Below are 132,050 nucleotides of genomic sequence, written 5' to 3' on the forward strand. Positions count from 1 at the left end.
CTCATAAGGCATCAGTTAAAATTACTCAAGCCCATAGCCAAATAAATTAAGTAGGATGTCACAGATTCAAAATGTCACAGAATCTTTTTCATTATTTTTATTCAGAAAAGAGCTACAAAGTTACGGGTACACATGAAAAAGGGCCCAGAACTATGCCCAGGGTAATCAGGAACATTTTGGATTTCTTTCTGCTGTCAAAACCTGCCATCAGCACTTTGGGAGGCTGAGGCTGGCAGATCACAAGGTCAGGAGTTCGAGACTAGCCTGGCCAATATGGTGACACTTAGTCTCTACTAAAAATACAAAAATTAGCCAGGTGTGGTGGTGTGCACCTGTAGTCCCAGCTACTCGGGAGGCTGAGGCAGGATAATCGCTTGAATCTGGGGAGCAGAGGTTGCAATGAGCCGAGATCATGCCACTGCACGCCAACCTGGGCGACAGAGTGCGACTCCGTCAAAAAAAAAAAAAAAAAACTCTGCCATCAGTCACAGTCTTCAGTACCCAAAAGATATTAAAATCAGCACATATCACCTAAATTTTTCTATTAAAAGTATCTATTTCTTCTATAAAAATTAGCTCAGAATTGATTATGGACTTCCACGTAAACATAAAACTATAAAATTTTAGAAACAACATTGAAGAAAAACTTCAGGTCTAGAGCTAGGCAAAAAGTTCTCAGACTTGACACAAAAAAGCATGACGTATATAAGGAAAATGTGATAAATTGAACTTTATCCAATTAAGAACTTTTGCTTTCAAAAGATAATGTGAAGAGGATGAAATACAGTCTTGGAGAAAAGATTTGCAAACCACATATCTGACAAAAGGTTAGTATTTAAAATTGTAAAGAATTATCTAAATTCTGTTTTTTAAAAATGTTAGAAAATGGGCAAAAGCCATAAATGGATATTTCAATGAAAAGGACACACAGTGGTAAATAAGAGCATGAAAAAATGTTCAATGTCATTAGCCATCAGGAAAATGCAAATAAGAGCCAACCACAATGTGATATCACTACACACCTAATCAGAATGGCTACAGTGAAAACTGGTGGCAACATCAAATAATGCTAGTGAAAATTCAGAAAAAAAAAAAGAAATCACTCATATCTTGCTGGTGGAAATGTAGAATGGTTTGGTTATTCTGGAAAACAGTTTGGCAGTAGTGTGGCAGGCTGAATGGTTCTCCCCACCCCCAAAGATGTCCGTGTCCTAATCTCCTATACCTTTGAAAATGTTTCCTTACATGGCCAGACTTTGTAGATGTAATGAAGTTAAAATCCTGAGACGAGTGGATTCTTCTGGATTATCTAGATAGATATACAGGTGCAATATAATCACAAGAGTCCTTCTAAGAGGAAGACAGGAGGTCAGAGAGAGGAGGAGACGCTACAAACCTGGCTTTAAACATGGAGAAAGGAACCACAAACAGCCTCTAGAAGCTAAAGGAGGCAAGGAATAGATTCTCCCCTGGAGCCTCCAGAAAAAAAATTAGCCCCTACAGACCCTGTAAGGCTCATTGCAGACTTCTGACCTCTAGACCTTCAAGAGAACAAATTTGTGTTTTCTTTAAGCCATCAAGTTTGCAGCAACAATGGGAAACTAATACAGGCAGGTTCTTACAAAACTAAATATACAACTCGCATACAGCGCAGTAATTGTACTCTTGGGCATTTATCCCAGAGAAATGAAAAACTTACGTTTGCACAAATTGTTATAGCAGCCTTTTTTGTAATAGTCAAAGCTGCAAACAGTTCAGATGTCATTTAACAGGTAGGTTAAACAAACAGCGGTACATACATACATCATGCCTACATACCTTTTATTGCTGAGAATATTACTCAGTGATAAAAAGGAATGAATTATTGATATATGCAGCAAATTGAATGAACCTCAAGAAAATTATGCTGAGTGAAAAACGCCAATCCCAGAAGCTTACAGACTGTATAATTCCATTTGTCATTCTTGAAATTACAAAATTATAGAAATGGATAACAGATTAGGAACAGAAGGTATGGCAGGAGGGAGAAAGGTGGGCGTGGTTATAAAAGGTCAACACAAAGGATCTTTGCAGTGATGGAATTGTTCAGAATCTTGACTGCAGTGGTGGGTATGTGAACCAACACATGACAAAATCATATAGAACAAAACACACACATACACAAGTATAAATAAACACTGGAGAAATCTGAAAAAGAAAGGAAGGGCCAAGCACAATGACTTGCACCTGTAACCCCAGTACTTTGAGATATCAATGTGGAAGGGTCATTTAAAGCCAGGAGTTTGAGACCAGCCTGGACAACATAACGAGACCCCATCTCTACAAAATATATATATATATTTTTAATTAGCCAGGTGTCATGGCACGTGCCTATAGTCCTGGCTACTCAGGATGCTGAGGCAGCAGGATTGCTTGAGTCTGGGAGCTTGAGGTTGCAGTGACCTGTGATTGCAACACTGCACTCCAGCCAGAGTGACCTAGTAAAGCTTTGTCTCTAAAAAAGAAAAAATTAAAATTTTAAAAGGTAGGTTTTATCAATGTCAGTGTCTTGGTTGTGATATTGTACTATAGTTTTGCAGGATGCTACCATTGGAGAAAACTGAATAAAAGGTAAATGGGATTCCTCTATATTATTTCTTACAACTGTATGTGAATTTATAATTATCTCAAAATTTCAATTAAAAGAGACATTTATTGAAAAGGAAGTCCTGTCATTTGCAACAACCTAGGTTAACCTGGAAGACATTGTGTTAAGTGCAGTAAGTCAGACACAGATATGGTATGATCTCACCTATATGTGGAATCTAAAAAAGATGAACTCACAGAAGCAGCGAGTAGACCTTCTTCCAACCAAAAGTTGGGCAAATGTTGGCCAAAATGAAGTAGGAAGTGTGATTCAACTCTAGGCAGGGCTTGGATCAAATTGAGGACTCGCTGAAACAGGGACAGGGTGGAAGCAGCTTACCATAAGACACGCCTACCACGGTGCCATGTCAGTTTAACATTGCCATGGCAACACCTAGGAGTTACCACCCCTTTCCATGACAATGACCTGACAACCCAGAGGTTACTACCCCTTTCCTAGAAATTTCTGCATAATCCGTCCTTTACATATTTTTAAAAGTGGGTATAAACACAGCATGTTCTCATTCATAAGTGGGAGTTGAACAGTGAGAACACATGGACACAGGGAGGGGAACATCACACACCAGGGCCTGTCGTTGGGTGGGGGACTAGGGGAAAGATAGCACTGGAGAAATACCTAATGTAGATAACGGGTTGATGGGTGCAGCAAACCACCATGGCATGTGTATACCTATGTAACAAACCTGCATGTTCTGCACATGTACCCGAACTTAAAAGTGTAATTTTTTAAAAAAGAAAGAACTAGTAGGGGAATAGAAGAAGGGAGACAAGAAAGGAAAAATGAGCAGATTATGAGTGTGAGCAACTGGGGCTCAATCCCACTGGGGACCTCTGGGAGACAGAGAAGAACATGACTCAGAGTTCTCCCACATGAGGGGTGAGGGTGCTGGATTATTTATTATAAATAAAGTTACAGGGAAAAAAGAATAAATTTAAAAATTAAAAATTAGAAGTGGGTATAAATATGAGTGCAGAACTGCCTCTGAACTGCTACTCTGGGCACACTGCCTGTGGGGTAGCCCTGCTGTGCAAGGAGCAGTACCTCTGCTGCTGCTGCTGCCGTACACTGCTGCTTCAATAAGAGTTGCTAGCACTACCAGCTCGTCCTTGAATTCTTTCCTACACTTTCACCAGACAGTTTCTTATGCTGTCAGCAATAGCCACAGGAACAAAGCCTAAAAGAAACTGGACTTAGCCAAAAATAATTCTGTCTGCAAGCTTATCGTTATTCAATTAAAAGTTTAATATCTGCCGGGTGCAGTGGCTCAAGCCTGTAATCTCAGCACTTTGGGAGGCCGAGGCAGGGTGATCATGAGGTCAGGAGTTCGAGACCAGCCTGGCCAACATGGTGAAACCCCATCTCTACTAAAAATACAAGTTATCTGGGCATGGTGGCACATGCCTGTAATCCCAGCTACTCAGGAGGCTGAGGCAGGAGAATCGCTTGAACCCAAGAGGCGGAGGTTGCAGTGAGCTGAGATCATACCATTGCACTCCAGCCTGGGAGAAAGAGGGAGACTCTGTCTCAGGAAAAAAAAAAAAAAAAAGTTTAATATCCAGGTCGCCACTGTGCATAATGGTCTAAAGAACAGGAGCCTAGTGATACATGTAGATCAGCCTCTAACAACACGTGCTTTTGGTCACAGTATCAGGCAGTCAGAACTAGAAGAAATCAACTGCTTGTCCCATTCTTGGTACTCTCATTGCTGCACAAATCCCACAAAACCACTGGGCCCAAGGATCTGTAACACCTAGGCATGAGGCAAGAAGAATGGAACATACCATAGATCTATTGCACCTCTTAAGTCAGCATAAATTTTCAAAGGACACAATGGAAGCTGATGAAAGGGTAAATATGGCATTCTTAAGAGCCAGTGACTGTGTCCAAAAAATATATATTTGCTAACATTTAGCCAATTTATTTTTTACCATTAACTAGCCCCTTCCTGCACAAAACCTTGGGCCATTGCAAGACCTTCATTATCAGACAATTTCACCCAACTGTTATCAAGCTGCAGTTTGTTGCAAAAAGATGTATTGAATGGCATCAATTCTCCTGCGTTCTCATGATCAGATGATGAAATTTCCAGAATGTAGGAAGCTATTCTCTGTATATAGAAAAGCTTTCATTATAATGAACTTGTGTTGACACTTTTTAAGGGGGAGAGGTAGCTGACAAAATTCATACATTAAATCAGAGCCTAAAGTATGGCATGAGAGGAGACTCCCAAACCTTGCTGTGTATTGTATCACAACACTGACATCTGTTGGCTACAAGTGTACTGAATCCTCCTTGTGTCCTGTCCCTTCTTTCTCTGCAGTTTTCACAGCTCCTTCTAAATCAAATATCCTACTGACCCTAAACTATTTAATGTGTGTTATGTCCTTCATTCCTAAAAGATTGCAAACTCATATTCGTGGTTTCTCATGTTAGTCTTTCACTTTCTTAGGAAACAAGATTTTATGCCATGTTAATTCTTTTCTAAACCAAAATCAAACACCCATTTGTGCAACAGCTCCATTAACTCAGGCACAAGTTACACAAATGAGAACTGTCATTTTACTGATAGAATTATAAAAGGTAAACCTATGAGATAGATTACACACACGTTTTTTGAAACACCACGTGTTCCCATATAAATACTTCCTGCTATTCATGCTGCTGATTACTTTCTCCTCCTTGACTTTCTTCTAAATCTTCTTTCTTTACCCCATCCTCCACTAAGTAATCTCCTCTCTGTGATCTTACACTCCTTTTTTTCCTCTGCCTACTAACTCTGGAGATGCAGAAAGACTACCTATCCAGCCCTTCAGAGGTTCCCTTCCAACACTTAGTATCTAGGGGACTGCGTCTAAGCATACGGTTTAATTTGCAATATAATCTGAATGCACAAATCAATACCTGCAGTCCTGACCTTCCCTTCTCTCTCCTAGTCAATATCTCCTGATGTTTAAAAGGCTTAAAATAAGAGGATTACCTTTACAGTCCCTTCTTTGATGCGATAATTTTATACCCTATCAATATCTATTGCTTTAACAGGCTAAAAATTAAGAATTGTCTCCCTACTGAATCATCACCCCTTTTCAACTCCCCTATTTCATCAATGCAGCATAACCTTCCCAGCCTTGTCATGGATACTATGACTGGCTCCTCTCTTCCCCTGTACCCCTTCCTACAGTAAGAGTTCTAATCGGCTGGGCGCAGTGGCTCACGCCTGTAATTCCAGTACTTTGGGAGGCCGAGGTGGGCAGATCACAAGGTTAGGAGATCAAGACCATCCTGACTAACACGTTGAAACCCCGTCTCTACTAAAAATACAAAAAATTAGCCGGTCGTGGTGGCAGGCACCTGTAGTCCCAGCTAAGTCCCAGCTACTCGGGAGGCTGAGACAGGAGAATGGCGTGAACCCGGGAGACGGAGCTTGCAGTGAGCCAAGATTGCACCACTGCACTCCAGCCTGGGTGGCAGAGTGAAACTCCGTCTCTAAAAAAAAAAAAAAAAATAGAATTCTAATCTCAAATCCCACTGCCTTTCACCTAGACAGAAATAATGGAGTGCTCTTCTTTCAGGAAACCAATCACGATATACTGATGACTCCCAAATCCCCATCTCCAGCCCAGACCTCTCACCTAACTGTCAAACCTACATAATCCAAACAGTTATTGGTCATCCTTTCTTGGATAACCTCAAGATATCTCAAATTCTACATATCCAGAATCAAATTTCTATTCTCCCCTTTCCCCTCCACACCTGCCTCCCCGCCCCCCACCCCCATCCCCATTCTTTATCTCTGTAAATGGAAGGACCAGTGATTTACTGTCCAAGCTGGAAACCTGGGAGTCATCTACAACTCTTGCCTGTCCTTCAGATATCATATCCAATCAATCACAGAAGTTTAATGTGCCTGCTGATTCTGGCTCCTGAGTAACTTTATTTCATTCATGGCTCAACACCCCAACTGTAGCAGAGACTGCTGTCTGATCATCCAAGATTTGTGCTCCTCTTCCGTAGTGTGGCATTGTTACATGGAAACCACTAGTGTCTGGGGTGGAGAACGGGGCGTATGAATACTTCTTGCTCATGGAGTGTAGCTGATGTTACTTGCACTACTTAGTACTAAAGAAGCAGATGGGCCTTCCTCAGGCTGTTTCTTCCTCCACCAGCTGAATGGAACAGACTCTCAAGTCTCAGAGGACCATAGGGCCATGAAACAGAAGGAGCCTGAGTCTGCGACTGAGCACTTAGAAGGTCATCTACAGGGAATACCCATGTTGGGCTGTGACACAGCATAAAACAAACTTTATCATGTCAAGCCACGGAGAATTGGGGGCTTACTTGTTACAGTGCCTACAACACTCTGACACTACCTAGTTCAGGCCACTGTCATTCTCTCCCAGACAATGACAGGTGGTCCCAGTTGATCTCTGTGCCTTTGGTCCTTATCTATGTCCTCCTCTAGATTGTAAATTCTAGGAAGGCAGAGGCTGGATCTGCCTTGTTCACAGAGTAGCCCCATCATGCAGCACAGAGGCTAATACACAATAAAAATAACCAGGATCTTTCTTCCCAATTACTCCCTAGTTCATATCCTTCACTCTTGGATTTTACTACCTAATGATTCTCTCCCTATCTCTTATCCCAACAGACACACACACACACACACACACACGCACACACCCACACATTCATGGCGGGTTGACTCAAGCCCTCCTTCTAGTCCCAGTTGCTGGCGATTCTCTCACATCCCGTCCCCTCTCATTCCTTCCTATCAAGGCCCATAAATTTTTCCCTAACTTCGTCCAAAACTGATTATTCTAACACTGAGTTATCCCTTTGCTTTATGTACCTTGTCCTAGGCTTCTCCTTACTTTTGTGATAAGTCCTTTTTGCCTGGTGTGTGTTCTTTCCTCCCTCACTGTATTACACACTCAGAGGAAAGCATCAAGGTTCACTCTTTATAGAGCTCTTCTGTGAATACTCAATAAATGTCACCCACTAAATCCAATACTTCGCTTTGTGTACTATTCTATCTGGCATCTTCTGGAGTACCTCTGAGTCCAACCTCTTCTTAATATACTTCAATGTGAGGGATTTTAGTGGAAAATATACATAAATCTAAAATGAAACACAGTATTTACAAAGAAAGGGATCTTTCTATTACCTCCTTTGTGGCTATGTAGTTTACCACAAAGGGGAAATGGATTGTTAGAGCATGAAATAAGCAATTAGGTATACTGTATAATTATTATTAACAGTTAATAATAATTAATATTCATGACAATAATTTAATATCTATTAAATCAGTGTCTAGCACATAGTAAATACTCTATAAACATCTCATTTAATTCCAACAACAACCCTGTAAAATGGTCTTCCTTCTGGCCTGAATTTTGTCTGCCTTTTCCTGGGCTTGCTTTCTTGAAAGAGCTCATCACTAAGGAAGGGGGCTGCATTTGAGACATCTGAAAGGCTCACTGCCTAGGGCTTCCCAAGATAAGAGTATGCCAAAAAACAGCTGAAGAAGAGGCACCTGGGATCAGCCTCAGAGAAGATGCTTCTCTCTTTGTAGGGTAGCTGCTGGGGCAGCAAGGAAATCCTGGCAGTGTGAGACCTATTCCTGATACCGCCACCATCATCACCACTGCCATCCACCCAGTCCCTGTGCTTCACTCATCGCACAACTCTACACACCAGTGTCTGACATTCGGTCTTCCCAATGATCACGCGTCATCTTAACCACACAGAAGCTGTGCACCCCACATTCCTGGGACGTCGACACACAGGCCAGCCCAGGACCAAAATGTCTTCAAACTATTCAACCTAGCCCTCCTCAAAGAGATGTAACCTAGCTCTCAAGAAAATTTGTTAAAGCTTTCAGGCATGCCTTTCTCTGCTTTTGAAAAATTATTTTTCATTTATGTGCTGTACATTATTACTTTGTGTGCAGGCATTATCTATATTGTACTGCACAAAAATAATTGATTACTCATGAGTGACAGAATAATTGGCACTACCCTGGTTATTCGGCTATTTTTATGCATTATAATTATCAGCTTCACTACACTAGGCAGAATTTAATGTTCTTGAAAATTAATATTATCTAAGGACTTGATACAAAAGAATGTAATGTTCTTAAATTAAAAACTTGTCACACACTGATAGAGTCTCACATTGTTGAGTATTTATCAACATTTTGTTTTAATCATTTCAAACCCTTTGTCAAATTGCAGAGCTTGTAGTCCAAACCAATTCAGTACAACAGAATTCTAGTAAGTTTACAATCTGAATTAGTAAACTATTTGCAATGGTAACATTACATGTTTACAGCTGTACAAGTGTTGAAGACCTAGAATCTTTTGCCTGCTGACCTGCATTATAACTGTGAGTTTCTTGAAAGCAAAAAAAAAAAAAAAAAAAAGGATGGGGGGTTATTTATATAAGATCCTAAGTGCCTCATGTGCTAAGGCTGCAATAAATATATTAAATAAGTGGAATAATGTACAACTATAATGCCTAAAAGCTAGACGAAATTCTATCCTCTGCACTGTGGTCTAGCTATTATGCAAGAGAGAGATCTTTCCAGGATAAAGGCATGGCATGGAGCTGAACCTGGCTCTTAGTATCATTCTACCCATGGTGGCAGGACCCAAATACGATATCTTTAATTATGCTTTTGACTGTATAAAGGGAACCCTCCTTTAAAATGCCAAAATGCTAATTATTCATGAAACTTGGTTTTCTATTCACCACTACATATAATTCCTATGTTTATTCCACTCTGTTTCTTTCCTCTTGTATTCTGTCTACTTTTGTATTTTTAACAGCACAGGAATGTTTACATGTTTGTCATCAAGTGCCACTCATCAGGATGGGTCCACAGTCCCCCACTCCCTATTGCTTACCCCTGTGTTGCCTCCCAAACCATGTGCACTACCATCTGCATGACAGGAATGACTATCCATCACTCTTCTTCTTCATTTTACCTCATCCTTCCCTCCCAATCCCTTCTATCCTTTTTTTCTCAGTAGTTGGTCAATATATAGAACCACTTCAATAAAGGGCATCCAAATAGGAAGAGAAGAAATCAAATTATCCCTGTTTGCAGATGACATTATTCTATATCTAGAAAACACCATGGGGCCGGGTGTGATGGCTCATGCCTGTAATCCCAGCATGTTGGGAGGCCGAGGTGGGCAGATCACAAGGTCGGGAGATTGAGACCATCCTGGCTAACACTGTGAAACCCCGTTTCTACTAAAAAAAAATAAAAATAAAAATAAAAAAAATAATTAGCCAGGCCAGGTGGCACACACCTGTAGTCCCAGCTACTCAGGAGGCTGAGGCAGGAGAATGGCGTGAACCCAGGAGGCCGAGCTTGCAGTGAGCCAAGATCATGCCACTGCACTCCAGCCTGGGCAACAGAGCAAGACTCTGTCTCAAAAAAAAAAAAAAAAAGAAAGAAAGAAAGAAAAGAAAACACCATGGTCTAAGCCCAAAAGCTCCTCCAGCTGACAAACAACTTCAGTAAAGTTGCAGGATACAAAAATCTATGTACAAAAATCACTAGCATTCCTGTACACCAACAACAGTCAAGCCAAGAGCCAAATCAGGAACACAATCCCATTCACAACTGCCAAAACCTAGGAATACAGCTAAGCAGGGAGGTGAAAGACCTCTACAAGAAGAGCTACAAAACACTGCTCAAAGAAATCAGAGATGACACAAACACATGGAAAAACATTCCATGCTCGTGGATAGAAAATATCATTAAAATGGCCATACTGTCCAAAGAAATTTACAGATTCAATGCTATTCCTATCAAACACCAATGACATTCTTCACAGAACCAAAAAAAAATTATTTTGAAATTTAGATAGAACCAAAAAAGCCCGAATACCCAAAGCAATCCCAAGCAAAAAGAACAAAGCTTCAGGAATCACGTTACCCGACTTCAAACTACACTACAGGGCCACAGTCACCAAAGCAGCATGGTACCACTACAAAAACAGACAAATAAACCAAAAGAATGGAATAGAGAGCCCAGAAATAAGGCTGCACATCTACAGTCATCTGATCTTCAACAAAGTTGACAATGGGGAAAAGAATCCCTATTCAATAAATAGTGCTGGGATAACTGACTAGCCATATTAGCCATACACAGAAGATTGAAACTGGACCCCTTCCTTGCACCAGATGCAAAAATAAACTCAAGATGGGTTAATGACTTAAATGTAAAACCCAAAACTATTAAAACTCTGGAAGACAAACTAGGCAATACATCCTGGACTTAGGAAATGGTAATGATTTCTTGACAAAGATGCCAAAAGCAATCACAACAAAAGCAAAAATTGACAAATAAGAGCTAATTAACCTTAAGAGCTTCTGCACAGAAAAAGAAGCTATCCTTTGGATATATACCCAGTAATGGGATTGCTGGGTCAAATGGTATTTCTAGTTCTAGATCCTTGAGGAATCGCCACACTGTCTTCCATGATGGTTGAACTAATTTACACTCCCACCAACAGTGTGAAAGTATTCCTATTTCTCCACATTCTCTCCAGTGTCTATTGTTTCCTGACTTTTTAATGATCACTATTGTAATTGGCATGAGATGGTATCTCATTGTGGTTTTGATTTGCATTTCTCTAATGACCAGTGATGATGAGCTTTTTTTCATATGTTTGTTGGCCACAGAAATGTCTTCTTTTGAGAAGTGTCTGTTCATATCTTTTGCCCACTTTTTGATGAGGTTGTTTTTTTCTTGCAAATTTGTTTAAGTTTCTGGTAGATTCTGGATATTAGCCCTTTGTCAGATGGATAGATTGCAAAAATGTTCTCCCCTTCTGTAGGTTGCCTGTTCACTCTGATGATAGTTTCTTTTGCTGTGCAGAAGCACTTTAGTTTAATTAGACCCCATTTGTCAATTTTGGCTTTTTTTTACCATTGCTTCTGGTGTTTCAGTCATGAAGTTTCTGCCCATGCCTATTTCCTGAATGGTATTGCCTAGGTTTCCTTCTTGGGTTTTTATGGTTTTAGGTCTTACATTTAAGTCTTTAATCCATCTTGAGTTAATTTTTTGTATAAGGCGTAAGGAAGGGGTCCAGTTTCAGTTTTCTGCTTATGGCTAGCCAGTTTTCCCGGCACCATTTATTAAATAGGGAATCCTTTCCCCATGGCTTGTTTTTGTCAGGTTTCTCAAAGATCAGATGGCTGTAGATGTGTGGCATTATTTCTGAGGCCTCTGTTCTGTTCCACTGGTCTATATATCCGTTTTGGTACCAGTATCATGCTGTTTTGGTTGCTGTAGCCTTGTAGCATAGTTTGAAGTCAGGTAGCGTGATGCCCCCAACTTTGTTCTTTTTGCTTAAAATTGTCTTGGCTATATGAGCTCTTTTTTCGTTCCATAGGAAATTTAAAGTAGTTTTTTCTAATTCTGTGAAGAAAGTCAGTGGTAGCTTGATGGAGATAGCATTGAATCTATAAATTACTTTGGGCAGTATGGCCATTTTCACCATATTGATTCTTCCTATCCATGAGCACGGAATGTTTTTCTACTTGTTTGTGTCCTCTTATTTCCTTGAGCAGTGATCTGTAGTTCTCCTTGAAGAAGTCTTTCACATCCCTTGTAAGTTGTATTCCTGGGTATATATCCAAAGGTTTATAAATCATTCTACTATTCTGACACATGCACACGTATGTTTATTGCAGCACTATTCACAATAGCAAAGACTTGGAACCAACCCAAATGCCCATCAGTGATAGACTGGATAAAGGAAATGTGGTACATATACACCATGGAATACTGTGCAGCCATAAAAAAGGATGAGTTCAAGTCCTTTGCAGGGACATGGATGAAGCTGGAAACTATCATTCTCAGCAAACTAACACAGGAACAGGAAATCAAACACTACATGTTCTCACTCATAAGTAGGAATTGAACAATGAGAACACATGGACCCAGGGAGGGGAACATCACACACCAGAGCCTGTCAGTGGGGTGGGAGGCAAGGGGAGAAATAGCATTAGGAGAAATACCTAATGTAGATGACAGGTTGATGGGTACAGCAAACCACCAGGCACATGTATACCTATGTAATAAACCTGCATGTTCTGTACATGTATCCCAGAACTTAAAGTATAATTTAAAAAAAAAAAAGAAACTATCAACACTGTAAATAACCTACAGAATGGGAGAAAATATTCCCAAACAATGCATCTGACAAAGGTCTAATATCCAGCATCTATAAGGAACTTAAATAAATTTACAAGATAAAAACAACCCCATTAAAAAGTGGGCAAAGGACATGAACAGACACTTTTCAAAAGAAGACATTCAACTAAAAAGCATATGAAAAAAATCTCAGTATCACTTGTCATTAGAGAAATGCAAATCAAAATCACAATGAGATACCATCTCACACCAGTCAGAATAACTATTAATAAAAAGTCAAAAAATAACAGATGCTGGCAAGGTTGCAGAGAAAGGGAACACCTATATACTGCTGGTGGAAATGTAAATTAGTTCAACCATTGTGGAAAGCAGTGTAGTGATTTCTCAAAGAGCTAAAAACAGAGCTACCATTCGACCCAGCAATCCCATTACTGGGTATGTACCAAAGGTATATAAATGATTCTATCATAAGGACACATCCACACATATGTTCATTGCAGCACTATTCACAATAGCAAAGACATGGAATCGACCTAAATGCCCATCAATGGCAGACTGGATAAAGAAAATGTGGTACATATATACTCTGGAATACTACATAGCCATAAAAAAGAATGAGATCATGTCCTTTCAGGAATATGGAACATGGAGCTGGAGGCCATTATCCTTAGCAAACTAACACAGGAACAGAAAACCAAATACTGCATGTTCTCATTTATAAGTGGGAGCTAAATGATGAAAATACATGGATAAATGAAAGAAACAACAGACACTGGGGCCTACTTGAGGGTGGAGGGTGGGAGGAGGGAGAGGAACAGGAAAAACAACTATTGGTTATAAGGCTTAGTACCTCGGTGACTAGATAAACTGTACCATAAGCCCCTGTGACACAAGGGTTTACCTATACGACGAACCTGCAAGTGTGTCCCTGAACCTAACATAAAAGTTAAAAAATAATAATAAAGTACTTAATACTTAAGTACTTAGCTATTTAAATTGCCTGTTCCTAATGAAAGAACTAGATTGGTAGATTCTTCTTTTTTTCAATCTTATCCTGTTTTAAATGATAATTAAGTTGATTCCATATCTCTGCTATTGTGAGTAGTGCTGCAATGAACATATGAGTTTGTGTGTCTTTTTGGCAGGACGATTTATTTTCCTTTGGGTATACATCCAGTGATTGGATTACTGGGTCAAATGGTAGTTCTGTTTTAAGTTCTTTGAGAAATTTCCAAACTGCTTTCTATAGTAGCTGAACTAATTTACGTTCCCACCAACAGTGTATAAGCATTCCCTTTTCTCTGCAACCTCAGCAACAACTGTTATTTTTTTACTTTTTAATAGCCATTCTGACATGCCCATCAATGGTGGAGGGGATAAAGGAAATGTGGTCCACACACACCATGGACTACTACATAGCCATAAAAAATAATAAAAGCATGTCCTTTGCAGCAACATGGATGCACCTTAGGATAACTGGAGGCTATTATCCTAAGCCAATTAATGCAGAAACAGAAGAACAAATACCACATGTTCTCACTTATAAGTGGCAGCTAAACATCGAGTACACACAGACATAAAGTTGGCAACAATACACACTGGGGACTACTAGAGGCGGGAGGGGGAAGGGGGCTGAGTGTTGAAAAACTATCTATTGGGTGCTCTGCTCACTATGAGGGTAATGGGATCATTCATATACCAAACCTTGGCAACAATTTACCCATGTAACAAACCTGCCCATGTACTCCCGAACCTAAAATAAAAGTTGAAAAGCTAAAATAAAAAAATTGGAAAAAAATGAGTCTTTTGTAGGAAAATATAATAAAATGATAAAGTTACATTTTATTTCTGTGGCTTCTGAATTTCTTTTTTTTTCCCCCTGTGAATTAGCAAAAGCTCCTTGATAGAAATTATTTCCCACCCCAACATAATGGCTTAACAGATGTGAATCAAAGAATCAGAGCACTTACTATTATTGGCTTTAGAAAAAATAAAGTTAAAAAAGACAGCTAGGATCAATCTTAAATTTGGAGCCAAAATTCTATTTTTTGAACAATCAGATTAATAGATTAACATAATTGCAAGTAATTGACTATATTGTTTAATATACATCAGTTTAGTAATCAAAGTGATATCTGCCAGCATGATTAACTACCATAAATTTGTACAGAGGTGCTGGGCACGGTGGCTCACACCTGTAATCCCAGCACTTTGGGAGGCCGAGAGGGGAGGATTGCCTGAGGTCAGGAGTTTGAGACCAGCTTGGCCAAGATGGCAAAACCCTGTCTCTACTAAAAATACAAAAATTAGCCAGCATGGTGGCATGCGCCTGTAGTCCCAGCTACTTGAGAGGCTGAGGCAGGAGAATCGCTTGAACCTGGGAGGCGGAGGTTGCAGTAAGAAGAGATGACGCCACTGCACTCCAGCCTGGGCAACAGAATGAGACTCTGTCTCAAAAAAAAAAAAAAAAAAAAAAAAAAGTGTGTATAGAGAAAATGCTCATTACCTCATATCATATACAAAAACTAGCTCAAAATGGATTATAGACCTAAATGTAAGAATTAAAACTACAAAACTCTTAGAAGAAAACAGAAGAATAAATCTTTGTGACTTTAGGTAATATTTTCTTAGATATGACTTTAAAAGTGCAAGTGACAAAAGAAAAAAATAGATAAATTGGACCTTATCAGTATTAAAAACTTTGTGCTTTAAAAGACACTATCAAGAAAGTGAAAAGACAACCCACAGAATGGTAGAAATATTTGCAAATTATAACTGATAAGGGTCTAGTATCCAGAATATATAAAGAACTCTCAGAAGCAAACCCAATTAACAATGGGCAAATGATTTGAATAGATATAGCTCCAAAGATGATATGCAAATAGCAATAAGCACACAAAAAGATGCTCAACATCAACTGTATTTTCCTAATAAAGGAAAATGCAAATCAAAACCTTTATGAGATACCACTTCACACCCAGTAGGATGGTTACAATAAAAAAGATAGATGATAACAAGTGTTGGCAAGGATACAGAAAAATTGGGAACTTCATACATTGCTGGTAAGAATGTAAAATGGTTCAGCCACTATGGAAAACAGTCCGAAAGCTCCTCAAAAGCTAAACACAGAGTTACATACAACCCAGCTATTCCGATCCCAGATATATAGATATATGTACAAAAAAAAATTTGAAAACACACATCCACACAGACACTTGTACATGAATGTTCATAGCAGCACTATTCACAATAGCTAAAAAGCAGAAATAACCCAAAAATGTCCACTGATTGACGAATACATAAATAAAGTGTGGTGTATTCAATGGAATGTTATTCAGCTTTAAAAAGCAACAGATTTGTGCTGCAACATAGGTAAACCTTGAAAATATGCTAAGTGAAAGAAGCCAGACACAAAAGAACCTGCATATGTGATTCCATTTACACAAAATGTCCAGAATAGACAAATTCATAGAGACAGAAAGTAGTTGCCTGGGGATAGGGAAGCAGGGTAATGCAAACTGACTGCTAATGGGTGTGGAGTTTCTTTTTGGAGCAATCAAAATACTCTGGAATTAGAAATCAGTGATGATTGCACAACTCCATGAATATACTAAAAACAACTGGACTGTATACTTTAAAAGTGTGAACATTATAGTATGTCAATATTACCTCAAAAAAAGCTGTTATTTCTCTGCAAATGCTTGTCGATAGGAAGAGGATTGTGCTCTAATCAGTGAAAGAGTCTCCAGGAAGAGATGGGAGTGGGACTCCTAACCCCTGGAGGGGTTAGAATTTCATTCCTCTCAGAGCACCAGGTTCTTGACCCTGGCCTTCCCCTCTCTTTCTCTTTTTAATTCAGAAAATCAGTGGTCTGTTGATGTTACTTTAGGTAAATTAACTTCTTCTGACCTCAGTTTTCTTTTCTAAAGTATTCACCCACGGGAGTCGTAACCTAGATATTAAGCACACACATTGGACTCAGCAGGGCTACTTTTTTAATCTCAGCTCATCCAGCTGGGAGACTCTGGTCATGTTACTTAACCTTGCCAGCCTCACTTATGCTCACTGTAAAGTGACGGATAATTATACCCACCTCACAGATTGTAGAGAATGAAACAATCTACAGAGCACTAATTGGGGTCTTGACAGGGAGTGAACACTCTGTAATTATAGCCATTATCTCAGAGTCCCCTTCCAGTTCTAAAATTCTCTGAGATGTCTAATAGAATTATATTTAAGTCATATATATTATAAAAATAGTAATCAGCATAGAATAATAGCTTATGATGACATAATACAGAGCTTAAAATAGTAAGAAAATGTGGAAGAAGTCTTCTGATCATTTTGCACAAACACTTCCATTATGACAGTGTGTACTCAAACACTTTTTTCCATCTTTTGCCAGTTGCCAGATTTCTCAGATGAGAAAGAATGCCTAATAAGGTTTGATGTTGTCCCTGAATACACAAACATTTTCTTTCTATAATGCAGCTAAATTCTGGGCCATGACTCTCTTATTACTCTTGTGGGTCACAAAATTGATGGATGTGCACATGTGAGTCTATGGCAAGTCACAGCAACAGACACTGTTGTCTCTGCCCTTTACATTCCAAGTCAGACAGAAGACACTTTAATGATGGCCTAGCGGGGTTTTTTCCAGCTAATTTTGGTGGCTGTGTTCTTGAGATGCTATTTCTTACATCATCAAGCAAACATTACTGGCATCATTTGAAAAATGGCAAAATTACAGGGATATCTCTATTTACAGGTTTGACAGACTGACTTCTTGTTCTCAAGGTGTCTCCCCTTGTCTTCAAGCGGTAATTTACCAAAAAGTTAGTTACCGATCATTAGTTCCCACATGGACCTAGCCCAGTAGTCTAAATTAAGAGTGAAAAAAGAGGAAAATCATATAACTTACCCCTAGTGCAGGCACCAATTTTTCTCAGAAAATAGAGAAACAGAAATGACTAAAGGAGAAATTACTATTAATTTCATTAATAATAATAATAATAATGCCAACAATAACAAATCCTGCCAAAAAAAAAAAAAAAAAAAAAAAAAAACTCCCTTAGACTTAGTTGTGAGATAATGAAGCTTCATTTTATTTTTAAATGAATACATGCCACATGAAGAAACAGCAGCCTGTGGTTAAATCTAGAGCCATTCAAATCCCTCCAAGCCTACAAACATACCATAAAATAAAAAAACACTCTGGTATTCATAGGTATGCACATCTGTAGAGAATTTGCTAACCTAGGGAAGAGACAGAACAGACACATGCTTCAGATAATTCCTCTAAAATGTATTAGGATTTCCACATCAAGCTTGTCCTTCCTCATCAAAGGTCCCATGGGAAAATAACAATCAGTAAACACAAACAGATGACACATTCTAATGAATCAAAACGTCAAATAAATGAAAATGACACAATTCAACAAATTATTCCCATTGTTTCCCTAAGATGGTGGATTACAGACTTTATCATGCCTCAGCCACTTGCAAATAGTAAGACAGTACATAAAGATCAAGTCTGTGAGCTTTAATTCAAGAAGAAAAAGGGAATCCACCAGAATTATAAAAGATACGCCAGATCCCCAAGAGGAGAACGTCAGTAAACAGCCCCTGTGACAATGTCTGGTTGATAAAAACAAGTGAAGCCCCAGTACATGAGGAGGTAGAAACCCCCTTCTCTGTGACTCACCTTTCCACTGGGGCTCTGAGCAACCCAGGCCGAGGGAGACCACTTTGTTTCTCCCAAGCCCTGGAGCTAAGTTGGGGAGAGGCTTGGAGATGCTGTGAAGGAAAGACACCAGGAAAAGCTGCAGACATTTTTCTAGACCCAGGACTGAGAACAGGATGCCATTCTTAATCCAAGCACATAACAATCAGCCACTCTTAGGCAGCCTGGCAGCATGGCCACGCAGGCGTTTTAGTCTCAAGCACCTACTCTGAACTATGGAAGGGGCTTCCACAGCCAGAACTGTGGAAAGTGCCTCAACAGTAGGGCTAGAATTGGGCTCTCTCCAGTCACAAGGGGAACAAATTAATCTGAAAGCTGGTAGGATAAAAGAAATAACTAAAATCAGAGCTGAAGTGAATGAAATCGAGACCCAAAAATCCATAAAAAGAATCAACAAAACCAAAAGTTGGTTCTATGAAAGGATAAACAGGATTGACAGACCACTGGCTAGATTAACAAAGAAAAAGAGAGAAGGTCCAATCAAGCACTATCAGAAATGACAAAAGTGGCATTACAACTCATCCCTCAGAAATATAAAAGATCCTCAGAGACTATTATGAACACCTCTATGTACACAAACTAGAAAATCTAGAGAAAATAGATAAATTTCTGAAAACACATAATGTCCCAAGATTGAATAAGGAAGAAATTGAAACACTGAACAGACTAATGTTGAGTTCCAAAATTGAATCAGTATTAAAAAACCTACCAATCATAAAAAGCCCTGGACCAGATAAACGCACTGCTGAATTCTACCAGACGTACAAAGAAGAGCTGGTACCAATTCCACCGAAACTATTCCCAAAAAACAAATAGGAGGGACTCCTCCCTAACTCGTTCCACAAAGCCAGCATCACCCTGATACCAAAATCTGGCAAAGACACAATGAAAAAAGAAAACTACAGGCCAATATTCCTGATGAATATAGACACAAAGAGCCTCAACAAAATACTACCAAACTGAAATCAAAAACACATCAAAAGGTTAATTCACCATGATCAAGTAAGCTTGTGCCCTGGGATGCAAGGTTGGTTCAACATATGCAAATCAGTAAGTGTGATTGACATTTATTTAAACAGAATTAAAAACAAAACCCATAAAATCATCTCAATAGATGCAGGAAAAGCTTTTGATAAATCCCACATCCCTTCATGACAAAACCCCTCCAGAAACTAGGCATCAAAGGAACATACCTCAAAATAATAAGAACCATCTGTGACAAACTCACAGCCAACATCACACCAAATTGGCAAAAACTAGAAGCATTTCCCATTAGAACTGGAATAAGGCAAGGATGCCCACTCTCACCACTTGTATTCAACATAGTACTGGAAGTGCTGGCGAGACCAATTGGGCAAGAGAAAGAAATAAAAGGCATCCAAATAAGAAAATAAAAAGTCAAATTATCTCTCTTCACTGATGATATAATTCTATACTTAGAAAACCCTAAGGACTCTGCCAAAATGCTATTAGAACTGGTCATTTTAGCAAGGTTTCAAGATATAAAATTAATGTACAAAAATCAGTAGCATTTCTATACACCAATAATGTTCAAGTTGAGAATCAAATCAAGAATGCAAACCCATTTACAATAGCCACAAGGCAAACCCAATTACAATAGTGCCTCCTGCCAACACACACACACATACACACACACACACACACACACACATATACACACAAATACCTACGAATACATCTAGCCAAGGGGGTGAAATAACTTAACAAGGAGAACTATGAAACTCTGCTAAAAGAAATCACAGATGATACAAACAAATGGAAAGACACTCCATGCTCATGAATTGGGAGAACCAATATTATTAAAATGGCCATACTGCCCAAAACAATCTACAGATTCAAAGCTATTTCTGTAAGACTACCAATGTCATTTCTCACAGAATTGGAAAAAAAAAAAAAAAAAGCTATGCTAAAATTTATACAGAACCAAAAGAGCCTAGATAGCCAAAGCAATTTTAAGCAAAAAACAAACAAACAAACAAACAAAGCCAGAGGCATCACTTTACCCACCTTCAAACTGTACAATAAGGCTACAGTAAACAAAACAGCATGGTACTGATACAAAAACAGACACATAGACCAGTGGAACAGAAATGAGAACCAAAAAGTAAAGCCATATACCTACAGCCATCTGATCTTTGACGAAGTTGACAAAAATAAGCAATGAGGAAAGGACTGCTTATTGAATAAATGATACTGGGATAACTGGTTAGCCATATGCAGAAGAATGAAACTGGACTTTCACCTCCACCATATACAAAAATTAACTTAAAATGAATTAAAGATTTAAATGTAAGACCTCAAACTATAAGAATCCTAGAAGAAAACCTAGGAAATACCATTCTGAACATTGACTTTGGGAAAGAATTTATGACTAAGTCCTCAAAAGCAATAGAAAAAAATTATTGACAAGTGGGACCTAATTAAACTAAAGAGCTTCTGCAAAGAAAAAAAAAAACTATCAACAGAATAAAAAGACAACCTACAGAATAGGAGAAAATATTTGCAAACTATACATCTAACAAAGGTCTACTATCCAGAATCTATAAGGAACTTAATTCAACAAGGAAAAAACAGAAAACCCCATTTAAAAATGGGCAAAGGATATGAACAGACACTTCTCAAAAGAAGACATACAAGCCACCAACAAACATGAAAAAATGCTCCACATCAGTAATCATCAGAGAAATGCAAATCAAAACCACAATGAGATATCATCTCATACCAGTCATAATAGTTACTATTAACATCAAAAAAAACAACAGATGTTGGCAAGGTTGTGGAGAAAAGGGAATGCTTACACACTGTTGATGGGAATGCAAATTAAGTCACCATGGAAAGCAGTTTGGAGATTTCTCAAACAACTTGAAACAGAACTTCCATTTGATCCAGCAATCCCATTACTGGGCATATACCCAAAGGAAAACAAATCATCCTACCAAAAGGACACATGTACTTGCATGTCCATCACAGCACTATTCACAATAGCAAAGACAGGGAACCAACATAGGTGCCCCTCAGTGGTGGATTGGATAAAGAAAATGTGGTGTATATATACCATAGAATACTACACAGCTGTACAGAAGAATGAAAGTATTTCATTTGCAGCAATATAGATGCAGCTGGAGGCCATTTTCCTAAGCAAATTAACATAGCAATAGAAAACCAAATACCACATGTTCTCACTTATAAATAGGAGCTAAACATTGGGTACTTGTGAACATAAAGATGACAACAATATAGACACTGGGGACTATTGGAGCAGGAAGGGAAAAAGGGGGATAAGGGTTGAAAAACTAACTGTTGGGTACCATATTCAGTACCTGGGTGACAGGATCATTCTTACCCCAAACCTCAGCATCATGCAATATATCCAGGCAACAAACCTGCACATGTATCCCTGAATCTAAAATAAAATTGAAAAAAATACATATATTCCATAGTACCAGTAAATTATGCAGGATTCCTCAAAACAGATAACATGCACAACGACATTTAGAATCATATTACTCTATCTGGACACCATTTTGCCATCTGCAAGACTCTACACTTAGTGCATCCTGCTGTAACTTTACTATTTTGTCAAACTGGAATATGGCGTGTAGGTCCAAAGGCTTTGTAATGTAGACACTTAATGGATAAATCTATTTTAAAAAGGGAACCAAAACAAATTCCAGAAAATTCAGAGCATGTTAAAATATTTGGCATTCAAATAGAGGACCTGTTATAAAGCCTAGACATTTGTATACTTTTTGAAAGGGACTGGACTCCAGAGCCAGATGAACTAAGTTCTGCTAAGCTTTGACCCTGGAAAATTTAACTTCTCTGTGACTCAGTTTTTTCATTAGCAAAGTGGGGATAGGAGTAGTACATATCATAGGGTTGTAAGGAGAACTAAAAGTAAGTTAACATATGTAAAACACTTAGAATAGTGTCTGGCACATAGTAAGTACTATATGGGAATCAGCTGTTTTTACTTCTCAGGTACTAGAGGTAGGCGCTCCAGTAGGATGCCATTTTAGCATGACTGATACAAACGAGTCCCGTGGTTTGGCACTTCAGGATTTCTGAACCTGAAGATCCAACTGGGCTAATGATCTAGACTAACAGATGAGCCCTTCTATTAGCAACACAATGAGTTTGGAGTTCTCTTTCCTCCAAATACCTTCAACCCTAAACACCCAGGTGCTGGAGAAGAGCAGATCCAGATGCTCTGGATCAGCAGCTAGTAATTAATGAAGAGACACCATTAGGAGACTATCTATGGATACCACTTTGCAGAAAACAGTGATACAGTAGAGTCTACCTATAATAACACTTATAAAACATTTTTGATAATTGAAAAGCACTTCAAGATTTAATATTTCAGAACTGTTGTTATGAGCATTAGTTACTGATAAGGTTTGGATTTGTGTCCCTGCCCAAATCTCATGTCAGATTATAGTCCCCAGTGTTAGAGAAGGGGCCTCGCGGAAGGTGATTTGTTCATGGGGACAGATTTCCCCCTTGCTGTTCTCATGATAGTGAGTGAGTTCTCACGAGATCTGGTTGTTTAAAAGTGTATGGCCCCTCCCCCTTCTCTCTCTACCTCCTGCTGCAGCCATGTAAGACGTGCCTCCTTCCTCTTCGCCTTCCGTCATAATTGTAAGTTTCCTGAGACCTCCCCAGCCATGCTTCCTGTACAGCCTGTGGAACAGGGAGCCAATTAAACCTTTTTTCTTTATATATTACCCGTAATTCTTTATAGCAATGCCAGAACAGCCTAATATAGTTATCACTATATTATAGAGATACAGGCATGCATAGAAAGATAACAACTTGGCTGGGTACCAGTGGCTCATGCATGTAATCCCAGTGCTTTGGGAGGCCAAGGCAGAAGAATTATTTGAGGCCAGGAGCTCAAGACCAGGTTGGGCAACATAACAAGACCCCATCTATACAAACAAAAAAGGAAGTTTGTTTTTTTTTTAATTAGCTAAGTATGGTGGTGCACATCTGTAGTTCTAGCTACTCAGGGGGCTGAGACAGGAGGATCACTTGAGCCCAGGAGTTCGAGGTTTCTATGAGCTATGATTGTACCATTGCACTCCAGCCTGAACAACAGAACAAGACCAAGGAAGGAAGAAAGGAAGGGAGGAAGGGAGGGAGGGAGGATTTACTATTTTACATTGTCACTAGCAATGTATGAGTGATTCATTTTGTCCACATCCTTACCAGCATTCATCATTGTGATTTTTCATTTTAGCCATTCTGATAGGCATGTAGAGATATCTCATTGTGGTTTTTAATTTGCATACCTCTAATACCTTGTTATGCTGAACATCTTTTCATGTGCTGATTTGACATCTGTTGGTTTTTATTGCTAAGTTTTGAAAATTCTTTACATATTCTAAATACTGGTCCCTTATCAGATATGTGGTTTGAAAGTATCTTCTTCCAGTCTGTAGCTTATCTTTTCATCCCCTTGACATAGACTTTCTCAAAGCCAAAGTTTTTAAGATCCAATTTATCAACTTTTCCTTTTATGAATTATGCTTTTGATGTCAAATTTAGAACCCCATAGTAACAGTGATCACACTGGAACTAGGGTGACCTATTCATCCAGGTTTCCCCAGGACTTTCCTGATTTTAGCACTGAAAGTTTCACATTCTGGGAAACCCTTCAGTTCCAGAGAAACCACAATGGTCACCCAAACTAGAACCTGCCCCTCTTTTGCACCGAAGCAACAGTGAAAGGCCTAGTTCACTTTTAGGAACAGGAAGACAGCATATACTGTGACTTAGAACCAGTACGTGAGGTCACTACACATGAGTATATTGTGATGCTACAAGGTTATGCCATGTGCAATGGTAACTTTGCCATTTCCTCCTTTACTATAATGGGCTTCATGCTCTAGAAAGGTGGGCTGGCAGGGAAACAGAGAGCTTCACTTACATGCTCATCCCTTAGATCCTGCGCCCCCCATTCTGGAGTCTGGGATCTGAGACAGCTCTTCCCCCAATTCCCATCCACATCCTCCCCCAAGTAGTTCAATCCTCTGAGCCGGGATCCTCTATCTTGGCTGCACACCAGAATCCCCTGAGTAGCTCTGCAAAAATGCTGATGACTGAGCTTCCTCCCCAACCAATTAAATTTGATCCACTGGGAGTGGGAGTGGGGTCCAGGCATTTATCAATTGTAAAAAATCCCCAAGTGATTCCTGGGTGTGGCTAGGGTTGGGCCTCCCTGCTCCAGGCTGTAGGAGTGTAAACCAAAGGGGAGCAGGGATGAGATCTCTCTGCTACCACTGTAGCCACAGCACCTGGTACAGCACCCACCTATAGTAGGCCTCTGATATATATTTGGTAATTTTTTAAATGAGTGAATAATACAGAAATGATCAAAGACGGAGATCAAATACCACTTACTTTGTCTCTGCTGCTTGAAACTGAAGAATCAAATCAGGTGCAAGATAAACTGTAAGATAAGCCTACCTAAAACTAGGCTGTCCCCACACCCTTCCTAATCTCCCAAAAAAGCTAGTGGAGTTGAAAAGTCAAGAAATTCCTCATTGCATCAATGGGCATTTTTATTCTCATCATGTTACAAATGGATATTTGGCTCTGGGACAGTGAGAGTGCACCTCGTCTCCAGTGAATTAGAATCCAGAGCCCCTGGCAGCATCAGCCTCACCAGGGAGCTGGCTAGAAATGCAGATTGTCAGGCCCCATTCCAGACCAACTGAATTAGAATCTATTTTAACAAGAGCCCCAGTCATCCACATGCTCATTAAAATTTGGGAAGCACCCATCCAAACCAAATGACTGAGAAGTGATCGTGGGAGAGAATCAGGTAGCTGTCCTGGGAGAGCAATGACCCCGCATCCCTCGCTCCAGCCACACAGAGGTCAAATCACAGCGTTATTGGCCTTCACAAAATCCTGTGAGGCATCTTGGGACTTGAATCTTTAACCTTTCAAGTCTAAGCCTTGAGCTTGGAAGATTCATGAATGAGCAAACCGACGCAGCAGAGAAGAACCTGCGGCTGCCGTGTCATGTGTTTTTGATTTCCTGAAGGATTTGGGTGATGACAGGACTAAGTATCATCCTGAGATGAATTGGAGAACGTGGCAGTGTCTCTGAATTACCCAGCAGCGGAGGCAAGCTCCCTGGAGTTGCTGTGGGAGGCAGAGTGGGTGGGCCTCCTCGCTCCCTCCCCCACGTGGCCAGAGTTTTGTAATTCCCACATGACGTCCACTGTGCTGGGCAGTCCGCTCACAGCACAAGGCCCCCTAGAAACCCTTGCTTGTCTCTGTCCCGTCCAGCATTTTAGTTAGCATGTCGGCATCCTCACCAGTGTTAACGATTGGGAGCTTTTTATTTTCATCACTTACTTCTTTCTAAAAGCAGCCATTGCTGGAGTTTGACGATGAAAAGGGATGGCTGTGGTCATTTTGTACATCGGGGCACTTATACCTGCAAGGAGATAATTTATTTTTTGCAAATTCTAGATACCTGATTGTACTCCTTTATGCAATTTTCTCTAGATTCTAGTATTATCTATGCATCCCTTCCTGCAGAGACGACAGCTTATGCCCACCACAAGTTTATAGAGAACAGCTCCAAAACCAGGGTAAACATCGATGAAAGAGAGAAAACCTCAACAAATTTCATCCTAAGTCCCTCTCTGCCCTCCACTCCAACCTGAGTGTGGTGGCAGAGACACAGAAGCACCAGAATGGGCTCTCTCGGGTAGAAACTGAGCTGAAACAATTATGCTTTGCTCATGATGAAATTGCTTAAACTATTTGCTGCTTTACAACATCATATACGGAAAACATTTTTCTTGCCTAGACATGGCTTGAGGCAGTTTTTGCATTCTGCATCAGGAGGAAATTGATTAATGTGAATGTTTTAGCTGTGGTTGTTGTTTGTGTATAAACTTTTGTTGAAACAAGTACGACAGAATAAATGACCTTTATGTAGACACCTATTAAGGCACTAAAAGGCTTGGCTACATTCATCTGAGACGCATACACATAACGAGTAGAACAATAAAGGGATCAGCAGCTGCAAGGAGTTGAATTGAATTCTTCAACAATAGAAAAGTTTTTCAGACCCAAATACCAGCAATCAAAGAGAATTTTTGCAGATAATCCAAGAGAAAGAAAATAAAAAAAAAAAAATGCTAGCCAACTTTGCACCAGTTAGCATAAGGTTGCCATCTGAAACATGTCAGCTTAAGAGCAGACCATACCTCCTTTCTTTTGCCCAACTGCAGTATTCAGAACTGTTTCCCCAAATAATCCCAGATGGCATGCCACAAAATTTCAATTCATTTTAAAAGCTTTCTTTGCTGTTATTATGTGATTGAAAGTGCAAAAGCAAGTTGCCATTCTCATGGCACTATTTGCATTGGCTATTATCCCCTAAAATCCCCTTTAAACAGCTACATTGTCAGCCCATAGGCCTCATTTAGAACGACAAAAAAGCCCAGATTAATTCGATCAAAGAAAGAGCCAAGTACAAAATGCACTTTTCAAACTGTATCAGAGTGGGTTCGCTTTACAGATCGCTTTGGGGCAAGAACCGCAGCGGAAAGAAAGTCCTGAAATAAAGCTTGGTTACGAAGCGAAATAACTAGGTTTGGCTCCCCGATTGATTTGAGCATCTCAAGGCGAAATCTCCAATTAAAAATTCTTCGAAGGAAATGTATTTAAATATAAATGCTGAAACAGATCCCCACAAATTGCAGCATCCCATTTGTATCATTGGCTTTCAGCCACCATTCTCGGGAGGCAGCTTGAAGCCCTGCCTGGGTAACCTGGTTAGTACGAGGCATTTCTGAAATCTCACACTCTGAATCAAGCCAAAGTACTTTGCACTTGTAAAAATGTCTGACTTTTCTCAGCCCATCCCAGAGGAAATGTTTTACGTTACCACAAGAAAATAAATTGCTGGAAAACAAAGGAAAACAATGATGACACCATTTCTTTCCGCAAAACAAAACATGCTAGGATTCAGGTTGAATTCCGCGATGATCCGCGTGCTGCAAGCCCAGGTTCATACAGGAACGCTGACCGGGCTGTCTGCTGGTCGCATGGTGTGCTGGTTTGTTTTAGTCTCACCTGGGGGTCTGAAGGTGGGGGAGAAGGCTGGGGTGAGCCAAGCTGGAGTTTAGATTTCTTAGGGACGCTCCATTAGTTTCCTAGGCAGGGTTAGCAGCGTCTGTTACCACTGGAGATGGTGCAGCGGCGCGCTGCAGCCGGCATGCTGCACTGAAGCTGTTCCCTTCAACGGCTGCTTTTGTGTGCTGAGAACATTTTACTGAGGAGGGAAAGGCTGCACAAAGGTAGGGCTACAGGGCATGTGCAGCAAGATGTGCAATTGCCTCTTCAGGGACTGAGTAGGACACAGAAAGCACTGAAAACAGGCAGCTCCAGCAAATATGAAAGTCATCTGCAGGAAGGAGCAACCAGGGACGATTTTTGCCGGTTGTTTGGGATCAATCTTTTTTTTTTTTTTTTTTTTTATTTATTATTATTATACTTTAAGTTGTAGGGTACATGTGCATAACGTGCAGGTTTGTTACATATGTATACTTGTGCCATGTTGGTGTGCTGCACCCATCAACTCGTCATTTACATCAGGTATAATTCCCAATGCAATCCCTCCCCCCTCCCCCCTCCCCATGATAGGCCCCAGCCATCCCATTACTGGGCTCAATCTTTTGCTCCAGAAGAAATGAACTCAAAATTCTGGGCTGTCTGCTGCTCCCCAAACCCACTCTGGAAACAAAAGACCATCATGCTGCTCTAATCATCACACAAAATGTTTAGAAAGGGCGCTGTTACAAGGGGCTCCAACCTGATCCAAACTTCTTGGCCATATGCTTAGCTAGATATTGACAGAGCTAATAAGATACTCAAATTTCTCATAAGTGTCCACCACCCCCAGCCACCAAATCCTTCTAATCATCTTGAGAATTATCTGGAGAAAACAAATATGGATGCAAAACTCTGCAAACTGAAAATGTTACCCCACCTGCACCCCTGGAGTCAGGAAGACAGGGAAAGGAGTCAATGGTGAGCACATACACAGGAAAGAGCATATGGAATTGAATTGTCTTCAGCGATGGAAAATATTCAGTTTTCCCCCAAATCTTCTAAATTATTTGCAGTCCTGATAGTCCTATTAATTACAGCAATACAGTACAAAGAAAAAGAGTTCTGAGTTTTTGACAGCTGTATAAACTTTCTGAAATTCTGAAAACCTAAACCTGTCAGGGAAAGGTAGAAAGGCAACACCTGTGTTGATTCCTTAGGAGACAAACTATGTCACTGTAAGAAAATACACTCCAAGGAATTTATTTCTAGTGAGTTTCAATAGAGTGTTAACTGGTTGGAATGAGAATGTTTGCTGTGACTTTTAAGTCTCACTGGAGCCCTAGATGAAAATACAATGACTTCCTTTTGATGATAAATACTTGTTTGATGATGAGTCAAGAATATTCTAAGCAAAATGAGAAAGGAAGATCAGCACCTTCCTCATTAGCGCCACTGCAGGCTTCAGAGACCAAGGTGATTCCACCAGCACTCATAAGGACATTGTTTAAAACAAATCTAAGTGAGTTTGTTTTTTGGTTTTGTTTTTTTTCCATGGGAATGCGAGAATAAGAGAAAAGATGCCATGGTATATTGTAAAAGTCTTGTTAGGAGCTCTGAATTCTAGTCCTGGCTCTGCCTCTAAGTAACAGAATGACCTTGAACTAGTCACTTTATCTCTCTAGTCGTTACTTTCTTCATCTATAAAATGAGAAAGCTAAACTAGATGATTTCCAAGGGCAGTATCAAAAATAACATCAAAGAATGATGAGGGCGTTCCTCTGGAGAGTGCATATAATTGTAATATAATGGTTCTAGAATATGCTTCTTGTATTGTGTGCTTTCTACATATCAGAAGCAACTTCCTGGCCCAGTAAGGAGATTTGAAGGTTTTCTCTTAGCCTCTTAGAGGCTCCAGTCCTCTCTATGCTACACAAATGAATGAACTTGAATGTGGTCAATCTAAAATTTTCAGCCAGTTAGTCATGACTAACTGAACCAAATGACCCAAAATCCAAATCCTCCTTAGGAAATCCTGCATTACCTATCAGGGCCACCAGCCTCTAACTGTTAGTCCTCCAGAAACAGCCTTTATGTCTTCTTCTGTCAAATGGGAAAACAGAATGCCATTTAAAAAAATTATTTGACAAATACATCTATTGGGCATTTTGTATTTATAAAGAAGAAGTCTTTAGTTATAAATATTTCCATTACCAGTATCAGTATCCATAAACTCATTCAAGAAATATTTATTTATTTATTTTTGAGATGGAGTTTCGCTCTTGTCACCCAGGCTGGAGTGCAATGGTGCAGTCTCAGCTCACTGCAACCTTCGCGTCCCGGGTTCAAGCTATTCTCTTGTTCCAGCCTACTGAGTAGCTGGGATTACAGGTACATGTCACCATGCCTGGTTAGTTTTTGTAATTTTAGTAGAGATGGGGCTTCACCATATTGGCCAGGCTGATCTCGAACTCCTGACATCAGGTGATTCACCCACCCCAGCCTCCCAAAGTGCTGGGTGGCATAAGCCACCATGCCCAGCCAATAAATATTTATTATTGAGTGCCAAGTTTGTGCCAATCACTCTTCTTATATTTATAGGTCAGTAAATATAAGAGCAAAAAAGAATGACAAGTTCTCTGCTCTCATGGAGCTCACACTCTAATGGGGGCAAGGCAAGGAAAATAAATAAGCAAAGATAAAATTAGAGATAGGGAGATGTGATAGATACTGGGGTGGACTCTTTGAGATGATCTCTAGGCTAAGCTACGCATCACAAGAACCAGCATGCACACATCGGGGAGAAGAGCATTCTGGGCAGAGGGAACAGCTAGTGCAAATGATACAAGATTTAAAAAGAAATTATTTGGCAGATAGTGAGGATATGGGAGTCCTCGGTAAGGTTTTCCTTTTAATGAAAAGCAGCCCCAAAATCATTTTCTTTTCTAACAAGAGCAGCCTATCGAACTGCAGACACAGACAAGCAAGCTGGAAGCCTGCATGGATGAATGCCGGCGTTTGTGCCAACAGGAGTAGGCACAAGTCCTGGGACTGGGCATCTTCAAAATGGCAGCTCCACGTTCCCTTCTCTTTGCCAGCCACATGTACAGTAAGGAGCAGATAAGACGGCACTGACCAAGTGGAAAGTCCATTTGTATAATAAAATTAGGGTGGGATGGCCAGCCTTCCCTCATGCTATGTAAACGTCCCACCTGATCCAACCAATCTGTGGGCCCTACATAAATCAGACACCATCTCCTCAAGCCTGCCTATAAAATCTAGTGTGCAACTGCCTTGGACCAGATTTCCCTTTTGGGCGCCCCTGTCTGTTGCAAGAGAGAGAGCTGTTCTTCCTTTTCTTTCTTTTGCCTATTAAACCTCTGCTCCTAAATTCACTTCTTGTGTGTGTCCATGTCCTTAACCTTCTCAGCACAAGAGGACAAACTCCGAGTATTTACCCCAGACAACGACACCACTTCACAAAATCCTAAAAAAAAAAAAAAAAAAAAAAAAAAAAAAGACAGAAATCCAGTGTGGTTAGAGAGGACAGCAGGAATCAGACTCTGTCCATCACTCAATTTTCCGCTAACTACAAGAGGGAGCATATTAGAGAGTTTTAAGCAGGACAGTGACATGATCTACTTTAGTTTTGTTTTCGTTTTTGTTTTTTTTTAGATGGAGTATCGCTCTGTCACCCAGGCTGGAGTGCAGTGGCGCCATCTCAGCTCACTGCAAGCTCCGCCTCCTGGGTTCATGCCATTCTCCTGCCTCAGCCTTCTGAGTAGCTGGGACTACAGGCACTCACCACCACGCCCGGCTAATTTATTTTTTGTATATTTAGTAAAGACGGGGTTTCACCGTGTTAGCCAGGACGGTCTTGATCTCCTGACCTCGTTATCCACCCACCTTGGCCTCCCAAAGTGCTGGGATTACAGGCATGAGCCACCGCGCCCAGCCTTCTTCACATTTTTAGAACATTACTCCTGCTGCTATGTGAAGAATGGATTCTAGGCAGAGCACGTGTAGAAGGAATGAGAAGTATTGGGAAGTTACTGCAATAGTACAAGTAAAGGAACGTGGCTTTGTCTGGGAAGCAGTCATAAAGATGGAGAAAAGCAAATAGAGTCAAGATATATCTTGGAAGATGTTTTACTAGAGTAATGGGGGTAAGTATAGGGGGTGAGGGATACCAAGGGAAAGAGAAGAACAAGTGTTAACTTGTAGATGTTGGAATTGAGCAACTCAGTGGGGAAGAAGCAAGCCTGATGCAGTGGCAGAAATAATGAGTTCCATTATGGCCATGTTAAGTTTGAGATGTCCTATTAAATATCCATGGAGAGAGATTAAGTAGGCAGTTGGACACATGAGTTTGGAGTTTCAGGGACAAGTCAGGGTTGCAGATGAGATTTGTGTGTCATTAGGATAGGGTGAATGACTCTCACAGTCAATTCTAATTAAGACACAGAAACCCTCTGATCCGATTCACCTAGAACCTGTAGTTGATTGATAAGCCAGACATCTCTTCTGTGCTGCTTCAGGGCTCTCAGTCTCACTTGAATCCAGGGATTCTGGTCACTTGCTTTGTACCCAGCTGCCAACCCAACAGCACTTACCTTTGTGCCCTTATCCCACATCTGTCACATCCAACACCCAAGTTTTCCAGGGATCCTCCCTATTAATATGCCAAAGACCTCCTGCTAAGGTAGTCCTGCTCAGCCCCCACCTAGTTACATTTGGGAAGTGCAAGAAAATTCATGCCCTGTGGCGTGCATGTTTGAGGTATGATGACAGCTGACAGATAAATTCTTCTTCCTTCCACCTCCATATGTACTGCCCAGAAAAAAAAAAAAAAAAAAAAATCTAGAGACTGAGAAGTCTGTCATTCTCAAATATAAGTAGTGACCAGTTGAATAATAACATGTTTATCTTTTCTCACTCTCTTCTCCCACCTCACTCCCACTTTTCCCTCACCCTTCTCCCTGCGATTGCACTCAAAAGGCAGCAATCCACTCAGGGGTGCAAGCTGCTCTACCACTTTATCACTTAGCAGATCAGGTGGTGCTGAAAGTATCTGGTATCTGTGGTGGATAAGAATAATTCAGGAAGCATCTGGAAATCCTTAATAGGAGTGTTAGCTAGGGTTCTAAAGCAAGGCCACAGCTTCTGTGGCCAACAGCTATTTTCCATTTGTAAAACAGCTGCTGGCATACCACTGAGACCTAGTAGAGACTGAGCACCTGACCTTGGGGCACCAAATGACTATGCAACTGAAATTGCCCATCAAGCTGGATATGAGCAGACTCACAGAATCACGAGTTCAGGCAAGCACAGCAGCAATTCACTGTACGATGAAAATGATATATTCAGGATTGGGCCTGAGCAAGTCCAGAAGGAATGAATAAATCACATGAATAGGTAGCCCAGATTCCCATTCACCTAACTCCATTGTACTAACACCTCTTCCTCAATTCACTCTCACAGCCTGGTAAAGGGTTTCCTAATACCAATTAAGAGAGGAAGGAAAAACTCAGCCATGATTCATATAATAGATGGGTCAATATAATACATTGGTGGTAAAATACAATAAACGATGCTGCAGCTGCATTACCCAGGAGCAAGCCTTAAGGACAGTGATAAGGAAAATTCTCCCTGTAGGCACAGCTGTAAGCAGTATACTTGGTGATTCACTCTATATGGAATGGTCTGAAGTAAAGATATATATTGATTCCTAGGAAGTGGCAAAAATGGTTTAATTATTTGGTCAGAGTCCTGAAAAAAACAAGATTAGAAAATTGGAAATGAGGTCTGGGGAAGAGGCATGTGGCTGGACATATGGATATAGGTACTAAGTGCCTAGATCTTTGTGTTCCACCAGAGAGCATCCCTCCTAGACAAGGCTCTCACCATCTGGATGAACAGGGTGACTTGTTTATGAACATTTTTGGCCACCACAGTCCTGGTGCAATAGACCCTTGCCATTTGGCTCATACATAAGCTGCATCCATGTTGCCATGCCAAGGATGCACCCAATAGCATAAATTGCTCCTCAATAAGGTCAGCATACCTAATACCACTGCTGAGTGCCCAACTTTTCAATAGCTGAGACTGACACTGAGACATTGATATGGGACCACTCCTCAAGAATTACACTTACATCACCTTCTGCCTCAGATAGAAGAGATCTTTTCAGGTTTGATACCTGCTTTAGATTAGGTTTGCCTTTCCTCTCCATAATGCCTCCACCATCCAAACCATCCAAGGTTTACACATGCCTATTCTGTTGACATTGTATCACACATAATATTGCCTGGTGTGAGGGACCCATTTTACATTAAAGGAAGGTGATGATGGACATGTGACCATGAGCTCCACTGTCTTACCACACATTTCATCGCCCTGAAACATCCAGGCTAATAAGACAGTGTAATAGCCTGTTAGGATTCATTTAATGTGCTAGAATAACACTCTGCAAACTTACTGTGTTCTTTTCCAGTTTGTGATCTAGGCATTGAACCAGCAAGCCGTAGTACATGGTTCTGTGTCTCCAATAACTAGAATATCCAAGTCCAAGAACCAGTGGGTAGAAGAAGGATTAACCCTTTTCATCATAATTCCCAGTGACTCACATAATGTGTGCTTCCCATTCCCTAAGCCTTAGGCTCTGCTTGCACTAGGAGGCCTGGTCCTGGGTGGGGATACTTCCATCAGGGAATACAGTAAGATTTCTACTGCCTTGAAGCCTCAACTCCTCCTTGCTCACTTTCATTTATTCCAGTAAATCAACAGGCAGATGCATGAGTTTATTTCTAATTATCATGAAAAGCTAGGTGATGCTATACAATGGGATCAAGAAGGAGTATGTCAGAAACCCCAGGGGACTCACTGGAGTATTTCCTGGTGCTTCCATGCCCAGTGATATCAGTAAACAGATCATTGAACAACCAGTGCCTGACCAAGCTAAGGCAACTAAGGACGAGGCCCCTCAAGGATGGTCTGGGTCACTCTACCAGCAAAGAAACCCACACACCGGTCAAAGTTTTGGCCAAGGAAGAGGGAAATCTGGAAAAAGTGGTAGAGGAGAGAGATGATGGGGCTGTAGTTCATTTTACTCTCTCACTAAAAATCTTTTCAGAAACTGAAGCTGGCCACACTTTTGAAGATGACTGAATTACTGCTTGTACCTCATTTCTCAGGGAAGACATAAAGACATCTTCACATCACAAAAATAAAGGCCATATATTATAGTGTGAAAGCCAGATATGATGCGGGGAGGGGTACAGAGCTGATTTGAGTGATGCAAGAGGAGAATTTTATCAGTATCTCCTATATGCCAGTTCAGATCTTGGCCTTCCCTCATCCCTAGGCCTTTGGCCGCTTGTTTCAGACATAGCTGCAATGGTAATGACCTTCTCCATGTGGCCTCTGACCCACTTCAGTCAAAGAAAACCTGGTAATATCTTCACCCCTGCCTGTGCTGTGCACTCCTACCACTTGCCTCAGTGCATCCCTATTGACACCAAGACATGATACAAACAGACCCACTTAGTGCCCATTAGAGCCAGCTGCATGACTTTCAGGTCCCAGTACAAACTAAAAATGTGAGGTCATTTGTTTGAAAAGCAGGAAAAAGCTTTTTCCTTTCTTCCACAGTGTCTCTCTTGACCTCTCATGGTCTATCTTATTTTTCTATTTAGTGTTACACTCCCTGGAGCACAGGATGAGTGCAAACACTCCCAGGAGTCAAGGATCCCTCCCCATGACTGAGCATACACAACACAGCCCTCCCCATGCTGGAGTCCACATCCCCACAGAGGAAGGGGGCTGAGGCAGTATGACTAAGGGAGCAGGCTGCTGAGAACACACCCTCCTGAAAGGCAGGAAGAAGCGGGGGAGACAGGACTACCTGTGAGCCCAGGCTCCAACCCACCAGCGCATACTTTCTTGTTCCTCAGACTTCATTTACAAAACACAAATTCAGAGATAAAATTATTAAGAATTTCAAAACAGTCACTGCAAAGCATTAAACCCCAAGAGTGGGACCTCTTCTGATCCCAGGGCCCCATATGACTCCACAGGCCACCACCCATGAAGCTGGCACTGGTCCACATGCATGCCCAACTGTGAGTATAAGGGAATTAATGCCCCATGGAGCAAACTTTTAACCAATGGGAGATGGATGCCTGTAAGTAAATGCTTCTTTCTTCTTACTGTATGTACCATCTTAAGAAGCACTCATTTACATAGCCTCTTGGAAACAGTATTAGTCCATTTTCACACTGCTGTAAAGAACTTCCCTTGGTCTCAGTAATTTATAAAGGAAAGAGGTTTAATTGACTCAAATTTCCACATGGATGAAAAGGCCTCAGGAAACTTACAATCATGGTGGAAGGGCAAGCAGGCACCTTCTTCACAGGGTGGCAGGAAGGACAGCAACAAAGCAGGAACTTCCAAACACTTATAAAACCATCAGATCTTGTGAGAACTCACTCACTATCATGAGAACAGTATAGTGAAAGCTGCCTCCATGATCCAATTACCTCCCACCAGTTGCCTCTCTCTACACCTGGAGATTACAATTTGGATGACAATTCAAAATGAGATTTGGGTGGGGACACAGAGCCAAACCATATCATTCTGCCCCTGGTCCTCCCAAATCTCATCTCCATTTCACATTTCAAAAATCAATCATGCCTTCCCAACAGTCCTTCAAAGTTTTAACTCATTCCAGCATTAACCCAAAACTCCAAGTCCAAAGTCTCATCTGAGACAAGGCAAGTCCCTTCGACCTATGAGACTGTAAAATCAAAAGCAAGTTAGTTACTTCCAAGATATAATGGGGGTACAGGAATTGGATAAATTCTCCCATTCTAAATGGGAGAAATTGGCCAAAACAAAGGGGCTACAGGCCCCATGCGAGTACGAAATCAGTGGGGCAGTCATTAAATCTTAAAGCTCCAAAATAATCTCCTTTGTCTCCATATCTCACATCCAGGGCATGCTGATCCAAAGGGTGGATTCCACAGCCTTGGACAGCTCCACCCCTGTTGCTTTTCAGGGTTCAGCCCCTGCAGCTGCTCTCACAGGCTAGCATTGAGTGTCTGCTGCTTTTCCAGGTGCATGGTGCAAGCTGTCCATGGATCTACCATTCTGGGATCTGAGGACAGTGGCCCTCTTCTCACAGCTCCACTAGGCAGTGCCCCAGTGGGGACTCTGTGTGGGGCTTCAAACCCACATTTTCCTTCAACACTGCCCTAGCAGAGGTTCTTCACAATGGCTCTGCCCTTGAAGCAGACTTCCTGGACACCTAGACATTTCCATACATCCTCTGAAATCTAGGTAGAGATTTCCAATCCTCAATTCTTGACTTCCGGGCACCTGTAGACCCAACACCACGTGGAAGTCACCAAGGCTTGGGGCTTGCACCCGCTGATGCAATGGCCTGAGCTGTACCTTGGCTCCTTTTAGCCACATCTGGAGCTGGAGCATCTGGAACACAGGGCACCAAGTACTGACGATGCATACAGTGGCAGGGCCCTGGGCCCAGCCCATGGAACCATTTTTTCCTCCTAGGCCTCTGGGCCTGTGATGGGAGGGGCTGCTGCCTAGATTTTTGACATGCCCTGGAGAAATTTTCCCCATTATCTTGGTTATTAACATTTGGTTCCTTCTCACTTACACAAATTTCTGTAGCTGGCTTGAATTTCTCCCCAGAAAATGGATTTTTCTTTTCTATTGTATCATCAGGCTGAAAATTTTCCAAACTTTTATGCTCTGCTTCCCTTTCAAATGTAAGTTCCAGTTTCAGATCATCTCTCTCAAGTTCAAAGTTCCAAAGATCTCTAGGGCAAGGGCAAAATGCCACCAGTCTCTTTGCTAAAGCACAGTAAGACTGACCTTTGCTCTAGCTCCCAAGAAGTTCCTCATCTCCATCTGAGTCTGGACTTCATTGTCCATATCACTATCAGCATTTTGGTCAAAACAATCAACAAGTCTCTAGGAAGCTCCAAACTCTCCCACATTTTCCTGTCTTCTTCTAAGCCCTCCAAGCTGTTCCAACATCTGCCTGTTACCCAGTTCCAAAGTCTCTTCCACATTTTCAAGTATCTTTATAGCAGTACCCCACTCTCTGAGATGCCAATTTACTATATTAGTCTGTTCTCACACTGCTATAAAGAACTTCCCTGAGACTAGGTACTTTATAAAGGAAAGAGGTTTCATTGACTCACAATTCCACATGACTGGGGAGGTCTCAGGCAACTTACAATCATGGCAGAAGGGGAAGTAGGCACCTTCTTCACAAGGGGGCAGGAGAGAGAGCAACGAAGGAGGAACTTCCAAACACTTATAAAACCATCAGATCTCATGAGAACTCACTGTCATGAGAACAGCATGGGGAAAACCACCCTAATGAGCCCATCACCTCTCACCAGGTTTGTCCCTCTACACCTGGGGATTATAATTCAGATTACAATTCAAGATGAGATTTAGTTGGGGACACAGAGCCAAACCACATCAGAAACAGTTGTACAAGATCAGTAAATCAGTCATGTGAATCTAAGTGCAGTCCAGAGCAATTCAGCATTCTCATGTTAGCTCTCCCTCCCCTTTTCTTCATTCTGCTTAAATAGCGTTCCTCATTAAAGTAATAGCACATAAGCCATTTTCATACGCTATGCATTTTCATTATAGTAACCCAGGCTAAGCAATCAGTTAACTGAAAAAGTAAGGAAGCAAATAACACAGCAGGCATATTTTAATTTAAACATTTTATTTTAACTTAGAATGTTAATTTAAAATGTTTAAGTATGCACTCATTTGCCAACTTTCCAAAGGGTTTTTTTTAAAGATTGGATCCACTGATTAAAGTTCTATATTGTCTTTATTGACTAAATCATATCATTCTGCCCCGGCCCCTCCCAAATCTCATCTCCATTTCACATTTCAAAAATCAATCATTCCTTCCTAACAGTTCACCAAAGTTTTAACTCATTCCAGCATTAACGTATCATTTACAATTTATAGACTTAATTTATTTAAAGTAAAACAAGAAATTAAAGACTCTTTTTAAAGCAACTTGAATATATAATTGTTTTAGATATAGATATATACATATATCTAGATAGACAGACAGACAGACAGACAGATAGCTATTCTGATATTTAACAGTGGCCCCACCAATCTCACTTGGTAGTTTTATTTTAATGAATAGCTACATTAAGTTGTTACGAAGTATTTGATTTAGTTTTCATATAAACAACCATTTTTTCAACTAAATTCTCATAGATGAAGGTAGTATTTAAATTACACAATGACAATCAGAAATATAATACACATAATCGTGTAAGAACAAATACAATTGCTTCCTATTAACATTCAGCACTGTTGATAAAAACCAAAGGCTATGGTGTCCTAGATCAGTAGTTCCCCAAGTACGTCCCCAGACCAGCAGCATCAAGGTCCTGAGAACTTATTAGAAATGTCAAGTTCTCAGGCCGCACTCCAGACCCACAGAATAAGGAAATCTTGAGATAATTCTGATGCACATGTAAATTGAGATCCACTGTCCTAGAGAACAGTTTAATAGCTAGGATTATGCATGTGATGGCCATGATTAGCACACTTTACTAAGGAGATGGAGAGTCTGTTAATTTAACTAGTTTATTGAAGATCAGTTAAAATAACCACTGTGTTTTAGTTAGGATTAGGTTTGGTTCCATATAATTAAAAAATTAAAACTACAGTAGTTTGTATGAATATAGTTAACACTGCTGAACTGTACACTTAAAACGGTTAAGATGGTAAATTGTATATTATTTTTACTATAAAAAATAAATTTAATAAAATTAAAATTTTTAATTAAAAAACAATGACTGAAACAAATTAGAAATTTATTTATCTTACATCAAAGAAATCCACAAGTAGACAGTCCATGACTTGTAAGGCACTCCACTAAGTGACCAAGGACCCAGGAACCTTCCGGCTTACTCTCCACCATGCCTCATATGGGGCCCTTATCCTCATGGTCCAAAACAGCTACTAGAGCTTCAGCCACTGCATCTACATCCCAGGTAAGAGAAGAGAGCAAAAGAAAAAACAGAGGTACCACCTCTCTTAAAAAGAGGCTTCACAGAAATCCCATACAACACTTTGTTTCAATCTCTCATTGTCTAATAGTCACCTGGTAATGCAAAGGAGCATGGCAAATGCCTTCTAGCTTGAGGCAGCAGTATGCCCACTTACATCCTGAGATGCTATTGCTAAGGGAGAAGAGGAGAATAAATATTGGGAAACAATTAGCAGACTCTAAGTTACCCAACCCTAAAATGAAGAACTCTCTTGTGTAAACATTTCTAGACATTGCTGTAGGAAAAATACACACAGATTCAGCTTTTTAAAAAATCCATTAGATTTTTTTAAAATGAAAGTGGGAAGATAGATACCCTTTGCTGAGGCCTGTTACATGCTGACCATCGTGCTTTGCATCTGTCATCTCACTGACTGTCTATCACCAGGTTTGATGGGAAGTCTAACTTACTTTCTGTGATAAGTAGGATGGGCTAGATTTGATGCAGTAAAAAGAAAACTCACTGGTTACTTGTTAGGAGAGAGATAAGAAGGAAGGGGAATCTTCCCCAGGGTCCCTGTCTTAGTTTAGGCTGCAATAACAGAATACCATAGCCTAGGTTACTTAAATAACAAATATGTATTGCTCACAGTTCTGGAAGCTAGAAGTCCAAGATCAAGGTGCCAGCAGATCTAATGTCTGGTGAGGGCTCTCTTCCTGGTTTAGAGACAGTTGCCTTCTTGCTGTACCCCACATGGCAGGGAGAAAGGTGGGGGGTTGAAGAAGTCAGGTGTCTTGTGACTCTTCTTATAAGGGCACTACTCCCATTCATGAAGACTCCACCCTCATGACCTAATTACCTCCTAAAGGCTCTACCTCCTCATATTGAGTGTTAGGATTTCAACACATGAATTTAAGGTGGGGAAACACAAACATTCAGCCCATAACAGTTCCCATAAGTCAAAGCAAAAGACATAACCATGCCTAACTTCAGGCAGGTGACCAAGTGCCCAAGGAGATCTGGAAACATTAACGACTAGTAACCCAGGCTCAATGAGGCCAGAAACAATGTCTTATTAACTTGGTATCTATAATCTATCCCACATCCTCACACGTCCAAGGATTCCAGTAAATGTTGAATTGTTTGCTCAATGGAAGTTTTAAAATCCCCCCAAATTATCTTATCAAATCAATCAACTTTCTAGGACTACCCTCCAACCCCACCAAAATTAGCTTATGCGACATTGATTTCTAGAATTCATCCAGGCAGTGAAAAAATTAAAACTTGCTGAAAATTAGATTCTGCCCAACTCCATCACCTGCTACCATCCAGAGGAAGGACTTTCCAAAACAGACCAAGCACCAGTCCTCTAGTGGAAGAAACACTTATTTTGGCTTTTGTGCTGCAGTCCAATTTGATGTGTCAAAATTCTGTCTTTAATCTGCCTTTTTACACAACAGTAATAACAAATGTTGTTATGGGAATTAAATTTTTCAGATGATTGAGTTATATAGCAGGATAATCACTTTTGCTTTAATGAAGAATAAAGTATACGACACTGCTGGCATTGTTATTAGAGACTGTCAAATAAATAATTTAAGATGTGCTGTTTATGTAAGTCCTTAATTACTTCTGGGATTTGTACAGTAAGGTACAGTTAATGGTCTTTTCTGTCATTTCCCTTCTAATTGCATAAAATAAATAAGGCGCTCTGTTAAAGAAAAATGGGTAACTAAATCATGATGAGTCAAAACCCACCTAATTAAGACATGAATGCCAGAATTGAGCCCAAAGCTGCTCATGGGCACACTTCAAATCATTACTGGATATCTCAAAAACAAACTGTGCTTAATATACCAGGGGAAACAGCCAGTGTTATACATCCGAGTATCTTCATCAGTACATTCCCGAGCCTCTAATGTCAGAACCGCAACATATTTAGCAGTGAAATGCTGGAATTAGATAACTTTACACCATATTTGGAAATAAATTTTATTATGTGGGTTTCCATCCAGTTACGGGAAAAAGGGGTCTTGATCCAGACCCTAAGAGAGGGTTCTTGGATCTCACAGAGGAAGAAATTCAAGGCGAGTTTCAGAGCACAGTGAAAGAAGCAAATTTATTAGAAACTACTCCATTGCAGAGTAGGGCATCTCCAGAAAGCAGGCCAAGGAACACATCATCTCTGTTTTAAGTTTTTCTTATATGGGCATCTTGTCTATGTAGAGACTAAACTAAGCTGTGACTACATGCAGGTGAGCAGAGAGCATAACAAAATGTATTATTATATCGATTTAAAGAAAACTATCTTTGACATTTTACTGTGTGAGTACATCAAAGCATAAATATAATTATCTTGAAAGCATATATTGTTATGGGTATCAGACATCTGGACTTTCTGTTGTTGTAGGAATGTGTCCTTGTAGGTCTTCCTCAACTATAAACATCTTAGGACCATTGGTGATGACTGGCAAGGAATGTGTCTAGATAGTTTCAAGATGATGCTGAACTTAAAATCTTGTCACTCTCCTAGGCTCCTGTTTCCCTAATGATCCCACCACTCAATTCTCCAGTTCAATTCTGGATCCATAAACACTCTGAAAAGAAAAACTGGGCTGGGTGCGGTGGCTCACGTCTGTAATCCCAGCACTTTGGGAGGCCAAGGCGGGCGGATCATGAGGCCAGGAGATCGAGACCATCCTGGCTAACATGGTGAAACCCCGTCTCTACTAAAAATACAAAAAATTAGCTGGGCGTGGTGGCAGGCGCCTGTAGTCCCAGCTACTCAGGAGGCTGAGACAGGAGAATGGCGTGAACCCAGGAGGCGGAGCTTGCAGTGAACCGAGATGGCGCCACTGCACTCCAGCCTGGGTGACAGAGCGAGACTCCATCTCAAAAAAAAGAAAAAAGAAAAAAGAAAAACTGGTCCTTGGAGCATTGTAGGCTTTTTATCTTTCTTATGATTTCCTGAACAAGTTTGCTGGTCTGGACTCTGACGCAAGAGGTTGGAGAGAGAAGTGTGGTAGCCTTGAGGCACAGGACTCAGGATAATGGATCATATAAGAGGTTCTAGGTTCATCCACCTGCTGGTATGTACCAAAGGCAAGGCTGGGAAAGTGTCATTACAGAGGACAGGCAGAACCTAGCTTCAGGGTTGCAGAGGGGACAGGAAAAGACTGCTTTTTCATCAGAAGACTTCAAAGAGCTCAGCCTGGCCTGAGGGTGAAACAAGGTGGCCAAAACGTGTGGCCCCTACTTCAGGTCTGGGAATCAAAAAGGAGAAAGATGAAATGATCTGGAAGGAGGTATGAAATGTGTTACACTTTGACCTCAATTTCCTCAACTATGTATATTTTGTATCCTAAAATCCCTTGTATCATATTGAAAGTTTGTACAGATAAGCTTTGATAGTCTATTGATTGGGTAACTCCTGCACTGCCACCAACCGTAATTCTTTGTGTGGTTTGGGGGGTTTTGTTCTTTTTTACTTTCTCCAAAACTGCCCAATATCCATCTATTTAATCTTAATTTAAAACTCTGCATGAATTCATTCTGGAAAGAGGGGAGTCTATAATTCTAACCAAGGGAAGAGTTAAATTGGTAAATGGCTTGGAACACACTGAGTTTGAAGTGCCTGGCACTCCTAGATGGAGACATTGCATTGACTCCCTGAAGATGAAGCTTAAGAGAAAGCTCTGAACTGGAGCAGAGATTTGGGAGTCATGTGGTGGGTGGCAATTAAAGCAAGGACACTAGATGCTTACCCAAGAGAGCTGTCAAAAGAGGACCAAAGACAGAACTCAAGCAAATACATGTTTCTTAGCAAGGTTGAGGAATAAGAGGCAATTAAGTCATACATATAAGAGGAGAAGTTACAGGAGAAAGAAGAATGAGGTATTGCTGCCTAGAAGAAAAGTTTCCAGAAGGGTTGGTTAATAGTGTCAGAGGCCACAGGGATCCAACGGGTCAAGAATCTGAAGGAGAGGTGCTTCTGTATGGAGGTGCAGGAGAGGTAACTCTAGAGAAGAAAAAGTGGACACAAACCATGAAACCATGAGTCAGTCTTTGCTGGAGGAATCTATACTTTTTAGTTCCTTCAGATAATGGCACAAGGGTTTCACAAAGAAATCCCCCTTGGGAGAGCCTTCACTGTAGGAAGTGGAAGGAAGGAGTAACCTATTTTATTACCTATACTAATTACTCATTGATTTTGGACCATATCAGCACCCACAAGTATGAGGCGCAATCTCTAGGCCTCAGATCTTACAGGGAAGAGGAATGCCCATAATCTCTGGCTCTCAAAAGGACATATGCAGCTAAGTACGCCATACCCTTCCAGCATCATCCTCATCAAATGTATTAGTTTCCCAGGGCTGCCATAACAAAGTACCAGAAACTAGGTGTCTTAAAACAACAGAAATTCATTCTCACAAAATTCTGGAGGTTAGACATCCAAGACCAAGAAGTTGGCAGAGCCATCTTCCTCTAAAGGTATAGGGAGGCTTCTTCCTAGCACAGGTAGCTCCCAGCTATCCTTGGTGTTCTTTGACTCACAGCTGCATCACTCCAATCTCTGCATCACCCCAATCTTTGCCTCTGTCTTCAGACGGCGTTCTTCCCTGTCAGTGTCCATGTCCTCTCCTCTTATAAGGACAGCAGTCATTGGATTAAGGTCCATTCTTATCCAGTACAACCTCATCTTAACTGCTTATATCTGCAAGACCCTAATTCCAAAAAAGGTCACATTCTGGGGTCTTGGTAGACACGAATGTTGGGGGACACGATTCAACCTGCTAGACTGAATGTGTAAGCACCTCCTGAGAAAACCAGTCACAGCTTGAAGAGTAGGACTGGCTGCCAAATCATCTCCTTCCACCTCTTCAATCCCTCTTTTTTCTCATCAATGCCCCGTTAGGCTGGAGAATAGTTCCAGAGGCATCTTGTTCAGCCTCGCTGCCTGTCTTTAATAGTGTGTCATGGGAAGTGTGCTACCCATTGTGCTCAGAATCAGAGTTCTGGGACTCAGGGCTCCAGAATTCACTCCTGATTGACTCAGTTGATCTGGCTTGTATAGCCTTAGCTCCTGCTGATTTTCAGAATAACTCTCATATTTGACAGAAGTGTGTCAACCTTCAGTTCCCGATAATTGGCTGTGTGTTCTGGATGCAAACCTTACCTCGACTCTCTGAGATGATGTCTTCATGGATCAATCATTCCCTAACAGCTATTTGGATGTGGGCCAGGTTGACTGCAGGCTCACTCATTGCCACTCAGTGTCCTTAAGGGCTTCACTCACTCTAGAATCAGAATGTGTACTTCTGCTCCGTCACTTCCATCTTCCTAGCCACCCACCCAGGACCTTAAAACTCTATTCTTTCTGGACAGGTAAATATAATTTTTCCAGAAAGCACTGATGATACAGGTGATGTCTGATTACTACCCATCAAGAAAGGCATATTGAATGACACTCATCTTTTCAATAGCCCAGCCAGGGCAGAGATGAATGCTATGATGTGGGTGAGGACATTCTTTTTGTTGGTGACTAGGGAGTTAATGAAGTTCTTATTTTATACTTTAGAATAATTTTAGATTTACAGGAAAAACTCAAAGACAATGCACACAGTGCCCATATACCCAAGCCCAGCTTTCCCCATGATGAACGTCTTACAATAGTATAGCACATTGTCACAATTAATCTTGATAATATTATTATTAATTAAAGTCCATACTTTACTCATACAAATATCCAGCCCTGAAATATCATTAGTTTTTACCCAATGTTCTTTTTCCGTCCTCGGATACTATAATACATTTAATCATCACGTCTCCTTGGGCCTCTCTTAGCTGGAACAGTTGGGACACTATCCTTTAGAATGTCTCCGCCATCTCAGACTCAACCTCCAAGCATCTCCACACCACCTAGACCCCAGGAACCCATGAGCACAGGGAGGAAGGTCATAGAGGAAGACAAGTCACTCAGGGTGATGCATGGAGCCTGATCCAAACTACTAAAGGCCTCCTAGAACAAGTGAAATAACTTTTACAAAGGTGTTAAGAGTCGTATCTAGTCCCGTAAGAAACAGTACCTTGGTTTCTACAGCACAAGATGAGAAACAGGAAACAGATCAAGAAAAAAGCCACATGGCTAGGAAGGAGACATCAGAATGTGTGTTAATGAGTAACTGCTCTATCAAAGGAGACAGAGAGAAGGTAGACAGCTGGCGGGCCCTGAGTGCAGCCCAGCCAGGGAGCAAGGACAGACACTACTAGCTCTCCATTGTGGAGATTAGGAACACAGTTAGCTTTGAGCATTCCCCGCCCCAAGATTCCTCACTCTCCAAACAGACAGGTAAACTGTGTGGCAGGCTCACAGGGCCTGGCATCCCAAGGGCATTTGCTCCCCAAAGCCAGAGGTACCTCTCATGTGGGAATGCCCTCAAGAGTAAGGGGCGTGAATCCTATTCCATTCTCTATTTTCATCAGCACATTCTCCATTTTCTCTGCATAAGGAATTGAACTGCCATCTCTCTCCTTGTCTGGGGTCAGAGTCAGCTTCACATAGTAAACATTCAGCTGATTGTAGTAGGGGTGTAGGAGAGGGAAAGAAATACATGGGAAAAAAAGGGACCACTCTGAGATCTGAAGAAGGAACCCAAGGATCAAAAAACTAATTGGAGGGACTTTTCTAATCTCTCCTTCACGTCCTCTAATTACTTATCACTCTTTTTGTTTCCCTGATCCTTTTGGTATTTTTTAGTAATTTCATTGAGATATAATTCACATATAAAACAATTCACCAATTTAAAGTGTACAATTAAATGGTTTTTAGGGTTCCTATTACACCTACAAAGTTGTGCAAACATCACCACTGATATAGTTTGACTGTGTCCCCACCCAAATCTCATCTTGAATTGTAGCTCCCATAATTCCCATGTGTCATGGGAGGAATTCAATGGGAGTTAACTGAATCATGGGGAAGGGTCTTTCCCATGCTGTTCTCATGATAGTGAATAAGTCTCATGAGATCTGATAGGTTTATAAAGGGGAGTTGCCCTGTACATACTCTCTGGCCTGCTGCCATGTAAGATGTGCCTTTGCTCTTCCTTTGCCTTCCACCATGATTGTGAGGCCTCTCCAGCCATGTAGAACTGTGAGTCCATTAAACCTCTTTTTCTTTATAAATTACCCAGTCTTGGGTATGTCTTTATTAGCAACGTGAGAACAGACTAATAACCACCACCATCTAATATCAGAACTTTGTCATCACCCTAAAATAAACCCTGTACCCATTAGCAGTTATTCCCAATTTTCCCTTCCCCAATTCCCAGGCCCTAGTATCCACTAATCTGCTTTCTATCTCTACGGTTTTGCCTATTCCGAATTGATTCATATAATATGTGGCCTTTAATGACTGACATTTTTCACTTAGTATAGTGTTTTCAACTTTCATCCATGTTGCATTATGTATCAAACTTTATTTCTTTTTATGATTGAATAATATTTTATTGTATGGATAGACCACATTTTGCTCATCCATTTATCAGTTGATCGGCATTTGGGTTGTTTCTACTTTTTGGACTTTATGAATAATGCGACTATGAACATTAATGTACAAGTTTTTGTGTGGACATACATTTTCAATTCTCCTGGATATATACCTAGAAGTAGAATTCCTGGGTCATATAGTAACTCTATATTTAACTTTCTGAGGAACTGCCAAACTGTTTTCCAAAGTAGCTGCACCAGTTCTTTCACAAGAGCAAGAAATAAATTTTTCTGCTGTTTAATTCACTATTCTTTGGGGGTTCACTGTTGTACAGTTGCTTTATGTACAACTGAACCTAATTATAACTAGCACACTTGGCCCTTAAGTCTTCAGTGCTTTGTAAATGAGTACATATGCTTTAATTACTAGAGTGTGTCTCGTCTGCCCAATAAGACTGGAAGCAATTTGAGGACAGGGATTACATTTTTATCTTTCCATATCTTCCACAGAGCCCACTGTGGTGCCATGCCCCAAAAAGAATTAATTTAAATACTTCTGGATGGATGCACGGATGTGGGGGCTCAAAATAAATCAAAAGGACATGCAGAATAGAGAAGTGTTAGCCTTCTCTCTTTGAATGTGAGAATTTCTTTTCTCCACCATCAGTCACTGAGCTTAATTACAGGACACTTAAATAAGCCTGCTGTTGAAATTTATTTGGAGAGACACTAGGTGTTGCTGGTTACCCATGAAAAGGATATTGTTAGGATTCATTCAGCAGTACCTGAAGCAAATTAGGAAGAATTTTGGCTATTGTGCTTTTGCCAAAGTTCTTTCTGGATAGAAAGTGCAAAAAATATATATTGAGGTAGTTAGACTAATGGCCTGTTACAGATCTCCATGTCCTAATCCCAAGAACCTACGACTATGTTAGGTTACTGGGCAAAGGGGAATTAAAGTTGCTAATTGGCTGATTTTAAAATAGGGAGATTATGCTGGATGATCTGGGTGAGCCTAATTGATATGGTTTGGCTATGCGCCCACTCAAATCTCATCATGAATTGTAGCTCCCATAATTCCCATGTATGTCATGGGAAAGACTCAATGGGAAGTAATTGAATCATGGGGGAAAGTCTTTCCAATACTGTTCTCGCGATAGTGAATAAGTCTCATGAGATCTGATGGTTTTATGAATGGAAGTTCCACTGCACAAGCCCTCTTGTCTGCTGCCAAGTAAGAGGTACCTTTGCTTCTCCTTTACCTTTCTCCATGATTGTGAGGCCTCCCCAGCCATGTAGAACTGTGAGTCCATTAAACCTCTTTCCTTTGTCAATTGCCCAGTCTCAAGTATGTCTTTATTAGGAGCATGCAAACAGACTAATACACTAATGTAATCACAAGGGTCCTTAAGAGTGGAAGAGAGAGGCAGAAGAGAGGGGAAGATGTGACCACAGAAGAAAGGCACAGAGCAATGTCACGTGGATGGCTTTGAAGATGGAGGAAGGGGACCATGAGGAAAGAAATGCAGGTAGTCTCTGGATGCTGGAAAAGGCAAGGGGCCTCCAGAATGAAATACAGCCCTGTCAACACCTTGATTTTAGCCCAATCAGACCCCTTTCATACTTCTTTCCTCCAGAACTGTAAGATAATAAATGTATATTGTTTTAAAGCCACTAAGTTTGTGATAATTGCTATGGCAGCAATAGAAAATTAATACATATACTAATAATGTTTTTTCCATTTCATTTTGAAAGTGTGAAACCTACTTCTTAGAGAGACAGTGAGATGGGGGAATCAGGGGTGGAGGTGGGGGTTAGGTGACAGTTCACCAACATAGTTAATTGTATTATGTTATCTAATGTGAATTATGTCAGGCATTAATAATAATTGCATTTTATGGTATTTTACACTTTCCCAAAGACTTTCAACATATTGTTTCATTCAATCACGACAATAACTTTGAGAAGCTGTGTAGACACACTGCTTCCCATTTTGACAGGTAGAAAACAGTGAGTCACAAAGAAGGTCCCTGAGACAGGTGATGACAGAATCAGCACCTTGTTTTTATCTCTTTCAGGACTTGTCTTAGCCTTTTATCTCTTACTCTTTCAAAGAACTTGGGTCCCAGAGCACAAGAAACAAAAAGTCCACCTTCCTGAGGACATTTGTATATTTGTAGGTATTCTGCTGCCATATCTGGCACTTAGGGAAAGAGTTCCAAGACATCAAATTAACATAAAGTATTAACCACCTGGCTTCTAGACAATGGCCTGGAATCAGGTAGAAAGGCAGGGCTTACATATTCCAGACACAGATTTGCACCACACATGCTTCCCAGGGTAGAAGGGAACTGTCAGACCCAAAGACTCTCCCCTGCAGGGATTTACTTCTCACTCTCCCTCTCCTTCCACCCAGCCTCCACCTTCTTCAGAACTCTGGTCCCAGCCCTGTAGGCAGGAGCTTCACCATTTGACTGACATCAAGAATCTCTGGCTTGAAGTCAGGCGCGGTAATTCCAGCACTTTGGGAGGCAGAGGCAGGTGGGTCACCTGAGATCAGGAATTCAAGACCAGCATGGCCAACATGGCGAAACCGCATCTTACTAAAAATACAAAAATTAGCCAGGCATGGCGACGGGCACCTGTAATCCCAGCTACTTGGGAGGCTGAGGCAGGAGAATCACTTGAACCCAGGAGGCGGAGGTTGCAGAGTAAGACTCTGTCTCCAAAAAAAAAAAGTATGTCTGACTTGAACTCAATCCTGTAGTCCATCCTACTCTGGACCCCTGAAATAGAAGATACAACCCTGTTTGTGGCCCCTCAAAGCCTAATTCCCATACAAGTCAAACAGACACATTCTATAATACAATTTATCTCACCTGCCGTCTCAGTCCTCAATCCCCCACCTTCCACCTTCCGCCTTCCACCTTCCACCTTCCACTTTCCCTCTTTCCTTTCTTCCATCAATAAATATTGAGGAGCATATTTATTTTAGGCACTGTACAGTGAATGAGGGATGTTGTGGTGAGGAACAGGCCCACTCCCTAGCCTCTGGGCCATACAGCTATTGAATGCATTTATATGTAAAACAATACATTCTAAAAGGAAGAAGCACCGGGCACTGGTACTCACTTAACAGGGAAGTGGCTCCCATTCCCTTAACAACATTGGATTTGGTTATTTTGAGCTCAGTGATGCCATTCCAGGAAGGCAGTGGTTGAAGGACCCAGTCTCCAAAGCCACACTTCCTGGGTCCAAATCCTGAATCTACCAGTTGCTAGCTATGTGATCTTGGGCAAGTTATTTAACTTCTCTTTGCCTCAGTTTCTTCATATGTAAATGGAGATGATGATGATAATACTCAACACTTTAGATGTTTTTGATAATTTAGTTAATATATGTAAATGCAGTACCTGACATATATTGGATTGAAAATCATATGAAATTGCTGTTGTCAGTGATTGACAGCAACATCTGCAACTCCATGTTTTAATCTTAGCAAACACTATATAAATGTTCATCACTGGCTTTTCAGCAGGGTGGTGGGGGAGCGAACAGATGCAAGAGGCAAAGGTATGAGTAGCTGGTGAGGCCATAAGAAGCAGGAAGAAGAAGTTTTCCTCCCTTTCTTTAATCGGTAAAACAATTAAAACAGGCCAGAACGAAAGGGACACAGAAAAGTGGAAAATGAACACATGTTACAAGACAATCTCAGGTAAAATGCAAAACACCCAGTTATAACGCATAATGCTAAAATTAGCATCAAGAAAAGTATTCTATGGACAGACATTGGAAGGGAACATCGAAACAAAAACAGTCTCTGAATTAGATGCCAGTAATATGGGGAAATGTTTAAAAGCTTTTTACAATACTGTTGTAAACTGGTTTAAATAGCCTTTTTTTAAAAAGTAATGTGTTCATGAAAACAAGGCAAGCATAGGCTGAGGAACTGGAGTCTGTCAATGCTCTGTGTGGACAAGAACCAGTTGCTCTTTATTCTGAAGTTAGAAAGCCTGAGTGCAAATCCCAGCTCTGGGGCTGCATATCTGTGTGACCTTCAGCAAGTAATTTAGCTCTCTGTGCTTCAGCTTCCTATTCTTGAAGATAAGAACAGTGTATTAGTCAGGGTTCTCCAGTGGAACAGAACTAATAGGATGTATGTATATATGAAAGGGAGTTTATTAAGGAGAATTGGCTCAGACAGTCACAAGGTGAAGTCCCATGATAGGCCATCTGCAAGCTGGGGAAGAAAGAAGCCAGTACTGACTCAGTCTGAGTCCAAAAGCCTCAATAAGTAGGGGAACTGACAGTGCAGCCTTCAGTCTGTGGCCGAAGGCCCAAGAGCCCCCAGTAAACCACTAGCGTAAGTCCTAGAGTCCAAAGATCGAGGAACCTGGAGTCTGATGTCCAGGGGCAGGAGAAACAGATGGAGGCATCCAGCATGGGAGAAAAATGAAAACCAGAAGGCTCAGCAAGCCAGCTTAGCCCCCTTCTTGCACCTGCTTTGTTCTAGCCATGCTGGCAGCTGATTGGATGGTGCCCACCCACATGGAGGGTGGGTCTTCCTGTCCTAGTCCACTGACTCAAATGTTAACCCCCTCTGGCAACATCCTCACACCAAGAAACAATATTTTACCAGCTATCTAGGCATCCTTCAATCCAATCAAGTTGACACCTAATATTCACCATCACAAATAGAAACTACCACCACTAAAGCCTCTCATAAATACTAACTGAAGTAATAATGTAAAACACTTACAGCAGTGCCTGACATATAGTGTGAGCTTTTAGTGTTATCATTCCCAGCAACTAGCAAAAGAGCAATGTCTTGGAACACATCACAGGGCTTATAATCCAATGAGAGAGACAAACATATGACAGTAATAGTAACACCTAACACTAAGTGCTTACTATGTATCACACACTTATTAAGTTATTCATAGGAATTCACTCATTTAATTCTTCTCTTTTCTTTTTTAAGAGAGATTGGGTCTCACTCTATTGCCCTGGCTGGAGTGAGGTAGCACAATCATAGCTCACTATAGCCTCAAACTCCTGGGCTCAGGTGATCCTCCAACCTTAGCCTCCCAAGCAGCTGGGACTACAGGTGTGTACCACCATGCCCAGATCATGTAAACTTTTTGTAGAAACAGGGTCTCGCTATGTTGCCCAGGCCAATCTCACACTCCTGGCCTCAAGTCATCCTCCCACCTTGGCCTCCCAAAGTACTGGGATTACAGGCAAGCCACTGCACCCATCCTTACTAATTTAATTCTTGTAACAACTCTAAGAGCTAAGTATTATTATTACTGTCATACTATTGATTATACTGTTGAGGCACAGAGAGGTGAACCAGCCCAAAGTCACACAGCTAGTAAGTAATGAATCTTTTGCTATTATAGTGTAGAAAGGGTCTTAGTGAGGTAATTAACAGATGCACTGAGAATAGCCTATCCTCAACCATGGACTCTGTATTTGCAAATTCTCCTACTTGCTAACATGTATTTGTAACCCCCAAGTCCATACTCTCGGTGCTGTCAAGGTCATTCACAAACATGTACAAAGTGTCAGTAAAAATGTAAGTCACCCCATGTGTGTGTTCCCAATGAGATTGAACGAGGTGACATTTTGACTTCTTATTTCCACTCTCACACTATAAACAAGTGTCCTTTTCAAGGTTCATTTAGTGCCACATTTTTTTGTATCCTTGTGCTTTTTCTTGGTGATTTCACTATTTATAATGGCCCCCAGTATAGTGCTGAAGCACTGTCTAGTGTTCCTAAGCCTAAGAAAACTGTGATGTGCCCTGTGGAGAAAAACAGGTGTTTGGATAAGCTTCATTCAGGTATGACTCATGGTGCTGTTGGCTATGGGTTCAATGTTAATGAATCAACCACATATTAAAAAAGAAATACACACAGAACAAGGTTATGCCTTTAAACAGAAACACACGTAGAACAGGTTATGCTTTAATTAGTTGATGACAATGCATTGACCAGAAGCTTGCAGGAACCTAACTCTATATTACCTCTAAGAACCATGGCTCAGTATTTGCTAATGCAGTGCTCATGGCAACTTTCTAGAATGTAACTACTGTGGATAATGAGAATCAACTGTACTTAGGAGGTCGCTTCCCCCTGACTCAAGGGTCAGGAGGGTTCTAAGAGACCTGAGGTAGGAGTGAGCCAGGGGAAGTGACAGATGGGGAGAAGGAAGAGTGTCCCAGGTAGAAGATACAGCAAGAGCAAAGCCCTGGAGGCCTCAGCCAGAGCAGAGGTTTTGAGGGGCTGAGGAGCAGTGTGACTGGCAGGGATTTGGAGGAGGAGAGGCAGGAGGACTAAATTAAGGGCCAACCACACAAGAACCCATAAATCCGATTGAAGGTGTGGGACTCACAAATTTAAGCAGCTGAGCTCCACAAAGTCTAGACTATTCACATTAAAGTTCACTGATGGCCAAATCTGTGGGACTCTGACAAATTTAAGCAGCTGAGCTCTGCAAAGTCTATACCATTCACATTAAAGTTCACTGATGGCCAAATCTGATGGTGAGTTCTCTGTTTCCACATCTCCTGATCCCTCAGCAGGTAGCTTTTGACACAGCAACCCCTGCTTCTTGATTGCTTTCTTGTTTGGGCTTTGATGACTCCATGCTCACTTGGTTTAATCTCTAATTAATGGGCCTCCCCCCTCATATCTCCTATGCCAGCTCCTCCTTCCCTGCCCACCTCTAAAAGCTGATATGCCTCAAGCTCTGTCCTCTGATCTCCTTAGTGGCTTTCATTCAGGCCCACAGCTTTATTATCAGGTATATGCCAACAGCTCCAGCATAAGTCAAGATCCTAGCAAGAAGTGTATGGCACCCTCCCTGGGTCATGAGACAAGTTTAATAAAAGGCGGGATTTAGGGAAACCACAAAGGACAGTTCAGTCCTACTGGGCTAATAACAGTGAGATACATTATCACCCCTAGGCTTGACGGGGAATGGAGGGAGTAGTTTCTGAAACCTGGAGACAGGAGCTGTGATCTTCAGTTGAACGACACAGTCAGCCCTAAATGATACTACATAAACAGGGGGCTAGAGGAATAAATAGCCCAACCTCACTCTCCTCCCTCCCTTCGTCCAGATCTTCTTCCAGGGCTCTTTATTGGCCAAACACAATGGGAAGCCACAGGACAAGACAGCCTGTTGAGTATATACAGGTCAGATTATTAGGATTCAGTTCAGGGTAAAAAAGAGTAGAGAGTGGTTCTGAAGGGCGAATTGAAGACACACAGCACAACTCCCAGACCTGTCTCTGGTCTTGACCTCTCCCCTGAAGTCAAACTCCTACGGCCAACTTTTAACCCAACTCCCGAACTTGGCCTATCTAAGAGCATCTCAAACTTAACTTTTGACAATCAAAACTTTTGGTTTGCTGCCCCCTACATTCACCTCCATCCTCAAACCTGCTTTTTTCCCTTAGTTTTCTCCATCTCTGTAAATAGTACTACCGTCACCTACTTACTCAGGCCAAAACCTTGGGAGTCATTACTGTTTTTTCTCTTTCCCTCACAGTTGACATCCGAACACTCAGTCAATCATATAGGCTCCCTCCAAAATATATCCCAAGTCTCATGACTTCCATTGCTAAAACCCCATTTCAAACCATCATCAACTCCTCCCATGACTGTTACAATAGTGTCTTAATTGGCCACCCTTCTTCCACTGTTGGACTCCTTCCACTCCATCCTCCAAATAGTAGCCAGAGAGGACTTCTCAAAGGATAAACCAGGATACAGCCTCCTCTGTTTTAAAGGGCTTCATACAGAAATTTGAATAAAATCCAAACTCCTTACCATGACCCCAAGGCCTCCATGATCTGACACAGTCTACTCATATGACTCATCTCTTATTCCCTTCCTCCTCTTTCCTTCCACTATGGCCAGTCTGGTCCAATTTTGTGTCTGTCAAAGAATTCGGCTAGGCATGGTGGCTCATGCTTGTAATCCTGGCACTTTGGAAGGCCAAGGCAGGTGGATCCCTTGAGCTCAGGAGCTCCAGACAAGCCTGGGCAACATGGTGAAACCCCATCTCTACAAAAAATACAAAAATTAGCCTGGTGTGGTGGCACATACCTATAATCCAAGCTACTCAGGAGGCTGAGGTTAGAGGAGTGCTTGAGCCCAGGAGGTTGAGGTTGCAGTGAGCCATGTTCATACCACTGCACTCCAGCCTGAGGGACAAAGCAAGATCTGTCTCAACAACAACAAAAAAATCAAGTCTGTTCCAATATCAAGGGTTTTGTACCAACTTTTTCTTCTGCCTGGAAATCTTTCCTTCCTGAAAATCTTCAAAGGGCTGCTTCCTTCTAATCAAATATTTACATTTTAATTCATTTGTCATGTTCTCAAAAACATATTCCATTTTACTTAAAAATAATCCATCCAGAATCAGGGAGGGGTAAGAGATGCAAGTGTAAACGAAACAACAAGCGGCCCTGAGATAATAATGGTCAATGATGGATGATGGATATGTGGATGTTCATTATTCTGTTCTCTTTATTTTAAATACATTTGAAGTTTTCTGTATAAAAAAGGCTTCTAAGGGATCCATCCTCTCCCTGCACTCAGGCTCTCTCTTTGCTCCTCTTACTTTCTGCTGCTTCACCTGCTCATGCCTGTTGGGCATGTGGTGCTGTTTCCTCTGCTTTGATTCTCTGCTCATGCTCCAGACCAGCTTAATTCCTACTCATCCCTCAGGTCTCAGATTATACATGCCTTCCCTAGGGAAACCTTCCCTGACTCATTTATGTTCCAAATTGCCTTGTTCACAAGTGAGAGCTCAAACTGGTTCAGGTAACTGTAAAGTCCAGAGTTAGCTTCTGGCTTGATCCAGGGCTCAAGAAGTGTTACCAGGACTACTCATCTCTCCATCTCTTGGCCCGATTTCCTCTGTGTTGGCTCTATCCTCAGAGAAGCTCACCCTCCATAGTGGTAAGATGATGCCATGTCTCCAGCTTTCTCCTTCACATTCAAATCTAACATGAAGAATGGATTTATTTCTCCAAGAGGGTTCCAAAAAAAGCTCCACAGCTTATTCTTACTAGCTTGCGTGACTTCACTCTGGGCATAGTCCTGTTTTAGAATCAACCATTGGTGCTGTGGAAAAGTAATGATCTGATTGACCAAACAGGACTGAGTCTTCCCTGACACTGATGGATAGATTATGTGTGGGGTGAGGTTGCCAAACCCCAACCAGAATTACAGGAAGTCTGAGGATGAATCCTGGAGAGGCAAACAACAAATGTCCACCAGGAATTTCTTAACTAAATGTTTGCATAACAACCTGTCCTCTTTAATAGCACTATGATAATTACACACTTATATATAATTTGTTTAATATATGTGTCTCCCACAACACCGTACGGTCAACTTGAGAGAGACTCTATCTCCTTTTTTCACTGCTCTATGCCCAGTGCCCAGCACAGTTTTGGCACAGGATACTCAGTATTTTTTTCAATAACTATGGTACTAATACACACATGCGCGCGCGCACACACACACACACACACACGATACAAAGCAGTAAAAAACAAAAAATTTTTTCAAAAAATATTTTTTCCTTAACCAAGTAAATACCCAATCCTCCCATTTCTCCCTAATTTATCCCTTACTAAATGTTCTTTTTTATTTTCTTCACAGTAAGTATCACCGTCTGAAGTTATATCTCACATATTTACCTATACGTTTATGGTCTGTTTCCCTTCCTATCCCACCACCAACCCTTGCAATAGATTAACTCCATGACAGCCAGTGTCCTTGCCTTATTTACCCCTCGATGTGTCACAAAGGTCCAGCACAGTGGCTTCAGAGTGAATGTTTAATAAATATTTTGACCAATGAAGGAATAAAGGCTGGGAATGGTGGCTCATGCCTGTAATCCTAGCACTTCGGAAGGCCAAGACAGAAGGATCACTTGAGGCCTGTTCCTGTTCCAGGCTGGAGTTTGAAACCAGCCTGAGCAAAATAGTGAGACCATGTCTTTACAAAAAACTTAAAAATTAGCCAGGAGTGATGATTTTGCCTGAAGTCCCAGCTACTTGGAAGGCTGAGATAGGAGGATTGCTTGAGCGCAGGAAGTTGAGGCTTCAGTGAGCCATGATCGTGCCACTGCACTCCAGCCTGGGTGACAGAGCAAGACTCTATCTCAAAAGGAAGGAGGGAGGGAGGGAGGGAGGGAGGGAGGGAGGGAAGGAAGGAAGGAAGGAAGGAAGGAAGGAAGGAAGGAAGGAAGGAAGGGAGGGAGGGAGGGAGGGAGGGAGGGAGGGAGGGAGGGAGGGAGGGAGGGAGGGAGGGAGGGAAAAAGAAAAAGAATGAATGAAGGCTCCAAAATTTCCATTCATGGCCATGAGTTCTCTCCTGAGTTCAGATCTATCCTTGAGCATTATTTCTAGACAACTTTACCTGGATCCCCACAGTGGTCTTAAATTCAGTATTCTCAAACTTGATACATCCAAAATTGATCTCAGTATGGCCAAAATCTTCCCCAAAATGTGTCCTTCTTCCTCTGTCCCTTATTTTAGTGAAAATAAAATTTGATAGGGCTGAAATGCATTTCTCCCTGGACTTCTTTAATATCCTTCTTCTGATTTTCTCTTCCTTTTCTGGTTGGTCCTTGTTGTTTCTTGTCTGTCTCTGTGTGCTCTTCTCACTGCCTACTTTTCAAATGTTAAATGAGACATTTAACACTAATGAAAGACTGAAAGAGCTCCATCCCAGGGTTCTTGCAATAGAAGAAAAGAAATACAAATATGGAATGGGAGGTGGTAAGGAAAAACCCTGTGAACATGAACTGGAATTGGAGATATTGGTATAAATTCATGATTTCTAAAATGTGTATGTGTATGTGTATATGTATAGTTACATGCATACATATGTATTATATACTTACATACAATACACACAGACATTTCTTACCTCTGTCTGCTATAGGAACCTAGGAACAAGACACCCCAGTAGCCAAGAGCTCACATAACCATCCAGATATTGGTCTCTAATACTAGTCACCACTAAAAGGAAGCAGAAATCTGTGGGCAAAGAGTTGATTCTAGGGCTTGGACACAGAAGGCGTAAGATGAGCCAGAAACATGTTTTTGTTTGTTTGGGGTTTTTTGTTGTTGTTGTTGTTGTTCTTTTTCATTTTGGGATGGAGTTTTGCCCAGGCTGGAGTACAATGGCATGATCTTGGCTCACTGCAACCTCTGCCTCCCGGGTTCAAGAAATTCTGCTGCCTCAGCGTCCTGAGTAGTTGGGATTACAGGTATCTGCCACCACGCCTGGCTAATTTTGTGTATTTTTTAGTAGAGATGGGGTTGCACCATATTGGCCAGGCTGGTCTTGAACTCCTGACCTCAGGTGATCCAACTGTCTCTCCCTCCCCAAGTGCTGGGATTACAGGAGTGAGCCACTGCACCTGGCCCCAGAAACATGTTTTTATGCAAGAAAGTAAGACAGCACTCTAAAAGATGATGGAGGTATATCACAAGAACACAAGAGTTTGAAGGGACTCTTGTTCTCCAAATGCAATTTTAAAGGGAAATTTGAGCACAAAATAATTAAGTAAAATAACAAACTGCAAACCATTGAGAAACTATTAGTCCACACTTATGATTGATGGATGGATGGATGGATGGATGGATGAATGGATGGATGGATGGAAGAGAGGGCAGAGCTCTTGCTTAGAGGATGCCAAGGACTAAAAGGTCAATGCAGTGCAATGCTAAAGATGAAAAATCATCATTTTGCAACCATCATAGCAAAGATTGGATTATCATCAGTAGATGCTAAATTTAGAGGGGGAACTTTGATGAGGAGCAGAATATTTGCATGCAGTTAAGTGCCTCCCCATAGATTACTTATTAGTAGCAAAACAGACTATATTAACTATAGTCAAGAAATCAGACATCTTGTTCAAGTGATCAAAATTAATATCCCCAATGAGGAGCAGATTGATATACTTTGCCTCTGGATGTGATACCTTAAGAAGATCACAGTGTCTCCAGCAGGGAATACATAACCTGAATCTAATCATGAGGAAACATCTGACAAACCCAAAATCAAGAACCTTCTATTAAAAGGGAGGGGGTAAGCTGTATTATTTTTTAAATGTCAATATCATAAAAGACAGTGAAAAAGTGAGAAACTATTCCACATTAAATGCAACTAAAGGGACATGACAACTAAAAGCGGTATGTAATCCTAGACAGGATTCTGTACTAGAGAGGGAAATAATCCTGCAAAGGACATTATTGGGTTAATTAACAAATTAGAATGCAGATGGTAGATTAGAGCATACGAATAAGGGAGGAGACCACCCTTCATATTGTCTTATACCCAATTTCTGCCTCCAAAGAAAGAAGTAAAAACTAAAAGGCAGAAATGGAATCCACAGATAGATAGCCCAGCACAGCGCCCTGGGCCTGGCAGTTAAAAATCAGCCCCTGACCTAACTGCTTGTGTTATCTATAGATTTCAGACATTGTATGGAAAAGCATCGTGAACATCCCAGCCTGTTCTGTTCTATTCTGATTACCAGTGCATGTAGACCCCAGTCACATACCCCTGATTGCTCAATTGATCACGACCCTTTCACGTGGACCCCTTAGAGTTGTAAGCCCTTAAAAGGGACAAGAATTTCTCACTCAGGGAGCTCAGTTTTTGGAGACTTGAGTCTGCCGACACTCCCAGCTGAATAAAGCCCTTTCCTTCCACAACTTGGTGTTTGAGGGGTTCTTATCTGCAGCTTGCCCTGCTACAATACAATTGTAGATATTAAATTTACTGAAGTTGATAACTATACTGTGGTTATGTAAGAGAATATCTTTGTTCTTAGGAAATATTCATTGAAGATTTAAAGGGCAGAAAGCCATGACATATATAATTTATTATCAAATGGTTCAGAAAAATATATATATGTGCACAGAGGGAGCAAACGATACAGCAAATGGAACAAAATTTTAACAATAGATGAATCTGAGTAAAGAATATATGAGTGTTCTTTGCAGTAATGTGAAATTACTTCCAAAAAGTTTTTCTCAAAGGGGACAGATGTCACTCTTGGCCCTCTTGTCTCCAGATGCTACACATTCCTCGAGTAATCTCACCCACGCTAATGCCTACATCACACACTACAACTATCTTTATCTCTACTCCAACCTGTGCTCTTGAATTCCCAAACTCTATTTTCAACTCACTTCTAGACATCTCCACCCAAATGTGCCCTGGGTGAAACATACCCCCATCCTAAAGGCATCTTCTTTCTTCTATGAAATGGGCACCATTCTTCTCCCAGCTGCTTGGGTTCCTCAAAGAGAGCTGCACTCTCTTTGCCACAATCTGGGGAACAGGAAGACACTGGAGCCACACCAGAAAAATGGAAGCCTCGCTTGTGACCCACTCTCTCCCACTCAAATCAGTTACTGATTCTAATCTCCAATGTAGCTTCAATTACCTCAGGAAGCCGAATTGCAAGAGCAACTGATACTGTTCTTGATGTGCTAGTCTCTGCAATCCAGGAAAACAGAATCACAAGAGACTGGAACAAATGGAAGAGCTAATCTACTCCATCCACTACATTCCCCCTTGCCCATTGTCACCACCTCTGCCTGTCCATGTGGCTAATGCCAGCTGGGCCTGGTCTTGCAAAACTTGCAAAATGAAGTGTAACTTTCACTTGAGTTTCTTGATTCCTTGCTGAATGAATTTCATATACTGTCCCTTCTTTGTATTCCTCCATTATAGCACTTGCCACATTGAATTATAATCCTTACTTTTTGAGACTATATCCTGGGCTAAACATTGACAGGATGCATTTCTAGTGACTAGAATAGTGCCTGGGATAGAATAGGATGAATAAACAGTAACACAGTCATGTGCCACATAAGGACATTTCGGTCAACCATAGACCACTTATACAACAGTGGTCCCATAAGATTACAATGGAGCTGAAAAATTCCTTTTGCCCAGTGATGTCACAGACATTGCAATGCCAAACCACCATGTATGTTTGTGGTGATGCTGGTACAGACAAACTCACTGTGCTGCCAGTCATATAAAAGTACAACATACACAATTACATACTGTACATAGCACTGAATAACAATAATAAATTACTACGTTACTGGTTGATGTATTTATTATGCTACACTTTTTATCATTATTTTAGAGTATACCCCTTCTACTTAAATTTTTTTTTAAGTTAACTGTAAAACAGCCTCCAGCAATTCTTTAAGTAATATTCCAGAAGAAGGTATTGTTATCATAGGAGATGACAGCTCCAGGCGTGTTGCTGCTCCAAAGACCTTCTAGTGGGAAAAGTCGCAGAGGTGGAAGACAGTAATCTTGATGATCCTTACCCTGTATAGGCCTAGGCTAATGTGTGCGTTTGTCTTTTTTATTGTTTTTTTAAGACAGAATCTTGCTCTGTCACCCAGGCTAGAGTGCAGTGGCGCGATCTCAGCTCACTGCAACCTCTGCCTCCCAGGTTCAGGCTATTCTCCTGCCTCAGCCTCCCGAGTAGCTGGGATTACAGGCACCTGCCACCAGGCCTGGCTAATTTTTGTATTTTTAGTAGGGACAGGGTTTCACCATGTTGCCAGGCTGGTCTCAAACACCTGACCTCAAGTGATCCACCTGCTTCAGCCTCCCAAAGTGCCAAGACTACAGGCATAAGCCACAGCACCTGGCCTGTGTTTAGTTTTAAACAAGAACATTTAAAAAGTAAAAAAATAAGTAATTTTTAAAATAAGTAAATTTTAAAATAAGAGCTTTAAAATAAAGCTCTTAGAATAAGGATATAAAGAAATAAAAGGCCAGGTGTAGTGGTACACACCTGTAGTCCTAGCTACTTAGAAGGATTGCTTGAGCCCAGGAATTTGAGTCCAGCCTATGCAACATAGCAAGACCCTGTCTCTAAAAATAAATAAAATGTTTTTGTATAGCTCTACAATGGATTTGTGTTTTAAACTAAGTATTATTATTAAAAAGTCAAAAAGTTTTTAAAATGTAAAAGTTCATAAAGTAAAAAAGTTATAGTAAACTAAGGTTAATTTATTATTAAAGAAAGAATAAGCTAGGCATGGTGGCTCATATCTGTAATCCCAGCACTTTGGGAGGCTGAGGTGAGCAGATCACTTGAGGTCAGGAGTTCAAGACCAGCCTGGACAACATGATGAAATCCCGTCTCTACTAAAAATACAAAAATTAGCCAGACATAGTGGCATGTATCTGTAATCCCAGCTACTCGGGAGGCTGAGGCAGGAGAACTGCTTGAACCCAGGAGGCAGAGGTTGCAGTAAGCCAAGATCATGCCACTGCACTCCAGCCTGTGCCACAAAGGGAGACTCCATCTCAAAAAATATATATAATAATAATTTTTATAAATTAAGAGTAGCCTAAGTATACAGTGTTTATAAAGCGTACAATAATTCCTAGGCCTTCATATTCACTCATTCATTCACTCACTTACCTACCCAGAGTAACTTCCAGTCCTACAAACTCCACTCATGGTGAGTACCCAATACACATGTACCATTTTTATCTTATAACATTTTTTTTCCTTTCGTACTGTGTTTTTTACCATACCTCCTCCAAGTTTAGATATACAAATACTTAGACTTGTGTTACAATTGCATATAGTATCCAGTACAGTAACATGCCATGTAGGCTTGGAGCCTAGGACTACCGGGTTGTCCATATAGTCTAGGTGTGCAGTAGCCTATACCATCTAGGCTGTGTAAGTACACTCTATGATGTTCACACAATGATAAAATCGCCTAACAACACATTTCTCAGAACACATTCCAGTCGTTCGGCAACACATGACTATATAACCTAAATGTTCCAGGCTCCACCTATAGGGTTAAAATTTTGGCCCACAAACACTAGCCCTCACAGGTGGGAGTTCCTGGGTAGGTTACCCTTAGTTGGCCAAATCAATAGCATCATCCTTCTGATGTCTCCCCTATTCCCCTTTCTCCTTTCTCTTCTTTGTTTTTTTCTTTTTTTTTTTTTTTAGACGGAGTCTCGTTCTGTCACCCAGGCTGCAGTGCAGTGGCACATCTTGGCTCACACCACTTCCCCGGTTCAAGCGATTCTCCTGCCTCAGCCACCCAAGTAGCTGAAACTACAGGTGCACGCCACCACGCCCAGCTAAATTTTGTAGTTTTAGTAGAGATGAGGTTTCACCATGTTGGCCAGGCTGGTCTTGAATGCCTGGCCTCAAGTGATTCACCCGTCTCCACCTCCCTATGTGGTGGGATTTACAGGCGTGAGCCACCCCACCTGGCTTCTCTTCTTGTATCTCGTTAAGAGTCCCAGGAGCAGTGGCAGGGGAGGAAAGGGAAGGCTGGCACATCAATGGAGCTGCTGCCTTGCTGTCCCTCTCCCTCTGTACCTACTGCTGCTCTGCTCACCCAGGCTGACAGTACACAAACCCCCGATGAACCTGGCATCCTACTCTGCTAGCCATCCAGCCACGACCCATCACTCTGGACAAGAGTTTCTACTCTACTCCTAAGCCAGATCAGTGATAGAGCCAATTTGTCCTGTGTGAGTCTTGGTTTCCTCTTTTTTTAAAAGACAGGCATGACCAAACATGCTCTAATATCCCTTTCAGATCTAACATCATGTGATTCCATAAATGTTATTCTCCCTTAATATCCAATCTATTAATACAATGAGCTTGCACAGTCTGGGCCTTTCGTCCATGCTTTTCCGCTGTGGTGGATGCACTTCCCCATCTAAGCCATATTATGCAGATCAGATCATCACTCACAGCCAGGTTCATGTCCTGAAGCCTTTCTTCATCACCCTGGATCACTCCCTGCCTCCTCACCCTCATATGATCCATTGATCAACCACTCTCAGCATACAGAGTCCTCCTGGGATTGCAGCCTGGAGGCACATGCTGTGACCCTCCACAGACTGTAAACAACTTCGGGGAAGGAATTATGATTTATATTGAAGAAGCAACACGGTTGAAATGGAGAGAGGAGGAGAGACGGGTACAGCAGCATCACTCATAGTGGGTTAGCAAATCTCCTCTCATTGGGAAATCAGGCTCTGATTCCCTGGGGCTGTTGGCCCAGTCAGCCACCACAACTTGAAAGATACATCCAGATACAGCCAGAGTCAACGTCAGGGCTGAATGACCAGGGGCTGCTGCCTTGAGTGATTTGGGCCCGAGGTGTCTCAAAAGTATGGTTCACTAACCACTGAAAACACCATTTCCTTCTGTACCCAGGGAACTCACTGACCACCAACCATTCACAAATACTGACCAAGGCACTAGAAGGGCTCCCAGAAAGTGCCCTGGTAAGACTTGGAAGAGAAAGGGCACACCACGGTTGACTCTTACCTCATGCCAGAGAAGCGTATCTCACCTGGTCCCTCTTCAGAAGTTGGGTACTGGTCTGAAGGAGCAAGTGTCAGCTCACAGAAAAATATCAACTTTTTTTTGTCTATGACTGAGCCTAGGTATCAGAGACAGAACAAAATTCCATTTGTCAAGAAGTTTGCCACAGTCATAGAAAGCCAAGAAGGGACAATCCCTAATCCCTTGAGAGATCAGGTAATGGAAGTGCTTATTCTACACAGTCCTCAAGTCCAGGGACCTCTGATATACAGGTTCCCCATCAGGAAAGCTTATTGTTGGAGTCCTCATCAAGGGTAAGACCTGAGAGGCCAGGTGCAATGGCTCACACTTGTAATGCCAGCACTGTGGGAGGCCAAGGTGGGAGGATTGCTTGAGCCCAGGAGTTCTAGACCAGCCTGGGGAATGTAGCGAGACGCCATCTCTAAAAAATAAAATTAGGCAAAGGCTGGGCGTGGTGGCTCACATCTGTAATTCTAGCACTTTGGGAGGCCAAGGTGGGCAGATTACTTGAGGTCATGAGTCCGAGACCAGTCTGGCCAACATGGTGAAACCCTGTCTCTACTAAAAATTCAAAAATTAGCCTGGTGTGGTGGTGCACACCTGTAGTCCCAGTTACTCAGGAGGCTAAGGCAGGAGAATTGCTTGAACCCGGGAGGTACAATTTGCAGTGAGCCGAGATAGCACCACTACACTCCAGCCTAGGGGACAGAGGGAGACTCCATCTCAAAAAAAAAAAAAAATTAGCCACCCATGGTGGTGCACACCTGAAGTCCTAGTTGCCTAGGAGGCTGAGTTGAGGCAGGAGGATCACCTGAACCCAAGAGTTCAAGGCTGCAGTAAGCTATGGTCATGCCACCGCACTCCAGCTTGGGCAACAGAGCAAGACCCTGCCTCAGGGGAAAAAAAAAAAATCATCCTCTAGGTATGGGGATAAAAAATTAAAATTTAAAAAATAATAAGACCTGAGACCCAAGGTTTTGCTATGTGCCTGAGCCTAGAGTCCTTACCACATCTTATTTTCTCCTTTTCTCAGTGATCTTCCAATTAGCTCTGAAGAGAATTCCCTGATGGGACCAGGACTAGCTCCCCAAGTCCTCTAACAACCAAAGGAAACTATTCTACTTAACATCAATTCTAGTCATATTCCCAGAGACCTACATTAACAAAGCACATTCACTAATATGGTTAATGAAAAAACTAGCAGGAAAGCAGCTCAGTAGGAGAAAGCAATACTAGCAAAAATTAAATCTCTCATTCTGAAGGCACAAGGTTAGTATTTTTCAGTTTCTTGTTGATTCATTCAGCTATTTATTGAGCACTTACTATGTGCCAAGATATGAAAAGTCCTGAGAGCACAAAGATGAATGGGGCATGGGAGTGACCTTGAGGGATTTATAGGGCAGTCAAGGAGACAGAGAAGTAACTTGAAAAATGAAAGCACAAGAAATCACTTCTGTGTCCAAGGTCAACATGAGCAAAGTGCTGGAGGACCTCACAGGATGAAGTCCCTGGATATCAGAAAAGTCAGGATGGAGGAAGTGACATTTCAGGTGAGTCTTAAAGGATAAGATCACACTACAAAGGTTTGGGATGGGGTGAGGAAGGACTTTGAAGGCAGAGGGAACAATGTGCCTGAGGATTCTAGATGTGAAAAATTGAAACTTGCCAGGTAATACAATGCAGGCCCTCAAAAACACCAAAGAAGCTTGGCCTCCAGACTTAGCTCAAATCTCATCTCAGCTGGCTCAGGTTCCATTTTGAGCAGCTATTCTAGTGGAGTCAACAGGATACCAGGGCAGAATACCCACAAGGGGCCTGTGAAATTGCTTAGACTGAGGCTTCCCTCATGCTCAAAAGCCGGGTAGCTGTTGAACTAAGGGAAAGACAATGGACTCTACTCTAAATACAACCCCTTCATATATTTCAACTGTGGACAGCACAGCCTCAGTTAATATAAAATGTATGGGCCAGGAGTGGTGGTTCACACCTGTAATCCCTGCATTTTGGGAGGCTGAGGCAGGTGGATCATTTAGCGTCAGGAGTTCGAGAACAGCCTGGCCAACACGGTGAAACCCCGTCTCTACTAAAAATACAAAAAAAACAATAGCCAAGCATGGTGGTGCATGCCTGTAATCCCAGCTACTCGGGAGGCTGAGGCAAGAGAATCATTTGAACATGGGAGGCAGAGGTTGCAGTGAGCTAAGAGCTGAGATTGTGCCGCTGCACTCCAGCCTGAGCGACAGAGGGCGACTCTGTCTCAAAAAAAAAAAAAAGTATGAAATGTATGCGTAAACCTACATTTAAAAACTCATTCATGTAAAGTTGTATCAGGATTCAGATTCCTTCTGTGAGATATGGAAGTAGATCGTGGCAATGGATGAATGTATACTGAACCAGAGATGCTTTCCTTGCTGAAGTCAAGGGACGGGGCATTTCTTCTTAGGAGGGTCATTTCTTCCAGGCATCCTTTGCTTTTATGGGCTCCCTGCAGTGTGAGTTTGTCAGCACCTTCAATATTTAGGTTATCCAGGAGATCTGGATCCCAGGAAAAAGTCTGTCGCTATTCCAACTCTCATAAAACTGACTTGTAACTAGAGTCCATTTCATAAACTTCAGTGTGTAACAGCTCTGCTGCTAGGAAAGTAGGTTTCCAAGAAATTAGGAGGCAATCATTTGACACTGAAGAGAGTACCACCTGAACAAGGACCCCTTCTTCCTTAGCCCATGCCAGCGACTCAGCCCCCTAAATTTCTCAGGGAGCAATACTTCTTCAGTGCTCCACGTTGCCCTCTGCTGGGAGACAGCACAGACATCGGAAAGGGCCTGGGCCTTTTGGTCCATATAAACATGTCTGATTCCTGATTCTGCCATGACTGGCTCTGGGCCTTGGCCAATTCATCCCATCTTGCCAAGTCTCCACTCACTCATCTGCAAAACAGATGCTTCAGATTGTTGTGTGATTTAAATAAGGTAGGGGAAATGTTAGTAGTCTCCCTCATAGCAGACACTTAGATAAAAGACAGTCGTCATTTTTCCTTTTGTTTACAGCCACGCTTGTGACTAAGAAATACTGGATTTAAATCCAGAAGGTCTCAGTCTGCTTTCTAATTCTGCTATTTAACATTCCTGGTGGAGATAAAAAGAGTGTTTTAGCACCTACCTTGTTTCAGACACTATGCTGGCTTTTTATGTAATTAGGGGTTCTTTTGCTCCAAAAACCATCCATCTGAGGTCACCAGACTGCCTGGGGGAAAAGGGGGATGAGGTGGGAAGGGGAGAGTAAAGTGACTCATCCATTAGGATTCTATTTCCAATTCCCAAAACTGTCTCCCCAGGTTTTCCAGAGGTGATAGTTGGAACATACTGTAACACCAGCTAGTACCCAGTCCTCTTTTATTGTGTTAGAATTACCCAAGTTCTAAAGTTAGCAAAGATCTAGAAACTGGGGACAGAGCAGCTTTAGGGCTCTTATGAAGAACCACTGTTGCCTGTTCAACCCTATAGCGTAGCAACTTTGCTTGGCTGCAACTTATAGCTGGAGACGTTCTCTCCACTTGAGCCAGTCCAGTCCAGCCTACAGAGCAGTCTCCCCATCCCTAGAAATCTAGGGAGAGGCCCTGACCCCCTCAAGGGCTGAGGAGGCAGGAGCATACCCAGATTAAGCAGGTTTTGGGGCTAATCAGACCTGACACAGACATTTACTAGCTACATGATCTTCCACAAATTTAACATCTGTAAGATGGGGGATAACAGTCCCTGGGACAAGTAAATGATAAAAATGGGTGTAAACGGCTCAACATGACACCAGGACCCTCTACAAGAATAAGCAAAAGTGAGTAGCAGTAGTTTCTCAAAACAAGGTTGAGAGCCCGAGTTCTAGGTAACAGACAGGGATTTAACAACATCCAGGGCATGATATAGGGACATGTTTATTCCCCAGATGGGAGGTGCCCAAGAAGGGGTCAGACTGCCTTCCCTCCACATTCTCCATCTATCTCTTCTTCACAGCAGTCCTCCTCTGACTTGTGTGGTAATAGTTAATCACGTAAGGCTCAGTTTCATTACCTTACTGACACATCTCATATACTGTCTGATATTCTGGGACCAGGGCCCAAGGAAAACATATTTTTCTCTAATTCTGATCTCAATTCTTTCACCCTCGCTCTCCCTTTCCTTCCTTAGAGTATCTGCCACAGGCAAACCAGCCAAATAACTGGAAAACTTGTCTCAGGGAAGGGTGTGGGAAGACAAGGAATTTTGAATTTGGCATGTCTGCATTGATTTTGTCTGTTTCTAAGCTGTGTCAAGGGTAGGAAGGGAGTCTTTTCGTTTCAGTTGGGAGCCCTCACAGCTTTATGCATCTCTAGATTCTTAAAATTATTAATCAGAAATTGATTTGCTTCTTTTCCTGTTTGGTATCTTCTCAATAGTCAAAAACACAGGGATTATTAGTCCTAGGAAAGCAACTGTGACTATGGATCTTTCTACTCTGTCCACAGCAACCTAGAAATAACAATTACAAGACATCCTACATTTAGAGAGAATAAAGTAAGAAAATTAAGCAAGTTTATTACTATTTTTTAGTTTAGCTTGATGTCCTGAGACACTTTTTCAGGATACTATGAATCCGGATTTTAAGGATAATAAAGCATTCATAAACAGATTATTTATAGAGTTTGAAGTGTAATTATGGAAGTTTTAAGCCTGCCCACTAAACCCGTAAGAAAGCATTTTCCAGCATAGGTGGCCACACACAAACACATACACACACAATTCCAGGCTAAGAAATACGTGTTATAACTAAGACGGTTAAAGCACTGAGGTATTCCTCCCTGGATTCAAGCTCATGGATTAACACATGAAAACATCATTTCCATCCTTTTCATTCACCATTTACATTCACAGTCTATTTTTGTCTAGATATATAGATACCATTAGGGAACCACACAGGTCAAGTCACTCAGGTTTAATGATTCCATCATTTGGACACATAAACTTCTGTTTCATTTAAGTCTACTCACTGTAGATAATCCAGGTCACCCAGCCTCCCATTAAGAAGATGTAATCAAAGTTTTCTGCACCCCAAACCCTCACAAAACAGACCTCTATGATGAAATCACACAGAGACACATATTAGTCTAGTTAGTGGCCAAAGACAGTCCAAAGACCTCTATAACCAGTAACAGTAGATGAGAGAAAAGAAGGAACAGAGAAACTGAGTTTTCTGAGAACCCCCTTTCCAGACTGCCTGACTAAGCTGCCTTTCCTTATAAGAGCAGGATTAATCTACTTATGCCAAGACCCACTGGGCAGAAAGCACTCCAACCCAACTTTAGCTGATCTTTACCACTTCCCTGTGACAGCTATAGCAATCTTTTGGAATTTTCTGCAGCAAGTTTTCCCCTTTTGCTGTCCCTACAAAAGCAGAAAAGCTAGGGGACAATCTCTGCGCTAGTTTCTTTTATCCAGGCAGGATGAATGTTCACCATTTGGACCCCTCTCTGTAAAAAGCTAGGACTTTATTTCTTAATGAAAGTTCAACACTGAGGAAAAGATAGCAAAGTCGTTGACTCACAATCTCAGGCCAACCTCACGCAGACAGGTTAAGGCAGGGATAGGCAAGAGAGGTCTATTTTAACCCTATCCAGGCCAAAAGCAGGTTACTCAGGAACACCCTAAGATCAAGCTGGTACTCAGGGCCATCTCTAGGATGGTCATAAGCAGTGTGATTGCGTAGGTCATTCCCAGGCACTAACTAGACTAAGCTTCCCAGTTCCTTCCAGAATAAACTCACTATTCCTTAGCCCTTGGGACTAGTGGATGATGTGGCACTACTTCAAACTTTCTGGTCCCTTTCCAGCCTGGCTTTATGTCCCCAGAGAATTGGGGCAGCAATGGACCAGACTCAGATTGTGATGAGAGGGAGAAAACAGCTGGGTTTTGTGCATTTCAGAGATTAACTGAACTCCCTTTGGAGTCACATTTACTCCTAGCTTTGTGCCAGGAGCATATTATTAAAACAAAACATCTTATTTTAAAACAGCCTTACCACTGTTCCAACTTTTGCACTTCTCAGTCCTAACCTCATCTTCTCCTCACATGCACACCATCAGAAGATACTGCCCCAGCACTTTCAGTTATCTCTAGGGCCTAAGGATAAAGCAGCATTAATGGCATTTGGCAGAAAATCCCATCCCACATTAAAGACTCCTCCCAGCTCAACACAGTGAAGAAATAAATGATAATGTAAGAGAAGGGGCAGCAGAAACCAGAACCTGCCCTTTCCCACATCAAAGAGGCACAGAAATTCCAGGAGTTCGTGAAAACAGCATCATCTCTTGCCAGAAGGCCACCAGCTGGCACTGGCTGGGAGTCGCATTATCACTTGTTTCTCCTCCGGACTGAAGTGCAAGATAGTCAGTATGGCTGTGAGAGTCTGCTGGCGGCCCAGGGAGTCAGGTAAGGTGAGGAAGCGGTAGATGATGTTCTTGAGGTACTCCAGATTGGCCCCCTCTCTGCTCTGATCCCTGATGTTCTTTTCGATGTGGCTTTGTAGGGTTGCAACCTCCTCGCGATGCCGTTCGCCCTCCTCCAGCAGCCGATCCTGCAGCTGATGCACCTCGACCTCCAGCCTGTGCTTCTGCTTCCGCAGTGATGTGATCTCCACCTCCTTGCGGGCCAGCTGCTCAGCATACAGAAAGAAAGTGGGTTCATTGGCCGCTGCAAGTTGTAATGCTTGGGTCAGGCTATCAGAGGATGATGTGTCAGCTGGGTCCCCAGGACCACCACCACCCACAGGACTTCTGCGTCCTGGCAGCCCAGAGGCCAAGGCCACAGAACGCAGTTGCTCCAGTTCCAAGTCCTTCTCAGTGAGAACAGCCAGGGCACGGTCCCGCTGCTTGTGCAGCTCCTCCTCCAGTTTCAGTGTGCGGTCCCTGAAGTCCAGCTGGCACCGCTCCAGCTCCTGCCGGTGGAGCTGCTGCAGCCGGGCCAGCTCCTGCTTCCAGTCTTCAGCCTCCTGCTGGTGTTGTTGCTCCAGCTCCTCGCAGGAGAGCCGCAGGGAGATATACTTCTCCTTCAGCTCTGCAAGCTGTTCCTGGGCTGCCTCTAGTTCCCTTCCCAGGTTACCATCTTTGGTATTCTTGCTTTTGAGGACAACCTGGGCCCTCATCTTGTACCTCTCAAACTCTTCCTTCAGCTGTTTCAGCTCCTGTTGGTAATAGAGTGCAGTAGCCTTCTCCCCATCAGCAGCCTCCGAGCTAGGCATTATCTCCAGGTCACAGAGCTTCTCCACATCCAGGGTCACCTGGCTTTTCCTGGCTGCAACCTGCAGCAACCTCTTCAGCCTCTCCATCTTATCCTTCAGGACATTGACATCCAGACTGGACTCCTCTCCGTGGCTGTCTAAAGGGGACCTGCTGGAGGCTGCTAGAGCCAGTGTCTTGTTCTCCAGGTCCAGCTGCAGAATGCGCTCCTTCAGCTTCTGAATGGCCAGCTGGTCCTTCTGCTTGGCTTTCTCGTAGGTGCCTAGCAGCTCAGACACCTCGGATATTTGATTTTCCAGGGCTGCCACCCTCTGTTCTTCCACCTGAGATTGCTGACGGAGTTGATCCTCTGCAAGAGCTGTCTGGAAAACAAGGGAACAGACAAAAATGCATCCACAAAAGCCCCACAGCAAACTTCGAGAAACCAGTTTCTGGTTTCGAAGGAGAGGGGAGCAAAAGGGTCACAGGTTTGGGATGGCCTGGCAAGAATGTGAACTAGGGATTTTTCGGTTGATTTAGGAGCTAACAAAAGTTCCTATTACCTGCTTGGGTTCTGCAAAACACATATATCGAACAATATTAAGCACCTTGGTATATCTGCTATTGTTCTGCTTTCCACCTAACACACATGTAATGTGTGTTACTGTTGTTTTTCTGGTGCTTCCTCAAATCCTATTAAGAAATCATACAACATTCTTTTCCTTATCCAATATTCCTGGAAGTTCAAAACTGAGCCAGATTTCCCTCTCCACATTGAAAGGAGGCACCTCTTTCAACACCTGTTCTGGTATAGCACTTCTCCAAAACAGGTAAATCTTGAGTAAAGGCAATGACAAGAGGTTACTTCTGAGAAAATCCCCTTTGCCTTCAGTCACCCTCCCTAGAAGCACATACCAACAGAACCTTTGGACACACTACCTTTTACTGGACACACTACCTTTTACTGTACAGATGCTGCTATACTGCTTCATAGACCACAGCAGGTAAGATGCCAATGCCCAGAAGTGCAGACCTGTCTGGCTTCAACCCAGCCTCCACTGAGAAGCTCCACATCCTCCTGGAAGCACACACGTCAACACCACATAGAACAGGACTTCCCAGGTTCTCTAGTGGAACTTCTCAGGCAGCATCAAAAATGACACTGCAGACACTTAGCTCTAACTAGCAAAGGAGGAAAAAAACCCTAATAGTTCTCACTTCAGGTCAATGACTGATGTTTGAAAAAGATGTGGATAATTACCTTTCTCATTTCCTGCTGTAACTGAGCCTGGAAATGGCTCTTAAGGCGGGCAGCCTCTTCCTGAAGTTCTTGCAGCCGGGGGTCTGGCTGATTCTTCTCATCTCGAATGACCTGCAGTTCACTTTTCAGCTCCTCCACCTCACGGGTCAGCTGCTTGGTCTGCAGTTCAAATCCTTCCATCTGTTCGGCTGCATATGCTCGTCCTGCCAGGGCTTCTCGGGTCTCTTCTAACCTAAGCTCCAAGTCCTGGCGCTGGGTCCTCTCCTCCTGCAGCAGCTTCTGGAGCTCACGCAGCATCAAGGCATGGTCACTCTGCTCTTGGGCCCGATCATGCTGCTGTGTGATAAGCCGGGCTTTGGTTTCTGCTATTTGCTCCTGCAGCCCCTTCAATTCTCCCTCCAGGCGGGCCCTCTCCTCCTCCGCCTTGTTACTGGCATCCTCTAAGTCCTGTTTCATCTTCTTCTTGTCAGCCAGGTAAAAAGCCTCCATGCGGGACTTCTCCTGAGTGACTGTGGCCAAAGAACTAGTCAAAGTAGCCAACTGAGTCTTCAGTTGGTGCAGTCTTTTGTCCACCTCCCCAACTGCAAATGGCCCATCCCCACTGCTACTGCTAACGCCACTTTCGGACCCACTGGCCTCTTCGGACTTTGGAGGTGGTGGTCCCCGGGCCGGTCTGTCATCTTCTACCCCAAACTCACCCTTGGTGCTGGTGAGACTGGCCGCAGTATCCAAGCTAGTGGCGGTCCCAGTGCTATCCTCGCTGTGAGTGGAGCACCGGTCATCCACAGAGTCAGGAAATGTGAGGCCTGGAAGCTGGACACCTACGAGGCCCACATCTGCCTCGTGGGATACCGACAGCACCTTGATGCTGGCCTCTAGCGCCTCTTTCTCCTTCAGTAGGCTTTTATAGGCACGGACCACATCCTTGAGCCGTGCCTGATACTGGAGAAGCTGCTGCTTCTGCGTCTCTATAGTCTCCAGCAAGTCTTTCTTGCTCGGGCCGCCTCCGAAATTCATCCCAAACTTCTCCATGGAGGTTCTGAACGGATTGCCCCACGTCAGCTTTCCGGCAGAACGGGAGAGGGCCGCGAAGACGCAGAGGGGGGCTCAAAGAAACAGCTAGCGGGCTCTCCCGCGGCGGGCCGCACACCTACTCCACCCAGTTATCCCGGACCTAATGCGGATCGGCGGGACGGACTGGAGAAAGCGGCCGCCGGGTCCCAGGCCCAGAGGGCTGGGGCGGATTCTATCCCGGAGGCGGAGCGACACTGGCACCAGAGGCGCGCGCACTGCCAGGGATCGTCAGCGCTGGCCGACAAGCCGCTCCGCACTCTCCGCTCGTCTGGGCCACAGCAGCCCGGGCCGGCCCCCTCGGCACACGTCGGCCAGAGGCTTACGCTAACCCATCACGACTTCCTACCTACCTCTGCCTGCCGACAACGGCGCTTCCGTGTCCGCTGGAAGTGACGTCAGCGAGGCGCCGAAGGCTCCGCCCCCAGTGGGCGCGAGGTAGGCGGGGCCACATCGACCTGTTGAGCATGTGCAGTGGGGCCGCGAGCGGCAAAGAACAGGTTTGGGAAGGGTGAAGCCAGCAAAGTCGAAGACACCAGAGTGGTACTGGTTTTGTGAGGGCGCCCAAGCTTGACCTCGGGCTACGATCAGCGAACGACAGAGGGCAACGTCGCACTGCATTCTTAACAAACACCCAGGTGAACCACACATCCAACGATTTGGGAGCTCAGGACCCATATCCCTAAAAGGCAACGATTAAGACTCCCATTTAAACCACGAAAACTGCACTCCTCTCTAGCACAGTGCTTGGTACCTAGTAGCCATACAGCTTAATAGTACCCTTCCTTAGTTCTGCTGAGTTGATTCAACAAATATTTATGGAGGGCACTCTATAGTCATGTCTATCCTGAGTGCCCGCTATATACCAGGAGCTCACAAGAGTTTTGCTATTTAGTCTTTACAATAATTCTTGTAAGCACTATACTCATTAGCAATATTTTACAGATATGAAATCATGAGGCAGAAAGGTTATACGTAACATGCCCAAGGTCACACAGCTAGTAAGTTTAGGAGTTCTATCCTAATCAGTCTGATTCTCAACATATCACGTGCTATGCCAGATGGTAACACCATTAAGAGACACAACCTTGCCCTCAGGGAGCTCACAATCTAGTAAGGAACCAGATATACAAATACGTCCTGCTATCACACCAGTATGTCTGAGTATATTCAAAATGGCATGAAAGTTAAGAGGAAAGAGGCCTGTCTAGGTGAGGCATAGAAGGCTCTTGGGAATAATACTTCGGGATTTTAAGAATGAGTCCTGATTGTCCACCTAACCAGAGATCAGGGAAACTAGCATTCCAGGCAGGTGGAAAAAATGCAAAGACCTGTAGGGTATCAGAGTTTGACTCACCCAGAAAGCATTCAGTAGCTTAGGGTATGTGAAAGAGATGACAACAGAGGGACTGGCACAATAGGTAGGGGCCCAACTTAAGCATTTAAATTTTATCTTGGGTTATAGTAAGGCCCTAAATGGATTTTAATCTGAACAGTGGGATGTCATCAAGACTTGTATGACATGTTGGAGGGAACAAGGGGCAGGAGACCTCTGAGGAGACTCTTTCAGTCATGGGGGAAGAGAAGGTAGTGACAACAGAGATGGAAACAAAGAGGCTGATAAAAGAGCTAAATGTAGAATTGATCCAACTTGGTGAACACTAGTTCTGTTATTATATTGGAACTCTCTAAAATGTACTCTTCAGCCTCATAAAAGCCTTCTTAGGGATGCAAATCTATGACTGAAGGAAAAAGGAAAGTCATGCACTCACTCCTATCTGTTTCCCAAAGTCTGTCCTTGGTATAGACTTTGCAGGTCAGGATGGGGCAGGACCTGGAGGTCTGTTCAGACCCCGTTTCTCAGTGGCCCAAATAACATCAAGCTGTATTATACATAACACTCAGTCACATTATCTCATCATTTTAATATTCACCATAACCCCTTAAGTTAGAACAAGTCTCCTTTTATAGATGACGAAATAACAGAAGAGTTATGAGGAGTGTAGAAGCCAAATCCTCAAGAAATGGCAGAATTAAGATTTGAACTAAAGCTTGAAACCACGTGCTGGCATGTGGTGGGTGCTCAGTAAATATCTGCTGAGAAAGCAAATGAATGAGTAAAAGGTTTTTTTATTCCCAGCTCAGTTTACCTCGAGTCCATAAGCAATTGATCCTAGAAGCCCACTGGGAACCCAGAGTAGGCATAACACCTGTCCTTGCTCCATTGAGAATCTATCAGTCCAGTTCAACTGAACAAGCATTTGTTAGGCCTATATTAAATGCATGGCATTGAGCCAGTCTCCACCGCAGAAGAATTTCATTCCTATTTTGCTATTCTCCTCTCAGATGCTAAAATGAGGCAGGGAAATGACATGTGAAGCTCTTTGGGTCTAGGGAGTCAAGATCCTCACAAAATCCTGAATGAGTGTGCAAGAATAAGCCAGGTCCACCAGTCTGTGGCAAAATGAGGAACTTCAGCAAAGCGGCCAGCGCCTGGACTGAGAGGCGGGGCCCGCAGGGCGATCCAAGCGAAGGTGGACTTCAACAGCCCAGGAGTGGGTCTGCGACCACGCCGCCCAAGGCCGGGAATCTTACACTGGTTCCGTTGACTGGGAATTACGAAGTAGGCGTTTTGAGGAACCATAGAAGCTAGCTAGCACTTGGGCACCTACCCCTACCTCCGGCGCACTCTTCACACGACCACCTCCTACGCGCAAGACCCTCAGCGGAAGATGAGGCGGTAAAGGGAGGACCAAGACCCCTAAGCGCATCTTCCGCTCCCCAAAGGAGAGTGGTGCGCACGTTCAGTGCTACTGGTTCCCAAGAGCTAAAACCGGAGCCCTAGCGGCCTGGACGCCACAAACCAAAGCCCAGCGGCCGGCCACTGAAAATGGGGGCGGAGGCCGATACGGAGCGATGAAGCCTTTCCTTAGCCGCGCTCGGGCTGCCGGTTTGGCGGCCACAGGCCTGACAGGCACGTTGGAGACCCAGACCCGTTCCCAAATAACGGCGGCGCGGGACCCAAGCCAGAGGCAGCTACTCGCGGAGCTTCGGCTTCCCCAGGAGCCAGACCCGGGCTGGGGCGGGGCCCAGAGCCGGGGGCGGGGCCCGGGTGGGGGCGGGCCCGCGGTGACGTCGGGAGGGCAGCGACGCGCGGAGGCGGTGGCGGAGCCTCCTCCTGCTGCTGCTGCGCCCCATCCCCCCGCGGCCGGCCAGTTCCAGCCCGCACCCCGCGTCGGTGCCCGCGCCCCCTCCCCGGGCCCCGCCATGGGCCTCACCGTGTCCGCGCTCTTTTCGCGGATCTTCGGGAAGAAGCAGATGCGGATTCTCATGGGTGAGGCAGATCGAGCGCGCGGCCCGGACCGGGGCGCCGGCCCCGGCGCAGCCCTTCCGCCCCCGCGTCCCTCCAGCCCCGCTCACCTGGGTCTCTGGCCCCGAGTCACCCACCTCCTAACGCCCCGGGGCCTCTCCTCTCGGGCGGGTCCCGGTCTGCAGCGCCGACCCCGGGGCCTGACACCCGGAGCTGCGGGCCTGGGTGGGGTGAAGCTCCCTCCGCCCCTGCCCGGCTGATAAGAAGGGAGGATTCCGCCCTTGGAGACGACTTTTAAAAGGAGCGCGGCCTACCCCCCGTGCCCCTTGCATCCCAGCCCTCTCCCGCGCCGCGCCCTCTTTGGAGTTGGCTCACGCCACCCAACTGCCCTCCAGGCCCCGAAGGTAGATAACGACGCGCACCTGGAGGCGCTCCCGCTCTCCGCCCCCGGCACCATCAGCTGTTGTGGCCTCTCATTTTCCCTGGTCTCTAGGGGGCTCCCTCGCTCCCATCTCCATCCCTGTGCCCCTCTCCGTTGCAGTTGGCTTGGATGCGGCTGGCAAGACCACAATCCTGTACAAACTGAAGTTGGGGGAGATTGTCACCACCATCCCAACCATAGGTGAGCCCGGGGACGAAGCAGGGAGCGGGAGCGCCGCGGCGGGCCCTCTGGGGTCTGCTCCCAGTTCTGCCACTTTTCTGGAGCTGACCCTGACACCAGATACAGCTATTTGAGAAGTGGGTCAGGGTATCTCTACGTGGATACCGGAGGCGGGATGGATGTGACCTAGACCCGCCCTGTTGACCGGCAGTTCTGGGGTTCTGTTCCCCTGGGCCTTGATCATTGCCTTCTGGTTTTGTGTCCCTGCTGAGATATAAGTAGTTTCAGTGAGTTCCTTCCTTTCAGGAGTTTTTCTCATATTTTTTTTTCCCAATTATCTGCAGGCTTCAATGTAGAAACAGTGGAATATAAGAACATCTGTTTCACAGTCTGGGACGTGGGAGGCCAGGACAAGATTCGGCCTCTGTGGCGGCACTACTTCCAGAACACTCAGGTGGAGTGTTGGGAGGGGACTCTCTAACCCCACGGGGAAAGGTGTTAGGGCTGGGAGAACAGAATTGTTGGCCTGGGCCGGGCCCCCAGGCCAAGGAGAAAACCCTTCCCCGCTTCTACCCCCTCTGTTTGGCTACCCTCTACTCATTCTTCAGAACTCACCTTAGTCTTCACCAGTTTGAACTTCTCTTTAGAAGCAGGATTCTGGGGCCAGGCTGCCTGATTTAGCCGTCATCACATGTCTTTATTTCCTTGCACTTCTTTAGATAAACTACTTCTTCTTTGCGGTGGGGTCTCTAGTTTGTGCTGGGACTTCTGTAGAGCTTCTATGGAGTTCTGTAAACTTCTGTAGCGTTTACTAGATGAGAAGGATTGACACAATTACAGACGGCAAGAGAAGAGAAAGGGCCACTCTACAGTATGTCCCAGGCAGGAGTGATTGCTTCTCCTTTCTTCCTTCTTGCCCAGGGCCTCATCTTTGTGGTGGACAGTAATGACCGGGAGCGGGTCCAAGAATCTGCTGATGAACTCCAGAAGATGGTAAGTACCCAGAGCCCTGGGAACTGAACCCTCAGGTTGGGGACAGGGTGATCTCTCTGGTGCTATAGAAGTCAGGGAGCCCCCAACAAGCATTGAAGACCAGAAACATAAGTTTTTCTTTATGGACAGATACATTGTGTATCTCACCCTGTTTTGGATGGGACTGACTTTTTCTGTGCATTCTCGTGTCTTTTTTTTTTTTTTTTTTTTTTTTTGAGATGGTGTTTTGCTCTTGTTGCCCAGGCTGGAGTGCAAAGGCACAATCTCGGCTCACTACAACCTCTGCCTCCCGGGTTCAAGCGATTCTCCTGCCTCAGCCTCCCGAGTAGCTGGGATTACAGGCGCCTTCTGCCATGCCCAGCTAATTTTTGTATTTTTAGCAGAGATGGGGTTTCACCATGTTTGCTGGGCTGGTCTCGAACTCCCGACCTCAGGTGATCCACCTGCCCCAGCCTCCCAAAGTGCTGCGATCACAGGCATGAGCCACCACGCCCAGCTGCATTCTCACGTCTTTACATCTGAGTCTGAGAAGTTGCAGGGGAAATGGGACTTATATGTGGTAAAGAGAAACATTTTACATTCTTGCCTTTTCCATTTGGAAATGTCATTTTGCCTAGGCAAGTACTCAAATTAGGAAAAGGTCTTTCTTTTCTGGACTTACGGCTCAGATCACCTCAAGCTCATTTACAACTATGTCTTGTCTTCAGTGGCAGACTACACAATATTTTTTTTTCCAATCAAGATCCTAGGAGGTAGAAAGGGAATTCCCCACACAGTAAAGAAGACGCAGCCTGGGTCCCACCTTCTCTTCTCCCCTCTCAGCTGCAGGAGGATGAGCTGCGGGATGCAGTGCTGCTGGTATTTGCCAACAAGCAAGACATGCCCAACGCCATGCCCGTGAGCGAGCTGACTGACAAGCTGGGGCTACAGCACTTGCGCAGCCGCACGGTAAGGGTCCTGCCCACCTGGTGCTGAATCCTGCCTCTTTAGGGAGGCCACAGGCTGGGACAGGGATATAAAGGCCCTTTTGTTCCTGGTTGCTGACCTCTTTCTTTCCTTTTCCCCACAGTGGTATGTCCAGGCCACCTGTGCCACCCAAGGCACAGGTCTCTATGATGGTCTGGACTGGCTGTCCCACGAGCTGTCAAAGCGCTAACCAGCCAGGGGCAGGCCCCTGATGCCCGGAAGCTCCTGCGTGCATCCCCGGGATGACCAGACTCCCGGACTCCTCAGGCAGTGCCCTTTCCTCCCACTCTTCCTCCCCCACAGCCACAGGCCTCTGCTCCTGCTCCTGCCTGCATGTTCTCTCTGTTGTTGGAGCCTGGAGCCTTGCTCTCTGGGCACAGAGGGGTCCACTCTCCTGCCTGCTGGGACCTATGGAAGGGGCTTCCTGGCCAAGGCCCCCTCTTCCAGAGGAGGAGCAGGGATCTGGGTTTCCTTTTTTTTCTGTTTTGGGTGTACTCTAGGGGCCAGGTTGGGGGGGAAGGTGAGGGTTCCGGGTGGTGCTATAATGTGGCACTGGATCTTGAGTAATAAATTTGCTGTGGTTTGTACACGGTGTTGTCTATAGCCTGCAACGGGGAGGCTGGGTTACTGGGTACCAAGAGACAACATGGGAGAGGATCAAAGCAGCTAAGGCTGCAGGGCAACCCCACCCACACATACCTTCAGCTCAGCTTCTCCCTCCTTATTGGGCTGGAAATACTGTAGGGTTTCCAGTGGTGGAAGTCTCATTCCTTCCCAGCTCCAAGGACCCTTTGCTGAAGATTACAGGATCTCCCTTCATAGTTCCATGAACCACGTAACTCTTCCCATCATTCTCGTAGCTACTTAGAGCAGTTCTTAATGTTTGCCTTGCACATTAAAATTAGAGGGGGAGAGAATGTGCGTTAATAATGCGAATCCTGAGGTACGTTTCAGAAAATGTGATTCGTCAGGACTAGTCTGATGCCCAACAATATGAATCTTTAAAATTACCCAGGGGAGGCCAGGCGCAGTGGTTCACGCCTGTAATCCCAGCACTGGGAGGCTGAGGCGGGTGGATCACGAGGTCAGAAGATTGAGACCACAGTGAAACCCCGTCTCTATTAAAAAAAAAAAAATACAAAAAATTAGCCGGGCGTGGTGGTGGGTACCTGTAGTCCCAGCTACTCGGGAGGCTATGAACCCGGGAGGCAGAGCTTGCAGTGAGTTGAGATCGCACCACTGCACTCCAGGGTGACAGCGCAAGACTCTGTCTCAAAAAAATAAAAAATAAAATTACCCAGAGGATTCTGCCACTAATAGTCTATTATCCTTATTTTATAAAACATTGGTGGAGTCTGGGGCTTGTAGTTCCTTGCTGCTCGCCACTGAGACTCTTGCTACCTGGGAAGACCCCACCTATGGGGAATAGGAAAGCAAGTGTAAGGAACCAGGGGTGGCTGGGCACTGTGGCTCATGCTTGTAATTCTAGCACTTTGGGAGGCTGAGGCAGGAGGATTGCTTGATCCCAGAAGTTAAAGACCAGCCTGGGCAACAGGGCAAGATCCCATCTCTACAAAAAAACAAAAATAAAAAATTACCTGGTCGTGGAGGTGCACACCTGTGGTCCCAGCACCTCAGGAGGCTGAGGCGGGAGGATCACTTGAGCTTGGGAGATCAAGGCTGCGGTCAACTGAGATGCACTCCAACCTAGCTAGCAGAGCAAGACCCTGTCTCAAAAAAGGAACCAAGAGAGTGGCCTATTCTCCAAGTGTGATTGACTGCCCATTTTTCCTTGGATCCTAGCCAGGCTTAGGCAGAACTCATCATCACTTCTTTTTGCCTTTCTTTTTCTTTCATGTCACTTTTTCCAGGTTCTGAGCTGGGTTTTCTCCTCAAGCTTTGCAGGAAGTGAGTCCAAGAGACTATAACTCAGAGATTCTTTGAAGGGGAAAGATATCCTTGCAGGAGCTCTGACTGTCTGCCCAGCCAGCTGTCCTACCCACCAGTAGAGCAGCTGGGGTTGAGGAGGGCTGCTTGGTGCTCTCTCCACCTATGTGCTTCTCCTTACCCAGGTCCTGAGCCAGCCTTCGTGATGAATATGTGTTATTTGATGTCAGCTGATTAACTAGGGTTTCCTCATACTCCCTGCAAAGCAACATCTGGAACATTTTGACCTCATCCTCTTAAAGGCCATAAAAGTTGATAGATTTTTCTTGGATATATTTTACTTAACAAAATACCTGAGCTGCAAGGGAGCCAGGCAGAACCCACTTCCTTGGGAGGAAAGAGGTTGATTTCTATCCTGTTATTAGAATGAGAAACAGAGGTAAAGAAAGGGGAAAACTTGCCTAAATTCACAGGTTGAAGTTCCAGATCCTGGTCTCAGCTCAGCCTACCTCGGTGCCCAGAGGGGAATAGGAAGGCAAACACCGGAGGCTCTGGACCCGCCTCCTCTAGGCCATGGATTAATGCTGCTGGGCAAGGGCCCCTTCCCCACTACAGTGGGATAAGAGGCTGCCCTCACAGTCACAATGCTCCCGGGTCACAGAGGTGCTGGGCCCCAGGCCAGCCTCTGCCTGGGAAGTTCTCTCTGGGAACATCTGGTGGGTACTACAGGCCCTATGGCCTGTGGAACCTCACTACGGGGGGGAGGGCTGGGCCAGACGGAGTCATCACCTGTGGTGTCGGCCCCATGGATGAGATGGAGTGGATACACAGACATCCCAAGGCTGAGGACCTAAGGGTTGGGCTCATCAGCTGGGCAGGAACTTACCTCACCTTTGAGGCATGCAAGAATACAGTCACTGCAACTGCGAAGAGTTTGGGCAGGAGACAGGTGACAAAGCAAACCTATACTGGAACCAGTTTTCTGAGTGGCCAAGCTGTGTGTGTGTGTGTGTGTGTGTGTGTATGCACTTGCCTGTATATGAAAGTGGGATGTACTCTCAACCTAATCACTTTCCTAGGTTCTGCCATTGCCAGCCCTGAGACTTTTCTACTCCAGGCTTTTGTTCACAGACCCCATTGCCCCATCTCCCACCTCTCAACTTATTCCACAAAAAGAAGCCTCAGCCTTGCCCTCGCTGCCTTGTCCTGCTCTAACTGTCCCCTATTCCCCAACCCAGCACAGGGTGGTTGTGTCATAAAGAAGAGAAGTGGAGAGCCCAGGTGGGAAAGCAGAATTGTGGGCATCCAGGGGAAGTTGGACCAGTGGAGTTATTGCAAAGCCTATGTTTCTGTTCTGGTTGTGGTTTGAGAAAGGGGAACTCCAGAAGCCCTAGCAGTGTTGGTCTTCATTCTAGAGAGGAATGTAGGCACCTCTGGGATGGGTGCCAGAGTGAGGCAGGGGAGAAGTTCTTCCTTTTATAACAAGGTTGATCACAGCTGAACCAGGCAGTTGCATCTGAACTGTTCGTGCTCCCATCTTCATCCCTGGAGCCAGGGCCTGCCTATAAGAGCTTTTGCTTCTGTCTTGCTATGCTGGAAGGCAACCTTTGGGGATGGAGTTATTGGCTAAGGGTGCTCTCTGTGGACAACAGTGAGGAAGAAAAAAGTAAGACTTATACCAAAGCATTTCTTTAAAAATTAGATATTGAAGAGCGGGATTAAGAAAGGAGGGAGATTTACCTTCTGTTAGCTGAAGGAGGTGGATATCAAGAACTTATCTTTGGATCTTGCCATCTGGCTGCAGGGGTGGAAGGGCCCAGAGATCTTTTGATGAGGGGAGAGTGGGAAAGTGGAAGAGCTGACAGCAAGGAGACACCAGGGCTGATGTGGAAGGGCAGGTGATTGGTGCTGATGAAGGTGCCAGGATGATGCCAGCCATGACAGTTGCAGGGCTCCTTGGTCTGGTAACTTAGTGACACTGATTTCCCTCCTCTCCCTCCTGATGCCTCCAGACCTGGGAGATCCTGGTGAGCAATGAGCATGAGACACAGGCCGTGGTACGACTAAAGAGTGTGCAGGGCCTCTACCTGCTGTGTGAGTGTGATGGCACTATGTGTTATGGCCGCCCAAGGACCAGCCACCATGGGTGCTTTCTATTGCGTTTCCACCGGAACAGCAAGTGGACCCTCCAGTGCCTAATTTCTGGTCGTTATCTGGAGTCCAATGGCAAGGACGTGTTTTGCACTTCCCGGGTCCTCTCAGCTTACCACATGTGGACCCCCCGACCAGCCCTCCATGTCCACGTGATCCTCTACAGCCCCATCCACCACTGCTATGCCCGGGCTGACCCCACTATGGGCCGCATCTGGGTGGATGCAGCAGTTCCCTGCCTGGAGGAGTGTGGCTTCCTGTTGCATTTTCGAGATGGATGCTACCACCTGGAGACCTCTACACACCACTTTTTGTCCCATGTAGACCGGCTGTTCTCCCAACCCTCATCACAGACAGCTTTTCACATGCAAGTGCGGCCTGGAGGGCTTGTGTCACTGTGTGATGGAGAAGGAGGCATGTTATATCCACAGGGCACGCATCTGCTCTTGGGCCTGGGCTGCAACCCCGTGAGGGGTGAGGAGTGGTTCATCCTACAGCACTGCCCAACCTGGGTGAGACTCAGGTCAAAGACTCGGCGGTTCATTTCAGTCATCTACGGTAAGTGCTGGGCCCAACACAGTGATGGAGAGAGGAAGGGCTGGCTGTTGAAAAGAGGAAAATGTGTTTGGGATCAGCATAGATTTTTGAGTCTGCTAATAAGGAAGATCCTGGGGTCCCAAGGGGATCTTTTGTGCCATCGAGAAGGACAGAAAAGCATGGGTATGGGATTTAGGGGAAAGTTGCCTGGGTCTTCTGCAGACCTACCATGGTCCAACAGAAAGTGATGAAGGTTGAGAAGGGAAAGAGGAGGGACAGAAGCCCTGGTCATAAAACATGGAGAAGGGGCCGAGACTGAGGGAAAGGCTTTTACTGACATGCGCTTCCTCTGCAGATGATGAGGTGTGTGCTGCTTCTGAGCGCTTAACCCCAATGTCCTTGTTCCAGTTTGAATGTGACAGTGAGAGCCCCACTGTGCAGCTTCGTTCAGCCAATGGCTACTACCTAGCCCAGGTGAGACCTTGGCTTCCTGAGCAAGAGAAACCTTAAGCTCTGAGCTCTCCCTGCCTAGACTTCCTTCTTTTTCAAGGCAAATGGTGAGAGGATGATGTGGGCTGTGGAGGCACATGTCGATAAACATTCATTTTCACCCAATGGGGCCTCCTTTAAAAAAAAAAAAAAAAAAAAAACTGTATTAAGGTATAATTTGCATGTATGTAAATTATATAATACACATATGTATAAATTATGTATATTGTATACAAATATGTATATTATGTATGTTTTATAAATAAAATGCACCTATTAAGTGGAAAATTCAGTAAGTTTTGACAAATTTATCCATCCATGCAACCATGCCATAAGCATATCACAAGTGAGAGAATATTTTCAACACCACAGAATTTCCTCTTGTTTCTTTGCAGTTTCCCTCCACCCTCACCCTCCCTCTCCCAGCTACCACTGATCTGTGTTCTGTCTCTGTGAATTAGATTCGCCTACCTACTTTAGCATTTCTGATAAATGGAAACATACAGTATGTATGGTACATATGTTTCTTCTGCTTGGCACAATGTTTTTAAGATTCGTTCATAATGTTCGTGTATCAGTAGTTCATTCCTTTTTATTGCCGAATGGTATTCTATAATGCTGCTCATAAACATGATTTGTTTATCTATTCACTTGTTGATGAACACTTGGGTTGTTTCTAGTCTGGGCTATTAGGAATAAAGTTGCTATAAGCATTCATGTACAAGTCTTTTTGTGAACATACATTTTCATTTATCTTGGGTAAATATGTAGGAGTGGAATTACTAGGTTGTATAATAGATATGTGCTTAACTTTATAAGAAAATGTTGGTTTTCTAAAGTGACTATACTATTTTACATTCTTGTCAATAATGTGTGAGGGTTCTAAGAATTCCATATCCTCACCAACAGTAAAGCTGGCTTTTGGATTATCTATCTTTTCTATTTTAGCCACTCTAGTGGGTGCGTAATTTATGGATTTAATTCACATTTACCTTATAATTAGTAAGATTTAGAATTTTTTTTTTTTTTTTTTTTTTTTTTTTTTTTTTTTTTTTGAGACAAAGTCTTACTCTGTCACCTGGACTGGAGTGCAATGGCTCAGTCTCAGCTCACCACAAGTTCCGCCTCCCATGTTCAAGAGATTCTTCTACCTCAACCTCCCAAGTAGCTGGGACTACAAGCATGCACAACCATGCCCGGCTAATTTTTTGTATTTTTAGTAGAGATGGGGTTTCACTACGTTGGCCAGGCTGGTCTCGAACTCCTGACCTCATGATCTGCCCACCTCAGCCTCCCAAAGTGCTGGGATAACAGGCATGAGCCCCGTGCCCATTTTCATGTGCTCATTGGCCATTTGTACATCTTCTCTGCAACGTATCTGTTCAGATCCTTTGCTATTTGTTACTGGGTTGTTTGTCTTATTAATGAGTTGTAAGAGTTCTTTATGTATTCTAAATCCAAGTCCTTTGCCAAATATATGTATTGCAAAAGTTTTCTCCCAACCTGGGAATAAAACCAGTTTTATTCCTAGAAAGCTGAGATTGTCGGTCCTTACTCCTCATCTCTGTTCCTGACATTCTTTCCAGAGGCGCCACAGGGCGGTGATGGCTGATGGGCACCCCCTGGAGTCTGACACGTTCTTCCGAATGCACTGGAACTGTGGCAGGATCATCCTGCAGTCCTGCAGGGGGCGCTTCCTGGGCATTGCACCCAACGGCCTGCTGATGGCCAATGCTACCCTTCCAGGTGAGTGGAGCAGCCTTCCTGCCAGATGATTCCAAGTCAGGGAGAACTTTAGAGGGAGGTGGAATATGATGGTTAAAAAGAACACTGAAGGCCGGGTGTGGTGGCTCACGCTTGTAATCCCAGCACTATGGGAGGCTGAGGTGGGTGGATCACAAGGTTAGAAGTTTGAGACCAGCCTGATCAACATGGTGAAACCCCATCTCTACTGAAAATACAAAAACTAGCCAGACATGGTGGTGCATACCTGTAACCGCAGCTACTCAGGAGGCTGAGGCAGGAGAATCGCTTGAACCTGGGAGGTGGAGGTTGCAGTGAGCCAAGATCGTGTCACTGCATTCCAGCCTGGGCAACAGAGTGAGACTCTATCTCAAAAAAGGAAAAAAACGAAAACAAAAAAACAAAACACTAGAGTCGGGGTCAGAAGATTTGGGTCTGTACTCGTTCAGTCACTGAATTTTTGTCATCACTTGAGCAAAGCACCTCCTTGAGCCTCAGTTTTGTCATCTATAAAAATGGACATTTCATTGTCTACAATTCTGCGGCCTCACAGAATTGTTGTGAGGATTAAACACATCAACACACCTCAAAGGAAGGAAGAATATTAAAGCTCCTTGGGTTTCGCATGTGCTAGGTACTCTCACAAGCATTTCACAAGCACCTAGTGTAAGACCTGACACATAGTAGGTGTTCATTCAATGTTAAAATATTGACCACACCCTTCTGCAATTAGTGTCCCCCCCTCCTGCTTCCACTTGGGAAAAACACCTAAAGGCAGCCCATCCAGATAATCCTTCCTATTTCTTTCAGGCCCAAATGAGGAATTTGGGATTTTATTTGCCAATCGCCCCTTCCTTGTATTGCGAGGTCGTTATGGCTATGTGGGCTCCTCATCAGGCCATGACCTCATACAGTGCAACCAGGATCAGCCCGACTGCATTCACCTACTACCCTGCCGACAGGGTATCTACCACTTCCAGGGTGAGTGGCTCCTCTTCCCCGCCTGAGAGTTCACAGTCTAGTCCCTGCCTTAGCCCCAGCTCAGACTTCAGGGCCTGCCACCCAGGGCCTCTCATTATAAAAGGTAAAACAGGCCAGGAACGGTGGCTCACGCCTGTAATCCCAGCACTTTGGGAGGCCAAGGCGGGTGGCTCATGAGGTCAGGAGATCGAGACCATCCTGGCTAACATGGTGAAACCCCATCTCTACTAAAAATACAAAAAACTAGCCGGGTGTGGTGGTGGGCGCCTGTAGTGCCAGCTACTCGGGAGGCTGAGGCAGGAGGAATGGCAGAGGCGGAGTTTGCAGTGAGCCGAGATTGCACCACTGTACTCCAGCCTGGGCATAAAGCGAGAATCCATCTCAAAAAAAAAAATAAGGAAAAACAGGATCTCTGTTTGTTTTCACACTTCAAAGCCCCAGGTGGATTGGCAGAACAGACAGCAGTGGAATCCCTATTGGCCCTCCTGCATTTCCGTAGAAGGACCTGCCAATGCAGGCAGGATGGGGCAGCCAGGGGAGGGTGGCATGCCTCCACGAAACCCCTCCAAGGCTAGATTGCTGGAGGACTCCCCTATGAATGGCCCACCAACCTGAGCTCTTCCTTCTCCAGCACAGGGGGGATCCTTCTGGTCAATAACATCCTTTGGCACCTTTCGCCCTTGGGGCAAGTTTGCCCTCAACTTCTGTATCGAGCTTCAGGGGAGCAACTTACTCACTGTACTGGCCCCCAATGGCTTCTACATGCGAGCCGACCAAAGCGGCACCCTGTTGGCAGACAGCGAAGACATTACCAAAGAGTGTATCTGGGAATTTTAGGTAAGGGAGAAGAAGAGGTAAGGGGCTAGGGGAGCAGAAGCCATGGGGCAAGAGGAGATGGGAGGTGGGTGGGGAGGCATATGATGGGAAGACCAAAATGCACTCCCAGGCTGACGTCTGTCCCATAATTTGATCAACTCCAGACATTTATTCCAAATCTGTGCCATTTCTTGAGAGCTTATAAACCTGGGCTTGCTAGAGAGGGGAGACAGTTTCCCACTGCTATGCCACACTGACTCGTGGGCTTGCAAGCATGCCTGGAGGGGACAGGGTGAGGTATTCTTGTACATCTCTATCTTCATTAAGATGCAGAATTTCACTCTATTTTTAGGGAAAATGGACGACTTTGATCATATGTGTAGGTAAAAAAAAGATGTGCTTTCTATCCTTTGCACTTTCTATCCCTACCTCTTGGACCCCTGGAGTTCTTGAATGTTTGTCCTCAGCTCCGACCCTTCTCCTGACCTCTAATGTCATGTCTCTCCAACCTCCTGATAGACAGTTGACTTGACTTCATCCTGACAGTTCCTAAAAATCAACATAGTTGATATCAACCTGCTCATCTTCTCTTCCTAAGGTGATCCTGTTTTCCTGCCTTCCCCAGGACCATCTTGGGCATTTCCTCCTCCCAAATGCTCAGGCTCAAGAGCTCAGCACTATCTCTCTACCCTTTCTTTCACTTCCTTCGTCAAGCCCTGCAAATTCTTGGCTACTTCTTTAACAATGCCTCTTGCATGCTTGCTCCTTCTTAATTATCATTGCTACCGCTTGGCTCCAGGCTTTTCTCCAGAAGCACTGCTTCTACGGCTCCCCCAAAGCATTTCCTGCTGCCAGATCCATCCATCCAATCTCATCTCTAACATCCAATCTCATTTGCACTCTGTTTGCTTTTATAATATGCTGCTGCCTTCCACCATTCCCTGTTCACACTCTTCAGGGCACCTTGTTGCTCTTAGTCCTGTCCCTTCCTAATGGACCTCACTTTCCTGACTTATTGTGCAAAGTGCTTTTTGACATCACACAGACCTGGAATCAAGAGCTTCTTCCTGTAAGTTAACTTCACATATATCTAGGGTGGATCCCTTATCAAGAATGGGATAAATCACTTTATTCTCTTTCCTCCCACAGGATTTTACCCAGTATTCTAAAAGCCAGAGATCAGCAAATGACTAACTTGATTGCTGACCATTTATATTTCCTCTTTCCTCTCCAGGTCAATGGGATGTCACCTACCAAAATCCAAATCCTCCAAGAAAAACTACTACACTAAATGGAACAGGAACCCCAGAGTCAAGATCCAAGAGAAGAATATCTGTTACAACTCTTCCTACCCAGTTTAGCAAAACACCTGTTTTATGCAACAATACATCACAACAGGCCACCCCCAAGATCCTTGTGTGCATCTGACTCAGTATAGAGTAGGGGTCTGGATGAGGGTTGAAACAGAGGCCCCAGGCTGCTCTAAGTTCTATCCAGGAGAGACCAAATGGCAAGCAGTTCTTCCACTGATCATCCCTGTCCCTGTCCAGAACTGCTAGACTTTTTCCAGTGAACCCGTGAGCAGCCAGCATTGCCCTGAAGGGTTTAGAATCCAGTTATGACTTTAAATATCTTTTTGGTTTATAAAAAAGGAAAGATTGTTAATCCTGTGGGCACAGGATAATGGTAATAACACCTTATGCCTGTATAGACCGCTTTACCTCCTCCTACCATGATTTATCTAACTTAGCCCACCCATCATTACCTTTTTTCCAGTGAAGTGGGTACTTCCTCCATCACTTCTTACTTTTTTTTTTTTTTTTTTTGAGACAAATTCTTGTTCAGTCGCCCAGGCTGGAGTGCAGTGGCAGTGGCGTGATCTTGGCCCACTGCAACCTCCGCCTCCTGGGGTCCAGCAATTCTCCTGCCTCAGTCTCCCAAGTAGCTGGGATTACAGGCACCTGCCACCACATCCAGCTACTTTCTTGGTTGTATTTTTAGTAGAGACAGAGTTTCGTCATGTTGGCCAACCTGGTCTCGAACTCTTGACCTCAGGTGATCCACCCACCTCAGCCTCCCAAAGTCCTGGGATTATAGGCATGAGCCACCACACCCGGCAGACTTCTTACCTTTCACAGATAGCAGAAGTTATTTGCCCAGGGTCTCATGACTAATCACAACACAGCTAGACTTCTGACTCAAATCTAACTCTAATGTCCACCATTCTTTCAATCAAAGCAGGATTTCCAAAATGTCTGTCATTCTTACACTGTCTTTGTGATTTTCGCCTTCATCTACCTGCCATCTGCCCTATTAATGTTCTTATTGACATAGACTCTTAAATACATTTATTTAGAAAGGAATATTTTTTCACTATCATAAAATGGAAAACCAGAATCACTTACCTTAAGTGGAAAATGAGTATAAAAATAAATACAAGTACACCTCAAAGATATTGTGGGTTCAGTTCCAGACCACTGTGATAAAACAAATATGGCAATAAAACAAGTCACACAAATTTTTTGGTTTCCCCAGACATGTAAAAATTATGCTTACACTATACTGTAGTCTATTAAGTATGCAATAGCATTATGTCTTAAAAACAATGTACATACCTTAATTTTAAAATATTTTATTGCTAAAAAATACTAATGATCATCCAGGCGCAGTGGCTCATGCCTGTAATCCTAACATTAGGCATTAGGCAGACCTAGGCAGGCAGATCACTTAAGGTCAGGAGTTCAAAACCAGCCTGGCCAACATGGTTGAAATTCCGTCTCTACTAAAAATACAAAAAATTAGCTGGGTGTGGTGACAGATGCCTGTAACCCCAGCTACTTGGGAGGCTGAGGCAAGAGAATCACTTGAACCCAGGAGGCAGAGGTTGCAGTGAGCTGAGATGGTGCCATTGCACTCCAACCTGGACAAAAGAGCAAGACTCCATCTCAAAAAAAAAAAAGGCTAATGATCATTTGAACCTTCAGTGAGTCATAATCTTTTTGCCAGTGGAGGATCTTGCCTTCATGTTGATGGTTGCTGACTGATCAAGGTGATGGTTGCTGAAGGTTGGGGTAGCTGTGGTGATTTCGTAAAATACGACAATAAAGTTTGCTGCATTGATTGATTCTTTCTTTCACGGAAGATTTCTCTGTAGCATGTGATGCTGTTTGATAGCATTTGGCCCACAGCAGAACTTCTTTAAAAATCGGAATAAATCCTCTCAAACCCTGTTGCTGTTTTATCAATTAAGTTTATGTAATGTTCTAAATCTTCCATTGTCGTTTCAGCAATGTTCACAGCATCTTCACCAGGAGTAGATTCCATCTCAAGAAACCACTTTCTGGCCAGGCGTGGTGGCTCACACTTGTAATCCTCACACTTTGGGAGTCCGAGGTGGGTGGATCACGAGGTCAGGAGATCCAGACCATCCTGGCAAACATGGTGAAACCTTGTGTCTACTAAAAATACAAAAAATTAGCCAGGCATGGTGGCGGGCACCTGTAGTCCCAGCTACCCAGGAGGCTGAGGCAGGAGAATGGTGTGAACCCAGGAGACGGAGCTTGCAGTGAGCCAGGATAGCACCACTGCACTCCAGCCTGGATGACAGAGCAAGACTCTGCCTCAAAAAAAAAAAAAAACACACACACAAAAAGCAAAAAACAAAGAAAAAAAAAACACTTTCTTTGTTCATCCATAAGAAACAACTCCTTACCGGTTCAAGTTTTATCACAAGATTATAGCAATTCAGTCTCATCTTCAGGCTCCACTTCTAATTCTAGTTCTCTTGCTGTTTCACCACATCTCCAGTGATTTCCTCCAATGAAGTGCTGAATTCTTCAAAGTCATCCATAAGGGTTGGAATAAACTTCTTCCAAAACCCTGTTACTATTAATATTTTGACCTTCTCCCATGAATCATGAATGTTCTTAATGGGCATCTAGAGTGATGAATCCATTTCAGAAGGTTTTCAATTTACTTTGCTTGGATCCATCAGAGGAATCACTAATATAAGACAGGTATAACTGTATAAAATGTATTTCTTAAATAATAAGACTTGAAAGTCAAAATTACTCCTTGATCTGCAGGCTGCAGGATGGATGTTAGGACAGCAGGCATGAAAACAACATTAGTCTCCTTATATATCGCCATCAGAGCTCTTGGGTGACCTCTCAATTAAGGCATTGTCAATGAGCAGTAATATTTTAAAATAAATATTTTTTTCTGAGCAGTAGTTCTCAATAGCTGGCTTAAAATATTCCGTAAACCACACTGTGAACAGATGTGCTGTCATCCAAGCTTTGTTGTTCCATTTACAGAGCACAGGCAGAGTAGATTTAGCATTATTCTGCAGGGCCCTAGGATGTGCAGAATGATAAATGAGCACTGGCTTCCACTTAAAGTCACCAGCTGCAGTGGCCCCTCACAAGAGAGTCAACAGCTGTCTGTTGAAACTTTGAAACAAGCATTGACTTCTGTGTAGTTGTAAAAGTTCAGATGGCATCCTCTAATAGAAGCCTGTTTTATCTATATTGAAATCTGTTGTTTCGTATAGCCACCTTCATCAGTGATCTTAGCTGGATCTTCTGGCTCTTGCTGCAGCTTCTATAATATATCGACATTGGCTGCTTCACTTTGCACTTTTATGTTATGGAGATGGCTTCTTCCCTTAAGCCTCATGAGCCAACCTCTGTTAGCTTCAAACTTTTCTTCTGCAGCTTCCTCACTTCTCTCAGCTTCATAGAATTGAAGAGAGTTTAGGGCCTTGCTCTGGATTAGGCTTTGGCTTAAGAGAGTGTTGTGGTTGGTTTGATCTATCCAGGCCACTAAAACTTTCTCCTGTCAGCAATAACGCTATTTCACTTCCTTATCATTTGTGTGTTCACTGGAGTAGCCCTTTTAATTTCCTTCAAGAACTTTTCTTTTGCATTCACAATTTGCTAATAACTGTTTGGCAAAGGAGGCCTCGCTTTCCACCTATCTCAGCTCTCAGCAGGTCTTCCTCACTAAGCTTCATCATTTGTAGATTTTGCTTTAAAGGGAGAGATGTGTGGCTCTCCTTTCTTGAACACTAAGAGGGAATTGTGGGGTTATTCATTGGCCTAATTTCAATATTGTTGTCTTAGGGATTAGGGAGGCCCGAGGAGAGGGAGGGAGAAGTGGGAAGGACCAGTCCGTGGAGCAGTCAGAACACACATCACTTTTATCAGTTAAGCTCACCATTTTATTTTATTTTATTTTATTTTATTTTATTTTAGGCAAAGTCTCGCTCTGTCACCCAGACTGGAGTATAGTGGTGCAATCTCAGCTCACTGCAACCTCCACCTCCTGGGTTCAAGGGATTCTCCTGCCTCAGCCTCCCAAGTAGCTGGGATTATAGGCACGTGCCAACATACCCAGCTAATTTTTGTATTTTTCGTAGAGATGGGGTTTTACCATGTTGGTCAGGTTGGTCTCAAACTCCTGACCTCAGGTGATCCACCTGCCTCAGCCTCCCAAAGTACTAGGTTACAGGCGTGAACCACCAAGCCCAGCCAAATTCACCATTTTATATGGATGTGAGTTGTGGCGCCCCAAAACAATTACAATAGTAACATCAAAGATCATTAAACACAGATTACCATAACAGATAACAATGAAAAAGTTGGAAATACTGTAAGAATTACCAAATTACCAAAAGGTGACATGGAGACACAAAGTGAGCACATGCTCTTAGGAAAGTAGTACCAACAGACTTGCCTCAAACCTTCAATTTGTTTAACAAAATATAAAAATAAAAAAGCAGTATCTGCACTAAAATGCACTAAAGCAAAGTCAAAGTGCACTAAAATGAGGTGCACCTGTGTAATGAAAATAAAGTGATGATACCAAATCCTAGTTAAACTTTTCTTGCCTGCCCAAGGCTCAGAGCCTGAGGTTCCTTTTCCCTTTACCCTTTACTAATAAAAGAGATGAAGAACTTTTTTATTTTTATTTTTTTTGACTCCACCCAGGCTGGAGTGCTGTGGCATGATCTGGGCTCACTACAACCTTCGCCTCCCGGGTTCAAGCAATTCTTCTGCCTCAGCCTCCCACGTAGCTGGGACCACAGGCTCCTGCCACCATGCCCGGCTAATTTTTGTATTTTTAGTAGAGATGGGGTTTCACCATGTTGGCCTGGCTGGTCTCAAATTCCTGACCTCAAGTGATCGGCCCGCCTCAGCCTCCCAAAGTGTTGGGATTACAGGTATGAGCCACCGCGCCCAGCCAACAACTGTTAAAGTGACACCAAAGACTAGGACCAAAGTGAAACTTTCTCCTTGATACAATCAGAATTGAAAGGGGGTTGAAAAGGGAATAATTTTCTCACTTCTGACTCAATATTATTTGAATCAACATACACACGCCTCCTGAAGTGTTCTTAAATACCAACAGTGCTGCCTATTCCCCACTTTGGAAAATTTGCCCCATACCATAATGAATGTCTGATTTTTAAATCTGTTGACAACAGAAGGCTGAAACTGGAACATGAGAGAGATTCAGTTTGGATAGAGGAAAACGATTTTATTTTTTGTAAGTATATCACCCCTCAAGAGATATAAAAGAACTTTTTAAAAATTTCAGTCCAGTAATAGGTGAGATAAGTGAAAAGTAGAACACTGGAGTTCAGGGCATTTCCTTTCCTAGAAAGCATTAAGAGTAGGCCACCTGCTGGATGCAGTGGCTCATGCCTTTAATCCTTGGGAGGCCAAGGCAGGAGGATCACTAGAGCCCAGGAGTTAAAGACCAGCCTGGGCAACACAGGGAGACTTTGTCTCTACGAAAAACAAAACAATTAGCCGGGCATGGTGGTGTGCTCCTACTCCCAGCTACTTGGGAGGCTGAGACAGAAGGATTGCTTGAGCCCGGAGGTTGAGGCTGCAGTGAACTGAGGTTGCACCACTGCACTCCAGCCTGGGCAACAGAGAAATAACCTGTTTCAAAAAAAAAAAAAAAAAGATAGTGCTCTATTAACCTTGAAATTTCATATCCACATATGTGCAGTGGGATACACTCTTCAGAGAGATAGGACCTTGGAGGTCATTTAATGCTGAATCTCTCCCTCAGCATTCTAATCCCCCCAGCTACCTGCAGGGGATGTGTTCTAAGACTTCCAGCATATACCTGAAACCACAGGTAGTACCATATCATACATATTCTCTTTCTTCCTATACATACACACCTAAAGTTTAATTTGTAAATTAGGCACAGTAAGAAGTAAACAATAACTAATAATAAAATAGAATGATTATCACAAATGCCACTATCACTACTCTTGCACTTTGGGGCCATTATTAAGTAAAATAAGGGTTACATGAACACAAGCACTGCAATGCCAAGACAATTATCTGATAATCAAGACTGCCACTGACTAGTGAGCAGATAGCATAGACAACATGGAGATACAAGACTTCTCAAGCTACTCAGAATGACATGCAACTTAAAATCAATGGGTTGCTTATTTCTGGAATTTTCCATTTAATATCTTCAGACTGCAGTTAATCACAAGTAACTGAAACCAAAAAAGCAAAACCATGGATAAAGGGGGGAATACTATACACACTCAGATGCATGGGCGCACACACACACACACACACACAATCTTATGCCCTGTTCCCCACATGGCCAACTGTCACGGGATACGTCAGGTGTTGCTTTTCTGGCTGGAAACCTCTGTGGCTGGTGGTGCCTTTGCCTGAGTTTTGCTCAGGCTGCTGGGCTCATTCCACAAACTCGGCGTGGCAGGCTGCACTCAGCTTGTACTACTGTCCTGGATCCCACACCTGCCCAGAGTGAGCCAGGAGTGGAGCAGTGAGGGGTGTGTGAACAAGTGGGGGGTGTAGCCACTGTGCACAGTCAGACATCCTGGCTGTGGGGGGCAGGCAGCTCCAGGTGCTGGTACAGATGCCAGCTCTGTGCAAGGCTTCAGCAGGACCACAAGCAGCATCCACTGCAGGTGCTGGAGAATGCAGTGGTGCCTGGAAGCTTGGAGATGCCAGGAACTGCAGGGCCCCAAAGAGGGTATCACAGCCCTGGCTTGGGGAGCCCCTAGGTCTGGGGTCCCTGAAGGGCCACAGCTCTTCTCTCTTTCTCATCACCCACAACATGGTGACAGTGTGTGTGTGAGTGTTTCAGTTCTGTTTGTGTTACAGCTCTTTCAGTCCCACCATTTGGTGGATCTGGAGTTTTTGTCCCATGTTCAGGAAGAATGAAGTATGTGGACAACTGGAGGAGGGTAAGCAAGGTAGAGAGGAGCTTCACTGAGCAACAGAACAGCTCCTTTCCAGAACAGGAAGTAGGTAGCTCCTTTCTGCTGGCAGCTCATTCCAAATAGTTGAGAACACCTGAAATGGGTAGCTCCTTCCCATAGCTGGTAGTCCTGATGTCTGTGTGACTCTGGCTGAGTCTTGGGGTTTTTATGGGCTCAGAAGAGAGGAGTGTGTGCTTACTGGTCCATAGGTGGCCATGGGTAGGTCTGGAAAAAGCATCATCCGATTGGCCAAAGGGTCATCAGTGAAGTCCTCACTCTGGGCCTCCTACTTCACCCAGAACTGGCAGCCTGGCCCCCAGGCTTCAGGCCATTCCTGGCTTAAAGGTGGGGTTTCACTGGGGACTTGCCCCTTTCCATCTAGGAAACTGCCTGCCTCCCACTATCAACATGCTATCCATGGCACCCAGGCTGTTTGTCCTAAGGGGTGCCTGCAGGCCCACACCAAGATGCCCTCGGTCCTCTCCCTCTGGCCTTTCTCCTGCACTTGTTGACACCCAAAGTCTGGAGGGGGCCAAGGTGGTAGGGGGGCTGGTGTGTCTCTGTACCACCCAGAGCATGCACACACCCAGCCAGGTCGTGACAGCACCCAGGTGCAGCCACAACTTTACTCCACACCCGAGTGGGCTCTGGGGGCAAGGAGAAGTCAGAGAGTAGGAACAGGCACTTCTGAGCCTGTGGGGCAGGGGCTTCCTGGGCCCCTGAGAATGCAGGGATGCCTGGGTTTGGATCTACGGCTAGGCAGCTGCAGCTGTGTCCAGAAGCACCGGGCTCCCACCCTGCCAACTTTGTTGGGGGCATGGCTCCTGCCTGTTCCGGGTTCCTGCTGTCCCTGCAGAGTGCACAACCCCAGCCGTGCTTCCCCCTCTGAAGCCAGCATCTTCACAGCAGTGACTCAAGATGGGCTGCCACTACCATCACAACCATGAGGCCTCAGTTGAGACAGCTCCTTCAGTGACCGATGTCGGTCCTGTCGTTGAAGTGAATGAATGCTTGTTCTCAGACTGCACTGTGCAGATTGTCAACCTCATCTCTTTCTGTTCTGCCTAGCAGGACCTCCAGCTGGAAAGTAGAGAAGGCAAGGCAGGGGCAGGATGTGCTCTATTACCCTCGAAATTTCATTCTAGAGCTGTGCAGTCCCATAGAACTTTCTGCAATGACTGAAATGCTCTATAGTCCTTACAAGCCACATGTAACTATTGGGCATTTGGAATGTGGCTAGTGTGAGTGAAGAACTGCATTGTTTTTCTTCTTCTTCTTCTTTTTAATGTGAATTACATTAAATAGCCACATGTGGTTGGTGGCTACTTATTTAACAGCACAGCTCAGAACAGCACAGCTCAGCACAGCACAGTATTTGATAATGAAGAGGCCTCTTGAATGACATCTTCTGGATCAGTACCTATCCCAGATAGAAGTAAACAACACCCCCCCACCCCCACCAGCATTGCACCATCATTATCCATTCCCTGCTTTTCAAAAGGGAAAGAATTTGGAAGGATAAGCCTATCCTCCTTTCGAATATCCCATTCTTCACCTCCTTTCCCCCATATTCCTCCATTTCTCCACATCCTGAGAATTCTCAGGAAGGGCCTAGACCTTTATTTGAAGGGACACAATTGAGAAGATTTAGAACTCACTGCCCAAAGAACAAAGCAAACATGCCCCTGGAGCATGTATAAATAAAGCACATATAAATGGAAAGCAAAATATGAAAAATGGCATTTCACTCTGCTTGCTGCTATGACAAAAATACATATGCAATTAGGGAATGAATGTCTATTTTCTTAGATTAAGGAGTTACAGTAAATTTTCTTAGATGCGGATGTAATATTGTGATTATGTAAGACAAGTTTCTTGTTTTTTGGGGATGCATGCTGGAAGATTTAGGAATAAAATGCCATGATATAATATCAGTGTGTGTGTGTGTGCACATACTTGTGCACACACGTAGACATACGAGCCCCCAAACACCAAGATAGATACATACATAATACACATATAGATACATACATAATAGATAGAGTAGATAAATTGATGCATTGACAAATACATTGTTTAGATACATATATAGCCTACACACATACATACATACATGCATAGATTGGAGGATAAGATACGTAGATGTAAATAAATGATAGGGCAAACTGTCTATAATTGTTAAATATTAGAGTGGGCATAGGGGTGCTCATAGGGAAAACATGATGGACAACAGAACTACTGCTAATAAAAACTGCTTTTATTACTGCTGAGTGGAGGACTCTTAAGGCCAGTGTGAGAAGTGGGTGGGTGTTGCTTCACCAGCCCCTCCAATCAGGTAATGTGCCGGAGAGGCATCGAGGCAGGGCCAGGCAAGGTCCACACAGGAGGGAGCAATCACAGGAAAGAGAAAAATCACAGTCTATATGGGCAAGATGGTAAGGACAATGGGCAGGATGGCATTAGATCCTCCCTATGCCATCTCCTTCCCATTCTTGCCTCATTCCAAGCCGTACAGTAGTGGGCAGCCAGGCCAGAGCAGGGCCTCACAGCCACTAAGACTGGCCAGGGGACAGTGGGAGGAAGGGCAAGGAAGGGAAAGCAGTCCTGAGTCCAGGGAATTCGGCTGTGGGGGCAAGTGGCCTGTGGGGACAAATAGAGAGAGCTTGGGGTTATTGTTCCCATCCCACCTCTCAAAGTCACTGTGGGAGAGAGACTGAAACATCAGTTTCCCATCCTGCGTATACACACTTGAATCCCAATCTCACACCCTTACCTGCTATGGCTGTCAGTGATACCATAGACTCAAGGGTTACTAGTCTCCCTAACTTTGTGGACCATGCATAGAATGAGGAAAGCTGTATTGAGGTTCCTTTGATGACCCCCAGTGGAGATCCATGCTCTCCTGGAGGTTGGATCAGTCAGCCCTCCCCCACATCCTGCAGGACTGAGGCCTGGCCTGAATTCTTACCCCAGCAGGGCTTGAGACAGGCTTTAGGTGGGGTGTCACTCAGACACCTGTCTGGTGCTGTTGCCCAGCACAGCTGATAGCAGGAAGGACCCAGCGGTTCCAGGGCAGGCAGGGCTGCTGTGGGCACACTGCCAGGGGACTGCTAAAAGAAAGCAAGAGAAGAACCTCAGCTTCCAGTGATGCCTCCAGTAGAGAACGCCGGGACCCCAGAGCTGCCTGCCACCCAGGTTGTATCCTGCATAACTGCAGAAGGCACCGTTCACATAGTAGACTCTGGGGATAGTACTTTCTCAACATGGACTCTGTGGGGCCCTAGAGAGCCAGAGATCCTGACTCAGGCCAGAAATGGGAGAGCCCGTGAGCCCTTCAGTCTTCCCATGGCACAGACTCCCCTCTCCTCCCAAGTACCTGTGCAGAGATGATTCCTGGGGCAACTCTTGGTACAGTCAGCCCCTGGGAAGCACCTATAAAATGAGAGTGAATCCACTCAGAAGGAGGAATTGGGGCCGGGGACGGGAGGAGTGTGGTGACAGGCAGGAATGTTGGATGCCAGGAAACAACCACTTCTAGAAGGGGTGGGAGGAGATGGATATTTTAACCCAAAACTGTCCTCTTCCCCAAGACAGGTCCTTGGGAAACTGGAGAAGAATGATTAAATTCCAGTGATGGTACTGGGGACAGTGCAGCCTTAAGAACGGGGACTGTGTGTGCCCAGTATCTGGCACATGGTCTGGCACTTGGGAGATGCTGAGTAAATGTTGGATGGATGGGTGGATGGATACATAGATTAATGGAAAGATGAATTGATGGATGCATGGATTCATGAGTGGGTGGATGGATGCATGAGTGGATGAATGGATGAATGCATGAGCAGATGCATGGATGGATGCATGGGGAGATGCATGGATGAATGGGTGGATTGATGGATGGATAAATGGATAGGTAGATAGGTGGGTGAGCAGGTGGGTGGGTGACTGGCTGGCTGGTTGGATGGATGGATAGATGGGTGGATGGATAAATGGATGGATGGATGGAGGGATGGATGCATGGATAGATGAGTGGATAAATGGGTACCTGGGGTGGATGGCTGGGTGGATGATGCATGGATGAATGGATGTGTGGATAGACAGATGGATGGATGGATGGATACATGGGTGGATGGATAAATGGATGGATGAATGGGGGATGGCTGGCTGGCTGGGTGGATGGATGGATAGATGAATGAGCAGGCAGATGGATGATGGTGCAGAGAAATCACCTGGCAGCTGCATTTCCCACTTGAGCTTCTCTTGCCGGCGCCATTTGGCTCTTCTGTTGGAAAACCAGACCTGAGCGAGGACAGGGACAATGCAGCTGGATGTACTTTACGCTGCCTGTCACCTGCTGATCTCACCACATGTTCCTAGCCCGAACTCAGAATGTTGGCCCTTCCTTGGGCCTGACATCCTCCCTCCATGCTCTAGCTTTTGCTCTCTGGCCCCTTCCTCAACTCAAAGGTTTGGGTTGGGGAAGAGAGGAGAGCAATCAGCAGAAGGTGAACAAGAAGGGTCTTGTCTCTGATTGTTGCTCCAAACAAGTTTGTTTCCACCTTCTCACCTCCCCTCTCCACCTCATTGGAACCCAAAGCCCTGGCCAGCACAGACTCTTCTTCCTTGTGGTTTGTGCACAGTGTTGCAGAGCTCACTCACCCTCACAGTGTCCTCAGGCAGAGAGGTGGCAGCAGCCAGCTTTCCACGGGCCACTGAATCAGGATACTGCCCACGCTGGAACTCTGTGGAGATTGAGGCTCACAAAGTAAGGGCACCGGGAGAAGAGCAAGACATGGGTCTCCCCTCAGGCAACACTCCCCACCTGCTACAACCCCAAACTACCTTCCTCCTCAAGGCAGGGCCACTCACAGCCTGCACCTCTCAGCCTTTGCCCACAGGCCTCAGGGCCACTGTCCCTGTGTCACACCGAGGACTCTCTGACCCTCCATCTGCCCCAGCCCAGCACCTTTCTCCAGTGCCTCTGCTTGGCTTGGGGAGAAGATAGTCCGATTCCGGTGGCCGGTCCCTGGGTGGGGACCCCGGGGAGTCTCAGAGCCACTGTGGGGAGTGAGGAGAGCTGGAGCCAAAACAGCTGAAAAGGAAGACAACAGTCTGTGGTGGTTTGCGATGGTGATTCCTCTGGTCAGATGGGGTCCCTAAGTCCCTGGGGCTGCAGCTGGGTGTCTCACCATGGGTAGAAGAGCAGAGCCAAGCTAGTGGGGCATTCACAGTTACTTAGAGTTCACTGCAGGGTCACTTGGTGGAAAGGGTTCTCAATACTATGGTGGGGTGTATGCCTAATGTGCAGGGCTTTGGAGGGACCAGCAGCAGGCTTGGGCCAGGTGTGTGTGGTCCCAAAGAACATGAATGATGCTCTAAGAAGCTATGCACAGAGCAGAGGGAGGGTATGAGACTCAGTCCTGCCTCTTCTTCAATAGATCCTGTGAATCCAGGGGCTGGGGGACCTGGGTTCTGTTCCAGGGCCTGCCATCAACTAGCTGGTGACCTTGGGTGAGTCACTTCACTTTTCTGGATGTCAATTTTCTTCTGCTGGGAGAGAATAAGACTCACTGCCTGGTCCCCCTTATTGGGTTGTTGTGAAGATGATCCAAGAAAGAATGAGAAAAGGCTTTGAAACCATCAAATGTTGGAGATTTGGCTCTGATTGGCCCTGGGGACAACTCCAAGACTCACCTGGTGACCTGAGCTGTGTCCACGGTAGTCCCTGGTCCTCCTGTAGTGCCCGCAGGACTCGGTTGATGGAGGAGACCTAGGAGTGTCAGGGTGTTGAGTGGAGAGATGGCGCTCAGACCCAGAATGAGGACATTCCCCTTAATATCCTTTTTCCTGTCTGTCTCCACCCACACATTTTTCCCAAGGGCAGCCTCATCTCTCTCTCTATGCTTTCTCCTTCCCAATTATCTTATTACCACCACTTTTCAAAAGAAAAACTTATGGGTCAGAAGAGCCCAGGAGCCCTGTCACCAGCCTGAGATGCCCACATTGCCAAATAAGAAAGGCTATTTGTCTCCCCAGAAAGCCTGTTTTCCAGCCCCATTGTTGGAAGGGAAGGGTACTTACGCTGGGAGTCTTGTCCTGGGTGCAAAGCCCTTCAGCACAAAGCTGGCGTTGGATTTCCCAGGCAAAGAGAGCTGGACACTCACCCTTCAGCTGGGCAATTCGAGCCACCACAGGGGGTGTAGCCAGCCGTGGCTTGCTTCCCCCAATGCCCTTGGGCTCCAAGACACCCGTGCGGTAATAACGCCCTAGGATCTTGCTCACACAGCCGTTAGATACCTGAGTCAGGTGAGAAGCAGGGACAGGTGAGGCACAATGGGCAGAAGGAGGGAGAGTGTCCCTGGGACAGGAGGAGGCTATAAGACAAAGCCAAGACTTACTGGACCAGGCCATGGAGTTGGGAGTCCAGCCTCACCTTTGAGGGTCTGAAGCTCCCCTTTTCAACCTCCAAGAGGGTCTCCCAGGAAGTGACCCAAGTCCTAAAAGCCCTCAGAGCCTGCAACAGCCCCAGGCTCTTGCCTTCAGAGGAGCCCTTTCTTCCTGCTTCCTGTCCCCATCACTGGGTAAAGATGCTGGCCCATTACCTTAAGGCTCCGTGAGATGTCACAGGGCCGCATTCCACTGACTGCTAGCCGCACAATCTGCTGCCGGGTATCCAGAGGCAGGGGCCGGCCATTCACAAAGAGCCCCCCAAGCTGGTTCATGCTGCTGATCCCTGGGCGTGAGAGAGAGGTATCCACACACCACCTCCCACTGCCCTGCCCACATGCGGAGAGGGTCACTCAGGCCCCTCCAGCCTGGCTTCCCAATGCTGAGTGCATCCTCTCCTGGGAGACTGCATCCTTGCTGCCCCCAGGCTGTCAACACAAGCCACTTCCTTTGAGAGCTGGCTCATGGGTGAGTCTTTGTTCCTTGCCCATAACCTCTGACTCTCCTGATCTAAGGGAAGCAGGACAGGGCAGGAAGTGAGGGGCTGGAAAAAACTTCTCCAGAACATTGGCCAATGGCAGATGAAACAGTTGATGGAAGCAAAGCCCTGAGGTCTTCCCCTGTCTCTGTCGTCCTCCGTGTCTTCCCACTTCCCCCAGGCTCCTCACCGTCCTGCTGCATGCTCCAGGCTGACCCTCCTCAGAAGGATGAGACTGCAGCAAAGTAGCCTTGGAAGGGAAGTTCCTTCTAGGAGCTCCTTTTTCAGCTTGGGGGCTCTCTGCAATAACGGGGGGTTATTTGGGTGAGGTCTTTTGCTTGAAATGGTCCTGGGAGGTAGTGTTTTGTGATAAAGGGTCAGGTTTCTAAAATTTGCCAGTGAGTTGGCTAAAATTAGAAAATTCTAATTCCTTTAATTTAAACCTTTGTGTGATAAAAACTAAAACACTGCAGGTTGGCTGAGGACTGGATCTTTCTTGAAGTCCTGATAAGGGGCTGGGAGGATTGAGAGGGTTCTCATTTCCCACACATTCATTACAAAAGGTTGGGGAGGTAGAAAGGGATGATGCTTTCAAATGCTCAAGCTTTCCCCTTTCCAAATGGACAACTGTTGTCTCCAACTGCTGCTAAGTTTCTCAGCCCTGGATGACACACCTGAGCCAGAGATTCTGGGGTCCTCAAGTTCAGGGGTCCACCTTCACTACTAGGCAGTCCTCAGCTGGGCTCTCCAAAATGCCCAGCCAAATGCTGCACTTCAGAAAGACTTGCTCCTGTTTTTTATACTCGCCAGGAAGCTCTGAAGAAACTGGAACTCAGCTCTACCCCCCAGGCATTGAGGCTCTTGTCCTACACACTGGGCATAGAGATGAACACACCTGAAGAGCTGGCTTCTCCTGGGAGACACATCTCTTAGCATCTCTAACCTGCTGAGATTGTTCATTCCTGTTAACTCTGAAGAGTTCTAGATCTCAAAGTGAAGCTTCAATTTCAGAGACCACCTTTATGGTATCAGACGCTCATTCATTCAACTAACATTTATCAAAGACATATTGAAGGGAATGGGAAGCAGGAGAGGACTGTCTGCTGACGAATACAGAAACCGTCATGAGCCCAAGAGAGTCTCTGAGCAGCAAGGGACACAGGTGCCACAGGCCACCATACCTCTTCTACTTTCATCAGTAATTAATGGGAGTTGAAGATGCCTCCTTTCATGCCTGGAACCCTGGTAGTGCTGGAGGTCACCCCAAGGAACAACTTATGCATAGAACTTTCTTGTAATAAGTGTGCCATCTGGGCTCAGTTAATTCATCTGCAGTTATATGCTGAATAAGATATTAAGCATGAGCACATTGCTGGTTGTTCAGGATGAAGGCAGTAAACAGAAAAGGGTAAAGTCTTTGCTCTCCAACAGATTACAGAGCAACTGGAGAAAGGAGACTAGCTCTGGTGAAACAAAGAATTACAAGGATTTTGGAATCCAGAGTCTACTTATTAAGTTCAGTGGCTAAATTGGCTTTTACTCACTTGTTTCTAGGTAGGTGGAGGTACAGACCCCTTCAAATTCTCATCTTTCCAAAAAGTTGGGAAGTAAGGCAGAGGTTTTCCAAAGAGAAAACTGAGGCACAGATTGGCATTCCCACAAGTCAGGGGCTGTCCAGAGAATAAAACTCAAGGTTCAGAAGTCAGTTCCTTGCCAGAGGCTACAATTTCTGGCTCCTAATCCTGGGCTCTCTTTCTCTGCTCCCGCCCCTACTTCATATTTGTGCAATTGCCGCAAAAACAATGGAGAGAGGAGAGTCAAGCAGGGACTGTAAAGGGCTGTGGCAAGACAGGATGAAGGAACTCAAAATATCAGCCAAACCTTAAATCCTTGGTAGGATTCAGTTCTCCTACATGACCAGAATTCAAAGGAGCAGTAGGGATGCAGGTTCAGTATCCAAACCTAAATAATCTCCAAACCTAAATCATTATGCCCCAACTCACAAACAGAAACCCCATTCCCAATAGCCACACCACACATTCCCAACATTCATACTAACATGTCTGAAAAAATAACTGGTGCTTGCAAGATGGAAAAACAGGAAAGCGGGTGGAAGGGGCAGGAGGGTGGTAGCCACAAAGACAGAGTGGGAGAGAAGTTGGGTTTGGCCACACAGAGGCATGGAGACAGCATAAGAGGCAGGGCAGACAATGAGCCTGCAGGTGAGCTACCTGTGTGGAGGAAATGAGGTGGGAGCTTCAGTGGGGGTCTGAGCTTCTGAGACCCCTGCAGGCTTCAGGGGTGGTGATGGTCTGGTCTTGGTCACAGCCTCCACTCTGCTCCTGCTTCAGTCCTGCCAGGGGGTCCAGAGCTACAGAGAGCCCGTGCTCAAGAGCAGAGGGCAGCCTTCTGGGAGTAGCCAATGATGTCACAGGCCATGAGCAGAGGAGAGAGGAGGAGGGAGGTGTACATGGGCTGACTGACACCAGCCCTGAGGCAGGGCAAACCACAGCCAATGACCCACTGTGTCCTTCCATGGGGAATCCTCAGAGCCCACTTTGTGTCCACCTACCACCCTGAAGCAGGGACAGAGCCGTTCTCATGCAGGCAAAAGTGCACCCACATAAGCACCAGTACTCCTGAAGGGTATGCTGAGCATGGAAGATGGGGAACTTCAGGTTGTGTCCTTAAGGCTTTGAATGTACAGAAACAAAAGATGCCTTCTCAAAACACCAACACACCTTCCCAGCCAGAATGCACATGCCTGGACTTTGGGGTCAACTCCTGAGTTATGTGTGTTGCTATAAAAGATAAATGAGTATACAGACTGTTGCCTAAATACTGACTGAGTTGGCTCCTAGCACTCTGAGATAATGAGAGTGAACGGAGAAGAGTGTGAAGAGTGTGTGTCGCTTAGCACCAGCTGTCCCCAGAGAGTATCCTCACCAATTCTCCAATTGACTCCTTGACTGAGGTGACACCAAGGGTGAATTCTTGCCTGGAAATGGGAGGATCCTGGACTTAAGAACACTGACAATGGTAGTGGTGGTGGAAATGAGCCTCAGGATAGTTAGAGATGCATATGGGTGTTTATAAGGAGACTTGCAGCAGGATTTTCCTTCTTCCATCTTTAGATGTTATCAGACTCCATTCTGTTAGGGATTTGGTGCGTTTGCATTCTAAGTTAGTAATGGCACTGTTGTTTCCACAAAAGACACCACAGGTTATCTGGGTCATTGGCGAGGCAAGAGGCATCGGCAGCTGGGCAGGTGGTGCCTGTGGAGTGGGATGCTGGAAGTGAAACACAGCCTCTAGTGCATGGAAGTTTTGTTACCAGTCATCAGGGTCTTGGGCAGATGGTCTTTGGGTCCATTCCACACCTCAGAGTCTGTGAAGCCATTGCAAAAGTCAGACTGGAAGTAAGCAGGGTGTAGGGCAATAGGACTAGACCCAGAAATCAAAGAATGGAAGACTTATTCATGGGTAAATGTTTTGAAGTTCTAGGGGTGAAAGTGGTTGTTGTGCATTTAGCTTGATCCTAAGGTTGGGAACTCTTGCTCTCAAAGGCCAAATATCACATAAGTGAGTTTTCCACTTTACCCTGACACATACTCTCTTCCTCTTCCACCCTCCTCCGGCAACCTCAGGCTGGTCTTGGGGTACAGGGGAGACTGCAGAGGGTGATTTCAGGACCTCAGGCAGGACAGCATTTGCCCAAGTGTCCTTACAGCCCATTCCATTCCCGGGCAGCTGGGAACTGCTGGTCACTTTACTTAGCCATGCCTGGGTGGGAAGAGGTCCCCAGGAAGACCTGTAGTAGCCCTGCTCTTAGTCCCCCATTCCTGCCTCATCCCTCCCCCCTAGATCTGCCCCTGCATCTAAGGGCTCAAGGCTCATGTCCTGACCAGCTATTCCTATAGACAGCTGCATGAGGGTGGAGATAGGGGTATCAGGGGGAGCAGGGACAAGCCCTGGCAGATGGTGGTGGCAGCGATTTACCCCATAAACTACCCTCTCCCTCCGCCTTTATGACGCGCTCTTGGGTCTGAACAAACAGAGGCTTTCGACCCAGAGGTGATGGGGGAGGGAAAAGTGGTAAAGGGCCCTGGCAGGGGGGCCTAGCGAGCCCAAAGGCTCTGCCACTCAGCCCTCTGCCCAGCGCGCTAGACTGTTTGAGGAGCAAATATCTGCCTTCACTGTCTGACTCTCTCAACCACCCCCACCGGGTTTGGGGCTAATTGTCCCTCATTAGCTGGGCCCAGGCCCCGGGCTACCGCCAGCCCCCGCCATCTGCTCACAATTATACATTAACTCAAAGGTCTTGCCACCCGCCAACAGGCTGTGCGCCCCTCTCCGGGGCCAGCCATGGCCACTCCAGCCTTTCCCTCGCCCTGATGTAGAGCCCTGATCGCTGGCTTCTTCTGCCATTAGGAGTCCCTGGTAGAAAATCCCGTGTCTGTAGGGAAAGTCCTGTCCTCAGGAGAGGCGGCTGGAGTTCCCCTGCCTTCCTCAAGGGACCAGAGGGCGAGCTAAGCCCGTGCGTAAAGCTGGAGAGGACTGGGCGCGGCCAGCGCAGAGACCCGCTGTCGTTGGTCTGACACCTCGTCTTGGGCTCTAGACACCTGCTGTGGGAGGTAACACCAGCTCTAGGCTGTTTCCACCCCTCCCTATGGTGCATTTTCGTAGGCTGTGGGATCCTGGGTCCCTTCTTCTCTGTATCCGGAAAGCCCCGTCTCCTGCCAGCCCTCAGCTTTCCAGAGCGCACGCGCCACCTGTCCAAAACAGCTCTCTGGCGGCCTGTGCCTCCCACCTTAAAGTCAAAGTGATTTCCTTGCTACAAAAACACGGGGGCTCTTCGAGTTCCCTGAAAATTCTGAACTTCAGACCCTCACGCTAAAGTCGCGCCACCCCCGTAAAGCTTTATGCAGTTACCCTACTCTTCCAGCCCAGTCCCTGCTCTGACACCAAAACTCCCTCCCCGCAAATCCCTGCAGTCTCCTGCTCAGCTTCTGGGAGGCTGGCACCCGGATCCCTCCCTCGGAACGCCCCAAGGAGGGAGGAAGGCGCACACCCTCCCAACCGTGACTTTGAACTGGGGGCACAGAAGAGCCCTCCCTTTTCCCCTCTTTTTCACCATGAGCCTCTAAACTCTGAGCTCAATCTTGCCTCATATTTCTCTCAGGACTAGGGTAGATGAGGCGGGATGTTGAATGTGCACTTCCCCAGACTAACTCCCAACAGAGCTAGGTTGTTCAGGGGCTAGAGCCTAGGGCCTAAGGAGGCCAGGAGGAAGTCTGTGGGGAAGTGAAGGGCAGGCTGTGCAGAGCTCAGCCCAGAGCCACCAGGACCTGCAGTCACCATGCACCTCTGACCGCCCTTGGAGAGTTCCTCCTCGGGTCGGCCTGTGCATCAACCCTGCCAGTGTGGGGAAGGTGCTGCTTCAGGGCTGCAGTGTTCACACTCACGCTGATAACTGGAAACTGGAAACCTGAAGTTCGTCTGTTCCATGAGATCTGCCAGCTCTGCGCTCCCAGAAGCTTTCCTCACCCCACTGTGCCCCACTTTGCATGGGGTGGAAGATCTGGGGAGGCAGCTGCAGTTTGTTCTTCTTTCATTTTCTTTCTTTTTTCTTTTTCTTTTTTTTTTTTTTTAAAGACCTCTATGGTTTGACTCTGGGATGTTTGTTTTTAAGTAAACATTATTTCAATGAATCTTATTTTTTAGGACAGTTTTAGATTTACAGAGACACTTCAAAGACAGTACAGACAGTTCCCATATGCCCCACACCGGATTCCCGTTATTATTAACGTCTTACATTGGTATGGTACATTTATTATAATTAATAAACTAATGGTAAATATGTCATTCTTACCTAAAGCCCATTCTATCTTCAGATTTTCTGTTTTACCCAAATGTTCTTTTTCTATTCCAGGATCCCATCCAGGAGCCTGCTTTCCATTAACCGTCATGTCTGGGGCTCCTCTTGGCTGTGAGTTTCTCAGACTTTGCTTGTTTTTGACGACTTGGACAGTTTTGAGGAGTCAGGTATTTGTGGAATGTCCCTCAACCGGGATCTATGCTTTTCTCATGATTAGGCTGGGGTTATGGATTTGGGAGAAGAAGACTGAAGAGGTAAAGTACCATTTTCATCACATCATACCTGGGGCTTTGGGGTCAACTCCTGAGTCATCACATCACCTTAAGGGTACATACTGTCAACATGGTATATCTATCACTGTTGATGGTGATCTTGAGCACCTGGCTAAGGTAGCGTATTTCAGATCTGTCCACTAACATTACTATGCCCCCCTTTCCTAATGGTACTTTTCTGAAGGAAGTCATTGTGCACAGCTCACACTTAAGGAGTGAGGAGTTATGCTCCACTTACTTGACAGTGGAGTGTCTGCATACATCATTCGGATTTCTTCTGCTGGGGAGATTTCCCTTTTTTCTCTCATGTATTTATATCAATATGGACTTATTTTATTCTGAGGAAATGTGTTTTATTTTGGAGTGTTATAATACAATATATTACTTTATTTTGTTGATCAAATTATTCCAGGTTTGACAATTGGGAACCCTTTCAGTTGACTCCTGTGTCCTTTGGCATGTCCCCATTATGGTAGGGTTTGAATATTTTGTTTGTTTCTTGAGTTTGGGGTCTTTTGGGGATTTTTTTTTTTTTTTTTTTTTTTTTTTTTTTGCACTTCTTTACTCTCTGCAACTGCAAGATGCTCCAGGTTATCTTGTATATTCCCTGCCCCAGCCCTAGAATCAACCATTTCTCCAAGGAGTCCTGGTTCCTTTTATTGAAGAATGGTATGAGAAACCAAGATCTACACCCTAGGTATGCTTGTTGCTACTGGGGTGTTAGTGCTTTTCTGTTCTCTTGGCTGACAGAGCAAAGAAATATATGTGTGTATACTGACCCACATATACACACATATCTTTAATATTTTTATATGTAACCACCTGTATCTAAATTAAACTAAACATGAGTTCATACTGATGTCTCCAACTCTAATCTATTATTACATGGATCATTCTGGTTTCCACCCTGCTTATCTGTAAGCTCCCACACCAGCAGTGAGAAATCTGGCTCTGATAATCCACCACCTATTTACTTAATTGCCCAGTTCCAGTATATATTATTGTGGCATCTGAATTCTTAACACAAACCATATAGAAAAAATGAAACAACTTTATCAACTGCAGTACAATGCTTTTGCACAATTTATTTTGCCTTTAATTTTACAGACTCTGTTCATTCCCAAAGTTACTTAAATCAGTAGCTTTACCCCCAATCCCTTCAATTAGGTGGTTTCATACATTTGTAATACAGTTAGATTATTTTGTCACATTCTGCATTCTATTTCTGACCTTCAACATGACTTTTAAAAATTTACATACATTAAGGTTCACTATTTGTGCTGTAAAGTTCTATAGTTTTGACAAATGCATAATGTTATGTATCCACCACTATAGTATCATACAGAATAGTTTCACCATTGTGAGAAACCCTGGTGCTTTACCTGGTAACCATGATCTTTTCACCATTGCTGATATTTTGGGGTTTTTTGTTTGTTTTTTGTTTTGCCTTTTCCAGAACGTCATATAACGGAATTAGAGAGCATATAGCATTTCCAGACTGGCTTCTTTCACTTAGCAATATGTGTTAAAGTTTATCTACGTCTATTCATGGCTTGAGAGCTCATTTCTTTTTAGTAATGAGTAATGTTTTGTTGTATGGATGCACCAGTTTATCCATTCACCTATTGAAGGACACCTTGGTTGCTTCCAAGTTCTGGCAATTAAAAATAAGTTTACTATAAACATTTATGTGCAGGTGTGCAAGTTTTTGTGTGAACATACATTTTCAGCCCATTCAATTAAATACAAAGGAGCATAATGTGTTGTATGGTAAGACTACGTGTAGCTTTGTTAAAAAAATAAAAATAAATAAAAGTAAAAATAAACTGCCAAAGTGTTTTCCAAAGTGACTGCACCATTTTGCATTCCTAGCCACAATGGATGATAGTTCCTGTTACTTTGCATCCTTGCCAGCAATTGGTTTTGCCAGTTTTTTGTATTTCAGCTATCTTAATAGATCTAACGGAATTTCATTCTTGTTTTAATTTGTAATTCTCTAACCAAAAATGATGTTGGGCATCTTTCCATATGCTTATTTGCCATCTGTACACATTCTCTGGTAAAGTTTCAGTTCAGACCTTTAACCCATTTTTTTGTTTAAGAGGTGGAGTCTTACTATGTTGTCCAGGTTGGATTCAAACTTCTGGGCTCAAGTGATCCTCCCACCTCAGCCTCCCAGGTAGCTGGGATTACAAGTATATATACTCCACTGTGCCCAACTTTGCCCACATTTTTTTTTTTTTTAAGACATAGTCTTGCTACGTTGTCCAGGCTGGAGTGCGATGGCGCGATCTCAGCTCACTGCAAGCTCCGCCTCCCAGGTTCACGCCATTCTCCTGCCTCAGCCTCCCAAGTAACTGGGACTACAGGCGCCCACCACCACACCCAGCTAATTTTTTGTAGTTTTAGTAGACACAGGGTTTCACCATGTTCTCCAGGATGGTCTTGATCTCCTGACCTCATGATCCGCCCACCTCGGCCTCCCAAAGTGCTGGGATTAGAGGCATGAGCCACCGTGCCAGGCCTGCCCACTTTTTAAATGGATTTAAGAGTTCTTTGTATGTTTTGGATACAAGTCCTTTATCAGATATATGTTTTGCAAATATTTTCTCCAAGTCTGTGGTTTGTCTTTTGATTTTCTTAACAATGTCTTTTGCAGAGCAGAAAATTTTAATTTTAATAAAGTCCAATTTATCAATTTTTTTCATTCATCATGCTTTCAGTTTATATCTAAAAACTCATCACCAAATGTGAGGTCATCTAGATTTTCTTCTGTATTTCCTTCTAGAAGTTTTATAGTTTTGCATTTTACATCTAGATTTATAAACCATTTTGAGTTAATTTTATGAAATGTGCAAGGTCTGTGTCTAAGTTCATTTCTTAGCATATGTTCCAATTGTTGAACGTTGTTGAAAAGACCATCCTTTCTCCATTGAATTGCCTTTGCTCCTTTATCAAAGATTAACTGGTTGTATTTGTGTCGATCAATTTCTGGGCTCTCTATTCCGTTCCTTTGATCTATGTGTCTGTTCTTTCACCAACACCATACTGTCTTGATTACGTAGCTTTAAAGTAAGTCTTGAAATTGGGTAAAGTGTGTCCTCTAACTTTATTCTTCTTCCACATTGTATTGGAATCTGCGTCCTTGCCTTTTCATATAAACTTTAGAATCAATTTGTCAATATCTATAAAATAGTTTGCTGGGATTTTGATTGGGATTTCATTGAGTCTACAGATCAAGTTGGGAAGAATTGACATTTTAATAATATTGAGTTTTCCAATCCATGAACATGAACTCTCTCTTCATTTATTTAGGTCTTTTTGATTTATTTCATCAGAGTTTTTTAGTTTTCCCCATAAAGATCCTGTATATATTTTGTAAGATTTATATCTAAGTATTTTACTTTTGTGGTGCTTCATTTTGATAAATGCTATCATTTAAAAAATCCCAATTCCAATTGTTTATTGCTGGTATAAAGGAAAGCAACTGGCTTTTATAAGTTAACCTTATATCCTGAGAAGTACTATTAATTAATTCCTGGAGATTTTTGTTTGATTGGTCGGTTCTTTAGAATTTTACATATAAGCAATCATGACAACAACGACAGTTCTATCTCTTCCTTCCCCATCTATGTATCTTTCGTTTCCCTTTCTTGTCTTATTGCACCAGCTAGGACTTCCAATATGATGTTGAATAGGAGTGGTGAGAGAGAACATCTTTCCCTTGTTCTCAATCTTGGGTAAATGTCCAGTTACTCACCATCAAGTCTGATGCTAGCTTTAGTTTAGTTTTACTTTTTTATCTTCTGGAAATTTTATTCTGCTCGTTGCTTATTTCCATGTGACTACTGCCCTTTCAAACTTGTAATTGTGCTATAATGCATTTTATTCTTTATTCTTTCTCTTATTTACTTATTTATTTTTATTTTACCTATTTCTGTGTTTTATTTTTTAATTTTTCATCTTTTTGTTTTTTTATATTTATTTTTATTTCTTTTTGATTTTTTGTAGAGATGGGGGTCTCACTATATTGATCAGGCTTGTCTCAAACTGCTGGCCTCAAGTGATCTTCCTGCATCAACCTCCCAAAATGTTGAGATTACAGGCCTAAGCCACTACACTCTGCTTATGATGCATTTTAATATAATAGCTGGAAGAGTTAGTACCCTTTTCATTACTCTTTATTCAGAACTTTTCTAATTCATCTGCTCAAGTTTATTTTTCAGTTGAGCAATAGTATCATTTTGTCAATTAAAAACTTTGAGCCAGGAGCAGTGGCTCACACCTGTAATCCTAGAAATTTGGGAGGCCAAGGTGGGTGGGTTGCTTGAGCCTAGGAGTTAAAGACCAGCCTGGGCAACATGGCAAACCCCATCTCTCAAAAATACAAAAAAAAAAAAAAAAACTAGCCGGGCATGGTGGAGCCTGCCTGTAGTCCCAGTTACTCAGGAGGCTGAGGTGGGAGGATCACTTGAGCCCCAGAGGTTGAGACTGCAGTGAGCCATCATCATGTCACCGCACTCCAGTCTGGGCGACAGAATGAGACTCTGTCTAAAAAAAAAAAAAAAAAAAATTGGACGGTATAATAATTAATTTAGAAAGAATTGTCATCTTCACAATAGCAAGTCTCCCTATCCAAGGCAATATGTATTTTTTAACAGACTTTACTGTTTAGAGCAGTTTTTAGGTTCACAACAAAATTAAATGCAAGGTGCAGAGATTTCCCATCTACCCTTTGTCCCACACCTGCATAACTCCCCCTGTTATCAATATCCCCAACCAGAGTGGTACATTTGTTACAACTGATGAACTTAAGCTGTGGGATTTTTGTAGATTTCTTTATCAAATTGAGGAAGTTCTCCTCCATTCCTAGTTTGCTGAGCATTTTTATCATGAGTGGGTATTGGGTTTTGTTAAATGCTTTTTTTACATCAGCTGATACGATTGTATGATTTTTTTTTCTTCTTTAGTTTGTTGATGTGGTGAATTACATTGAATGGTTTTTAATGTGGAACCAGCTTAGAAACCTGAAATAAATCCCACTTGATCATGGCGTATAATTCTTTTTATACAGTGTTGGATTTGATGTGCTAATATTTTGTTGAGAATTTTTGCATCCAGGTTCATAAGCAATGTTGGTCTGTGTTTTCCTTTTTTGCAATGTCTTTATCTCTTGGTATTAGGGTGATATTGGCCTCATAAAACAAGTTAGGAAGTGTTTCCTCAGCTAGCCAGCTTTGAGGGTAAGGATTTATCAAGCAGACATAGCTCAGGCTGAGAGACACATGAAGTTCATCTCCTGTAACAGCATCTGGGACAGTATGGCTCAGTAATTAACAATGGGAATTCTACAGACATCAAACCTCAGTTCCCATCCCAGCCGTGTCATGCCATCTGCATGATCTTGGATCAGTTAACTGTCAATTCAACACATAATTATTGAACATGTGCCAGGCACTGTGAATAAAAAGCACAGAAATCTCTGCCCTCTTGGAGCCTACATCCTTTTTTTAAGCTTACATTTTAAAACTTTCTGTGCTTCATTTTTCTGCAAGTATAAAATAAAAATGACAATAGTAGCTACATCATAGGACTGTTGTGAATGTTATATAAATTAATAAATGTAGAACATTGTATATGAGTGTTGTATGTTATTACTATTAATATTACTATTGTGCACTGGCAATTAATATTATTATCTATTGACTGAGTTCTGTAGTTATAGCCTAGGAGACTCCCAGGCCATCCTCCCTGCCCCTACTCTGTGCTCCTGTTATTTCCGTCTCTCTGCTTCTTCAGTTGGCCTTTTTTATCTTTGGAGTCACCAGCCTATTATATGAAACTTCTCTGGCCTAGATTTATCTTGCCTAGGAGATAGTTGGGTGGCTATCTTTCTGCTGCTTTTGAAAACTACCAAAACTTTAACAGGCATTGTGGCTCATTCCCATAATCCCAGCATTTTAAGAGGCTATGGCAGAAGGATTGTTTGAGGGCAAGAGTTCGAGACCAGCCTGGGCAACATAGTTTTTTGGTAGAAACCACCATCTCACAAAAGAGAGACACACAGAGAGAGAGAGAAGGAAGGAAGTTAGGAAGGAAGGAAGGAAGGGAGGGAGGGAGGGAGGGAGGGAGGAAGGGAAAGAGAGATCAGGAGCAGAGGCTCACGCCTGTAATCCCAGCACTTTGGGAGGCCGAGGCGGGTGGATCACAAGGTTAGGAGATCAAGACCATCCTGGAGAACACGGTGAAACCCCATCTCTACTAAAAATACAAAAAAAATTAGCCGGGAGTGATGGCGGGTGCCTGTAGTCCCAGCTACTCGGGAGGTTGAGGCAGAAGAATGGTATGAACCCGGGAGGCGGAGCTTGCAGTGAGCCGAGGTCGTGCCACTGCACTCCAGCCTGGGCAACAGAGCAAGACTCCACCTAGAAAGAAAAGAAAAGAAAAGAAAAAAGAAGGAGGAGTAGGAGTAGGAGGAAGAAGAAGGAGAAGGAGAAGGAGAAGAGAAGGAGAAGGAGAAGGAGAAGACAACAAAAAATCCCTGATAATTGTAATACCAGCAGCCTGGCAGACCGGCTGCATTGGCATCACCCTGGACTCATTAGAAATGCCATAAAATCTTGACCCATCCCCAGATCAGGAAGACAGATTTAAGCATTAGCCTCCTGTCTCCTTGCCAGTCTACTTGCAGTAAAGCTTTTTAAAAAATGACTGAGCACAGTGGCTCATGCCTGTAATCCCAGCACTTTAGGAGGCTGAGGCTGGAGGATCACTTGAGCCCAGGAGTTCAAGACCAGCCTGGGCAACATAGTGAGAACCCATCTCTATAAAAATTAGCCAGGCATGTTGGCACACACTTGTAGTACCAGCTCCCCTCCCAATGAGATTGAGGAGGTAGGATTCCTTGAGCCTGGGAAGTCGGGGCTGCAGTGAACAATGTTTGCACCACGGAACTCTAGCCTGGATGACAGAGTGAGACCCTGTCTCTAAAAAAAAAAAAAAAGAAAAGAAAAATACCCAAACTTTTGCATTTTTTAAAGGGAAGGGGATAAGAAGCATAAGCCACCAATAGTCCAGGTCTTTGCCTATGTGTTTTCTGAAGGTTATGGAGTCTTGGCCTGGCCTAGGTTAGAGTGGCGGGGGGCACTTTATTTTTTCTAGCCATCACTGAAAATCAGGCTGTGTCAAGCCCCACATAGGAAAACTCAGTATTCCATTGCTTAGCAAGACCCAGAGGAAATGGGAAAGAAAATTCACTCCCTAAGGATAAGGGTCCTACTGCTCTGCCAGGAATCCAGAGCCCTTCAGCTTTACTCTGCCCACAAAGGCCCCCAAAGCAACACCTGCTCAGCCCAACAAAAGCATTACACTACCCAGAAAACAAGCTATGTAAAGATAGGTGATTATAAATTAAGTCTCATCACTATCTTCGGCTTGGAACCATTGAATGCAATAGCCACACTTGAAAGGAACCGTTGTCCCAGGTTTCATTATCAGTCTAGCTGGCATCTCCTCCACTGCTAATCCTCACTCATGCAATTCCTCTTCACTGCTCCTCAGGTTCACTTCTTGGTTCTAAATCAAAACAGCTCTTACTCTCTGAAGTCTCCGATACCTGAAATCAATGATGTTAGCCCTCCCTGGCCTGCTCCACATTTCTCTTTTTTTTTTCTAGAAGACAGCCCAACACTAATGTTTAGAGGAAACTTCTTTTTACTCTCTGATTGTATTGCCTTCTCCCACTCTCCAGCATTTAGACCTTTCATGGCAACCCTTTCTTTAGTTCCTATGCTGGTTTCTCTTCAGCATCCTACTTTTATAATTGAATGCATAATTATAATTGTCTCAACCACTGTTTGGAAAGAAAGCTCTGTAGAGCTGCTTGACCTCAGACACCTGGGTAAGTCACCTGGGGTTCTGGCTGATTCCCACCAGGTCAGCACCGTGGCTCCCCCTGCAGTCTGCCCAGTGCTCTGCATTTGCAGGGACACAGCCTGAGAATAATTGTCAGCAACCCAGGCTCCCTTCATTGCCGAGAGCCTCAGCAGTGTGACAGGAGGGGAGATAGGGCAAGAGGTTGTGCAGACTTGGGAAAGAGGTGGCTTTAGTGAGTGCGCTGAAGTCCCAGTTCCCCTCTGGCACTGGATCTCTGGACACCCCCACCCTGCACTGTGTGTCTGACTTTCTTTAGGGATGGAACTGAAAAGACAGGCTCCGGAATCCAACAGAGTTAGATTCTCTGGGTGTTGGAGGAAGCTGGGTCTGAGAATGGAATGCTTCTTCTTTTTCTTGAAAAAATGAGTAATTTATTTTAAAACAACTGACAAAAAGATCAATCAAATTATCTAACGTGATTGTCCAAAGGTGCTAATCTTTCTTTTTTTTTTTTTTTTTTGAGATGAATCTCTCTCTGTCCTCTAGGCTGGAGTGCAGTAGCGAAATCTCAGCTCACTGCAACCTCCGCTTCCCAGGTTCAAGTGATTCTTCTGCCTCAGCCTCCCAAGTAGCTGGGACTACAGGCATGCACCACCACACCTGGTTAATTGTTTTGTATTTTTAGTAGAGACGGGGTTTTACCATGTTGGCCAGGCTGGTCTTGAACTCCTGACCTCAAGTGATCCACCCACCTCAGCCTCCCAAAGTGCTGGGATTACAGGCATGAGCCACCGTGCCCGGCCCAAAGTTGCTAATCTTAGTAACTCAGAATAACAATTATGTTGGATCAGTAGTAAATAATGCTAATTTTCACTTGAGCCCAAGAGTTTGAGACCAGCCTGAGCAACCTAGGGAGACCCATCTCTACACAAAATACAAAAAAAAAAAAAAAAAAAAAGTCAAGAAAAAGCAACAACAACAATAACAAAAAACTAAAAACAAAAAGTCAGCTGAGAGTGTTGGTGCACACCTATAGTACCAGCTACTTGGGAGGCTAAGATAGGAGAATCACTACAGCCCGGGAGGTCAAGGCTGCAGTGAGCTGGGATGGCATTACTGCACTCCAGCCTGGGTGACAGAATGAGACCTTGTCTCAAAATAATAACAATAATAATAATAATAATTTTATTTCTGGAATTTTCTTTTCTTCTTCTTTTTTTTTTTTTTTTTTTTTGAGACAGAGTCTTGCTCTGTCGCCCAGACTGGAATGCAATGGTGCAATCTTGGCTCACTGCAACCTCCGCCTCCTGGACTCAAGCTATCCTCCTGCCTCAGCCTCCAAAGTAGCTGGGATTATAGGCGTCCATCACCATGCCTGGCTAATTTTCATATTTTTAGTAGAGATGGGGTTTCACCATGTTGGCCAGGCTGGTCTTGAACTCCCAACCTCATGATCCGCCCACCTCGGCCTCCCAAAGTGCTGGGACTACAGGCATGAGCCACCATGCCTGGCCCTTCTTTTCTTTTAATTTGTGGTAAAATATACATAACATAAAACTTGCCTCTTTAACTATTTTTTACAGGTACAATTCATTGCTATTAAGTGCATTCACAATGTTGTACAACCGTCGCCACCATCCATCTCCAGAAGTGTTTCATCATTCCAAGCAGACACTCTGTACCCCTTGAACAGTAACTCCCCAACCCTTCCTCCACTCAGCCCTTCGTAAACTCTATTCTACTCTCTGTCTATGTGAATTTGCCTATTCTAGGTACCACATATGCATGAAACCATACAATATGTGTCCTTTTGTGTAAGGCTTATTTCACTTCACATGATGTGCATGAGAATAGATTTCTTATGCATGCTTTCTCTTCCCTCCTTCTTATCACCCTTACCTCAGTGAAAAATGAAAGCTTGGCTGGGCACAGTGGCTCACATCTGTAATCCCAGCACTTTTGGAGGCCGAGGTGGGCAGATCACGAGGTCAAGAGATCGAGACCATCCTGGCCAACATGGTGAAACCCCGTCTCTACTAAAAATACAAAACATAGCTGGGCATGATGGCACACGCCTGTAGTCCCAGCTACTTGGGAGGCTGAGGCGGGAGAATCGCTTGAACCCAGGAGACGTAGGTTGCAGTGAGCCAAGATTGTGCCACTGCACTCCAGCCTGGCAAAAGAGCGAGACTCCATCTGAAAAAAAAAAAAGAAAGAAAGAAAGCTGCTTTTGGAGCTATTGGTAGAGCCTTGGGCAATAATGAAGATGTCAGTCTACGAAGATGAAGGCCAAAGGTAAAGCAAGTGTGCAAAGGTGTCAGTCTATGAAGAACAGACTCCCTTAGAGTTTACATATCTATCTGGTTTTTTTTTGTTTTTGTTTTGTTTTGTTTTGTTTTGTTTTGTTTTTTGAGGCAGGGTCTTGCTCTGTTACACAGGCTAGAGTGCAATGGCATGATCTTGGCTTACCGCAACCTCAACCTTCTGGACTCAAGCGATCCTCCTGCTTTAGCCTACTTAGCTGGGATTACAGGCATGTACCACCACACCAGGCTAATATTTTTATTTTTAGTAAAGATAAGGTCTCACTATGTTGCACAGGTTGGTCTCAAACTCCTGAACTCAAGCAATCCTCTCACCTGAAGTGCTAGGATTACAGGCACGAGCCATCACATCCAGCCAGAGTTTACGTATTGTGAGTTCTGGCAGAGCCCCACATGAGAGAGAAGGCATGGCAAGAGAAATTCATCAGCCCACAGAGATACCAAGCAACTCAAACAAGAAATGGCAGCTTGCCTCTCTCCCCATGTTTCTTCTGGCCAAACCTGGGCTGGAGTTGCCCCAAGCATCACAGCAGGGGAATTCCCACAAGGGAGGGCCCAAGCCATCCTGAGATGGGGCTGGTAGGGATTCCAAAGAAAGAAGCACTAAACGCCAGGATGATGAGTCCAACGCATCTATTAGGTGAAACATATACAGAGTGGCCTGCAGCAATGCTTGCGGTGGACAGTGAGAGAAAAGTAGGTATGTCCACATCGAGGGTGTCAGGATATGGAGTCTATATGAGGAATTTGGCTCAGGGCTGGGCCCAGTTTCTTTCAGTGTTTTGGGCAACAACTTAGATACCTTTATTAGTGCCCGGGAATGTTCAAGGCCCCAGGCTGGGTTCAAGCCTGCTGGGGAAAACCTGTAGCTGGCTGGATCACAGAGTGGTCAAGGCGCTCTGTTATTTTTGGTCTGGACACAGAAAGAAAGTGGGGGTAACTAGGGGACACAGCACCTCAGATGCTTGGATTTCTCTGAACTGAAGAGTAAGACGCCTTGAGCTCTGATCTGGTTAGTGAGGCAATAAAGAGTTAGTGGCAAAACAGAGGAATTAAGATCCTAGAGTGAGTCCTGCCTCCTAGTTCTTTCTCTCCCAATCCAGTCTCAATTTTTAGAAGACATTAAAGCTGTAAGCTTAAAAACTCATGGAGTAGGAAACAAAGGGAGAAAGTTTGAAGTGGGAAGACGGAGCATGTGGGAGGGGAAGGGAGAAAAAGAAAGCATGGGAAACTCCCTCTTCTCGACTTCTGGCTTCTTCTGTCCTGCCAATCCAGAGACAGTGGGAAGACACCATTGTCAAGTGTGTGGAGGGGAGGACATTGCCTAGAAAAACTGAGATTTATGCCAAACTCTGCTGCTTCTTTTTGCCGTGAAATCTCAGCTTTCTATGAATAGACTAACCCTAGTTCATCTTTTTATTTTCATCAAAGGGAATTGTGTTCATTTGCTATACAGCTGCCTAACAAAGTACTACAAACTGAGGGACTCAGACTACATACATTTATATTGCCTCACAGTTCTGGGGACTAGAAGCCTGAGATCCAGATGTTGGCAGGGCCATGCTTCCTCTGAAGGCACCAGGGAAGGATCTGCTCCAGGCCTTTCTACTAGCTTCTAGCTTCTGGTAGTTCCTTGGCTTGCGTCAGCATAACTGAAGTCCTCACGTGGTGTTCTCCCTCTGTGTGTGTGTGTGTGTGTGTGTGCACATGCGCGTGTGTATCTCTTCACTGTGTCTCTCCATTCTTTTCCTAAGGACACCAATTTTATTATTCCATTTTCATGCTGCTGATAAAGACATACCTGAGACTGGGTTATTTATAAAGATAAAGAGGCTTAATGGACTCACAGTTCCACATGGCTGGGGAAGCTTCCCAATCACGGCAGAAGGCAAAAGGCACGTCTTACATGGCTGCAGACAAGAAAGAATGAGAGCCAAGTGGAAGGGGAAACCCCTTATAAAACCATCAGATCTCATGAGACTTATTCCCTACCATGGGAACAGTATGGGGAAAACTGCCCACATGATTCAATTATCTCTCACTGGGTCCCTCCCATGAGCACATGGGAATTATGGGAGCTACAATTCAAAATGAGATTTGAGTGGGGACACAGCCAAACCGTATCAGCAATCATGTTGGATTAGGTCCCATCCTATGCCAGTATGCCCTCATCTTAACTAATTACACCTGCAATGACCCTAGCTCCAAACACAGTCACATTATGAAGTACTGGGAAGTGAGGACTTCGACATGTGAATTTTGGGAAGACACAATTTAACCCATAACAGAAATGATTCCATTGTTTTAATTAGCACCTCTCTTACAGTAACCCCTTAGCACTGAGGCCCGGAGAGAGATTGCCAGGCCCCTTCTAAACCACATCCCCAAGAACCACGCATCTTCTGTTCTCTTCTTTCCTGCCTGGCCCCAAAGATGAGGTCCTACCCTGCTTCCAAGGCAAGGACTGTAGAGTGAGTGCCCAGCAAGGCAATAATTCTCCTGGTTCTCACCAACATGCCATTTATCCTTTCATCCTCACCACAAGCACTTATTTTGGGGCCACTCCATGGGGCAGACATGGGATCAACACCACTTTCTACCATCATCATGTTCTTGGTAGTGCTTTTAGATTTCAGTTTAGATTCATCCTCTCTTTCCCTGAAAGTTCTAGGCCTCAGGGTGAGGAGAAGACCAGGAGCTATTCAGAGTCCATCTGACAAACACAGTCTTCAAGTTACTGCTGCCTCCTGGAGACACCTGACTATAGGACCAGGATGTGTGGGGTAGAGGAAGAGGCCAGAGCACTGGGTATGCATGCCGGCAAGGCTTCTGTTGGGCAGCCCAAGGGCAGCATTTGGCCTCTAGCATTTGACCTAGAGGGAAGAAACCTCTAAAAGGGGGCAAAGGCTCTGATAATGAGGATAGGGTTGAGACAATCAAGGACTATGAAAGTAAATTCCCTTCTTAAAAAGCACTCCTAGGACTTCTGAAATTTCTCAGATATTGTCATCTCTGTCTTAACCCAAGAACAAGATTAGAGTAGACTGGATTCCCTCTAATCTCTAAATTGTAGGATCAGAAATTTTCTTGGAAGATAAAGGACAAACAAGTTGGGTAAAAGGGAAAAAAATTACCCAAGGTGCTGAATAAAAGTTTCCGTAGGAGGAACATAGAGAATTGCCACAGTGACTTGAAGCAATGACTCATCCAGCCTGATGGAAAAAACAAAGATGGGTGAGCAAGAGGCCTTGTGGGATAAGAAAAAATGGGCATATGTGGTGAATATTATGAAACGAAGAGGTCTTTGGCAATGCCCCAGGCCGCTGTGTGGGGCGGGGGGTGGGGGGAAGGCGGGGGATGGTCTCTAAGAGACTTCCAAAAACAATGACTCATGTATAGTTTAACTGGTAGAAGGACTATGAACTTGAATTTAGGAGTCAAATAAAGTGGGTTGGAATCCTGACCTCCTGAGCCTCAGTTTTATTGTCTTTATAACGGAAACATGTCTTCTATGAGATAATTATAGTAATTTCATGAGATAATATGATAATATATATAAAATATCTAGTAATGTGCCTGTCCCATTGTAGAGATTGAATAAATGGTAGCTTTTATAATTTACTGAAGCACCAATAGAAAGCAACAAGAGAATTCTTAGCTCTCAAAAATCACAAGCATAGGGTTTACACAGCTACGCTGAAATAGTGCACAGCAAAACAAGGCTAAGCAAAAAACTCAATAGCAAAAAGTCTTTCGCTGCTTTTCTAGGCTGCTGTTTTATGGTCACATGGGATTCACTCCTATTCATTCTTCTCACTTAAGTGAATTCTATCTGGAGGCTAGAACAGTATAAACATCAATCACGCTGTCACTGAAGAGAAGCAATTTGCTGTCCTTCCAGGGTGCACTCTGGATTGTTTTGGCCAGTAGACAGAACTGGTGGGACCAAGGTGTGCAGTGTAGCAGTGACACTATTCCCCGAATGCGTGACTAAAACTGAGCTTTTGGGCTTTTCTCTAGCATTATACAATCAGCACTCCCTCCTTCTTCCCCTGTGGGGAATTAACCCTGAGAAACGCCCTCCCTTTCTTTGGAGACTGGGGTGGGAGGGAGGTGAGGGCCTCTGTAAGCACCCAAGCAGTTCAGGGCCACCTTGTTGGGGAAAAGTTCATCAGTGCCACCTACTTTCTAACCAATTACAATATTTTCTGTGAGCATTTATTATACTCCCACTACGTTCTGACTCCTTTTCTCTCTCTTGCATTTCCTGGTCCCAGAAAGTTTTCACATTGATATTGAGATGCAGACTGAAAATCTTTGAGGAAAATTATGTATTAAGGTGGAATATATTTTTGTGGGGTGCTGTTTAGTTATAATTTGTTTATTTTCAGTTTAGGGGAAGAGACAAAGCCATTTAACAACAGGAGAAGGCATAAGCAAGAAATAAGATGAATGGGAGGAAAACAGAAAGAAGAAGGGAAGTGAATGACTAGTGGAGTCTGTGTACCTGTAAACATTAGGGTAATTGAACAGATTTTCCCATTTGTCTGTCCTGGCTAGGAAGATGTAAATGGTCTCACATCTTAGGGAACAGCAAGCTAGAAATCTAACTTCCTTGAAATTCCAAGAGTAGCAACCCCCAGGAAGAGAATCCATTCTAACCTTTCCAGGGGAACTCAAATACCAAGATGGAAATGTTTAAAGTTATAGTTAAAATGAATGAACATCCTTGTGTTTGCTCCTGAATCTAGGGATCCAGAGTTCAGAAGAGACATTCCTCTTAATCACCTTGTCCTGGCTCCAAGGGCCAGATGGGAGGGGAAAGTTTATGTTTGTTTGGCTATCATGGTGAAAGAGGTGGAGAACCACAGCTTCAAGTGGAGCTTGGTCTGGAGGAGAGGTCTGTGCTGGGGAGATTGTAGTGAGTAGACAACGTAAGTATGTGCAGACCTCTTCTGTAGAAGTTGGGTCCCAAATGACTTAGTCAAATTAGGCTCCTTGAAGAATATAGAGTTTGAATCTTCCAGGGCCTTAGGATTTTGATTTTATCATTTGATTTGTAATTAAGAACTTCTAAGCTCTAGGAGCAGGAGAATATTTGAGGGTCAGATGCTTTTTTTCTCTCCTACCTCATTTTGGATTAGAATAGGACATAAATGGCTACAGTCTCAGAAGATGACTTGAAGGAAGACAAACAAAATGATATTACAGTACCTCTTGGAATTATTGCTATTAATGTGAAAGGCAAAATAATAAAGCTTCTAGAAGATATAAGAGAATATCTTTATGACCATATGCCAGATACATCTATTGTAAAATGCTCAACCCTGATTAGAAATCAGGGAAATACAGGCCGGGTGCAGAGGCTCAGGCCTGTAATCCCAGCTGAGATTAATTTTGGGAGGCCGAGGCAGGTGGATTGCTTGAGGTCAGGAGTTAAAGAGCAGCCTGGCCAATATGGTGAAACCCTGTCTCTATCAAAAATACAAAAAGTAGCTGGGTGTGTTGGCACACGCCTGTAATCCCAGCTACTTAGGAGGCTGAGGCATGAGAATCGCTTGAACCCAGAAAGGGGAGGTTGCAGTGAGCCAAGATCATGCCATTGCACTCCAGTGTGGGCAACAGAGCAAGACCTGCCTCAGAAAAAAAAAAAAAAAAAAAAAAGAACAGAAAAGAAAAAAAAAGAAATCAGGGAAATGCAAATTAAGACCACAGTGAGATACTGCTACGCATCTACCAGAATGACTGAAATTTAAAAAGACTGACAATATCAAATGTTGGTGAGGATGCAGAACTAGAATTCTCATATATAAAAATACAAAATTAGCCAAGTGAGGTGGCACATGCCTGTAATCCCAGCTACTCAGGAGGCTGAGGCAGGATAATCGCTTGAACCTGGGAGGCGGAGGTTGCGGTGAGCCGAGATCGCACCATTGCACTCCAGCCCGGGCAACAAGAGCGAAACTCCCTCTCAAAAAAAAAAAAAAAAGAAAGAAAGAAAGAAAAAGAATTCACTATGAACCCTAGAAAACATTACGCAGCAAACCAACAGAACGTTAAACTTTGCTTCTGTCTCTAAAAATTCTGTTAGTTTATTTCTAATGTACACATGTCTTATCACTGTGTTGCAATCGGTATGCAAAACTATTTTGTGTCCTGGCTTTTTATATTGCACTTGATTTACATAAATATAGCTTACATACATGTCATTTAAATAGTTACCTAGTATTTCACTGTGTTTACATACCATAAGTTTTCTTAGCTATTTTCATGTCTTTGGGGCTTTGAGTGGTTTCAGCTTCTCAAGATCATCATCATATCACTAACCTTATTAAGAACTCCCTAGATCCCAGGCACTCTAAGTAGAACTTTTCATTCATTATTTCATCCACATTGGAGACCAACCCTGTGAGCCAGGCACTAGTTTTATTCCCATTTTACAGATGAGGAAACTGAGATTCGGAGAGATGAAGTAAATTGCAAGTTCCACAAAGAACTTTCACAAACAATTATTACCCTCACAAACACATTCCATTGTCCTTACTCTCAACCCCTATGTCATAACATTTGCTTTGAACTCCTCTGTTCTTCCCTGGTAATCTTTTTCTTTCCCTTAGAGTTCCCAAAGTGGAATTGCCAGGTCAAAAGACTTGAACAATTTTTGAAGGCTCTTATGCATATTCGAGTTTCTTCTCCAGCTACTCTGAACCAATTCGCAATGACATCAGGAAGATTTATGTGAAGGCTCAGAGTCATGTCAAGTGTAGGAAACCCAGCTTTAGGGTCTCTCTGTACAACTTCCCTCACTAACATGGTGTGTGCTGATGAATGCCTAAATAGTACCCTCTTCATTTGACCCTCTTAAAATATTTTAGAAGATCTTGTTTTCCCTTTATTACATGTTTTGTTTGACTGTCAGTACCTAGTAAGAGAGAATTAGATATTTTGGCCCTTTTATTTATTTATTTATTTATTTATTTATTTATTTATTTATTTTGAGATAGAGTCTCACTCTGTTGCCCAGGCTGGAGTGCAGTGGCATGGCTCACTGCAACCTCTGCCTCCCGGGTTTCAGCAATTCTCCTGCCTCAGTGTCCCGAGTAGCTGGGATTACAGGCATATGCCACCAAGCCCAGCTAGTTTTTGGATTTTTAGTAGACAGGGGGTTTCACGCTATTGGCCAGGCGGGTCTCGAACTCCTGAACTCAGGTGATCTGCCCACCTTGGCCTCCCAAAGTGCTGGGATTACAGGCTTGAGCCACTGCACCTGGCCTTGACCCTTTTATTTTTAAGTAGAGCTTTTGCTTTTATAGTGATTGCTGTTTCTTATCACAGAATCTTTCACTGAGTCACAATTCAGCAAATTCCTATAGGTTTTATGTGAACTTTTGTAAGAAATAGCCACATTTCTCCACCTCTTACCTCTGTTAAAAAACATTGCCCATTGGAGCTATCATCTCACCCCAGTTAAAATGGCTTTTATCCAAAAGACAGGCAATAACAAATGCTGGCAAAGATGTGAAGAAAATGGAACCTGTACACACTGTTGATAGGAATATAAATTAGTACAACCACCATGGAGGACAGTATGGAGATTCCTCAAAAAATTAAAAATAGGCTGGGTATGGTGGCCCATGCCTGCAATCCCGGCACTTTGGGAGGACAAGACAGGAGGTTCATTTCTGAGTCCAGGAGTTTGAGACCAGCTTGGGCAATGCAGTGAGACCTCATCTCTACAAAATAAAAATTAAGTTGAAAAATTAGTTGACTGTGGTGGCACATATCTGTAGTGCCAGCTACTGGGGAGGCTAAGGCAGGAGGATCACTTCAGCCCAAGAGTTCTAGGCTGCAGTGAGCCATGGTTGTTCCACTGCACTCCAGCTTGGGTGACAGAGCAAGACCCTGTATCAGTAACAACAACAACAAAAATTAAAATAGAGCTACCACATGATCCAGCAATCTCACTGCTAGATATACACCCACAATAAAGGAAATCAGTCTGTGAAAGAGATATAGGCACTCTGGTGTTTACTGCAGCACTATTCACAATAGCCAAGATTTGAAAGCAACCTAAGTGTCCATTAATAGATGAATGGATAAAGAAACTGTGGTACATATACACAGTGGAATACTGTTCAGCCATAAAAAAGAATAAGATCCTGTCATTTGCAACAACATGGATAGAACTGGAGGACATTATGTTAAGTGAAATAAGCCAGGCACAGAAAGACAAACTTCACATGTTCTCACTTAATTGTGGGAGCTAAAAATTGAAATCACAGAGATAGAATGATGGTTACCAGAGGCTGGGAAGGGTAGTGGCATGAGGGATTGGAGGAGGTAGGGATGGTTAAGGGTACAAAAACATAGTTAGATAGAATGAATAGGAGCTAGTATTTGATAGCACAACAGGGTGACTACAGTAAACAAGAATTTATTGTACATTTAAAAACAACTAAAAGGGTATAATTGGAATGTCTGTAATACAAAGAAATGATAAATGTTGGAAGTGATGGATACCCCATTTCCCCTGATGTGATTACTACACTTGTACGCCTCTATCAAAGTATTGCACATACCCCATAAATACAATCACCTATTATGTACCCATAGAAATTAAAATTTGAGAAAAAACAAAAACCGAAAAACATTGCCCATTATATTACTCATTGTTCTTTAAATAAAGAGTCATGTAATGAAAGGCTTCTAGAATTCAATGTCAAGGGAAATGTTTGTCTCTTCCCATTAAATAATATGCTTACTTTGTTTGATTAGACAGTGAGAATTATATAACCTTAATGTGTCTTCTTTGTTATTGCCTTGGTTACAAGTACTTCTAATTCAAATTTAAAGTTTAACCATTACAATGATCTCACCCTGGGTTTCTGATATTAGAATGTGAGCTCCCAGAATGCAGAGATTTTGTCCATTTTTGTTCCCTGTTCCAGCGACAGAGCTCCAGGCAGAGGGAAACAGCTCAAAGGCTCTGTATTGAGAGCTAAAAAAAGAAAAAAAAAAAAAAAAAAAACGCGGGGCACAGTGGCTCATGCCTGTAATCTGTAATCCCAGCACACTGGGAGGCTGAGGTAGGAGGGTCACAAGGTCAGCAGTTTGAGACCAGCCTGCTCGACATGGTAAAACCTCATGTCAACTAAAAATACAAAAATTAGCCAGGCGTGGTGGCAGGCGCCTGTAGTCCCAGCTACTTGGGAGGTTGAGGCAGGAGAATCGCTTGAATAGGGGAGGCGGAGGTTGCAGTGAGCCAAGATCGTGCCACTGCACTCCAGCCTGGGCAACAGAGTGAGACTCTGTCTCCAAAAAAAAAAAAAAAAAGCAAAAGGCCGGGCGCAGTGGCTCACGCCTGTAATCCTAGCACTTTGGGAGCCCAAGGCGGGCAGATTGCCTGAGCTCAGGAGTTCGAGACCACCCTGGGCAACACGGTGAAACCCCGCCTCTACTAAAAAACAAAAAAAAGTTAGCCAGGCACGGCGGCGAGTCCCCGTAGTCCCAGTTACTCAGTGGGCTGAGGCAGGAGAATTGCTTGAACCCAGGAAGCAGAGGTTGCAGTGAGCTGAGATCATGCCACTGCACTCCAGCCTGGGTGACAGAGTGAGACTCCGTCTCTCTAAAAAAAGAAAGAAAATGTAAACATTACATAACTCATTGGTAGTTTAGCCTGTTTCAGTTGCTCATAAAGCAACATCCTATCCTCTGAAGCACTCTTAAGAGAGCAAACTCTATTAACTGCTCTCCACTGAACAACAGAGTATGGTATAAATAGCAAATATACTTTGCTATTTTACAAAATCGTTTCATATTGGAATTTATGCCACTCTCAGATGCATGAAACAAAGACTTGGAGTAAAGAGGAAAGAGATGATTTTCTACCTTTTGGTATCTGTGGTATTTGTGTGGCATGTGGCTGAAATAGATCATTATTCCACCTGAAATAGTTATCCTTCGGGATAATTAATATGGAGGAGAGCCAGAAAAAGGCACCTGAAAAAAATGCATGGACCATCCTGAAATCCACTGAGTTGACTGTGCCCCTTCAGCTGCCACCTGAACCCTGGCCTCTTGCCTCAGCTCCTGCCCCTATCCTTTGACTCCCAGCAATGACAAATCTGTCTTCTTGGTGGTAGCTCCACCCTCAGCATTCCAGTTACCCTGTCTCTATTCACAGGTCCTGGGGCCCATTCTCTCACTTCTGGGCTTGCCCCTGCACACTCCTGACCCTTACCATTCACCCAGATCCTGACCTCTTTCTTTGCTTCATCTTCATTGCTCTGGTCCCTAAGCTCTGACAGCTGACACCAGTTTTCCTGGTGAGGACCATGCCCACCCAGTCCAGAGGTCTGGCTTCAGTCTGGATCCTCTCCTGGTGATTCCAGGACCTGCCTTCCCTGGCAGGGCCTCATCTGTAGTCTTGGGGTCACTGATTCTATAGAAATTCATCCTGTCTTCTGATTCCCAAGTCATCCCACTTTATTTAGAAGATCGAGAACATCTAATGCGACTATCTCAACATCTATCTTCTCCTCAAAATGTTTCCGCATCATTACATGACATCTCTTCCTTTACTCTTAACTTTATTTCATTTATTTATTAATTTTTTTGAGACGTGGTTTCCCTCTTATTGCCCAGGCTGGAGTGCAATGGTTCGACCTCAGCTCACTGCAGTCTCTGCCTCCGGGGTTCAAGCGAGTCTCCTGCTTCAGCCTCCCAAGTAGCTGGGATTACAGGCATGCGCCACCACGCCCGGCTAATTTTGTATTTTTAGTAGAGACGGGGTTTCTCCATGTTGGTCAGGCTGGTCTCGAACTGCTGACCTCAGGTGATCCACCTGTCTCAGCCTCCCAAAGTGCTGGGATTCCAGGTGTGAGCCACCGCACCTGGCCTGCTCTTGACTTTAAATGAGAACTGTTTTGCTATTAGAATTCCTGTTAGTAGATGGGAGAGCTGCCACCAGCCTCAGTCTTTGGATGATTACATGAGGAAAGTCACCATCCTGGGCTGCTGTGTGAGAAAGAAATACACCTTTGTATTATTTAGGTCACTGAATAATTGTCTATTCTTTTGTTCCCACAGCTGGCCTCCCTTATCTAATATACAGGAGCAGGCTAAAGTTAAGGTATGTGTGGGTATAGGAAGAGGTAGAGACACATTCTATTGTTGGCAGAAGTTAAATAATATTTATGATTCCATGAACTATACTATGTTGGGATCTGTCCGATGATAGTAACCCCCACTAGGATCCCCAACTTTCACCCTAACTATCCCTGACATTCTTAGGTTCAATTTCCAGAAAACACAAAGGATATATAACAGATATAAGGAATGCAAAGAGAAGGTAAAGGTAAATAAGTCATCTCAGACATTCAAACAGACTGAATACTTCAATTTAGTTCAAAATACACTTACTGAGTGCTTATTCTTTATAAGGCAGTGCCAGGCCTACGGAGAACACAAAAGTTAACAAGATTCATAGGAGCTTATTGCCAAAAAGTTTACTGGTCAGTTCAACTGTTACACAAACAAGTATGGCACAAGGGGAGTGCAGTGCACACCACCAGAAAGGCATTATCCAGAAGGTCTGGGGATATAGGGGAGTGAAGAGTCATTTCTGATTGGAGGCCTCTCAGATAACTTTATGGGAAAAACTGTGCCTGAACTGAGCTGTAGAACGGCATTCCAAGTGGAGGGAATTGGGTGTAAGCAAAAAACCAGGGACGGAAAGTTCTGGGTGTGTTTGGGCTGAGATTTTTAGTGTGGCTATTGCTGCTGGAGCCACAGTAAGCAACAGAGGGCAATGTACACAAGGTTATGTCCTTCAGTG

The 132,050-nt window shown here is 43.9% G+C and overlaps 4 protein-coding genes across 4 annotated transcripts; 2 read left to right on the forward strand and 2 right to left on the reverse strand.

Moving 5' to 3' along the window:
* Positions 1 to 69,578: 69,578 nt before the first annotated feature.
* On the reverse strand, positions 69,579 to 74,573 carry GCC1 (GRIP and coiled-coil domain containing 1). Its single transcript, XM_007982817.3, has 2 exons — positions 73,133 to 74,573; positions 69,579 to 72,254 (listed from the first exon to the last, which is right to left on the reverse strand). Exons 1-2 carry the CDS (start codon positions 74,162 to 74,164, stop codon positions 70,959 to 70,961), a joined length of 2,328 nt encoding a protein of 775 aa, XP_007981008.1. The 5' UTR covers positions 74,165 to 74,573; the 3' UTR covers positions 69,579 to 70,958.
* A 2,771-nt stretch (positions 74,574 to 77,344) lies between these two features.
* ARF5 (ARF GTPase 5) lies at positions 77,345 to 80,660 on the forward strand. The gene is made up of 6 exons (XM_007982816.3): positions 77,345 to 77,537; positions 78,055 to 78,135; positions 78,459 to 78,568; positions 79,036 to 79,107; positions 79,930 to 80,055; positions 80,177 to 80,660. Exons 1-6 carry the CDS (start codon positions 77,471 to 77,473, stop codon positions 80,261 to 80,263), a joined length of 543 nt encoding a protein of 180 aa, XP_007981007.2. The 5' UTR covers positions 77,345 to 77,470; the 3' UTR covers positions 80,264 to 80,660.
* Positions 80,661 to 82,525: 1,865 nt separating this feature from the next.
* FSCN3 (fascin actin-bundling protein 3) lies at positions 82,526 to 90,581 on the forward strand. The gene is made up of 7 exons (XM_007982818.3): positions 82,526 to 82,909; positions 83,973 to 84,669; positions 85,004 to 85,122; positions 86,724 to 86,883; positions 87,691 to 87,861; positions 88,493 to 88,698; positions 89,912 to 90,581. Exons 1-6 carry the CDS (start codon positions 82,766 to 82,768, stop codon positions 88,696 to 88,698), a joined length of 1,497 nt encoding a protein of 498 aa, XP_007981009.3. The 5' UTR covers positions 82,526 to 82,765; the 3' UTR covers positions 89,912 to 90,581.
* Positions 90,582 to 99,440: 8,859 nt separating this feature from the next.
* On the reverse strand, positions 99,441 to 103,680 carry PAX4 (paired box 4). Its single transcript, XM_007982819.3, has 9 exons — positions 103,543 to 103,680; positions 103,022 to 103,237; positions 102,635 to 102,710; positions 101,907 to 102,032; positions 101,600 to 101,682; positions 101,170 to 101,239; positions 100,320 to 100,375; positions 99,912 to 100,053; positions 99,441 to 99,583 (listed from the first exon to the last, which is right to left on the reverse strand). Exons 1-9 carry the CDS (start codon positions 103,660 to 103,662, stop codon positions 99,441 to 99,443), a joined length of 1,032 nt encoding a protein of 343 aa, XP_007981010.1. The 5' UTR covers positions 103,663 to 103,680.
* Positions 103,681 to 132,050: the final 28,370 nt, after the last annotated feature.

The sequence above is a fragment of the Chlorocebus sabaeus genome, chromosome 21 (genome assembly GCF_047675955.1).
Source record: "Chlorocebus sabaeus isolate Y175 chromosome 21, mChlSab1.0.hap1, whole genome shotgun sequence".
Classification (NCBI taxonomy): Eukaryota; Metazoa; Chordata; class Mammalia; order Primates; family Cercopithecidae; genus Chlorocebus; species Chlorocebus sabaeus.

What these genes read in the sequence shown, in the direction of transcription:
- GCC1 (XM_007982817.3), bottom strand. Translation starts at nt 74,164, where the DNA reads ATGGAGAAGTTTGGGATGAATTTCGGAGGCGGCCCGAGCAAGAAAGAC. An exon ending in TACAGCAGGAAATGAGAAAG is followed by an intron (nt 72,255 to 73,132) that starts GTAATTATCCAC and finishes CTTGTTTTCCAG; the next exon opens with ACAGCTCTTGCAGAGGATCA.
- ARF5 (XM_007982816.3), top strand. Translation starts at nt 77,471, where the DNA reads ATGGGCCTCACCGTGTCCGCGCTCTTTTCGCGGATCTTCGGGAAGAAG. An exon ending in CTGATGAACTCCAGAAGATG is followed by an intron (nt 79,108 to 79,929) that starts GTAAGTACCCAG and finishes CTCCCCTCTCAG; the next exon opens with CTGCAGGAGGATGAGCTGCG. An exon ending in AGCACTTGCGCAGCCGCACG is followed by an intron (nt 80,056 to 80,176) that starts GTAAGGGTCCTG and finishes TTTTCCCCACAG; the next exon opens with TGGTATGTCCAGGCCACCTG.
- FSCN3 (XM_007982818.3), top strand. Translation starts at nt 82,766, where the DNA reads ATGGATGAGATGGAGTGGATACACAGACATCCCAAGGCTGAGGACCTA. An exon ending in ATGGCTACTACCTAGCCCAG is followed by an intron (nt 85,123 to 86,723) that starts GTGAGACCTTGG and finishes CATTCTTTCCAG; the next exon opens with AGGCGCCACAGGGCGGTGAT. An exon ending in GGGTATCTACCACTTCCAGG is followed by an intron (nt 87,862 to 88,492) that starts GTGAGTGGCTCC and finishes TTCCTTCTCCAG; the next exon opens with CACAGGGGGGATCCTTCTGG.
- PAX4 (XM_007982819.3), bottom strand. Translation starts at nt 103,662, where the DNA reads ATGAACCAGCTTGGGGGGCTCTTTGTGAATGGCCGGCCCCTGCCTCTG. An exon ending in ACATCTCACGGAGCCTTAAG is followed by an intron (nt 103,238 to 103,542) that starts GTAATGGGCCAG and finishes CACCTGACTCAG; the next exon opens with GTATCTAACGGCTGTGTGAG. An exon ending in TGCCTGAGGACACTGTGAGG is followed by an intron (nt 101,240 to 101,599) that starts GTGAGTGAGCTC and finishes GTCCTCGCTCAG; the next exon opens with GTCTGGTTTTCCAACAGAAG.